Source organism: Gallinula chloropus (genome assembly GCF_964237585.1).
Source record: "Gallinula chloropus genome assembly, chromosome: 1".
In the NCBI taxonomy this organism is placed as follows: Eukaryota; Metazoa; Chordata; class Aves; order Gruiformes; family Rallidae; genus Gallinula; species Gallinula chloropus.
In genome coordinates this window covers 54,980,308-55,112,071 of record NC_140085.1, presented here as the reverse complement: position 1 = coordinate 55,112,071, position 131,764 = coordinate 54,980,308, and the positions used below count along the sequence as shown (strand labels likewise).

Below are 131,764 nucleotides of genomic sequence, written 5' to 3'. Positions count from 1 at the left end.
TGCACACATATCAGTGAGGGTGGATACCCCTGCTTTGCCTTTGCGGTGCTCCTCAAAGGTATAGCTGGATTACGTTCAGATTAGTGTCTTAGAGGCCGCCTGCTGAATTCCTGTAGTTAGGTATTAGCATAGGACGTGGCTTTTTCTGTTCCAGCAGTCCTCCAAATGGCAAGAAGGGACTAAGACCTTCAGTACCTGTTCCTCATGCTAAGTGTAAAGTATTTAATAGAAGAAATATCCAGGATGAGAGTAACAGGACAGCATCAAAGAGAAAATGACACAGATTAATCCTCAGTCAACAATTTCATAGTTTTAACTCTTTCTGTAGCTTTCTTTTTAATTAAAGCAAACATATCTGCATTTGAACAAGGAGGGCTGTCAAGACTTGCTGTAATCTAGCCCAGCCCAGGCTGAAATGGAAACAACATAAAATAACCACCTTGTTTTCCTTATGATTTAACTGCTCTGTAGTACTGTCAAGATGCTGTGTCCCCATCAACTCTGGGGCACCAACCAGCTTGGTGTGTTGCATCTAAACTCCCAGTGTTACACATGGAGTTTAGTCACTGACATGCAGAAATAAGTAGCACAGCCACTGAGACAAGGAAGACGCTGAGAACCCAAGGCTGAGGGGTTGGTCCCTTGGTATGCCAAATACTCGACATGTTGTTGTTCTCTCTGTGGAAAAGGTAGCTTTTCTCCCTCCTCCTCCACGACCTCAACTGCCCCCGTTTTTAATGCAAGCTTTAGTATAGAAAAGGGGGGAGTTTTCTCCTGAAAAACAAAACAAAAGCTTTTGTTATGTAAAATTTTTCCCGGTGCCCTGCCAAAACTCAGCAGATTGTTGGAAGTTTTTCACATCATACGGCAACCACCCTCCAGTTCCCATCCCAAACGAGCTCTCATGTTCCAGGTACATGCCGTAATCACGCGGTTCCTCTGTGCTTGTCATCAGTCTTGCTAGCAACTGGCACCCTGAAGCTGAGGAGCCTTTCCTCTGAGCAGTGCCTGTGAAAGAACCATAGTGCTGGGAACACTTCTCATTCTGACAAATCTCTGTTCTTGCAGTTCTTGTCTAGCTCTGCCTTTGATGGCATAGCTGCTCTCTGGAGTAACTTCTGTTACAGTAAGCAAACACTCTTACCTTCTGCTGCGTTAACTAACTTTCTACTGGGCATTTTTAGCCAAGGTGGTACTTAACCATAATGTGCTTGGGGTCTCAGTGGTGAACGTGTTACACTAAGGTCTCTCCAGGCTCTCTCCTGGCTTGGGGATTTAAAAATCACAAATACCCATGCTAGAACAAGCAGACTGAAAAGATAAGAGCTTTAGCGTGCAATGAATCAGGTGTGTGTGTGTGTAAGAAATGATTTATGGCTTGCTGCTGGCAGCCTCCTGTTTATGCAGTCGCAGGCCAGGTATCCCCCAGGGCAGAGCCAAGCTCAGAGCAGTGACACGGGCAGATGCAGGGCAGCTCACCGGGCTTATTAGTGGATCTCCAAAGCACAAGGGCAAGTGGGGGGCTGAAGACCAGGAGTGCTAGTAAAGTGAGAGGTGTTCATTCTTGCAAATCATCAAGAAAGTAGCTACTGTAGTGTTGAATCGAGTCACCAAATGCTGAGCATACTCACACTTCGAATCATTCGTATTAGTTACCGTGAGGAGAAGTAGGGTCTGTAGCTGTGGTGTGCTCCAAGCAGGGAACAATATTTTGAACAGACTGGAGGGGGAACTAGTCCTCTTTGTATGAAAGCCTAGTTCTTGTCCTCCTTAGGATGCCAGCCCTAGGGCTGATGCATTGCACTAGTAAAACCAAGCACTCTATAGCTTGCTGAAAGCTCAGCTTCATTCTAACGCAGCGCAGAGGAATGACTTCATTCTGGTACAAAAAACACACGGATAGCACGTGTTTACAGTGGTGCAGAAACCTGCCGTGTAGACCTCGTGAATTTTCAGGCACGATCATGTTGTCCATGCATTTTTTTAAAAGTTCCAGTGTTTGGGTTTTTTTTTTTTCACTTTATGGACGTTGCTGGGGTTTGTGTTTGCTGTACTAGCTTTTAAAGTGCCAGCCTTCAGATTCCAAAAATTACTTCTACCTGATATATGTCATCTCGACTTGCTAGTACAGTGTTCAGTTAAGCCAGTTTCACAGTTTTGATGCCCATGAGCCAACTGAAAATGATGATAAGAACTTTAATCTCAAGCTTATTTTTTTTCCACCCCATGTGTTGGTTTGGATTTTCGAGTCTTGAGGATTTAGATTTTCCACCTTATACCTGGAATGTTAAGTGCTGAAAAACCTCTTTGTTTTCATTAAAGGAAAGCTGAGAATCCCACAATCCTAAAAGATGATGCTTGGGAAAAAAAAAAAAAAGAACAACCAGCAAACAAAAAAACCTTGCAAGATGAATAATGAGAGTGCAATTGGTGACTGCATTTACTTTAGCACTAAACCTAGCAGAAGTGTGAACTGTGGATCCATTTTAATTGCATGAGTATTTTCTTGCTGCTCATATTATCACCAGAGACAGAAAATGGTTCAAGTACAAGATGGGTAGATAGAGAGGGAATGTAACCAAGCAGCTGCACCCATTGCATTAGAAGTAATTTTATTTTAATCTGATCTCCTCACTATTGTCCTAATTATATTTTATGTAACCTCATTCTAGATAAACAATACATAATTATTAGCAAGAAGGGAAAATTGTTCACTAGAAAATGGGAGGGAAAGGCATTTTATTTTTGTATCTGAAAACAATCCATAACTAACTCCTCACTAAAAACTGGGGAGCTCTAAAATCTGAGACTCTTATTAAAGTCAGTATCATTACCTTAAGAAAACAGGATCTACATATGATACTACGGACAGGGTTCTGTAGTTGTATGAATTCCTGTGTCTTAGCCTCCTCTCGTTTCTCAGCAAAGTGTTCCTGTAGGCAAATTACCTTGTTAAAGATCACAGAAAAGCTTTACTTACTTACACGTGCTATTCAAGAGCTTTTTCTTGTACTTCTGATAGAATTCCTATAGATTTTTCCTTTGGCTACGAGCTCAGGATCTAGCAGAAGGTAAGTTGAGTGGTGTCAGGGCTTTGTTCATTTTAAGCCCAAACACATGATGGAAATGGGAAGAGATACCTTTAGACGTGGGTGTCGTGTCTAACGGTCATTTCAAATAAAGGAAAATAAAACTCCTGCTGACTTTGCTGTCATTAAAATAAATCTAAGTATCAAATTGACTGCTACAGGAAGTAATAGCTTGAAGGATTTGAGGAAGTAGTAGCTTGAGGGTTTATAACAGCTGAATCTCAATAAGAATAAGAATCTTTTCTAGAGAAAGGAGAAATTTTATTTTAAAAAAACCCAACAGAAATAAATAATTTTAAAAAACCCCTTTTGGTATGTAAGCCATAAAATTTCCAAATAGAACTACTAGAAATTACATGAAAGGTCTGAGCTGGTTAGTGCTGTACCCAGAAAGCTTCTTTGCTGTCTCAGCCTAGCCCCTGAAAGCCACTTCTTTGTTAGTGGTAACTTCAGCAGGTCTCAGTATTTTGCTAAGCCGTCAGCGTGACTGTAACTGCCTGGAAACAACATTCCACCGACACATAACTTCGGATCACCAAGGCCTGGGCTGGCTTTACAACGAATGGCGGTTCGCCACAGGACTGCTGAAATTGGGTAATTTTCTACACGGGGCTGAAGACCCCCGAGAGGAAGTGAGAGGCAGCATTTGGCGCTGGCAGGGGCTGCGAAGGGACACAGGTGATGACCGCCACTGGTCATCATCTGCTGCGCCGGTGGGAGGGCGTGCTGCGAGCTAGGCAAAATACCACCAGGAAACCAGAGGAGCAGTTACTCTGTTTGCTGAGGAAGGGAATTAGCTGTCTGGCTTTCGGTGTCCAAGAAGGGACTAGAGGGAAGGAACGTGGAAAAGTCTGCAAGCTCCTGTGAGAGGTGGCACTTCTCACAAGGTGGTACCTAACCACCAGGACTAGGACTGTGCTGGAAGGTGTATTAGTGGAGCTTAAAGGTCTAGGGGAGTAACTAAGTATCAGTCCACAATTTAAAACCCTGTGTAAACGAAGCCTGGCCAGGTAACTGAATTTCAGGAATAAAATAAAAAAAAAAAGTTATTGCAAAATCAGTCTGTCCTGGCTCTGGGGTTGCCAAGAAGGGGGAGGGATTAACCGTGTGTATTAATCGGGTTATCTACACGGCTTTGAAGTAGCCAGTGCCTCTGAGAAAGTCTAGGGAAATGTAAAAACATATCACTGTAATTATGGTGTTTAATCTCCCTGATAAATTGTGGATTTTACTCTACTTAAATCCTATTAAAAAAAAAAAAGACTCTGCACCTGTGGTTTGATTTTTTTTTTCCTCTCCTAGAGTTGGAATCATTAACTCTCCAGGAATTGAAGTACCAAAATAATATCATTACTTTCTATAATATCAAGGAGTAAAAACGTAACAGGAGCAAAAGCTATTTATATTAGGATAAGAAACATGCTGGCATTTAACAGGAAAAAGTTCAAACAGATTATACCCAGGCAAAGTTCAGTGCTGCAAAGAACAAAACACATCTAAAAAAAAACCCCAAACTCAATGTGACTGCCTTAATTTTTCTTTCACTGGCAGGCAGGGTTTATGTAAGTAAATCCTTTTGTTTTCAGTCAAACTGCTCCATAGCTGACGTTTCATAGCTGAGGATTGGAATTTGGTGTGCTGTCGGTTAACAAATAGCAACCACAGAGGTACACTGAATGTGGGGAAAGATTCAAAGCCCAATGCAAATTCTCTTTTATCCTTTTATTTAATTGAGGCTATTTGGATCCAGCTTGATAACAAGAATTGTATCAGAAACAGTTGTGAGGCTGATAGCTGAATGCTGTAAAATCACTTTTCAGAATGCTTTGTTACCAGTCAGTCACATCTCTTTGGGCTGCAGCCCTGAAATAGCATCTGTTTGCCTCAATCTCTGTACCCACAGTCTTTCTCAGGGGGAATCTCCCCATCTGAGGGGTTGCTCTGGACACCTATATTACACGTTGTATGCTTGTTGGGTTTCTTTACCTAGCATGCTGCTTATTGACATGGTCTGGGAGGACAGAGTAGGTTGTGGATCAACTGTCACTGTTTATGGGATTTTTAGCCAGTTTGTTTTCTTTCAAGGAGGCAATATCAAAAAAGATCTGTATTTACATACCTGCAAAGTGGGCAGTGGGCTTAACATTTTGTGATTTATCGGCATGGGGTGAAGAGGCACTTACATTTCAGTTAACACTGCTAGGAACCTAAGCTGTAATGATGGTAATATCTTTGAATGGCTGCATTGCTAGGGAGAGAGGAGAAAATAAGTTAGGAAATTGAGACTCTCATCTAACTCGATTGCAGTGGAAGTGTCGCCGCAGCTCCTTTGTGAGCCGAAGCGCTTCAGACACCTTTTTTTCCTGCAAGGGAAACTGCCTGTGAGAAGGTAACTAACTGCTGGAAATTCCTCTGTTTTTTTTAACTCGCTCCCCTGATGGAGGATGCAGTCCCTACTGCAGGCTGCGCAACGAGCCCACGTAACCATGCATGCAGGCAGGTTTCATTTCAAAAGGGAACAAAACAGAGCAAGTGAATTTTCAATGGGAAGGGTTTGGGGTTTTTTTTTTGTTTGAAAACAGGACATATGGAAAAAGTATAAGCGGTGGCAGAACTCTTGCTAGGCTACCTGTAAACACTTCCCATGAATCACTACAGCTCCCGAAACGCTTAACCTGAAAGTAAGGACCTTTAAAAATGCAGGCACTGTATATGAGCATGTCCAGGTCAAAGCCTGGGAAAGAAACAGAAGATGACAAAAAGCAGCAGCTATCCTCCTAAATAAAACCAACCTTCCAGTCTTTTATCTAAACCGCTAGACAACCCTTGCGTATGCTGCAATTTGCAAACAAAAGAAGTTGTGCTTGTGAAAAGGTTTTAGACTGGAATCGTAAATTCCTTTCACTTACTCCTCAATGCTCGATTTTCAGGCTAATTTGTGAATTTTCTTTGTTTGTTCCCACATTATTAAAGCGGTTGCTTTACATTTAAAAATAGTTTCATAAGTCTGGAATGAATATTTAGAGGCTTGCGGTATTTCATCTGTCTCCTCAAAGCATCTTTAAATTAAACTTCAAAACCAGAGAACTGCATTAATTTAAATATTTAAAGAAAATGGCTTTAAAAATCTGAGAATTACTGAGTCACATTTTGTAAATATTAATTGCAGGGCTTTTATTACAATTAATTGCAGAGGCTCTTGTTTCTTTTTTCTTTTTTTTTCCTGGAATGAATACAAAAGTTTCTCATCAGATGCCTGCTTCTTTTCTTCTAACTGTTCTGCACTCAACTTTCAGCCAGAGGTTATTTGTATCAAAGTAAACAGTATTAAGAATGAATTCACTTTAATTCACTACAGTACTGCTAATAAACACTTTTATTGTTGGAACACATGTAAATGTATGGACACTACAGAGTCACTCCCAACCCCGCGGCTTTCAAAGCTGTCTGTGCTGTGTTTTACCTACATGCTGGACATGCCTCCTAATAAAATACTACTTTTAAGGAAGTTCATGACGTGTCACCTACATTATATATTCATTGGTCTCTTTGAAAGACATTTAATTTAAAGCTTTTGTAATTCCAATGAACAGGAAGTGAAAAAGTATCAGAACGATCTGTGCAGCAGCCCAGGGGCTGATCCCCTTCCATGACGCACTTCATCTGTTCTCAGGAGTGATATGGGACCAGGTAGCAAATGTCACCTGAGGAGCAACACCCCCCCCCCCCAACCCACGGTCCAGTGCCCTCAGACCCTGCCGGCACCTGGCGCAGCACGCCTAAGCTCGCTCTACGAGTTGGACAACCTCTCCCTATCAAAACCTTCCTTGCCTTGGCATCAGCCTGGTGTTTGGTGGCTGGCACAAGAGACCTGGACGTTGGCAACAGGGAGGGTCAGGCTTGCAAAGGGGAACGCAGCAGAGACCGGGGTAAGGAGGAAGAGGAGAAGGAGAGGGAGGAAGGGCAGGGATTGTTGCCTGGGGTGGCAGTGGATGGCGATGGCTTGCAAACCCTTCATCCGGTCTTCAGGCCACCGAGTTTGCAGCACCCGGGCTACTTGTGTTTTAACAGCGCGTCTGAGATAGAGACATCACATTCAGAAATGCTTTCTGTGCTCTTCTTAAAAAAGGACAAGCAGCCATGTAATATATTTTTCTTGCTTTTCATCTTCATTTCAGAGGTTTTGTGGGAGATTTAACCAATTAGACGTGTTTTTCACAAACAAATCTAGAGGCTCATATTTCTTTTCTTTTGTCCTTGAAGTTGGAATGCTGTCCTACAGACAATTGAAAACAGCGTAGTCCTAATAGATTAAATCTGCGTGCACTAGTTTTAAAGGCACATTTTGGCTCTTGTTATCAGCAGAAACAAATTAGTCTGTAGAAAACAAAGAAAATACGTACATGGTAGGCTATAGCTTGACTCTAATTAGCATAAAGGGTCCTCTCAAAAGCTTTTTATTAAAAAAAAAAATCTCATTTTACTATATGGTAAATGTAAAAATCTGACCTGGAATAACCCACACATAAAGAGAATGACATTGTCAGAAGAGATGCTGCTTATCTTGGGTCCCCAGATTTGGACTTCCTACCCCACATCCAGCAGTCCTTAAAAAGTGTACCCTGGCAACCACCGGTGATTCCCCAATCCACAGAATCAGAGAGAACAGAAGTCTGGTGATACTGATGAGCAGGATTGACCGTGGTCCACTGATCTACAGAGTCTAGGACAAAGTCTTTTTTGTCTAAGAAATTCTTTTTTAATCTTTGTGGTTAACCTTTGAGATTTGAGCAGAGTTAGCGGGGAGCTGAGCTGAACCCAGACTGGCTCAAATACACAACCATACACATATATATATATATACAGCTGGTCCAGAACTGAATTGGAAGAACTCCAGTCGGGGCTGCACGCAAACAGAACCAACATGAAAAGGTTGAGGGTTTCTCTCCTAAAGTGTTCCTTGCACGCATCCTCATTCTGCAACTGCAGAGTGAGATCAACACCATGGGTGCATTAGCTAAAGATGAACACATCGGTGGCGCATCTACAGTTGCCGCCTCTGAGTTTGCAGCACTGGTTACACACTAGTGGAAGGAAAAGGAAACACCAGATTTTTCCCATTCAATCAGGCTTGGCTTGGACCTCTGCTGTCACCCTCTTCCTCCCCAGGCTGAGCTGTTTCCTTTTGCTGCTTTCCTTCTTTGCACCTCTGTTTAGACTGTAAGCAAAGATGTGACTGAACGCCGGTTGTACCGCTGCTACCTTGTACTTGAGTGGGACCTGGAGCTGCTCTGCTCTCATTCATGTGTTTTGCTAAATTTCTTCAGATAGACTCGGGACAGTCTGAAATAAATAATCCTGTCTCATCTGGCAAAAAGATACAGTAAATGCAAGTGATGTAACTGCTTCATTTTCTATTTTAAGGTGTAGGCACATTATCAGCAATTAAAGGCAGCTGTCAGGAGCACAGTGATGAGGTATTTTAAGTCTCCCAAGTTTCGTCACTCCAATTCCAGATATAATACAGCTCATTAGATTGTGACTGAAAGAAAAAAGCTGGAGATCAGCAATACCAGGAGCTAAGAAACTTTCAGCGGCTGCACAGCACTGTGCTGAGGAATGATCCTATCGATGCTCTGCGCTGCTCTGCGCTCCCTCCTGACCGTCTGTGTTGCTTACAAATGTGTTTTCTTACAACCAGTGTTACAAACTATCCGTGACATGAAACTTTAAAGGCGCCTCAGCTGGACTTTGGCTACAACGGCAGCACGCTTCTTGTCTTCAGAGTTACGGATGATGACTTACTTGTGTGGTTTCCAGTGCTGCTGAGGTCATAGCAAATATGTTAATGCATCAGGCTGAAACAACCCATAGGAATATTTAAATGTTTTATGTCTGCGTTCCTAGAAGACTAACATGTGTGCCCGGGACAAAAAACATTTACATCAGTTTGAGGTATTGGAGCAAGGTATTAATGATCAATTATTTAAGAGCAATGTATCAAATTCATTGTCTAGAAATAATCCTAGGAAAAAAAGCATGATGTCAATTAAACCAAAATATTGCTTTAAAATTGCCAAATAAGTAGCATCTCTGCAAAAGCTGGCCACATAATAGATGTATATATAATTTTAAACATTTCTTACATGCAGCATACAAACTTTGCCTTTAAGATTGTGATTTACATTCTGCATTCACATAATTTCTCAACTTTGCTGTCAGCCACAGGAAAAAAAAAATCAAAGGAAAAGGATCTAAGCTTCCTGAGAGTGACTAAGTGTGTATCTTTATGCAAAATCTCATAGGTAAATACCACGTTGAGCATACTCTGTATGTGAGCTCTACAAATAATACTTTCAGTTTTATTTTTCCATGGCAAATGTTTCCTGGGTATAACATCTAGGAAAGGCATGTAAAGGTTTCCATAACTAACTTCTTCCAAATACCGATGTACAAATGGGATTCACACAGCAGCAACCACCTTTCCTGCTTTTCCAGGGGGTAGGCATTAGAGAGCCAAGCAGATCACGGTCAGCTCGCTGCAGTTGCCTGCAGCTCCAAGGTAGCTTATTCCAGCTCTGTAGGATCTCTCTTTTTTTTTTTTCCCCTCTCTCATCCTTCCATCCCTATTTCAGTCCCTAAGTGAAAGAAAAGGGCTGACATGGCTCAGGCCTGTGTGATACCTCACACCTACGTGAAGATGGAAAGAGGTCCAGTGGCGCGCCAGGAGAAACACCACCGCCTCATCCATCTTTATAGCTCTGTGAATCAGAGTTTTCTCTCTCCTACAGTACTTCTGTTGCAGAGATAGGAAACGGTGTGGAAGAGGTGGCTGCGTATTCAGCAACGGATGAACACATCTGTGAGGATGTGCGTGGCACTATGGCAGACACCAGCCAGCTCCTACTTCACTAAATTGTTTTCATCTATGAAAGTTTCTTCATTTTTAGGCCATTCAGGTGAAAGCATTGAAGCCAAACATATATATATATACACACACACAGAGAGCATTTGATATAATATTGCTGTATGCTTTATACAATGATACCTGCACTCGGATGGAGCCTGGCTTAGCACACAGGAGCCCATATCCCTAGGGAGTAACGAGATCAGCTCTTCCTACTGTCGCGAAAACTCCACTTTTGTAATTTCCAGTTTCATTTTAGATACAACGCCTCCACTCGCTAACCCACCCCCCACCCCCCCAAAGCCCCACACCAGCCCACCAGCAGCCAGGTGCCGAGAGCGCAGCAGGTCCTTCAGACTCAGGGGAAGAGGCTTCCCTCCGCCGACGCCCCCCGGCAGCCCCCTGGCACCGAGCAGCGGAGGGAACCGGGCCGCGGCCTCTCTCCCTCGGGCCGTTCTCTCTCTTGCCTGGGGCCGGCTGCGCGCCTGCGGGCAGTCCTGCCGGGGCTCGTTTCCCCTCGCCGGGAAGCTGGCCGCAGCCGGGCGCTCCGCCGGCGGCCCCCAACCCCCGCCCCAACCCACATCGGATCCCCCGCGCCTGCCGCCCCGAGGCCCACCTTCCCGGTCGGGGTGCAGGTGGGACGCGGCCGCGCGTCCCGACCCGCGGGGCCGCCCAGCCCCGCTGCCCACAGCTGACATGGCGGCGGCAGCGGCGGCGGTGGCAGCAGCACCCCCCTCCCCCGCCCTCAGCGGGACCGGCAGCGGCGGCCCTTCCTCGGCCGGCCCGCAGCAGGGCGGCGGCGGCCGCTTCCGGCGAAGCCCTCTTGCCTTCAACAAAGATGGTGCTCCCCGCGCAGGCTCCGCGGGCGCCGAGGTGCCCTGTGTAGTTCCCCACTTCCCGCTTGTAAGTACAGGCCGAGGGCGGAGGGGGCTCTCTCCCTCACGGTGCTCTTCCCCGACCGCTCTCGCCTTACGGTGCCGGCGCCTCCGCTCGGCCCGGCTACCCCCGGCTGTTATCCCGGGCGCCACCGAGAGGGAAGCTGCCCGATCGGCGCCGAGGGACCGCTCGGCGGCGGCCCCCCGCGCTCCGAGGCCGGGACAGGGGACGGGCTTCCGCGGGGCGGGCCGGGGCGGCGGGGGCCGCGGGTCGGCGGCAGCGCCCGCCTCCGCTGCGGGAGCCGTGCCGAGAGCCGTGCCCGGAGGAAGAAGGGCGGAGGGGAGGAAGGCCGGGGTGCTGCCGGCCTGGAGCCGCGGCGGGGGGGGTGCTCTCGGGGTGCCGGCGGGTCGGGCAGCCGGCCCCCGAGTGCGGCTTGGAGCGGCAGCTGCCAGACCTCGGGTGCGGGGGAGAAGCTGGAGGCGGAGGCTGGATGTTTTAGGGGGGGATGTGTAACGTGTAGGCACGCTGCGAGCCGCCAGAATCGCTCGCGGGTTAGGCAGGGAGGACCTTCCTCTCAGCTCAGCAGGCACACGGGGACGCGCTGGCAGCCCTGAGCAGCCCGGTGCAGGTGGTGGCTGGGAAGATGCCCAAGTGTTCCTGGCCGGGCACGCAGTGAATGTGCTTTTCAAGGCCAGAGAGGGTCTTTCTAGGGTCAAGGCTTTAAAAGTTTTATCCCCTTTCGCGGACAGACTCTGTGTGAGATCCAAAAAAATGTTGGGGAGGTGGTAAATCAGGGGCTGGCTTGTTCTGCAGGACGGTGGGGGTGTGTTCCTTACAATTTGGCCCTGTAGTGGAGGAGACGCGTTTTTCAGAAGTATCTGGGGAAGGTTTGAGCTGTGTCATCTCTTGTGTCAACAGTGTCTCATCATCTCGCTTTCCTTCTAGCACCAGCATTAATAGAGAAAAATTATTTCAGAGCTTTGGATCCCTAGATACAGGTTGTGATTAAAATGAATTCAAATTTAATTCCATGTTGCACTAAGCTCTGTCCCTATACTCTTACACACCGAAATCCTGATACATTTCCATGTCTGGCTGCTCAGTTCCTGACTCAGACATTTCCTTCTCACGGTATAAACACACACAAAGAAATACTTGATCTTTAAAAAGACCTTAAAAATCAGTACACTGCACCCTGGAAGTTCACTGGGCCACTGACCTTGGTGTTAAGGGCCCTTAGTGTTAAGAGCTTTAAAACCTCAGTTGTGCTCGCTCTGCAGTCAGTGAGCCACAGGCCTTTTTCAGCAGAAATTCCCCCGTCAGATTCACAGCTCCATAAGCATTTTTCAGTGCATGGGGATGCAAACTGAGATGGTCTGAAAAGGCTTTACTTTTGAAAAGCGTCGACTGCTTTGGTTGCGAAGAAAGGGGGGAGCTCATCAAATGCAGCGCTGTGACTGGGGAAGGCCATGTTCCTCATCTGGTACGTGAGCAAGGAGGCTCCTAGATGAGAACTCTCAGTGGCCTGGGCAGAACATGAAATACAAGAGCTCTGTAGCATCAGAAAACCCAAGTTTTCTGCTTGGGTGAAGATACTGCCCCTAGAGCTGTTGCTGCACTAGCTCCTGTCGAACTCTGCAAGCACTTCATGAGCTCAGGGGCAGTCAGGGAATCCTGGAACGGAGAAATGTCAGGGATCTATCTGCTGCCTGAAATTTGTCTGGTTTTGCTTTAGTCCTGTGGTTGCTCCCCGTAGTGTAAAGGTAGTGTGCGTTAGAGACCAGCTTCACCCCTTCAAAGCAAGCATCCAAACATCGTGTGGGGAAATCCAGTTCACTTTCTTCCCATCTTCTTTTTCCATCTCCTTGCTTTCACTGTCATCCCACTCCATGATGGAGTTGGATGTTTGAGCTATGCTTAGCAGACTAGCATTTTTTAAGGACACGTGCCGGGATAGCTGTTGTTTGATTCCCAAATGACCCCTAGGCAGAACGTAGGTGCCTTGAAATTGACTTCAGTATATGAGAAATGTACTGGGTGACCCTGAAAAGATGGAGTCCTCCTGAGAGGGTGCCGTCCAGTGACACTTTCAGCACACAGTGGAAGCATTTTTGGAAAGTGCCTTTATCAGAGGGTGACACAAACAGGTTTCTCCAATCTCTCTCTCGGGGTCCTAGGCTCTTGCATGTTGTCCAAGGTGCCATTCACACCCCCATACGTTCTTTTGGTGGCCTGCCCTAGATTTCAACCACCAGACCAACCAACCAACTTTTGATGGGGTCTTGGCAGTCAGTAGGCACCTCTCACAATACTAAGATTTTAGCAGGTTTCCTATAAAAGCTTTGAAGATTCCCTGTCACTCCCAATATCCTCAAACTGAATGAAATGCAGTTTCTGCAAGGTCTGTTTGAGTGGCAGCTTCCAGTTTAATTATCAGAAACTCTCTTGGTAATCACACTCAACACCTGCTGCAGTTTTTTTTTACTTCTTTATTTAACCATGAGAAAGTTTTTAATTATATCAGTCTGATATTTTCCTTTTTGAGTGCCGTTAGTGGGCCTAGGGATATGTTTGTTGTTAAGGTCTAGGCTAGACATCTTGATTTGGTTCATAGGTCTGGCACAGACACCCTGTATGATCTTGGATGAGTTGCTTGGACTCTCTGGACCTTGACTCCTCTTCTGTAGAGTGGCTATAAAATGCATCTTTTCCAGCTTTTGCCTAGTCAGAGGGTTAGTCAAGTGAAATGGAAGCTGGCACAGGGCATCCGATTGCTTCCTGTGAACACATTAGAAGGGTAAATACCAGGGAGGGAGAAGAGCTACTTAAGCTAAAGAACAGTTTTGGCAGAACAAATGCCTATAAATAGAAGGTGGATAAATTTGAGATGGAAATTTGAAGAAAGTTTCTCATCACCAGATCTGTCAAGTTCCAGAGCAGCCTTCCAGGATGAGTCAGGGGGAAGGATGACTTGGTGCATAAGGTACATTTCCACCCCTCCTAAAATTAAAATGCATCACGTAGGCCAAACGTACCTGTTCGCTCTGTCCCTGCTGCTGCTGCCTGGCTGCGGTGCATCTGCCAGTCCTGCTGTAGCTTTGGCACTGCTGCAACCACAGGAACATCAAGGCATCAGTAACAGATGTCAGCTGTGACACCTCTCTGACTTTTTGGTTGTAGAGCCTCTTGAGGACTGGCAGATGCTCCAGTGTGGGTGTTTACCAGTTAGCAAGTGGGATTATTTGGCATGGTTTTTATTCCATCGAAGGCCTGGTCTTCACAGTGTCAAAGGATCTCTTCCTGAGATATTTCCCTGATATGGCTGCATTTTAGCTTGTGAGAAATCTGAGTGGAAAGTTTTCCCAGGTTGGTGATTCTGCATTCTAAAGGTTGCCAGGCGTCAACATCATGCTGGGTGTCCACACGTCACTTCTGGATGGTAGAGGCTGAAGTATTTTACTCTTCACACACATTTCCCTACTCCCCATGCTCTAGGTTGCCAGATGGATGCCAGAGACAAGCAGCTTCTACGTTCCCTGCGCCTGGAGCTCTGCACAGAGGTGCTGGTGGATGGAATTGTTATTCAGTATCTCTACCAAGAAGGGATTCTCACGGACAGTCACGTTCAAGAAATAAAATCCCAAACCACCAGTCAGAGGAAAACCATGATGCTCCTTGATATTCTCCCCACCAGAGGACCCAAGGCTTTTGATGTCTTCTTGGATTCCTTACAGGAGTTCCCATGGGTTAAAGACAAGCTGATGGTGAAGCGTAAAGAAATGACATTACAAGATCCTGCAGGTAAGGCCAATATTGATATTGCTGGTATTTTGAATCTTGCTCTCAAGCCACAATTTTGGGAGCGCTGAATGTACCATTTCAACACTCAGATTTTAGGCTATCTGTGGTGTAGATACGGAGGAAGATACAAACAAAGGGGGACAGCCTGAATTTTCTGGAAGCCAGCCAAACACCAGGAAGTACTGCAAAATTTGAGGAGTGAGCAGGGATGAGATTCAAGAGATGAGGAGAGAGCAGGACAGGAGGCTTTGGGGGAGGCTGGACTGTAGGAGGACCCAGACTTCTTTACTGTTACCAAAGGGAACAGACTATGAAAGAAGTTTTGACTAGCTGCAGAAGAGTCTCTTCGTCATCCCTACCTGATTATTGTGTGGTTTATGTATGTTTTATGGTGGTTTGTTTCTGGATTGTTCACATTGACAGAATTTTTATTTGCTTACTTTTATTATGATCTTAATTTGATTTAGTACCACATGCTAATTTAGGTTTATTTAGTTTATTATATTTACTGGAGTGCAATTATCTAGGATCATTACTTACAAAATTACTAGCCATTGCTTAGTTTTAAAACAAATTGAGGGGCTAACCAGTTTAGTGGGTGTTACATCATCATACTTAGTCAAATCTTTGGCTTTCTGACATTTAAATGTACTTCTAATACCAGTTTTCTGGACTTGATGTTTGTTCAGAAGTGATTTCTTTATCTAGCCATGTGCAATTGTTGAACTGTTTTGAAGTCAAGACATTCTTAAATCGCATGGTTCTTGCCTAGCTTCTGGTTGCTAATCCCACGTTACCAGCAAGGTAGTGAGATTGCCCTTGCTTGAGAACATCATTTCCAAACAGTCTGATAAACCTTTCTCCAGGCCCCCCATCCCACCCCGCTCCCTTTCAGTTTGGTCATACATATTTTGATGGAAACAACGTGTGATTTTTCCAGTGTCGTGTGCTTTGCATGAGGCTGAGAGCCTGTGAAGATGGGTGACTAGGACCCCTTGATCATCATGTGCATCCGCATCCCATTTAGCTGCACGTTCAAGAATGTTTTGTCAAGATCTGCTGGACAAATCTGACATTACCTTAGGACATTTTTAAAGGAATATCATGACATCTGGTCTTTGTGGAGGTTGCTTTATGCTCGCTCAAAAATGGGTAAATTATTTTGAGAGTTTGGGAAATAAATGCCCTTTGCTGCCCACGTTGGAAAACACCTCAGGTTCTCAGCACAATGCAGACTTGCAGCACTGACCACGTTGGAAAAGGCCCTGCTTGCTGTTATGACAGATCCTTTTATGCTAATGCTCCTTATTTGCCTTGCAAATCAGCCCGTTCGTTTGCTAATTGCTGGTTGAGCTGCTGAACAATCCTTTCAGTTCCAGAAACAGCACACAGAGCCATCCAGTGCAGTCAGGAGACTGTGTAGCTTGTTACTAGAAAGATCGTTCCTGAGTTTTGTTCCTTGGATTGTTTTGTGGGCTGCTCGGGCCGTTTCTGGATCGCTCAGGCCCAAGGTGCTGGATTTGTGCAGATCGGGCTCTCTGGTTTTGAGTGGGCTGCCTGTACTTGGTAATCCCATTGCCAAATTTCATGGGCAAATGAGAAAAGGCTTCCAGATTAGGTCAAAGGTTACTGTTAGTTTTACTGTGGCAACGCAGAGTCTAAGAACGGGATAAGGGGCAGAGAGCCAAGTTTGTTTTAATATTTAGGCGTGTTCTTTAGAAGCCAAAGAAAGGGAGCAACATCTGTGCCCTAATAAATGGTGAGTGCACCCTGGAATGATTTGAAAACCTTGGTGGCATCATCGGTGCTGACTGCACGCGAGAAAATGTGGTTTTGGGGATGAAACGCCTCGCTTCGCGCTCTGAGCAACAAACTTGTAAGCTTTTGTCTCAGCAGAGTGTTTGAGCATATGCTTGGCCTTAAGCATGGAAAAAAACACTGGCTCTAATAAAACTGTAAGCATACTTAAAATTAAATGTGTTCTTTAGTGCCATGCTAGATAACTTCTGCCTTATTGGAAACAGTCCTTAAAATGATGATTTGTCAGTGGCAATTTCTTTTGAAGAATCTGTTTGAAGTGAAAGAAATCTGCCACATACACACTACCATTGTTTTTAGAGCCTAAAACTTTTAAAATAGAAGTTGGTTTTATGGCCCCAGATTTTAAAATCTTTTTTCCCTTTGAATCATGCATACTTATGGAAATCGCATGCCTGCTGTTCACTTGTTTATGCTCAATTAAAATTCTGTTTACTCAAGCAAAATATCCTCAGTTTTTGCAGATCTTTTTGCAGGACTAAGGACTGGTGGCAAGGTTTTATTTTATGGTCTTTCACTTCTTGCTGACTACATGTAGGATTTTTAAAGTCGGTAAAATTAGACTACTGGGTTTTTCTCTACCCGAATGTAAAAACTGTGGCACATGCACAGTGATTTTTCTGTGTAGGCCTTTGGACTGTTCTGCATTTTGCTCAAAGAGATCAGACTTTCTCTCTTTGCTTCAGATGAGAAATATAGTTTGTGGTTCCCAGGTTAAAAAAAAAAAATCACAACTGTAATTGTTAATTGTTAATTTTAATTTATTTTCTTCCTTTAGTAAAAAAAAAACTCAAAATAACAAACCAACCAAACAATTAGTTTCAGGAGGACAGAAATAACATTTTTGGTGATGTAGAATAAATATGATCTAGTGGACTGAGCAGCTATGATATAGAAGCTGAAGCCTGAGACCTAAACGAGACACTGCCACTGACTTGACGGGAGCCTTTGGACAGGTTCTTCCAAGGGAATGGTTTTATCGATTCCAAGTTGTGTAACTTGGTGTAATGTTCACAGAGCAACATAGAGTGTAACTGGAAATTGGCCTGGGATTCAGCCCAGAGTATGCTGTTTGGCTGCTTGCAAATAAATGAACTTTAAAACTTGTGATATCCTGGGTTTTATTGCTGAACGTCAGTTTGACTTCAAAAAGTTAGTTCTGTATACTGGTATCTGCTGTAGTTCCAAGGAGCACAGAAGACTCTAATCCTGCAGAGCACAGGGAGTAGTTTTTCCATGGAATCAGGAGAGTGACATGCAGGCAGGTAGGGCTACCTGCAGCTGTATAATTACAGCAAAGAGACCCAAGATTCCTTCCCCTCGCTTGTTTATTTTATGCAGGGGTCAACTTTTGCCTGGGGTCACCTTTTTGCTCTCTTGTATGGATCAGTCAGATGGCCACGGCTCTGGGGAAACCTTTCCTTAAAGGTAGGGAAAGCACCATTGTAAAACCCCAAAATGTCAAGAAGAAAATACAGTCATCTGCTTTTGGAGGTAAATACGACTTTAATGGTTTTCAAGATTCTAGGGTGTGTTTCTTGCTTGTGTAAGAGCCTGTGATAAAACAGCTCACTCTGTGCAGAGTGCCACTGCCAGACTTAATTACTGGAAACATCAACCGCAGCATGAGTTGCTGGTTTTGAAGATCAAAACTTCTGCCACAGTAAGAGTTAATAAAAGTTACATGGGTCTGTGTTGTTAGGGAAGGACCGCTCTGTTTTTTCTGCCCTGGTTTGGATCACTTTATCTCTTTGTCAGGAACATAAATCTTCAATACAGCATTATAATTCCTACAAAAGAACTACAGCTGTTTGCAACAGAATTCCATTCTTTCTAGGAACAGCAAACAGTTACCCAATATTTTTTTGCACTGAATATAAAAATACAAGCTTTGACGGCATTTGTTTATCAGAAGGTTTTTTCTAGTCTCTCTCTGCCCAGGAATTTCTCTGCCCAAGTGTCATATTTCTGTCTCTACTATATATATAGAATTATTTACTTCTAAAAGTGTTAGTACTGCATCTCTTTTGTAGCTTAGATGATTTCCCCGCTCCGTAGAACAACAGCGTATTGAAAGAGAGAAAAGTCCAAGATACACGTTTGCCAAAGGAGTCCTGCAGCAGCCGTTGTTGTCTGGCAAACATTAGTGAGTTTGGGGCATGGAGTTGCAGGGAATCATCCTGGGAAAGCTGTTCTCCCACAGCTAAGCAAGGAATATTTTCTAATGCACGATTGTGTTGTTGTGGTACCTAGTCAGCAGTCTGCATTAGAGTCCCGTTAGACTTGGGTGAGGGTTTTGATTTGTGGTTGGGGTTTTTCCCTGGACGTGTGGGGGGAGTGTGTTCTCATATAGCTATATAAAGCTTCATGTTGTGTAACACTTTGGATGAAGCATGCAAATGCAAAACAAAGCAAAACACGTACTTCTGCTGAGAAAGCCATCCTTCCCTCCCCCCTCTCCAGCCTTCCCAAAGTCCTTTTTCCACAGCTGGGTTGTAGGTTTCTAAGAATTCAGATTCAAATGCAACAGCATTAGGACACGGGGAAGTTTAGCATCTCTTCTTACCTTTTGTTGGCTGCTTCCTGCCCTCTTCCTATCCTGCTTCCTCTTGCGTCTAATGCAGGGAGGAAACAGCCTGGTCTCTTGCCTTTTCCATTTGCATGTCAGATAGGAGAGCAGCTGATGAATTCCTTTTCTCTCCTAAAATGGTGGACAGAAGACAGTGGTTTTTTTTCTTTCTTCTCTTTCCCTCCCCTCTCGTCTAGTCCAGTGACAGAAGGGGGAGTTTCCTCCCATGTATGTCTGAAGGAAAGGGATGGGCTTAGCAGCCTTGGCCGCACTAGATTGACCTGGAGATGAAGGAATGCCCCTGTGCCACATCCCAATGCCTGGAGGCTGTATGTTCTCTGCAGAGATCCAGTCGTTCTGGTAGGAGAATTTCCCAAACTCTTTTCCACATTCCCATCTCCCCTGAAAATCGAGTGTTACATTTATGGCTTTGGCTTTGCTCCTGACCGCAGCGAGATCTGTGAAGTCTGGCATTCAAGGTCTGTGCACACACTCAATACTAATAGCATGCATCATGATATGGACAAGTAATCAACTTCTCCAGTTCCACAGAGCTTTCTGTGTAGGTGTTTCTGCTTTAATATGTGCACAAACGTAGGATTTTCTTTTCTGAGGCTGGGGGGTTTGTTTGTTTGTTTTGAGCTTTTTTTACAGTTTAAGGTATATTTGCTCTGATGCTTTTTTGCCATGTCAATAAACCTCTGTGTTCATGCTGCTTACAACTATGGTTTTGACTTTGAGAAGCAGTGGGTAATGGGGATTGAAGTCTGGCTGGTGCAGGGAATGGAGACACCCATCTCCTGACCAGAAGTGATCATTCCCAAGGTTTTCTGCTTCCCTGGGAACTGAATCCAGGACATCACAGAGGTTGCCAAGACCTGGCCAGTCCTCTGACTGTGCTACTATTTCCTGCGGATACTAACACTACTTCAGCAGATTAAGGTTTGACGAGGGGGCCCAGTGTTCCCATGCGAAGGGATGGAGCCCAAGCAGTATTCATCCTGCCACTGAAGGGGAAAAGCCTAGGCAGGAGTGGATGCATCCCACCTATTCACACCTGTCTGTGCACCTCGTGTTGTGGCAGCACTCTGGACTCCGTGACCACACAACCCTTTTCAAGAAAAGGAGATCAACTTGACAGTGTGGGGCAAACCTGTCTTTACCAGCAGGTGTGCTGGGAGGCAGCAGCAGTCTGCACAGTTGCAGCACTGTGGAGCCACTGGATTTGCAGAGATACAGTGGGATGGCCCACACAACTGCAGTGCGTGGCCTCAGGTTCCTAGATAAGGATGCCACTGTAGTCTTGTCAAAGACTTGGCCTGGACAGCAGTCTGGTCACGAGATTAGGATCAGAAGGGAGCTCAGTAATGGAGACATTATGGTGGCATCTCTTACAAGGCTTCCTGATGAAAAGGAGGTAGAGCTTGGAAAAGGGTGGACTGCACAGAGGGTGGAAAAAGGGCCAGATCATCAGGGTGGTGGTCGGTGGTTCAATATCCATCTAACTGGAGGCGAGATACAAGTCGTGTTCCTGAGGGCTAACAGTAGGACCAATTCTGTTTAACCTCTTTGCTTGTGGCCTCAGTGATGGGAGGGACTGTATCTTGAGGAAGTCTGTAGGTGAGTTGACTTTGCACGCTTGTCAGTTTGTGTTCTCCTGAGATTTTCCGAGCTGTGCCTGAGGCAGGACGACTTCAGGTCCTGGGGATCGTTTGACACAGGAGAACAGGACTGCCTCTCAGAAGGATCCCAGCAAGCTGCATGAGTGGTCCAACAGGAACCTCATGAAGTTCAGCAGAAGTAAGAGTAAAATCCTGCACCTGGGATACAAAATTCCCACAAAGTAACACGAGATGAGCGCTGCCTGGCTAGTTGCAACTCTGCAGAAAAGAAGCTGAATGTCTTGACAGAGAGCAAGTATGATGACGAAGACTAACTACATACAGGACTGCATCAGCAAGAGCAAAGCCAGCAGGCTGAAGGAAGGGATTATTCCCCTGTACTTGGTAATAGGAGGATGTATTTAAAGTCCAGCTTTATGCCAATAGAGAGGGACTGACAAACTAGTGAGTCTTGTGGAGCACCACTAAGGTCGTTAGTTTAATGTGAAGTAGAGGGAAAGGCTGAGTTTTTTCTTGGAGAAGAGAAGGCCAAGTAGACTCAGAAAAGGTGGAGTCAGACTCTTCCTATCTCTTTTTTTTTTTTTCCAAAGTAAAAGAAGTGTCAGCCACAAGAGAAATTCTGATTAAATATAAGGGAAAAGGACAATCACAGGACAGGTTACGTGCTGGCTGCCAGGGGTTGAGGCCCAAGTAGGGTTGCCCATAGAGGCTATGGATTCTCCATCCTTGGAGACAGTCAGCGGCTCAACAGTAGAAGACTGAGCAACCTTATCAGATTTTGAAACTGGCCTGGCTTTGAGCAGGAGGTTGGACTGCATGACCTCAAAGGTCCCTCCCAACCTAAATTTTTCTGTGACTCTGTAAGCTTGGCATCACACTCAGTGTGTAGGATTTTAATCCAAATATAACTGTTGCTGACACTTTGGGTATGTATGCATGACTTACAGTTCACATTAGGAATGTGCTTTTTAAGTGAGTTGGAGTGTTTGAATTAGATTTCTTTCAGGTGAATCTAAACAGGAAAATGGATTTCATGCGTTCATGGAGACCATGGGACCAGACTAGAGCCAGGGAGAAGCAAAACCTTCCAGCTATGTATAGTCTGAACAGTGGATCCTCAGAGCTTCAATCTATAGGTCCTCTCCTATTGCTATAGAAGTAGACTTTTCTGGCCAGTGGATGACGTGATTTGTCCATTTCACTCTTGGAATCTTTTCTTCCTCAAATCCTGTGTTCACATATATAGAGATGTGATTCGTATCAGGGATGCTGCTGCATGCAAATAAATGTAGAGAGTTTTTTCTTTGTTTATTTTGGTATTTCTGTTTCCCAGAGTTTATCCTACTGTGTCTAACCTTGGGGTATATCCATTCTAAATGGCTTACAGAGTTCACTACCTGTACTTTATTACAAAATATCTTAATTCTCTGTCCATTTCCTCCTCAGCTTTCAACACACTGTGATAAAATCATGCCCATGTCTTATATTATTTTCAAAAACATGCATAGTTGCAGTCCTTTATGATCCTTGAGGTCTTTTGTTAATTGTTGCTAGCTTCCCCTGTTGGTCTTGTCTCAAGATGTGGCAAGGGAACAATTGAGAAAGCTTTGTACAAACAGTAATAATTGTTTCTAGAACAGATTGGAAACTTTCTTGTAAGGACTTGATCCTGCAGCTTGATAAAGCCACTTAGAAGCATGAAAAAGCAAGATGCAGTTGCTGGTTTTGCATTATGTCCTCAGTATAGGCATTCTGTTGATAATCATTATCAGCCTGTGTGGCACATAGATACCCACTAATAAAGGCTCCAGAGTAACTTAGAGAACTTCCTACTTCAAACTTCCTACTTCAAACTTAAAAGGCTTTGTTTTGTGAAGTGTTTCTTCCTTAATCTTTTCCTTCAGGGCTGGCCAACTTTTCTTGTAGCACCTCCCGAATTGCCCGGGAGATCCATCTGAAAATGTTTAATTTCTGTATTCCCCATTGCATGGGGGAAATCTATTGTCTTTCATAAGCTACGTCTGTGAATGCTGTTGTTTTTTTTAAAACCAAGCAGCAAACACACCCACCTTGTGTGTGTTGGGAAGGTTGTGTCAGCATCTGCAGTCAGTAGAAATGTTACCTCCTGTCTGACAGTGAAAGTCTGGCTCCATCAAGTCAGAGGTCAGACCCCTGTTGACCAGAGCAGGACAGAGGTCTCGCCGCTGACGACCGCGGTGTTGCCTCTGGTGAAGGAGTGGGCGCTGGGCTGACTCTCCTACGCAGACATGGCAGCAAGTCTTGACCTTCACATGAAATTCATTTTTGCAGCTGAAAAGCTATTGCTAGTTCAGACTCTACTCCTTTTGCCTGTGGACTGTCAGCAGTGATAGTGACTTCTCACGGGGAAGTGTCACTTTTGTATCAAAGGTCAGGACGTTCCTCTGGGATACAGTTAATTATGCATGGTTATTGCCTCTTGAAGCCCTCCCTGCACTGCCATATGCAACTAAGCTTTCCTTCCTTTCTGGTCATATATGTGGTTATAGGAATGAGAACTAGAGCACCTGAGTACCACTTCTTGTTACCTGAGAGTGATGCAACTCTAATTTATCTTGTTAGAAGATTTATGTGTTTGTATACAAGACTTTTAAAGCCATTTTTTATCTATTTAGCAATTGTCTGTATAAGCAAAAGACTTATCTTCTTGCTTCGTTCAGCCGTTGGACCATTGTTCAGTGTATTGTCAGAGTTTCTTTTTAAGTTTTCTTCTTGCTCTTTCTTTGTGAATAGATCTGTGTTCCCTTGTATACTGATACATTGGCAAGGATTTGCACGTGTGTTTTGACAAACACCTCTGCTGCCAGCTGAAGCGAAGCTTCGGTGTTTCTTCCAATCTACATTCCGAGAAGGAGCGGATTTGATTTATGCTACACAGTTTGTGTGTGCAGGAAATAAGCATTAATGCATCAGGTCAAGGGGAATAAATTGCCATTAGTGCACCACTTCTTCTGACAGCCTTCTTAATCTTAGTGTTTTCACCACCTTGCCTGGGATTTTCAAAAGGACTCATAGTTAACTCAAGCTTACCCAACCCTCTTCCCGTGAAGGTCAAGGGTAAGCTCCCCTTGGCTTTAAAGAAGGCAATATTAGTCCTGTGCTGATGCCTTTGAAAGCCTTACTTTTCATTTGTACTTAATAACGTGCTGAGCTCTCTAACGAATGGCCTGTTTCAGTCTTTGGATCTTTCTAATAAAACACGTGCTGTGGTTGAGTGAGAGGACTTTACACAGGTAAAGGCTTGCCTAACTCCCTTACCAGCCTTGGGGGTCTCTGGCCAGCTCTGGTAGGAGGTAGCTGTCCTCCCTGGGCAGCTGGTGCTGCCTTTAAGTGGGGACATAAGAGTCTTCAGCAATATAACTGTTGAGAGGAAAGCTAGAATGAAAAGGAGAGATGGCACTTTCTAGTATTTCTGTATGAAGAAAGATGCCTTAAAATATGTTTTTATTTACTGTAGGTGATGGCTGTGTTTGTTCAGTTGTTCAGAGCAGCATGTTCTTTATTCTCACTCCTGTTTAATTAAGATGTCATGTATTTCTCTGTGATCCAGTTCTGCCACACCCCAAATGAGATTAGTTTCATCTTCATACCCTTGAACAGCGATTGCTGCAGTTAAGGTTGCAAAATGCTCTCATCATCCTCACAGTTCATGTGCTCATGGTGGATCTGATGAGTTCACCCACAAAACACTCATTTTGAAAACAAAGTCGGGTTGCAGCTAGAAATGCTAGCTGTTAGTGGTAGAAATTACCTCAGGATTCTTGAGGCATTCCTCTCGCAGGCACCCAGATCCAAAACGGGAAGCCTGAACATCTTTCCCCACCAAGATGCTGGCTGCACCCTCAGCCAGGTCCCCGGGCACCGCAGCTTTACCCATCAGTGCTCCCTGGGCCTTTCAGAGCCTGCTCTGGGCAGGTCCCAGGCTGCCTTCCTCTCAACAGTGCCAAGCAGCGCAGCATCCACCCCATGGCTGACGTTGGGACACGCGGCCAGGCGTTTCTCCAGCGATCTCACCCACGGGGCTGAATCCTGTGGGCTTCGTGGCACACACCTGCCGGATGGGGCTGTGTGCTTGCCAGCAGCTGACAGTGAGGAATAGGTTAATACTAGTATGACCCCACAGTGTAACAGGTAGGGCATCACCTTGTGTCTTGACATCTTAGGTGGTTCCCGAGTAAGTGCTTCTGTGGTTTATATGAGCAGTGCCCCCTCAGCTGTGTGTGATAAGTCTTTGGTGGAGGTGTCACCCCAGTCTTGAATTTTGACTAGAATGAAATCCTTTCTAGTAGCCAAAAGAAACATATCTAAGCTGCAGGAGAGACAAGATAGAGCTTGAGTTCCTCTCCTCCTTGTTTCATCTGGGCTTCTCAGTTGGCCTTTCTGAATCCCCTTCCTAAGGCACCTAACTTTCCCCAGAAACTGTGCACAGATTTTAGCAAAATAATTTAGACCTGTTGTGGGGGAAGGGGATCGATGATAACCATATGTTTCTTCCCTGCATCTGAATCCAGGAGAATCAACCCTATTACTGAGAGTCTCATTTCCATTTATCACTATTTGTTTATATATTTCATTTATCCTAGTTCTCATATATTGCCATGTTATTATATCTTTAAATTGTTCAACTGAGTGCATCGTCTGCCTTCTCCTATGCAAACCAAAATACACACACTTCACTTATCTACTTAAACAGTTTCCTAAGTTAGGGATTCTTTAGCTTCCAGTGTGATGAAAGGGAAGAAAAAACACGTGCTACTTGCTTAGCCAAAATGTCTACCCTTTTATTAGAAGGCTGTTGCCATTATGTTTAGGTAAGATTAAGTTGGCCAGCTGCTGGCACAGCATTGCGTTGATCTGATGTCTTGCACAAGGCAAAGGCCTGAAAGGAACTCTTCAGTCTTCAGAATGCAATGGTCATCTTACACGGTGTCCATATCCCAATTAGCATGCATATCCCAATTAGCATTACACTTGAGCGTGCGTTGCTCAAGTGTGTTCCATTGGAATAGCTAGTTAAGAGGCCCAACAATTTTTATTGTCGAACTCCTCCTGCAAACATTTGTGTGACCATATGCATGTTGGCATGTCTGTTGGCCTTAGTTGGATTGCTTGCATCTAAATTTTCTTTAATTGTCTACAGGATTGGGCCACAATGTATAAACACAGTCTGTAGGAGTGCAAAGAACTGTGTATCCACCAAAGGATGCACAGAAAGTCCAGGGGGATTGGGTTTTGTTAGCATTTTCTTTTGTTTCTCAGTTTGCCACAAGCAGTAGTCTAAAGACTAAATACCAAGTCATATAGAGAAAAAGTGAATCTCAGTAGTGTGGTACCTTTCTGTTCAGACTAGTATCAGAAGAAACTGGGATCTAACCTGCTGCGTGACAAGGTGCTTTCCTGGCTCATGCTGATCACAGGCATTATATGTTATGCCAATACGCGTGATTATATGGTCACTGCGGTCTTCATTTTGCCTGTGGTATGTGCACCCTCTTAGAAAATTCTTGGCATACCAGGCTCTGGTTTAGAAGATTTCTCCCCATTTGTTTTATGAAACCAGATAAGACAGGAACTGTGATTTACAGCCATGAATTTATGATTTGGAATCATGGAATCTTTTAAGTTGGAAAAGACCTTTAAAATCGAGTCCAACCATAAATTAAACAGCTTTCCCTTCCACTGCTAAGTAGCCCAAGAACTTGATAAAATTTCTCCTGTATCACTGAGTATTTTTGTTGCTAGGGATTATATTCTGATTAAGAAAGCAGTATGCTGGGTTTTCCTCCTCTTGTTCTGCCTGAACACATGTGCTACTTCTTCCCATTCTTTGGTAAACACTGAAATCACTTAGGGACTTAGTTTTAAGAAAATCAATCTTAATAATGATAGCAACAGTAATTCCATGAGATTCTCTGCAAGTCTTCTGTAATCATCTGTAAATCTTAAGAAAGGCAGAACTAGCTTTTTGCTTTTGTGTATAAAGCCTTTCACATTGTTCTTAAACATTAGATTGTCTATGTTTGTTAGTGTGTAGCCCTCCTGATAGCATCCCCCAAGATAAAGTTGACCACTGTACGCTTCTTCAGCTTGATTTTTCAATTTAAGCAGTCTTTTGTTGAGTGCTGTCAAATATTGGGTGACTTCCATCCATAAAGATTCAGAGGTCTAAGTTAAGGAAATACACGGGATGTCCACATCTTGATACTGCTTTCATGTCAAGTGATCCCTCCTGGTGTGAATGGAGGAAGGGTTATGAATTACTTGTGCTGGGTACAGCATTACTAGTGCTTTCTGTCCTAAATAATATGCTGTCCAGATAAAATGGCAAAGCCTCCAGTGTATGTGCAGACAGACCTGGGCGGGTATTTTTTTGTATGTGCCATCCTTACCTTGTAAGTTCCCTCTGGGAAACTGTCATCATGTCAGCAACACTGTCTGAGATGCACATATCCAGACAAGTCTGGAGCTCTTCAGACTTCATCACTGTCTTGCATTACCGCCTGTGGGGTAATTATGAACTCTTTCCACATGAAGCTGGAGAATACCAGAAGTCCTGGAATTGGGGATCTAATAACTGTTAATCCTGGAGCATCAGAGAAGACACACAGTTCCAAAGCATGCCTGTTCCTGGTGGGGAGAGGGAGGTGGTAAGAGATTCCGTACTGCTGGGTGTTAATTAGCCCTCTGATTTGGCACAGCTCATGTTTGTACACCTCTGGGGTTGGCACTGATAAACAAAGTCCTTTTCTCCGACTCTATGCCCTAAGTGTGGCTTTTTGCTGGTTTTATTGCTCAGTTCCTATTGACTGAATAAGTTGTTGCTGTAGCCCTTTTTCCTCCCACAGAGCTACCACTATTTAGTTACTCAGACTGCTAATTTGATCTTGTGCATCAAGAAGAGCATTTGTGTTGTCCTATTATTAATGAAGAGTTACTCTCTGAATAGATTAAGTCCCTTGGTTAATTGAGTAAGCTAAGACAGGAACAGGATATAAATCCCCTGGAATGCCATTTGTCATCCTGTACCCCTTCCATGTGTGTCAGTTCTAATGGCTCCCTTTCTTCTTATCCGGTTCCAGTCATGTCCGAGCCACAACTTAGGAGCCTTTTCCCCATTCTGGATTGCTTCTTCCTTCTGGGTTTCCCAACTCTTTCACAGTTGAGTCACTGTTAAAATGTATAGTTGATTTAGTTCTGAGACACAAAGTACAATGGTCGTTCGCACCAGAGAAGAGTTTAATAGCATTTCTGTGAACAAACTGAACTGTATTGATCTTCTTTAAATAACTAAAAGCAAAGTTATTACTCTGGTCTTTCTCTGGGATTGCATGTTCTACCTTTGTCAGGATGTTTGGAGTGGGTGTGTTATTACATGTCCTTTTTTACCAGCTTCTGAGTCCAATGGTACCGCAAGGTTACAAAAATTGTCATTGGCACATAGAATATGTAAAGTATGGAGAAGTAACTGCTTTGCCTCACCATAGGGAACTGCTGTGAGTTATCTATATGCTCATTTTCTGCACGACACTGAAATTGGGTATCATGTCTGAGCTTTTGAATATAATTTCTTCCTTGTGTTAAAAACTGTCAACATCAAAATGACCCTATAGTACCTTCCTTGTACAGAAGCAGTTTGCCTTTATTTTGCAGTGATAACATTTATGCTCGCCCTCATGGTCTTTCATCTTTTCCATTTTGTAATGTATTTGATACAAATTCTCATGTACAATCATAATTACTGCTTTGTCCTTAAATCATTGCAGCTGTATAGCAGACACCCGCTGATTCCTGACCACAGCTGATGGGCTTACTCCTCATGCTATTTGATTTCCTCACCTTGGTTTTGAAAAAGGAGCTTTCTCAAGACTTAATCATAATCCTCTCCTATCCTGGCATAGCCGACTTTACAAACTTACTCATGTTCTTTGCCTTGCCTTTGACCTGGAGGGTCATGTAGACTTTGATGGGGTTTTTCCACCTTTGGGATCTCTTACATTATTAGTAATACTCATTCTCCTACAGTAGTCTTGCAGTTGCTCAAAAAACTTCCTTACCCATGAAGTCTTAGCTGTAAAAAGAGAGATGACTGAGGTTTTGTTCAGTGTTTCCATAATACAGCTACTGGGATGAGAAATGATGAAAGGACAGCAGTGCTGGGTCTATCTTGTTCAATAAACCCACCATGTCAAGGAACTCATTAACCTTTGCCAGGCTCTGTCCATCTGGACACCCATAGCACCATGGGGAACAAGCTTCACTAAGGGCATTCCAACAGTGGGGTAGGATCTCTTTCCACTCCGTTTTGCTGCCCTGTCTTCAGAGAGAGGGGTACCATGTGGTATATGCTGCTTTCTTATGTGTCTTTGGGAAATAGTGTCAGGGATGCCTTGTTTGAGGCTCCCCTTGGGCTCCCTGTTCTCACCCTGGACCCTCAAACCTCTATTTTCCTTGACTGTCACACACAATCATTTGCATGGTTTCCCCACACCTAGCCCTCCAACGCCTGTTCCAGGTAAGCATTTAATCCCAGAGTTTTCAGTGGTTTTCCCCTTTTAGGCATATGTTTTAGTACTCAGTTTGATTAATTTTATTTTTTTTTTTAATTTGACTGGAGGTTGATAATCAAAGTTCTGTCTTTTAACATCAAAGTGATAATAACAACACACACCTGAATAAAGTGCATATGGCCACAGCTGGAACACCGAGATGAATTACCTCAGACGTAGAGGCAGAACGTAATCACTCAAAACAAGGTATGATTTAGGATCAAGATTTGGGAAATGTGCCATTAGATTATCTTCCCCCACCATTCCAGGTTTATAAAATAAGTATTGGCATCTGCACACAAAGGTGGTTGCTGCTTGAGGAGTGCCAAAAGAGGATGTAGCTATTTGACAGAACTGCAACCAATTCTACACTTGTTTTTACTGAGGGTTATGAGAAAGTGTTGAGAGCTTGTTCTCAGCTTTCAATGGGTCACCCTGTTTTGGTAGCTTGGATTCAGAATATACATACATTCCCTAGGTGGTTTATTTCCTATGGGAAATAAATGTGTTTAAGTAGCTGCAAAGTGGTTGTTCGAGAGAGTTGGTGCTTCTGGCACCTTGTGGCGTACCCAGGCTGGCTAGTGAACCTTTGGCCTTGTGAAGGAAAAACAGCTGAATCTGTTGCTGTTCTTGGTGTTTTCTCATGGGGAAATCTGTGTGATCGAGTTAGAGTGAGTACAGAAGGAAGCTAAACGTCTTGTCTTTAGGATTGGTTTGTATCACGTACTCTTTCCCTCCATACAAGTTGGGTGTGTTACGCTCCAGGCAATACCCAGCTGAGCCGCGTCTTCTCAGAAAAGCGTCTTGCACTTTGAACAAGCAGGACGTAGCAGCTGGAGCTTTGCCCCAGTACAGAAAGTGTGTGCATGTGACGTTTATGCTGTAAAATAGACCAGAACTTCATTTCAGGGTAGGTTTTTCATGGCTAAAGCCAGAGGAAAAGCTGAAATTGGCCTTTTGTCTACAGCTGTTTTGTAGAGTTTAAATTAATCTTCAAAGCCTAGTAAATGCTCTAGTTCTAGTCTTGAAATAGAATTTTAAAGGCTCATTCCTGTTTGGAGATAAAGCCAGTCATAACTCTTTGTGCTACAAGATGAAGATTCAGGTTTTGGTTTGGGTTTTGAGTTTGTTCTCAACACAAAGTCTTCTAATATCAGGAAAGATTAGGGTAAAGGTGCTCTTGATGTGTGAAGTCTTGTCCATTCTGTGTTTTCTCATCACGTTTCTTAGTGGTTCTTGTTTTCTTGTGGACCCATGAGAAACATGAACCACAAGTAGGATATATTTTTTATCAAATTTTTTTTGATAAACCAGCAAACTTCTGGGAACTGTTGTTTTTTGCTCCTTTGTATTTTCCATGATAAGTTTTTTCTGGTTTTGTTCTTACTGTGGTTGAACAGTTGGGTTGTAATCTGTGAATAAAAATATCTAGTAGGACCTTCAGACAGAGACGTGAAAATATAATTTAATTTGCTAATAATTTATTTAAATGGTTGTAAAGAACCTCACCTATGGAGTAGAAGTCACTGCACCATTGCTGACTTTTATTATATACATGTCAAGGGGAAAGTGCTAGATTTCTCTGTGAACCCAGAGGAATATGCCAGGGAAATCTGAACTTCAAGCCAAGTTAGTGTTAGGTGACATCTCGGAGTAGAAACATCTCACATTCCCACCAGGCACTGGGACTGGCGACAGACCCTTTGTTAAGAGGGGTAAAGCTGCCAGGCTTATTAAAGGCTTGCAATGATTTGTTTATTTATTAAATATATATGTTAAGCAGCACAAAAATAAATAAACAAACCCCAAATTTCAAAGCCTTGGTCTTGTGTAGGTGCTTTACTCCTAGACCCTGAAGCTTTTACAGTAGTTCACATTTAAAACTCCTAAAAGAAGATACAGCTGACTAGTACAATACTGAAGATCCTTCAGGCCTGGGGGGCTGTAGCATGATGTTTGGGAGGATGCACTTTCTAAAGATTTGAACTTTCTTTGCAAGGCAGCCCTTGCTGCTGGAGGGGAGTTCAACACCAGGCATGAAGCCTGGAGATGCCAGGTATCACAGCGTGTCGCGAGAGGGATCTTTGTTAACTACAGCACGGGGTTTTTTAAAGTTTCAGCAGATTGTGATCAGGACCTTGGAAGAGAAGAGGAAACTGGTCTGTTGTTCCTCTGACCTCATGGTTTCAGTAGCTGCGCAAACCTCAACTTTCCTTCACTCAACCTGTTTCAGTTTGACTCTACGATATTCCGCATAACCCAATGTTTTTGCCTTGCCCCTCTCCTCTGGGACTGGCATAAGGCTACTTCCTGCTCGTAACGGATGACGTGTTAATTGTCATCTTCTGCCTTGACCTGACTGCTTTCTAAAATGGCACCTCATAATTGGCTTTTCAGGAATAGTGGCTCCTTTAAAGGGTTCAGTTTGCTCAATCAGCAAACGTCATTGCTGTTTTATGCAATTATTATTTTTTTTCCTTCAGAATTCCTGATCCAAGTGATTTAGGGCCCTTGAATGTGCCAAACTATTCTGTAATTTACTCCACATGGGTCTAAATCTTTGTCCAGGACAGACTGGCTACCCATAAAAATTGTTGGGAAAAGGAATTTCCCCTTTTAACTCAATAGCAAAAAATTATGCAAAAAAGTTAGTGTAACTGCCTGCTCCACGCCCCTGGGTGGCTGAGATGGGCTGCAGTCACACATATTAACGTATTGTTCTCCTCCTAAAAACTGTAACCAAAGAAAATGGGATTTAGATGGTCATTTACGTGACAGTTGGGCCTGCAGAAGAGGTATTTAAATGGGGGACTCTGGACTTGACATGGGCCAGCATGTCTCGGAGGGTAGGTGGAGCATGCCACCCCCATGGTGAAGGAGGCAGCGCATGGCTTTCATTTCTAACTCTTAAATTAGAGGGTTCGTGTTTTCAAGTCTTCCCACCTCCCTTCATCATGAAGAATGTAGGGGTTTTTTTCTTCAAAAAAAACCAAGAGCAGCAGATTTGGCAAAATGATGATGGGAGCTGGGCATTTAGGGAAACTGGCAGGGTTGTTCCTGTGGAGATGGAGCTGTCAGTGCTGAGTCAGTAGCTGAGGTGAGGGTGGGGTGTGGACACCACAGCCCAGAGACCAGCCCATTACCTCCTGCTTCAGACTGAAGCCGCCCTGCTCAGATGGCCTGTTGAGTTCGCACCTTCCTTGACATGCAGATCTCCATTTATTTGTGGTAGTGAGCAGGATTTTTCTTCTTCCAAGGACCCTTATGTTGCCCTCAATTCTTGGCTCACGCACCCAGGCTTAACTGTGCCTTTGTACAGCCCATCTCACAGGTCATAAGCCATCTCCTGATGTGATGCTGTCGAGTCATCTCTGAACCCTGTGTGGTCTCATCTGTGTTTTGGTTTAGGTTTTAGCCTGATCTGGTGCACTTAACCTGAATGTCATATGACTTTTGCTAACAAGGACTGATCCTGTCATAGTTTGAGAGCAGTAAGCGCCCTTCCCCCTTTAAGATTGCTGAAATTACTGCCTGACTTTATAATCACTGTATATGGTCTCTCCAAAGACTTTCTCCTCCAGCATAAAAAACCCACCCTAAGAGCCTTTTGCTTACATTTTCAGGAGAAGGCTTCTGCAAACCACTCTCAGATGTGCCACCTATCCAGATAATATCAGGCTGATGAGTTTTAGACCTTCTTGAGAAACACAAAAGAATCTCCATAATACCGAGCTATGAATAAAATTTCTCCCATGAAAAATTCTTTCCCTGCCTTCTTAGGGTTAACAGTCATGTTTAAGTTGTGTAGCACAAAAAAAACTTGTTTGGGTGTTTAAAACGAAAAAAGGAAAATGGGAAGAAAAATTACTGTGTGTGTTGGTGCCCCCTTGGTTTCAGTTTGATGCTGTGTCAGTGCAGGACGCAGCCCAGCAGAGCGTTAGCTGGGCAGGAGGTTGTTTTCTTTAATCTTTTACATTTGCTGCCTTTTCACTCTCACTGTATATTCTCTTTTTTTTTTTTTAAATGGATTTTAAAGATCATTCTGAGCAGCATGCCAGGGTGTAGAAACAAGTCCCCATGTCCATTCCACCAGTCACTCCTGTGTATTTCTACTTTCTGTATTTGCTGTCAAACTTGTAGCTCAGATTTTCTGTATCCTGCCGATGTCTGACTGGGGCATGCATCTGAGCCCTGAAGTCTCTGCCCATTTCTGTAGACACATCAAGTGCTGTGCAGCTCCTTTTGACTTCTAACTGTACTGTGTGGAGAGCTGTCTTCTGTGTCTACGTGGATGTCTGTCTGTCTGTCTATCTATCTATCTATCTATCTATCTATCTATCTATCTATCTATCTAATCTACCTACCTACCTACCTACCTACAAGTATACATACCATATAGATACTCTAAGTGGTAGTGTGGTTACTATTGGTTGCAGCGTTGGTGTGCTGATAATGCCCAGGCCTCCTAAAATGACCCAGTTTCCTTTGAGCCTTATCAGCACTACCACTTCGAGTAGGTGCTGTGATTGAGCCCGAATGCATGTTGCTTGGCTGGTGTTAGCCTTGTCACAATGCACCTACCTTGGAGTAATTTTCCCTTTACAGCAAACTGTTAATTTTGACTGTGTGCTTGTTTGGGGTTTTTTTGTGTGCTCCGATCCACTGAATGGCTTCTGAACCAGGAAAGCAGAATGATTTGGGAATTTTATTCCCAGTTCTAACTCTGATTTAAAGCGTGGCCTTGGGCAAGGGAGTGCTGGTCTGCTTTCCCTGACGTTCACCGGAGGCAATGATATTCATTTATGCATCTCCCAGAGCTGCTCAGCTGTGGTATGAATGCACAGGGCGGATGGGCCCACAGGACCTGCGGTAACTAGCTGCTGTGGGTATCGTGGACTACTTCTTAATCACTTTCTCTATATTTTTATTGTCCCCCTCCCAGGCCAGATGGATTTGAAATTTATAGTTCTGAGAAACGGGATTCATTTGTTCATACTGTGGGGCTTTACAGCCCCCTTTTCTTCATCGCGTCCCCCCCCTCCCCCCCACGTCCCCCCCCAGTATCGGGGTATCTAATTCAATAAAACATTCAATCAGCTGGAATGTGCACGTTGGAAAGTGACAGGCAGCAGAGGCTTCCAGGGGAAGCCAGGCACATGAGCCGGCTTTAGGAGACAGAAAGAATGAGGCAACAGTAAAATTAAAGATGTCTAATGCAGTTAACATACAAATGCCATACAGAAAAATGAATAGTCTTTCTTCAGCACGCTAGGATGTGATGGTGTTTCAGGCCTCACTACGTCTTTTCCCTGACTGAGGTTTAACGTTTATGACAGGTGACAGGCTTGATGGCATCTGCTTTTCTCAAATAGAGAAAATAATTATATATACACATATATTCACCTGCCTCTCTTTTCATTTGTGGCCTGCAAAGGGTTAAGGACCGCTGAATGCAGACCTATATGGTGCTGTATTGATATTATGTACTTTGTAATAGAAAACAGAACTATCCAGGTCAAATATCAATAACATTCTATAAGCCTTTCTAGGAAAATATAATTAAAACCATTCAAAGCTGTTTCCCATAACTGAATTTACTGTGTCTTACTGACTTCAGTCCCACATCTACAATGTGATATTATTGACTTTTAGAGCTCTGCCTATTTTTAAAATAAAGAAAACACAAAATCAGGTGGTGGGATTCATTTTGTTAGCAATCTTGCCTTCCTTTTCTCCCTGAAGCAGGGATCATACTGAATTGTTTGAACAACAAAATGGTGGGGCAGCCCTTCAGCTGGGTTAAAATGTCATAGTCCCACCAGAACCAGCTAAAACAGTGGACTGTCAACCAAGAACCTGTCCCACGGTCTGCATTTAAGCATCTTACTCCTTTGCACCCAAGGCTACCAGTTACAGCACTACCCCTGCTTTTATTATCAAGCTGTATTGACCTGTTTTCATCTTGAATATCGTAAGTAGGATTTAGAGTAGGAAGTTCACTAAATTGTTTAAATATTTCAGACAGAATGAGTTTGCTTTTTCTAATTCTGTCCCTCCCTCTCCCTAAAGCAAATATTTTGTCATATCATCCACATTTAAATTGGGAGGATATTCCTCCAAGCATATAATTTTCTTAATAAATATATTTTTTATATTCAGTAAGTTCTTAAAACCTGTTTGCTAGCACAGCCTCTTAAAAAACTGTATCACAGTCTAAAAAAAATTCAATGCTTATATAAAATAACTGATACTGTACCATATTAATTGATTATTCTGAAGACTTGTACCAAATATTCAATATGTCTGTATTTTTCACACAAATCTGCTACTGGAAGAATTTTTAGTTATTAATAATACAGAACTCTTTCTGCAAATATTACAAGAGTCTAAGAAAAATCTTTTCTGAGAACAGTTGTGTTACTGTGGTTGGCTGTGGATAGCTTATCACTTCATGTTTAACACACAATATGTGATCAATATTTTAAGATTTTTGAAAAAGTCAGATGTATGCAGATGTCTAAAATAGATGTTTATACACGCCCACCCACATACATCAGTGTGTGTGTGCGTGTGTATGTGTGTGTGTGTGTATATATGTATATATATGTAGGACCTTAGAAGGACTTTAAATGTTTTATTTCCATAAAAATCAGCGTGCTTATATAACATTGGTCTGATTTTTCTGAAATCTGAAGGTTCCAGGAAGTTGTTAGGGATTGCATTGTAGAAGAGAGGGAAGGATTCGGACCGTTTCCTTTCTACTTGAATTGCTCTATATTGGGTATGTTTGTGGCTCAGAGAGTACCTAGATTTAACATTAACTTCCTTTAAAAACATTCAGACATGGATATTTATTGGTTGTGACAACCTAGAATATTTTTTAGTCCACTAATGTTTTACATGCTTTTTTTATGTAGTTGAGGCTTAATTGTTAAAATAAGGAGCACCCCTCGTGTCCCAAGGCAGACAGTGGGAGCATTTAGAAAAATCTGATGGTCACTGGTAAATGTACTCCAAAGGAGATGAGGTAAAAGAAAATAATTCTGAAAGTATCGAGAGCTGAACAGGAATTTTGTGTCTGGAACAACAAAAATTAAAATAATTTTTTCCTTCAGCAAGTACCTTTTAACCTTGTTTAACTTAATAGATAGAAGTGAAGTTGGTAGACAGAAAGGCTCCTGTATGAACCATAATTATTTTCCCTGTGCTGTCAAAATTGCTATAATTCTGTGGCTGAATTAAAAAAAAAATTACATTCTAAAGATGGTATGAGCTACCGTCTTTGTTGCTATTGAATCTGAATGCTCAACTAGGAATTAATTTGGGTGAACAGTATCTAAATTTATTTTTCAAGTCAATTTAAGTCATCTGCAAAGTGTAGGCAGGTCAGACCCATAATTTTTCTATTTAACTTATTGAAAAAAAAGTCTATTTTATTTTGAACTGCAGAATATTTTTCACCCTAGGTATTTGTTTAATATTGTAATAACTGTATGTTTTGATGTCTGTGTTTTCTGCTCATGGTTTTAGAAACTACATTAGTAAGTAAAAGGGAGCAAGTATAAACAGTTTAAAAATCTGTAGGGCTCTCATGTCATTTTCATTAGTTAGTTCATGTCATTTATATTTTCTTCCTGTCTAGCTTAAAAAATGGCTCTACAGCCTGATTTTTGGGTTGATGTATGTCTTCTCTAAATACAGTGGTGGTGGTGGTAAAATATTTGCCAAGAGGAATGTATAGGGAATTCTGATGGACTGTCCTGTTGTTGTCTTCCCTTTTAAACAAAACTGCTTACAAATACTCAAGACCTCAAGCACACAGGCTGGGCAGTGGCTGCAGATTTTTCACTCACAGAATTCCCTCTCTTTCATACCTGATAGTTCCATGCTGTGGCACATCAAGAAGGAATATTGATTACGAGCATTACAGTGTCATTAAAAGCTCTTCATTAAAACCTCACTTTTTTTGGCATACAGGTGGCAGTAGGAAGATTAAACCAAGCAGATGAATATTACTAAAAGACGACAGGAAAAACAATCTGATCTTGACCTGTATCACTTGCTTTCTCTGCAACTTTCCCCCAACCCCCATTTTTTTCACATACCCATGAAAAAAAAACATTGTTGAATCAAATTTTTACATGCATCTATAAATTTGGCAGAGTCAATTACTTGCCTGGGCCTGCCACTTTTATATTTTTAACTCTGTTCTTACTTGGTATGTGAGAAGCATCCCTGCAGTATGCAGAGAAATTGTAATTGCAGTAACATACGCAGTAGCATATTTTTTCCATCTGCAAATTAATTATTCCCTTTATCTTTAGGATTATTGTGGACCACTATGATTTTATGATTATCAGGTCTCTTGAGGTAGTTACAGTATTGTGTAATACTTTTATGAGTTCAGAGACCGGACTTTACTGTACAAGAGTGGTTAACGCATATGGATACACCCCCAAAGTTTCCAGTAACAATTACATTCCAAGAAAGGTGCTAAATATATTGCTACCAAGAATCTTCTGGTTTTTTCCTCCCTCAATCTTTGATCTCATTTGGGATTGCCAAGAATTTTCACTTCACCTACTTAAAACATTTAAATGTGAATGTAAAAATTTGCTTTAGATTTTTATCCTACCCAGGAAGCTTGATCCTGTGGCTATCACCTGGCAAAAATTCCCACTGTATTAAATGCAAGTCTTCCTCGTGTCAGGGACTGCAGGAGCAGAGCTGGAGCTAGTCAGCCCTTCGTGGTGAAATGACTCCGAGCCCACGCGAGGCTGCTGGGGTTGTTATTCTAGCTGAAAACTTTAACCACTGAGGCACAAGCCCTTGAAAATAAAAGTTTGCAAAATCACTTGTTTACATTTTATAATTCAGAGATGTGAACTGGTTGGTGGCGTTATGGTCAGTGTTTGTTTTAATTCAGGGATGTGTTAAACTTTTAAGGGGGGTGGGTTGTTTTTTCGGGGGCTTCTACAAGCTCTTAACGTATTTTTTTTTTTTACTATATCCCCAAAGCAAAAGCTGTAAAAAGATTTGAAATTATGATACATTTCTTTAGGTCAGCTCTATACTTACTACACAGTTTCTACCCACGGTTACTTTGCAAAGTGAGAGCAGATGATAATTGGGATAGTTTGCAGGCAATAACAACCTGCATTTTCTCACAGGAGCCTTAGTAACAGTGTGACATAACGAAGGCAAAAGCAAATTGAATTAGAAAAACAGCAAACATTGTGTTTTATAACCCAAAATAAAATTCTTCAGCAGCAACTAGTCCTGTAATGTAATCCAATCTGTCTTAATACTGAGATTTTTCCAAGAAAGCAGGAAACAGTAAAGGGTAAGGCTTTCAAACCTCTGCTGTTTCGTTTACAGATCCCTTGTGTTAATTTAATGCTTCTAGGGAACTGGGGCTCTTTCTTTTTTCTCAGAATCCCTTCTCTAGGAAATACTGAGTGGTGTGGCGCTGAGAAGCAGTCATGGTTTACAACAGATAAGCCAAAGGACCTGGCTTCAAATTCCACACTTCTCTGAGAAAACAAAACACGCCAATGCGTGCTTGTCTCTAAAAGCGGATGATTTCTTGCTAACAGGCTACAGAAAATTTACCTTAGAAGGAGCTTAGCAGACAACCTTCAGGGCCTTGACTCCCCTCCCCTTCTGTCCCTCCAGTGCACGCACCAGCATCTAGCAGTTCTATGCAGTCAGGTTTTTTAAGCATAAAAGATAAATATTTACAGCTATTACTTTTGGAGCATTACCCTGAAAGTTTTACTGCTGCAGAATTCATACTGCTGCCGGCCTGGCCGTGCCAGCTGCAACCCCAGCAGATGCAACACCTGCCCCTTCCCAAACCCTGCCAGGGCATTTTCCCCGTGCCTGAAACACCCCCCTCCCTGCCCCCAAACCAGAGACACCCACCTGGACAACTGGATTTTGCTGCTAAAACTGATTTTGTCTGGAAAGAAAAAAAAAAACCCAGAAGGAGTTGCTTGCAAAACCCCAGCCTGGCTGATGTCAGCTGCCTGCCTGTTAGCAGCCGGTGCTGCTGCAGCTTTCGGAGGTGCCTGGGCAATGCGTGTTCTGGTCTCTCACTGTTTCTTTTCCTTATTTTGCTGGTTCAAAAAAAATGTTCACAGTGAGATTTGGGAAATTACAACAGCCTTGGCTTCTGCGGTTTTGTTGGTAGAGAGGGTTTGGGCCACAAGTTGTGGGATTTGGGCAGAGGGGACCGTGGGGTGCCAGTGAGCTGCCAGCTGCCATTTCCCCTCACCGCCTGCCCGCATGTGTTGGGGGAAGAACAGCCACGGAGAATGAGCAGGAGAAGGCATCTGGCAGGGGATCATCACTGGGGACATGTCTGGGGACCCACTCTGGTCCTCAGAGGGTCAGGGGAGAGTGGGATGCTCAGGGGAGAAGGACTAAGGGAAGCCTAGCAGAAAGGAACAGCTGCCGGACCCCAGCTGCCTGTCCTACAGACCAAGCGTGGCACATAGGGAAAGCAAGGGAAATCAAGGCTAGGAATGGGGAAACGGGGAGAAGTTCATGTCTTCTTTCCACCCCACCCCACTCCCCAACATCTGAATCAGTAATTAAAACTTTGTGCTAATTGGCAATAATGTGAATTCAGTAAAATACACAGAGTCAAGATTGTTTTGCCTGTAAGAGGAAGGGGAAAGCAAAAATTACCAGTATGCTTTATGACCAGCAGCCTCTTCTGTCTTTGGCTGTAGTTGGCCTGGCATGGGAGGAGATTTTCAGGAACTTTGTTCTTGTTGCGGTACAGAACATCCTGATAGACTGATACTTTTCCTCTGTCACTGATGTGTTCATTACTGTGTAAAGGCAAGGAGAATATCAGAGGCTGAGCTGTATCCTCTCCCAGTCCCTGGGTAGACCAAAAGGATCTCAGATTCACGCTGGGAGAGCATAGATTTGGCAGAAGGGAAGAACATTGCCCTATATCATACCTTCTTGGTCCCAGCCCTGCCCCCTGGTGCTGCACCCTGATTTTCTCCCTAAACCTTCTTCCCTGGGTTTTATATGGGAGGGAAGACCTCTGCATCCATTTCATCAACAGGTTCAGTTTACACTTGCAACATGCAATAGATGAGCTAATATTGAGGAGTGCTGGGAGAGTAAAAAGAACAAGGGAGTTCAGATTTTTGAAGGCATTCTGATAGAGGGTATTGGCATGCTATGGTGCTCAGATTTGTAGCAATTTAGAGCTTCTCATTCCATTTTCCTTTTGCAAAGGTACTTGAATCCTGCAGAGAATTCTTGACAACGTCAAAATGTTGCCCCTGCTCATTATGGAAACAAACTTTGAAAAACAAATTGGCTACTCTGTCCAAAAATTTGCTAAATAAACTTCCTCTCCCGTCCCTGCCATTTCTAGATTTTTCTTTTGTTTTCTCATGCTGGTGTGTAAGCTGCTCAGGCTTGGCAGCGTTGTACAAAGTATCACCATTCTCTCTTAATCCGCGTGTTAACTCTTTGAAACAGCCTATTGTGTTATTTTTTGCGCCAGCAGACTTTGAGAAAACATGAACATGGAAATAAGCTGAGAATGGCCCTACGATGCCAGACACGAGGTCCTCCTGCCTCACTGACCTGCCTCCGAATAGGCTCCGTAGCCCCGTGGCGGAGGGAGAGCTGCAAGAACAGGACCTGCCTGTAGCAGTAGGTCCCTGCCACGCTCTTCCTGCAGGCTGGGGCTTGGAGACTTCATGAGCTGCAATTTGTATGTCAGTGTTGTGTCACCCTTCAGGGATTTTTCTCTCTCTTAATTTGAGAATGTGCTTGTTGAAATCTGGTGCCTGGAGATTGTGACAGATTTAACTTTTGACCTACTTTCCCGTTTGTTTGCATTTGATGCACTTCTGTTCCCCAGACACAGCTGGCTTGAAGAAGAGTCTCACTAACGGTGTAGCCTGTGGTGACCGTGTCATAAAAACATCTACCTTCAAGCACAGGGGCAGGTTCCAGTTCTACAAAGCAATGCACACAGGAAGACCTTTTCTCCTAGTCCTTCCTCTCCATTCTCCAGGGCTCTTCTATGCTCAGGAGACCAAAGTGAGTGTTTTTTGCTGTTGGGGTCAGCTCTGTAGTGAGACTCTTTCAGTCTGACAAATGCTTCTGATAAAGAATAATGGCACCCAACTGCCTGAGGATGCCAGTTTGTGTTATTCTCATAAAGCTTCATGCAAAGCCTTGAAGCGTCTCATTTTGTCCGTCTCCAATGCATGACAGACCAGCTTCACACACGGAAAGGCAACGTCTGTCTGTCTGTCTGTCTCCCCCCTCCCCGTATAAAATAGTCCCGCACAGTGTTCCTGTGAGTGGCTGGCACAGCTCTCAACATTGATTATTTCTTGTCTGCGTAGGATTGATCTGTGTGGTTTCTGTAGCCGTGCAGCAGTAATGCAAGATACCATGTGCTGTGGTGTGGAAGTTGCTTAACATGGGCGGGCTTCCAGATCTATCAAAAGAGCCGCTCCATCTCTACTCTGCTGCTTCATCTCTTCTCTGGGTTTCTTGGCAGTCAGAAGGAAGATAATAAAAATGTGCTCTCTGCATACCAGACAGATAGAATTTGTCCTGAGTCATATTAGGTAGTGCTTATTAATTCATAGCTGCTGGCTTGTTGGGGGTTTTTTTTAAATGAAGATGAAAGTTTGTAGGTGTTTAATTCACAGGAGGTAGAATGGGTTTCTGTGTTGCCCTATGGGTTGGAAGAGTAATAATAATAATCAGAAAGAAAATTATGAAAGGCCTCCAATTACAAAATATGGATTAAAACAAGTCAATTTTTATGCAAATGTGATAATCCTTGTTTTCACAAAAACTTCTTCAGACATGCAGTGGTGTTTTCTGCTTACACTGAGATCCTTGGGGTTTATCCCATTTACTTTTTTATGTTGGAAGGTACTGAAGTGGAATAAATGTTGCATTATCTGTGAGGTGCCTTAAAATGTCAAGCATATTCTGTGAAGAGGAAAAATATCACAGAATCACAGAATTGTAGGGGTTGGAAGGGACTTCAAGAGATCATTGGGTCCAACCCCCCTGCCAAAGCAGTTTCCTTAGGACAGATCACACAGATGGGCATCCAGATGGGTCTGGAATATCTCCAGAGATGGAGACCCCACAACCCCCCTGGGCAGCCTGTCCCAGGGCTCCCTCACCCTCACTGTGAAAAAGTTCTTCCCCATATTGGTGTGGAACTTCCTGTGCTCCAACTTGAAGCCATTGTCCCTTGTCCTGTCCCCACAGACCATAGAAAAAGGGCTGGCCATTTCCCCTTGTATCCCACTCTTGAGATATTTATAAATATTAATAAGATCCTCTCTTAACCTTCTTTTCTCAAGACTGAACAGCCCCAGTTCATTCAGCCTTTCCTCACAGGGGAGATGCTCCAGGCCTTTAATCATCTTTGTAGCCCTTCGCTGGACTCTCTCCAGGAGATCCCTGTCTGTTTTGTACCAGGGAGCCCAGAACTAGACACAATAATCCAGGTGGGGCCTGACCAGGGCAGAGTAGAGGGGGAATATATTAATGATGAAGCTAAAATGTACATTTTTAAACTCAAATATTACTCATATGACAGACTTTGACTTTTGAACTTGAAGACAGGGTTATTAACTCAAGGGTTTGTGACTGACCATGTGAAGTGTGGTCATAAAATTGCATTGTCTTTCACTCACATATAATTCATTTGCAAGCCAGAGCTTTAATCTCTCAGGTTGATATAGAGCTGATATGGTTGATACAATTGGCTTTGAGGTCATTGTAAAAACTGTGCCACCTGGTCAGTCTAGAGGCCGGCAGGGTGGGAATAAGCCAACAGAACAAAGCCAAAGTCATCCTGCGTCGCAGTAACATGAGAAATGTAAAATGAGATCCAGCCCCATTGTTCTTGTCAGTCACTGTCTCCAGGTGTGGAGGCCTCAATATGTAGGGCAAAGGAAAAAAAATGGTTGTTATTCTATTGCTAACAAATTAAGCAGCAGAATGAATAGTTTCCCCAAAGTTTATGGCAGATGCAGGAACTGAACGATTAAGTCCCAGTCCACTGTCCTAACCACAGATGGTTTTTCCTACCGTCAATTAAATGAAATAATTTGAAAGGTTTTGAGGCTGTTTTTCAGGGATACCTTGGAGCTGATGGCACCAGTCCATCTTAACCTGTGAGTGTTTTAATGTCTGGTATCTATTTTACTTAGAAATTTTCAGGAATTTAGCTTGAGAGTTTAAAATCTCCTACTAGCTCACTTTTGAATTCTTCCGTAGTCCCAAAAGAAGAGAGAAATTGCTGTTTCCCCTGTAGAGAATTACTTAAGGTAGTATTTCAAAACCATCGGTGTGCATGTTTTCTAGCAAACCTGGTAAAATAATTCTTTAAATTCCTGAAAGATTGCAACCCTGTATTAGCTCTAAATACTGGGTTTTGCTATCATTCTTGCTCCTTTGTAAATCTAGGGGCTTATTTCTGCTCTGGGCATTAAGTGGCACAGAGATGAATGCGTTAAAAGAAGAGAAATTCTTTTGCAGTACAGTTGTACATGTCTGAATATAAGATTCCAGTGGGCATGAAGAATAGGTATCAGATTATTTGCATTGAATTTTCGCTTGGAATCTGGAATTGGATTTGGGGAATTTTACCAAAATACATAACTCCAGAATGCATGAACTTTAAGCTGCTTCAATAGTTCCTCATTTTTATAGTTATCACTGCTCCTAATGAATTTGCCACAACTTATTTTAATGGCTTTCAGTGTGCTTGTTAGGATTCCAGGATACTTACTGTTTGTACATCATCAAAACACCATGCTGTCTTTCAACAGAAAGGTTTTCCTTTTAACAATCCTTTTAAGTACATTTCATGAAGTAACAAAGACAGCCATTAAAAGAGCATCGAGTAACTTCTGCCAAGTTTCAGTGAAGAAATTTTTATTTAAATTAGGAATGGAAAAGATTTCCTCAAAGTAGCATTCGTTCTCTTACTGTTCCAGGCAACCTCCTCCTGCTATGCCATTTGCAAACTGATCAAAATCCCATTAAGTTCTTTGTCTTCACTACTGTCATTAAAAATATGTTCCAAAACCTCAGTGCGGTCAGGCTAGGAGCCTTCTTCTAACTTCAGCCTGAATTTCATTGTGGCCTGTTTATATCCACTTGTTCTCATGTGAACATTATCATTGTGATTAAATAGCTCTTTTACTTCCTCCACAATGTATTTATAGGAACACATCGTAAAGCCCTCTCAGCCTACGTCTTCCGAGACAAACCAAGCCAAGGTCCGCAGGGCCTCTTGTCATCTAGGAGAAGCTTGTTTGTTCCCTTGACCACACCAGTAACCCTGCTCTGCACCAGTTTGAGCCTATTTCCATTGATACAGGCATCAAAAACCTTTGCCTACTGCTGTAGGTGAGCTCTTACTTCGTAGAACAAGAGCACTGCGGTGATCTTCATCTAGCAGAAGCACATCTGATGCACTTTAGCAGTGCTTTTGCCTTTTATGATTACATCAGAGTGACTCTCTGTGTGATTTTACGTGTTTGTCTCCTTTGACATTTCCAGTTGATGAGTTTCCCGTTTAGAGCAGAAATTTTGCTCTCAGGGCTTTGGTTCATGGTCTTGCTTTTTTCAGTTGCATTTCTATAGCAGTGCTTCATGAGCTCAGATGGTTCTTCCTACTTGGTAACTCCTCAGGCCTGGTGATTATTTAATAAACTAGTTCCTTTTAGTTTATCAAACTCGCCCCGTTGAAGTCCTGAACTTTTATTACAGACATTGCACTTATCTGTTTGTTTTAAACAAAAGCAAATAATGGTCTCTCAACTCATGATTACTTTCTTGATCCAATTGTGTTACAGCTATCTTTGCTACTCCCAAAATCAACCCTAAGAACACCCACAGATCCTCTTGTTTAACCAGTGTTTGGTAAAGAAATGCACAGGATCTCCCAGACAGAAATAACTAGGCCCCTGTGGTTACCGTTTCTTCTGCTATCTGTATCTCGTAACTTAAAATCTTGTTTTCTACCAATTGTGTCTTTTAAGTGTCAGGTAAAAACTTCACTGGGGAAATAATGTAAGGAATCTGCTGCAAAGGAAGAGTGTCTACTGTACAGCGTCCTTCTCCTAAATGGACTTGGAATTCTCAGTGCTATTCCTTTTTATCATGTTGCCATCAGTAACACTCGTGTTTGGTTCTTGTCTATCGTTTTTGCTTCTGCTTTTAGCTTTCCTTAACACAGTCGTGTTCTAGTCTTGATTGCATTTGCTGTAAGTCTTGCAATGAATTGTTACACATTTTGCACCACCAATTAAAATTTCACTTTTTCTTTTCTGGTCTGTGGCCTAAGCATTAGTACACAAACATTTTACTTGTTTCTCACTAACCACATCCATTTCCCTTACTGGATTAGGTATAATCCTGTATTTCCTCTCAATTACTGTGCTCTGCAGTACTGAATCTGCTTGCTTTCTCATTTTTTACTCACTGACATTCCTTTGCCTGTTGTCATATCTTTCAAGTTCGAGATTTCTCAGGATCGTTTTTTAAACCTAACTCCACATCCTATATCCATTTGATAGGCCAATCTTATTTGTAGATCCAGTCAGATAACAGGTTTTAGCTCTCGTTAAGAGCAGTCTCCCATTGTGTGTATTCTCCTATTCTTCTGCCTGGTGTTGGTACAAATCTGACTCCTCTCCCAACCTGCTTGCTGTGTTAGCTGGAGTCTCCAGTACACTCCATCAGGATCCAATCCCTCCCTCGATGTTTCTGTTATTCTCTCTTCTTGTAAGGATATTTTCCTCATGTTCCCTTCCCCTCCACTGCTCATAGGTCTCATTCTCTGCTTACACAATCACCTTTATCTAGGGGATTTGGGGTTTGCTTTACTTGGCAAATCTGTGCCAAGTCCCTGCTACAGTATAGGGCTGTACTGGTTGTCTCCCTGCGTAAGGAAGCATCTGGCATATACCCCATCAAGGATGCAGGACACCTCACTTTCTATATCCATATCTATATCACATCTCTTGTCTTTGCAGTTATTTGGGTCTGCCCCACTGCTGCTATAGTCACCGTCATTGTTTTCTCATCCCTCCCCTGAACTTGTAATAACAAAACCCTTCCAAGCTCCTGAACAGCCTGCCCTCTTTTCCTGCTCTCCGCTCCTGGCTCCAAGGCTGCTGGATCTGGGCCACAGTTACTGGCTTCTTTCTCGAGAAAATACATACCATAATCAGTTGATGAATTGCTTAATAGAAAGACTTAGATTGAGGAGTTGCACAAAGCATAGTAAAAAATGATTAATATAATACTGCTTCTTATTGTGTTAAAGGAACCTCTGACTACAATGCCTACAAAAAAACCCCCCAGCATTACAGCATTGCAGGAAAGCTTTTTAATATTTGACTGCACGTACCAACAGAGATACTTTAAAGTTGCAGTCTGTAAGAATGTGGGTTTTTTTCTTGAAGAATGAAGATGCTTCTATTAATTGATTTTTTTTTTTTTGCTGGATGAGGCTGTTGAAATGTTTAAGTAATAGACAAAAGCATTGAATTTCTTTAATACTGCTGATCCTAATAAGATAAATTCTTATTGTATGTTTGAGCCCAAAAAAAGTGCAGGCAACGTTCAGAATAATGTCTTATAATTCATAAGAATCTTTTACAGTAACTGGGGAACTATTAGAGCTTCTTTGTTTGTCTCACAGTCACAGCTTTACATTTTTATTCTTTTTTGAGACTGAGGATTTTATTTACTATAGAACAGCATAGTTTTTGAAAAATTAGTGGATAATCCTCCTCTCCAGCAAAACCTACATTAAAAACATATTAAAGTATATAATATTGATGAATTGCTACATTCTGATAGTTGAAACAGTGATCAGAATTTCTGTTGCAATTGCAGGTGTTTCTTGCAGACGAGTATGAAATTAGGTACATTTTAATTAAGTTACAGTTGCTATTTGTCAAGCTTTTTGCTGTTCCTAGATGTTTTTTTCTCAGTTGCTCTTACTGTTTTCCAGGAATTCTGGAACTAAGAAATGTGCTACTTAGAATTTGAAAACATAAAGCTTTCAGTTCAGTGAGTTCGGTTTTAAATTTGGAAATAGAGGTTTCTAATTTGTTACTGTCTGTGCTATCTTGTAACTTGTTTAATATAATTTAATTGCATTTCATGGATCGAAAAAACACAGGCAGTAATTGCAGATGCATTCTTGCTACCTTAAAAAAACAAACACTGCCCTCCACAAGAGTGATTTTAATAACAAAGCAAAAGAAAAGGAAGGAAGGGGTAAGTAACTGAATAATAAAAAAAGATCTTTTTTTAAATGCAGAGATTATGTAATAGCTTGTTGCCATTCTCCTCTGTGCTTGGATTGAACATATCTGCTTTTTATTCTCACTGGCTTCTGTGAAAGTAGGAAGTAAGTTGCTTCTTTCTTACTGTTTTCCTGTTAATTTATTTTTCAGCTTAAACATGCCAAAACATGACTTTTCTCTCATTTTATTCTTTTCCTTTTCCAACTCTTTCCTCAGAAGTAGTCTATCTTTAGTCCTTTCCTGCATTTTTCATATTTTCTCCACCCTCATCCTTCTTTTCTCAGGGCCCAAATGCAGTCATGCTCAGTATTCAGAGGAAACCACAGCAGCATTTTTTTCTAGGCTTTCAGGCCCCATCCTGTTCTTAGTGAGGAAGAGTAGGAGACATCCCTCCTCAGTTACCAGCACTAGAAGCTGTGAGCAGGACTCCTTTATCAATGCCTACAGGTCTTTATGGAAGGGAAAAAAAAATGAGAAGAGGGAAGTAAGCTCTAGGCTAGTGAGTATGAAACACAAGCAGATATCATCACATCAGCAGAATTCAAGTTTGGTTTTAGGAACTGAAGTTCATTGGCCCTGTTATCTCAGAATGTGTCTCTCAGATGCCAGACCTATCTTGTTGAGTTTTAATACCCAGAGTAGCTCTCCTCCTTCTCTTTTCAGGATCATGATAATCACTACTGGAAAAAGATGAAATAAATGGCCAATGCAGTTTAAGGTGAAAAGGCTGGTTCCCAGACGATGTAATATGATATAGCTCCACTAATCCTGCTTGGGATTACAACAGTTTCTGCCATCTGAGAGAAGTGAATAATGTCTTCGGTGAAAGACTCTGAGCTCAGCTTAATTGAGTTGTCAATCAAGAGTACAAGTGCTCTCCCAGTAGTCAGTCAGTGCACGGTGACAAATACCTCATTTATCACAGCCCAGGTTTATTTTACAAGTAAGAATTACTGATGTGTGCAAAGGGGATCTTTTCCAACAGTCTGTAAGGGGAAAGCAGATCCAAACCAGACAACAGACGGTAGCAAAACCAGCTCTTGCACAGCTCTGTAGAGGACTGATCGTTTCCCTTTGCATCAGACCTGGGTCTCAGCAGCTTCTCCTTCAGCCATCACAGGCTGCTTGTTTGAGCCTGTATCTCACCTCCCTAAAATGACCCTCAAAAAGCTAAGACTTGACGCCTCCCAAATCAACACCTTCCTCCTCCTTGTCCTGGTGTGCATCCCAGGGTACATTCCCCACTTCTCCCATTCTGAGGGCCAGTACTGGAGCATGTGCTGGCAGTGCGCAGTTGGCCAAGCAAATCGTTAAGTACGCGGTACGTAACGACTGCGTTTCTGTGAGGTCCTGCAGCATCCCTTCAGAACCAGATGTGTGGGTACCCATTTTAACATGTAATGCTACCCTTTTAGATCGATGGCCCAGCTAATTGATCTTATTGCCATCTTCTATCTTGCCTTGCTTTTCCTTTTTTTTTTTCACTTGCACTTTCCAGGGGAAAAAGCTTTTCCTTTCCTCCAGCTGTGTTTCTTCAGTATATTCTAGTGATACACACAATCTCCTTTCTGATAGCTGATGTTTGCTTTATGTCAACCTTGGTAAATTAAACCAGAGTTTTCTCAAAGCTGAGAAAACTCCGTTCCTGTTGATAAGCTTGCTTTTGCTTGATATGTTGGCACTTGCGGTTGTGTGTAGAGACTGGCTTGAGTCCACTGTGTAGCAGTTAGCCGTGGCAGGAGTAACACCCGTTTGCTGACTCGGTTGTAACAGGTAACGTGAGTAAAGCTCTGTATTTGCAAGGCATTTCTTCATCCTAACCTGCGATTTTCTGCCTACTGAGGAGCAGCAGAGCTGCCCTTTTAGTGCAGACCTACTTCTAATGCTGCAATCAGCTGTGGTTTTTTGCTTTTCCCATCAGTTTCCCTTTCAGTACTAAGCTTCTATTTCAGATTAATTATTTAGACCTTGAGAGTTTTCTCACATACTGCCATTCCGCTGGTCAGAAGTCTCTGGCTGGCTGAAATGTGTAAAAATAACAAGGAGAAAAAAAAGAAAAAAAGAAAAAGAAAAGGAAAATCCCTTCATAAAATGCCTCTGTTTGTGCTGCTGGGAGTGGGCATTGAAACTGGGTGTGGTAAACGCTTGTGCTGTCTTGGGGAGTTATTTTTCATTTGAATGACTGAAATTAAGGTAGGAAATTGAAAATAAGAAAGGAGAGCGTCAGCCCTGGTGACAAAGTGTGTTTTAAATGTGATGTAATTTGCACAACGCCTTTCAAGGGAGGAACATGCTGGATCCCTGAAGCTGGATGACTCCCCAGTGCCTCGTGCAGGACTGGGTGCTGGATGGCATCGCCACAGCCCGCTGGACTGACACATCCCTCAGGAAAAAGGGCAGCACAAGGCTGCCCTCACAATGTCCCTGTGTGCACAGTGCCTCTGCTGGCGCCAACTAGGTTTCGCTGTAGCTTGTCACCCCCTTCTTCTGCTGCAACACCCCCTTCTTTTTCTTGCAACACACCACAACTTTTTCTCCCATTCAGCAATGTTGACCACAGAGGTGGATAAGATAAACCATCAAAAATCTAGTAACCTGGAGATGCCCAGTGATGGTTTATGCTGTCTATCCTCCAAATGGCCTCCACCACCACCCCAAAGACTGTGCCAGCAAGTTCATCTGCCAATCCCTTTTGCTGGTGGGACAGTGGGGAAGAGGGACCTCTTACCTGCAGGAAGAGAGGCTGATTCAAGTCTGTATAGTACAGCTCATGTTGCACCCCAAAACAGCATTGAGAAACTGCCTTCCTCCTCCATTTGTTTTACCTTGTGCACAGTGTCAACTTAGTTCACTTAGCAGAATGATGAATGTGGCTTCAGGACTGTGGTGGCTTCTACTGGTTAGTGAGACCTGTGCTGGATTCTGCTTCCTCAGCAGTAGCGTTTCCCCCATCTTGGTGATACGGTGTACCCCCAGCCTTACCTGGATACCCAGCATGGAGCATAGAGAAGTGATGTAAGGGGAAGACTGTGATGTGATGGATCTATAGATATGTTTCAGTGCCTTCCTTAGCGAGGTGTCTCCATTCTTCCCCACGTTGTGACTCTCATGATTCTCTCTCAGAAACCTCAAGCTGCTCATGCTTCCACTCTCCAATTTCCAAACTCTCAGTTCCTTCTATTAGACCTTCTCTGTGCCTTGGATGTGGCCAGGGCCTCCATCCTCACCCATCCATGTTTCTCGCTGCTCCCAAATGCATCCGCTTCACTTACCAGCATGGACAGATCCTGTCACAGTCTGGTGGATCTGATTGCTTTTCATTCCAGAAAGCTCTTCTTGTTTTCTGGAATGATCTATCTGTTCTGCTCATGAATATTTTGTACCCACTTAGGGCTCTTCCCAGGCCTCAGGAAGCAACCAGCACCTGGATTATCTCAGTGCTTGACACAATCAGCAAAGGAAAAATCTGTTTCTTGTCCCCTGAATGAGAAATAGCCACTCATCCCAAAAGCAGCTTCCCAGAGCTTCCTTGTGCGTAATAAAAAATGACCTCTCCTTCCTTCTGCTTAGCTGGAAGGCAGGCCTGGATGGTTGAGGAAAGATGTGGTCACAATCCTACATAATCCTTTCCAGCTCTTTTGAAGGAAGATCTTTGTCTTTACTTTTTCTCTCTCCTGCTGTCACTGTGCCTACCACTCCATGTCTCATCTGGGCTTGGCTTTGCTCTGCAACTTTTCCCTCTGAATCTTCCTCCTCTCACACAGCAGCTGCCTACCCTCCCATCCAAGCAGCTTTTCACACCATATAATGTTTTGCTGTTCTCCTTTCCCAGCAATGCAGCATGGTGGCTTGCCAAGCCGGGACACACCTCTGTCTGACGGGGAGTGTGGAATATACTGGGGAGGGGGGGGCTGGGGTGGGTTGCACCCTGGTGTGCTTCAAGGGGCCGAGCAAAGGGAGTACCTGGGGTGAAGTAGCTGGTACAGGGGTGGGGGAGTTTTTGGTTGTTGGGAGAGGATGAATAAAGAGGGCAGGAAGCACGGTGAGCAGGAGGAGCAGGAGTGTGTGGTAACTAGTGGCATCAGGCTTGCGTCATGGAGGCTGCCAGCCTACCTTTCTCAAGCTGTGGTCAGTTCTGGGTGCCTACCTCCTGCCACCCTTGTCCAGTCACTACTAGCTGCCCTCCCTGTGGTTTTCCTTCCTCATAGGATGCAACAGCCTGTAGTTTCCCACCTCGCCCTTCCTTATTTCTCCCAGGGTCAGCAGTTCTCCACCCAGCTGGGGAAAGCCAGAGAGGGCACAAGAAATTTATCCCAGGAGAGCAGAGAGGAAAAAATGTCGAAGAACTGCTGCTGTAGCTCACTCCTCCTAAATAGAAAGAGTGGTGTGACAGTGACTTGGTGGCATGTGTATCTGGGACCTCTGCCAGAACATCCATTTAGTGTGAGCTTTGCTGGTGGAGTGATACAAATAGAGAGGCTTGCAGAAACCAGGGACTGTCAGTTGTAGTTGCTGGTTTGCTTTTTATTTTTATTATACTGTTAGGCATTTAGAGTGACTTGAAGTACTTTTTGTCTGTAGTAAACCAGAGCTTTCTAAATCCAGCATTAGTAAAGAAATCCTTGAAATTTAGGTGCAGTTACTGGCTGAAGCAGGTGGATCGAGTGTTTAGAGCATCTCCACACCCCCCCCCCCCCATGCCTGTTATTCTTTTCTCCTTGCAGTTTGTTTGGTTGTTTTAATAGAATCTATGTATGAAGGCCAAAATAGTGAGTATCTCTCTTTTTTCTCTCTGGAGTTTGCTTTTACCAGAGTATAAGGAGAACTGGAGGCACCTTGGGGCCCTTTGATGCCTGTGGAAGATGGGGAAGGCTGATCAGTCCATCCTTCAGAAAATTTACTGGCTATACTTTTAAATTTTTGTGTTAAATGGCAAAAGTAATCTTGGGGCGGTCTTAATTTTTGTATGGGCGAGAAAACAAGCAAGGGAGAAACTGATTCATCCAATATCTCTTTTATTCAAGATAATAATGAAAAAGAGCTCTTCAAGTATATTTCAAAATAATAATAATAAAGGAGAGCTCTTTGAGTATGGTTAGGGTGTATGTGTTCACCAGCCCCATAGGTAGGAAGTGGTATTTTCTGTGTAGTGTAAAAACACACAGCTCTCAGGTACTTCTCTCAAGAGTTAGAAGAAAAGCAACATGCACACGCAAAACAACCCAACAAACCCGTAACACCCATCTCTCCAAACCAACTTGCAGCCAGAGGGGGACTCCCTAGCAACACAACTACCAATTCTGAAATTTTCTATGCACGAATTATCATTTTATTTTCCCTCCAGAATATATATAAATAAAAGGAGGACAGGTTGCCAAGCTGGTTTACTGCTGAGCAGTGGTGAAACTGGTTACAACTCTCTTGTCCTTCCTACAGCCCCCTCAAGGGCCAGTTTTATGTTAAAGCACAATGGAGATTAGAGTATCTTATGTTTGGGATCCCAGGTGCCCTAGTTCTTCTGAAATGTCCCTATAATGAATGAAACTACTTGTACTTCCACCATGGTGTGTTGTATGTTGCATGTGTATGGCTTGTTCTATCTGTCATATGACTATGGTGCACATCAGTGGATGTCACAGGATGATTTACGTTGTAAGGCATGTATGTGTGTGCTTGAGAATGACCTTGGTTTCCTGGTAGCAAAGGCATTTTGCCATTTTGGCTTTATCTGGACGTGGCCAGGGATCTTAGTGTCTTTTTCTAATGACTCGTGTTTAGAAGTTTGAAATGTAAATAGTTTCTTAGCAGCTTTATGAACGTAGACCAAACTGATTGTGAATTGGTTTCTGTGGCATGGAAACTCTGTGAGTAAATCAGATGTAACTTCAAGGACTAATTGGTATATCCTCATTAGTAGGGACAATTAGTGACAAGTCAGCAAGGGATATGGCTGCAGTTGAGTTAGTCTGCCTTGTTTGGCTGATTTTACTGTTCTAGACTTTGTCCATATGCTGGGCAGAATTCTCAGGGGGCTTCCTTGTTTGATACTCTGGTCCTTATTCAATGGAGTCCTTAATCACAAACCTAACTTCAAGCATATGGATAGTTCCACTCATCATGGGCGTCGACAAAGTCACCTGCAAGAGTCCATTTGCTGACTTCTCTAAATATATAGCCTGTTGTGTTTTCTGCTAGCATAAGAAGTGATATGTGACCATTGATCCTGTACTATCTTCTTCTTCCTGCTTTTTCACCCCCAAAATACATTAGACTCTTTCAGACTGTGAGGATATCATTCCTCTTAACAGATGTGGATGGGGCACAGGAAAATAAATGTTTATCAAAAAAGCCAAGAGACCAAAATTCTACAGAACATGGAAGTTTCAAAACACTTTAGTTCGCAGTGAGGAGCAAGTGACTTCTTAGAGAGGCAAAATTATGTCCCTAATGAAAAGCATTTCTGTGTTCACATGCATAGTCACAGCATCACAGAATGGTTGAGGCTGGCAGGGACCCTTGGACATCACCTAGTCCAACTCTGCTGCTGAGAGCAGAGTCAGCCAGGGCATATTGCTCAGTACTGTGACCCATCAGATTTAGAGCATCTCCAGGGATGGAGACCACAGCCTCTCTGGGCAGCCTGGGCCAGTGTTTGGTCACTCTTTCAGAAAGAAATTTTCTTGTGTTTGCATTTCCTGTATTTGAATTTGTGCCCATTGCCTGTCATCCTGTTGCTGGACATCACTGACAAGGGCCTGCCTCCATCTTTTTTTACTTCCATGCTTGTACACATGGGTAAGATCCTTGTGAGCTTCAGCTTCTCTGGGCTGGATGCAGCGCTGCAGCAACGTCTTGGCAGGGCTGAGGAGAGGGAAGGAAGGGTCACCTCCCTGGACCAGCTGGCATTGCTCTGCCTGACGCAGCCGTAGGCTGTTGGCCTGCTTCGCTGCAGGGGCACGTTGCTGGCTCAGGGTCAGCTTGTTCACCAAGGCCCCAAGGTCCTTCTCTGGGGAGCTGCTTCCCAGCCTGTGCTGGCACCTGGGGTTATCCCTGCTTGGCATTTCCCTTTGCTGATCTGCATGAGGCTTCTCTAGGCCCATGGCCCCAGCCTGTCCCGCTCCTGCTGGGTGGCAGCAGGACCCTCTGGTGTATCAGGCACTGATCCCAGTTCTGGATTGTCTGCAGACTTGAGGAGGGTCCCCGTTGTCCCTCATCCCAAATCACTGATGAAGAGCTTGGCCTTTGCCCCAGTATCTTCTGCCAGGGTGTGCTCCTAGTGACTTGCCTCTAGCTGGACTTTGTGTTGCTAAATGCCACCCTTGAAGCCCAGCAGCTGGTTCTGTTTTCAGTCTGCCTCGCTGTTCGCTTCACAGGACCGAACCATATCGCTTGCAGTTAGGATGTTATGGGAGACAGTGCCAAAAGCACCACTGAAGTTGAGATAGGCAACATCCACTGCTCGCCCCTTGTCACCAAGCAGTCATCTCATCATATGTGGCTTTCAGGTTGGGCTGTTGGGTTGCCATTAAAGGACTGGGGATAAAAGCAGCAGCTAATACTCTCTTGCATTGCTTTCTCAGCCAGTGGATTTGCTAGCTCACTGTTCGAATCTCAATATGCTGTGAGACTCAGATGCAATTTTAAGCCTGAAGCTGGCTACTTTTAAGATAGAAAAATGTATTTTGATTTAATTTAGAAATAAGTTGTAAAACTTTTCAAGCATTTTTTTTTTAATTCCAGTTGCAAAAAAAAAAGGCACATAAAATCAGCGCAAAATATTATTCTTGAACTTTGGATCAAGCAGGTTAGCAATAATCATTTATAAGCTTTTTAGGCACTAGAGAGAAGAAGGCCACATAAAACTGCAATATTATGGCTTTTCAAATGTGACTAAATGTTTTCCTACTGTAAGCTAGCTCAGAGTCAAATCCAGATCTCCCAGTTTTGTGTACAGTTTTGCTACTCCAGTTGGGGTCTTTTTTTTTTCCCCTCTTGTTATAGTTTAACGTTTTAACTTCTGTGCTAGTTAATCATTTGTAAGTGTTCAATACTATACTAGATTTACAGGGAGTAAATTTGGCTCACTGCCTGCGTAAGTAGTACTTTTACTCTTTCTTTTTTTTTTAAGTTTTAATGCATTGCAACTCTGTGGCCACTGTTGAGTCATGCTGTGTAACTAGGCCAAGCAGGGATGTCTTGCCTATTTCTGTCTTTCTAAGGATATTTCTAACATTTGGCTCTAATTAAGAAAATGAAGAAATGAGGGAAAACAAGCTTTTTTTTGTTGCTGTTGTTTAACATGACCTCCAATTACTGAAGGAGAGAGTTAAACTTAACAGTTTGAGTTCTTTTGTTAAAATGAATCTAGAGTCTTGGTCATTTGTAACGTGTAAGTACTTTTCATGAGGAGACTTGACACTAAAATAGGGGATTACTGAAAGGTCACTTTAACAGGAGCAGAAGGCATAGCAGGAGTCAGTGACGGAAGATGAGGCCAGAAAATTTCAAGTTAGATGCAGGGTTCATATTTTTAATAAGAGAGGTGGCTCACCTTTGGAGGAAGGCACTGGTTGACAAATTAAATATATCTTTTTAGTGAAGGCTAAAAGATTTTCTGGAAGATGCACTGTAGCCAAACATAAATTGATCCTGTATTCAAACACAGTTGAACCTAGTGCAAGAGCAACAATCTGGTATAAAATGACTTGTGCTAATGCAACAGGTTAGATGAGACTGGGGCGGGGGTTCAGCATCTAACCCTAAATCATGTGTAGCTCCTTCTCCAGCCTGCCACTCTCTGTTGCTTAGCACTCATCCATCCTGAGATGAGATGGAAAGTACCATGCCTCTGGGGAGATTCTGACTCATATCTGCTTCTGCTAGGATACATGGTTGTCCAGCCTGTAGACCACTTTGCATCTGCTCCTGAGGTTTTGCCAGAGAGACCATTCAGGTGGTGTAACCTGCTCCCAGAGGGCAGTCAGGGGTATGTGAGAGCCTAGCTGCACCACTGCGAAATCACTCCAGCACTGGCGCTTGACATTTAGCGTGTGTCATGCTTGTGTAATGCCTGCTTGAAGCCTGAGATCAGATAGGCATAAACTGTTGAAGAGAGCAGACATGGGCACAATTGTTTAGAAAGATAAGGTCATCTAGCCACAGTCAAAATTCAAAGACTGAAAAATCTGGAAGAAACTTGTGACACCTGCCCTAGGAAATTTCTCCTCACCAGCATAGTGTAACGACAGAGAAATGGAGCTGAGGAACCCCGTAACTCCCCTTAAGAGATAGAAAATAGGCCTGTGGTTAAGACCTAGGAAGCGAACATATAAGATGAAGATCCTGTCAAGGTGATTTAAAGGCTGGGGTTGGCAGGGGAAGTGGGGAGTTATAAGGTACTGTTTAGCCTGCCCTCCCATATTACAGTTTACGTATTTGGTGCTGCAATTCTTCTGCGAACCTCACATCTTCTGTTAGGCTCAGTCAGACTCTTGTGGAAAAACAGATGCATGGCAAGGATGGGCAAGGAGCACAAGTACCGTAGCGCAGCATGTCCATTTAGAACATGGCTAATTCACAAAGGCTTAGCTCTGTGGATAAGGTACCCTCAATCCTCAGATGGAAGGTACAACAAATATGCTGTGTTGTTTTTTTCTTGTGATCCTGGGCATATGTAAGGCCTTGAAGATGAGTCAGCTATGAATTAATAATGTGTGGAGCAATTAAGAAGCCCATATAATTTAGTGAAACTATCTTCTTATGACAGCAGAAGGTACATTGAGCTGTGTAGGTCATAGTTCTGCTTGTGATCCTCCCACTGAAATCAGTGGCAGTGCTTGACATGGTGCTGAATTGAGTCAGTAGGCAAACGAATGAGGAATAACAGGCTGCTGTGAACCAAGTCTGAGACTTCCAAAAGCTTGTCAGTGCATCTGGGTTCAGCTCCCACTGAACACCACTAGCTTCTCTAGAAATCTCAGGCATGAGTTACCAAGCAGATTACCTGCTGTTATCTGACCCACCTATAGAAGCTCCAGCTATAAGACATGTTTTTTATTAAAATAATTGGCCTACAAATAAAAAATTATATTTATAATGCATTTCAGAAATCAGTCAGTTATAACTCGGGGGAACTTGTGTTCAGAACATAGGAACTGATCCTTCTGCATAGGGCTGGGAAGACGATAGGAAATAATAAGTTGTTGGGCAATTGGCATTTGTTGTGAGATTTATTTTGACTGTGAAACATTGCTTTAAGTGGTGCATTGCTGTTGTTGTTATATGCATTTTATTATGGCTTTAGGGGACCGAGACCATTATGCAAATACAAAGTGTCATCTTCATTTTGCAGATGGTTCCTGCTCCAAGTCAACTTGACATTAATTGATGTAGCACAGAATAAATAATTTGATACTTAAAGGAAAGTTGTCAGTTTGTGTAAGCAGAAACATTCTTTGTTAACAAAAATCAAAGAGGTCGTCTCAAAAGGCGTAACTCCGTCAGCACTTTGAGATCTCTTTTGTACTTGTATTTTGGTCATCTTGTTCTGTTGAGTTGAAGAGGTAGACTCACCATCTTGGAGGAAGCTCCACATGCACTGCCTTTTATAAACCATATAAACCAAACTATCAGATTTTATTTTTATTACATGAACCCTGCTTTCATTACATTTCCCTGCTTTTGAATTTTCTGTGTCACAATGACCTTACAAAAATTTTATCCAAACTTTTTATCTGATAATGTTTTACCCAGATAGACTCATCATCCTATATCACATCATCTTCCCCACCTTCTCAATACATTCCAAGCTGCCCAATTAACACATCACACTTTTCATTGCCTGTTACCTAATTAGCAGGGAACAATTCCTTCTTCTGAGCTATGGAAAAAGAAAATATTTGCCTTTTGGGCCAGAGGACAGAGATGTTAATCTGCCGGGCCTCTCAAAAGTCCCAACCTTTATTTACACCACTGCAATTACTTAGCAAACAAGCAAACCGACCACAGTGCATTATAAAGTGATGTTTGTCAGCAAGATGGAATGCACTGAACTCCACACCGCTGGGCTCTGCATTTTTTAGGCAGCATAGCAAAGGAGAACTCTGGGGAAAGAGTTGGAAGAAGGTAATCTGAAGCAAACAGGGTTTTTTTTCCCTCCAGCTTAGCCAGCTCCTTGAGGAATGGATGCTGTATGTTAGAAGATGCCAATAACCTGCTAATAGAGATACCAATTTCTAGAGGTTGTACAAGCATTCTTAGAATAACAATGGGTATTCAGAATATCTGAATTTGAATCTATCTGTTTCTTGTGTCACAGTGCAGTACCTAATATCGCACAGCAGCCTTTGTAGGGGTATTTAACATTATCCTGGAGTACCAGAACAACTAGGACAAAATGGTAGGGTCTTTCTGCTAGAGCTCAAGATGAAACTCTGAGGCAGCTGATGGGAAGTTTGGGCTTTTTTTTTTATGGGAGGCCCTATTTTTAAGCATTTTTCTTTGTTAAGGAGGCCTGATAGAAGCTGTGGACTGGCTCGGAAAAGGAGCCTGCTCAGTGCAGTCTGGTTTCTCTGAAAGAGCCTGGTAGGACATAGTGATGGAGGTATGTAGGTCCTCAGCGTGTCCAAAGGCTGCATTTGGATCACTGTGCTTTGTAGTCACTGGAGGCTGTTTATCTTTTTTATTAATCTGTTTTGAACCCAATTTTACTTCAGCCTTTAGAACATCCTGTGTCCATGATTTTGGCAAAATGTAGAGTGAGGAAAAAAGCTAATCTTTTCCCTTACTGTTTTTCACTTAGAAGCAGAGTGTTAGGGTATGTATGGTGAGCACTTGTGTTTAAGGGTGGCATGCATCTGTCTTGTCTGTCCCTTTGTTTTCAGTGAGTGTTGCTGACATGGTGATAGGTACTAAACATAAAAAATTATTACCAAATGGAAAGGATGAGGACAAATAATCTATTCAAGAAGATTATATACTCTCTGCACAGATGGTGGGTTTTTAGTGTTCACAGACTCAGTTTCAAATAAGAACGTATTTTTTAATGATCTTTTGAAACCTACTGTAGCCCACAAAGCAGTTTGGGGTATTGCACTCAGTTTTGCAGAAGTGATGCAATCTCTTGTTGCTCTGTGGTGATACAAGGTTGGAATGGGCTCTTTAGTGGTTAATGGGTCATACTCAACCTGGAGGCCTGTGACAGGTGGAGTAGCACAGGGTCTGTGCTGGCACATGCCCTGTGTAACATCTGACTCAGAGGAGAAGATCAAGTGCACATTCACCAGGTTTACATCAAACTGGAGGAACCAGTCAGTATGCTAAAGCACAAGTTTGCTGTTCAGTGGGACCAGGATGGACTGGAGAAATAGACCAGGAGGAACCCCAGGAATTTCATTAAGGACAAATGTGAAGTCCTGCACCTGGGAAAGAAGCAGGCTGGGGACCGACTGGGAAGCAACTGTGCTGAAAGGGGATGTAGGGATGTGATAGACAGCAAGCAAACACAACCCAGGGGTGTGCCCTGGCAGCAAAGAGGGCAAACAGCATCCTGGGCTTTTCTAAGAAGAGCAGAGACAGTAGATCGAGGGAAGTGATTATTTCCCTCAGCACTCATGATTGCAGATCTAGATACTAATGCTAGTTTTGGCCCCCTGAGCACAGGATAGACATCAAGAAACTGGAATGAGTTCAGTGAAGGTCCACCAAGATGGTTAGGGGCATGTGAGGAGAGGCTGAGGGATGAGGGCTGGTTCAGCCTGGAGAAAAGCTGGCTTCATAGGGACCTCCCTCACTACTTACATGGGACTAATCAAGGAGAGGAAACCAGGCTGTTGACAGGGTTGAGGCCTAAGTTGAAACAAGAGGGGTTCATACTGGATATAGGGAGAATTTTTTGTCCACTAGGATGGTCATTCAGTGGTTGTCCAGAGGGGCTATGCAATCTCCATCCTTTGAGGTTTTCAGGACTCACCTAGATAAAGCCCTGATCTGCTCTCACAGCTGATCCTGCTTTGAGCAGAATCACAGAATAGTCTTGGTTGGAAGGGACCCTTTAGATTATCAAGTCCAACCATCACCCTAACCTGCCAGCCACTATTAAACCATGTCCCTTAGCACCATATCTAACCATCTTTTAAATCCCTCCAGGGATGGAGACTCCACCACCTCCCTGGGCAGCCTGTTCCAATGTCTAACAACCCTCTCTGGGAAGCAGTTTTTCCTAATACCGAATCTAAACCTTCCCTGGTGCAATTTCACGCCCTTTCTTCTTGTCCTGTCACCCATCACTAGGAAGAACAGGTCAGCCCCCACCTCTCCACACCCTCCTTTTGGGTAGTTGTAGAGAGCTATGCCCTCAACCTCCCCTTCTCCAGACTAAACACCCCCAGTTCCCTCAGCCACTCCTCATAACATCTATTCTCCAGTCCCCTCCCCTCACCTGTCTGGACACACTTTAGCACCTCTGTGTCCTTCCTGTGGCAAGGGGCCTAAACCTGAATGCAGCTGCATGACCCAGAGCAGACGTCAGGGCTGTGGAGCAGAGCACGGTCCCTTGCGTGACCCATGGTCAGGCAAACTGTCTATACCTGGTGCACTGAAGCTTCTTTAAAAATACAAACTTTTCAAAAAATACAAGGCTTAAAAACAAAGTTTTACCAATTACAGCCTAGACTCAAGAATAATTTCACAGAAATACAGCAGGTCTGCACTGGGACTGCAGCTGAGGATGGACTGGAGATTTTCTGAGGTCCCTTCCAGTCTAAATTATTTTGGGATCACAGGATCCTTCAGTTGTGACAGGGTGCATGTGTGTGTGCCAGTCAGTGCCAAGCTTAGTGTGTGTTAAGGACAGTTAGCATCGATAGTACATAGATTGCATGAAGATAGGCCCCACCTGGAGTATTGTGTCCAGTTCTGGGCTCCCTGGTATAAAAAAGACAGGGATCTCCTGGAAAGAGTCCAGAGAAGCGCTATGAAGATGATTAAGGGCCTGGAGCATCTCCCCTATGAGGAAAGGCTGAATGAACTGGGACTGTTCAGCCTTGAGAAAAGAAGGTTAAGAGAGGATCTTATTAATATTTATAAATATCTCAAGAGTGGGACACAAGGGGAAATGGCCAGCCCTTTTTCTATGGTCTGTGGGGACAGGACAAGGGGCAATGGCTGCAAGTTGGAGCACAGGAAGTTCCGCACCAACACGTGGAAGAACTTTTTCACAGTGAGGGTGACAGAGCCCTGGGACAGGCTGCCCAGGGGGGTGTGGGGTCTCCTTCTCTGGAGATATTCAAGACCTGTCTGGACGCCTACGTGTATGTTATGTCTTAAGGAACCTGCTTTGGCAGGGGGGTTGGACCCGATGATCTCTGAGGTCCCTTCCAACCCCTACAATTCTGTGATTCTGTGATAGGTTCAGTGCATCCTGTGTGCTCCTTTAGAAGGCAGACTCCAAGTTGTTTTTTCTCTAAGGAGGTGTCAGTGTCCCATCCTGCAGCAGTTGCACATCCACTTGGGAAGGGCTTTTTAATGGTATTGTTTGTCAGGGTCTGCTCACGTTTTGTGGGTCTGGTTGTCTTTCTAATGAGAACAGGAAAGAATAGAGCAAATGTGGTACTACTACAGCTCCCCTTTTCTTTCTGTGGTAGTAAGGTGGACCTTGAAATGTGTCCAGCTAGTTGCTTTTATCAGACCTCAAATTTGTCCTTTCTAGATTTGTTTGGTGAATAAAAATTACCCTCCTTTCTCCTTTCACCTACTTAGTTTTGGACATGGCAGATAAATAAATGGAAGTATGAATCAACTTAGCTACAGCATACTTTTGTGTATGATTCCTTAACATAGTTTCAAATGTGATACAATTAAATTCCTACTGTCTTGAAATGTTGTAATGGGAAGTTCAGCCCAAGAGAAAGAAAGAAACTGCAGATAGCCTAGAATACATTTCCCTGTGCTGCATCCTAGGAAAATGCAGCAATGCCACCTCTGGTGGAACCAATGATGACAAATTTTATAGGAGCTATGATAAACATGAAGATTGAAAAGTATTCTTCTTAAGGATTGTTGCTGTTAGTGGTACATGGCCTGAAATACAATCCGGGTATGATAATCTAGATGCGCTTTGTTGAGCTGTAAGGTACCTTGATGTTCATGAACATGCTGCTGTTTCCAAGACATTATCTGTGTTTCCTAAAGCTCTGGCTTCAGTGCACCTGTTCCTTATGTGAACAGCAGGTACACAGAAAAGGGTTTCATGCTGGTTTACATCCTCCCAGTTGACAGATGAGTTAAACTCCCACAGCAGGTTTTCCTTCTTAGCTCACCAGCCCCCCCAGTAGAGGATTTGACCACAGATGTTTCCAGAATAATTTGGGGAACCTAGTTGAATACATCATTTCAGATATGGCATTTAGAAGCTATCATATTCCATGAATGCTTTGGAACTCCAAACCATAAATATGGTGCTGTATTCTCACTTTTATAAAAAATCCACAGCACAAATCACAATGGACATGGTCTTTGCAGTGCTTAACAAGAAAGTCAAGTAGATGCCCATTCATTGTTTCTCTAGAAACGTAGGAGCTCTCCATCTCCCAAAATTATGCTTTCACTATGAAGTTTCTCTGTTAACTTTTCACTTTCAGGAGGTTAAAAAAAAAACTTGTGAACTTGCAGAGCAGGAGGACAATTCTTGAGAAGCTGATAGCTGATAAACTTCACTGGGGCTTCCTGTCATGGATGTCATTGCTGCCAAAGATGTTAACAGGAACATTTTAATTCCAGGAACACGAGTTCAGTGCAGTGACCATTGTTTTCTTGCTTGTGGTCTTTTCTTTCTCAATTTTTCCAATTTCCTTCCTTTCTAAAGGCTGAAGAGAGAAAGCCATGACGACTTTGAGAGATCCAAACTGGCTGGGATAGAGTTGGCGATACCCTCTCTCCATTGAGACTTCTGCAGCTGGGGCCTGCTTCACAGCACAAATATATGGAAAGAGCTCTTTCCAGCAAACATAGTGGTTATACACATGATTGTCACTACTGGTCCAACTCAGCTGGGACTTCACAAAAATCATAGCCTGACAGATGATCAGAGCTCAAGGCTCCAGCAGCGCCGAGCCCTGTGCAAGGCAGGACAGTACGTGGCAGGGACCCCATTGCATCGCCCTGAGGCGTCAGCCCACTACCCGACTTGCAGTGAGGGGCCTTGCTCTGTCCAAGAACACAGAGGACATTTGTCACCCAGCATCCAATCTCTGCTCTGGGGCCACAGATCCCAGAGCAAAACTCTCCATCTTTCCATTCAGCCCCGCTGGAGTCCACCTCTGCTGTGCAGTCTCTCTGCCTCTGCTCACAGTGCTGCCCTGGCTCATGGCCTTGCTACAGAGTTATCCATCAACAGGAACGTGCCTTGCACACAACCTCCTGAAACTCACTAGTTCCTCTTTTGTTTCTCTTTTTTTTTTTTTCAGAATGTTGATTTTTTAAAGCTCTGAACTGTTTTCTGTTCACCAAATTAACCCTTTTCTGAGTTCTTACAGTCTGTCCTTATGCCCACAGCCCCCTTCTCTTGAGCGCATGTCGTGTCCTGCGTAGTTGTTTCTACCAGTGTTAATGACTGAATCAAAAACTAGCACAGCTGAGTTTTCAGCTCCTGGGCAGTCAGTAAGGCTGGGACTTCAGGAAAAACAACACCAAAAAAATCCCCCCCGAGCCTGTGCTTTGTAAATGGAATTAATTTTGTCTGGAAGTCACTGAGACATCAAAGGTGCAGAATTTTAATGTCATTTGGACAAGCCACTTTTCAGAATAAATTTCCCTTTAAAAACCAATGGAATACATAAACCTCTGCTCTGGACTGAAAGAGACCTCGTGAGAATGTTTGGGTTGCTAAGAGAATTATTAAAAATTAAGGAAACTCTGAAAGCAAAATGGTCTTCTCTCTTCCACTCCCCGTGCCTGCGTATAGCAGCAGCAATATGCCTGCATTTTCAGGCACACACCGTTACAGCGAAATGATTACTGGAAGGGGTGAGGGGACTTCACTTTAGGTTTTATTTAAAACTTCAAACAAAGGTAGGCAGTTCCTAAGTGTTACTTAGTTTCCCTGCAGGAAGTGTATTCACCTTTGTTGTGCAAGCACAGTACTGTACAATGGCTTTTCAGTGGGTTGGGCTTTTTGGGTTTTTTTCCTTTCTTGTTTTGTTCTCCTGCTAGTCTTCGCACTGAGCCAAGGAAGGATAGCATGTAATTTAATATAATGAAGGTTATTCCAGAGGTAATTGTTGCATGGGTGATATTAAAGTAGCACTTTGCAGCTGATGAGCACTTCACTTCCCATTTCAAAGCTAAAAAAAAAACCTCAACAGCAACATCAACAACAAAGAAACTGCATCATTTAGATCCCTGTATAAGAAAGCATTAGCACATTCTCCAGTGTGAGGAATATGCCAGCATAACCAATAAAGAAAAATGAGGTAAAGCCACCAAGTACTGTTGATTGCAGATCCTCCAATGCTGGCGTTGCAGCCACTTCTTAAAGTCTGGGAATACATTTAGTGCATATTGTACTTTTGCCCCCCTGTACTTGGCATTGGTGAGGCTGCATCTTGAGTGCTGTGTTCAGTTTTGGGCCCCTCACTGCAAGAAAGGGGCTCCACATTGAGGTCATGGAGCATGTCCAGAGGAGGGCAACAGGGCTGGTGAAGGGGCTGGAGAGCAAACCTTACGAGGAGCAGCTGAGGGAACTGGGGGTATTTAGCCTGGAGAAGAGGAGGCTGAGGGGAGACCTTATCATTGCCTACAATTACCTGAAAGGAGGTTGTAGAGAGATGGGTGTTGTCTTTTGGCCCAAGTGACAGATGGCCCCCCAAGGACGAGGGGGAATGGTCTCAAGCTGTGCCAAGGCAGGTTCAGATTAGACATTATGAAAAAGTTCTTCACCAAAAGGGTTGTTGGGCATTGGAACAGGCTGCTCAGGGAGGTGGTTGAGTCACCGACCCTGGATGTGTTTAAAAGACAGGCAGGTGAGGTGCTCAGGAATATGGTTTAGTAGAAGATGGGTATCCTCAAAAGATCTCAAAAGTCTTTTCCAACCTAGTGATTCTGTGATATTTTTAGACACTGTTGCACAACTGAGACACTTATGTACCATACTAAAAATTTGTCTATGTCTCATTTAAGTTCATAATCCTACTTGTGTGTTAGCTGGCCTGGACACCCCTTTGTGGGAGTGTGGTCTGATCTGGGATTAATAATCAGAGTTTGGCTGTGCCCTGCTCGCCAGTTTGGACTCGGGCGTGTTGTGTTCATACGTGTATTGCTTGGCTTGTAAGGCAGTTGCTTGGCTGTGGTGAAGAATCAGAGGGAAGATGTGGATTGGGGAGAACAGTTTCTAGTTCCTTGGCAAAGCCTTCTAGATCTTCAGTAAACCTGCAAGGCCAGTTTGATTAACATGCAAAGCGTAGAAGGTGATGTCAAAGGACAGCAGAGCAGAAGATGCCAGAACTGCTGTGATGTTCATGCATGCTTTAATAAGTGGAACATAGTGCTGCCTGTTTGCAGAGCCAGATCATGAACTCCTTATCTTGTAAATCTCTGCTGAGGTCATGAGGTTGACTAAAAAGGCCACAATATTTTCAACACAAAAAGATGCCTAAATTCAAAACCATGGCTAAATCTCTGATTATTTAGGTTTTCAAAGAGGACTTCAGGTTTTCAGAATAGAAAAGATTGCAGTATTTCTCTTTACTTATAGCTATATACTTATATACTTTGTCTAACAACTGCCAGCTTTCAGCTGCCAAGTTATAATTCAGATGAGGCTGAATTTTCAGTAACAGGCAAAATTATTCTTGAACGCAGCTTGTTTGTAGACCCGTTTGGGACACGTGAAAGACCTGTGTAAATTCTTCTGTGAAGGTAGAGTATTCAGGTCAGGTATACAGTATCCTCCTGGTGTCTTAAGTTTAGGAATTTTCCTATGCTTCAGCACTGTCTCTCTCTGTATCGGGTTTGGAAACACAACTGATAGCCAACTGGCTTTTCTTTTAAGAAGACTCAGAATGCTTGAACAAATTAACAAGTTGTGAGGGCTTCCAAAGGGAAATTGCCCAGACTGGAACTTGTCTGAGGAGAGTTTGTCATCAAGGGGAATTCGCTGCCATCTAAGAAATCTTTCACCAGCAGCAGACATCCCTTGCATAGAAAACACTGCCAAAGCACTTATGGAAATATTTGAACTGGAAATGACTGACTAATTGATTGACTGGGTTTTTTTCTGCCACAGCCTTTTTTTTTTTTTCTTTTTCTTTTTTTTTTTTTTCTCTTCTTATTTTTTTTTCTCTTCTTATTTTTTTTCCCCCTTTTTATTTTAAAATCAGGTAGTTTAGAAACCAAATACATTCCTGGCCAGGACTGCTTCCTCAATTGACTCAATTTTCCCATTTCCTCCCTGGTTTCCGCTGGCTGTGCTGGGACAGGAAGTTCTGCTGCATCCTGCTCGGGACTCATCTCCCTTTGCAGCTCAGGACGAGAGAGTTTCACCAGTCACTTGCAGACCCTCGAGCAACCCCTGCTCGTGAAACAGTGAGGCAGGAGGCTAGAAAGTGCTTTCGGTGCCTGCGGGCAGCCAGAAGGACAACTTCACTGGGAGGGACAAAGACGTTAGATGCCATCTTCTGGGAACTGAGAGCTGTGGATTCAAATCCCCTTAGAAATGAATTGTGGGTGCCCAGGGGTGTTGGGTAAAGTGGGTCAGTGACAGCACTAATCCTTGGATCTCGTTGGGAGGACTGTGACATTGCTTGCTTTTGAAATGAAGGATTTACCCAGCTTGGGAAGAGGATTGTAGGCTGAGAGCCATGCGTGGAGACACATGTCCCTGTGTTAGGCACTCATGTTATGGGGGGGACTGTGGCTCTGCGTTTCTCACTTCTGTGTTTCTTGCTCAGTCTGCCAGCTATTGTGGGTCATGCTCTCAGAAGTCTCACTCGCTCCCTGCACAGCACAGATGGAGCCTCAGCCGTCAGGAAGGCGTCTGAAGGTCCCATGAAAACCCAGTCTTTGAAATCTTGCGAGTCTGCACTTCCCGCTTTTCATTTGTTCAGACCTCTGTGGAGCCCTTAGCTGTTTGGAGCAGTTTTCTTTTTCTCTTTCTAAGCACACAGCACAATACCTTTCATCAGCATCTTTTCCCTGGAGTGTTGTTTATGTTTGCCTGTTCCTCTTAAGAAGTGCAGAGCTTGCTTGCTTCTGAAGACTGAAGTGCTCAGCTTGCAGTACTGGAGAAGGACTCCCCCCCTGGGTCAATTCCAAAATAGAGAACTTGTCTTAGTTTTTCTCATTTGCTGCTTTACTGAGCTACTGCATTTCCCACGAGATGACATGTCAGAGTAGATAGGTGCCACATCCCCTGTCTTCTCTGGGGGTTTCCCTCCAGCCTCAGGAACCTCAGATTAGCCTTTCAAAGCTCTTGTCAGCATCCTCTGAGAATGTGTCAGACTCTTCTCCCAAAGCTTGTTATTTCTTGCTTCAGTGCAGCAAGCTGCTGGTCATTTCATCCTCGAGTAAGATCTCTTCTTTCTCCACGACACTTGACAAGAAGTTTGGAATTGCCTTTTCTTTCACTAAGAGATTTCACTTGTTTGGGCCCCAAGTGCTCGGTCTTGCAGGCAATTTAATGCTTAACCCTCTGGTTCCCTGTTTAGTGGCACACATCTCTTTCTCGGAAGAGCAGCTGGAGATGAGAGAAAAATTGCCTTACAGGCATTCAGCAATCTTGCCAATTTGAGAGGCGCTGAGGGGGGTTGTGGGGATTGTCTGCGAGAATCTACTAGGGATGACGTGACCGCTTTCCGTTGCCGTGATGCTCATCGCCACCCTTCTCTCCTCCCTCAGCATCTTCAACCTTGAGGCCCAGGGAAAATGCTATAAAGGAAAAATACATGAGCATCAGGAGTGTTATGGAGCATTAAAGAGGTTAAGGAACATCTGAAGTAAAGCGAGCACTGCAGTGCGTGAAGCAGGGCAGCAAGACTAACCTTGAGGTTATACTATTGCCAAGGCAGCTGCCCTGTGCAGTTTTCTGGTCTTGGTGGCAGTCTGTCTCATGGGAGAGCTCTGCTGAACTGCTCCATCTGCCAGGAGGCGGCTTGGAATGGCTACAACAGAGGTCTGAGGACAGTCTGTATTGTTTTAAACTGTCAGTTCCAAACTGCAATACCTTAATGTACACTTACTGTGAGCAGTAGTACCAGCTTGGGTTGCTAAGCCTGGAAACATTTTTGGAAGCTGGACCTATATTTTTCTGTTGGACTTCCCACGTGTACATTTGGTATTTACTGACACTTGATGATGGGACCAGAGCCCAAATTTGGTTCTCATCACTGAATTTTTGTTTCATGGTCATGAAAGGTGGAACTAGACCAGCCACTTTCACTTTCCTTTTTAAGGGCTATTTTTAAAGTGTTTCACTTTCTGGCTCCCCTCCATTTGACCTGTGGTGTAATGTTTGGACTAGAGATGCTTCTGGGGAAACATTAAATCCAAACAAACTCCCTTCCACCCTGTTTTTCATGAAATCTTTCTTGGATGGTCACTAATGCTCTATTTTTTTTTTTCCATTACATTCTCTATTAAACACAGACACACACTAGAGATCTCATGATTAGTAATTTCCCTAAACTAAAGCAATTTTAAATGCTTTTTTGTTTGTTGTATTTTGGAAGGTAATTAGAAACACTGTGGAACTTACTTGTTTGGTTTGTTTTATTTTTCTTTGCTTTGGGATTTGGGGGATTTTGAGGGGATTTTTTTTCCTTTTTTTCTTTTTTTTTTTCCGTTGTTTTTCCTGAGGATGGGCTGGGAGAAGTGAAGAACTGAAAACCCTGGAAATCCTTGGCACTAAAATCAAAATAAATTTTTCCCCTTGGTAATATGTCTGGAAATGGGGAGATGAGTTGTTAAAGAGTTGTTCCATTATGCTCTGATTTATGGAAACTTTCTGTAGAGACAATGCCTTCAGTCATACCTAGCAACACAGGAGTTCCTTCTTTCACATCATACTGACATGTTAGGTCTTCCCAAAGCTGTGTGGACCACACAGATGCAACACGGGCAAGCTCTGAGATTTTTTTTGAAGAGAGATCTTTCCTTTTTTGCAGGAAGTCTGGCAGAAGCAGAACAACATATTCATAGGTCACTATTAAGAATGTGATAAATGGGTCCTCCTTGGATGGTTCTTCACTAGATAAAGTTGTGGTGATGAAAGAACTGAAGGTCAGAAACAGAGGGGAGGAGGGGACCAAACCATCAGGGTAGAATTGATGTGAAGGTTTGCTGTGTCTGTGGTCTGTGTAAACCTTTGCTGAAGCCTGGCTTCCCAAGAAGTTCCAGTATTTCTCTATCTTGCTTTCTTCATGCTGTATTATTTTATTTCAAGTCTCATAAAATCATCAACTCACAATGCAATAAAATCTCTGCTTGCTTTGTTTATATCTATATATCTATATATCTGTATAGATATATATATCTTCCCCCGCACACCCCGCACCTGGGATAACATGACAAGGGGTCTCCTCATGTCTTCACAGACTGCCTTTGTTTCAGGGTTTTTAAATCAAATTGTTTGCTTTGTATCCTATTGTTGGATAAAATATGTATTTCATATGCTGCTTTGGTAGCCTGAGACTTACATTCTTCCTGCTGGAGTGTTTTTTCAAAAATATCTGGTTTGAGTTGATGAATCTGAGAACTATAATCTGTATTTTTATTATGAGCTTCTTGGCACTGATACGTAATAAATTCACTTCGTTACCCTATCCAAGAGAAATACTGCTAAGTTGAGGGTCATGAATGTTTCATATCAATATCCTGTCTTTAATAAATCCTGGTCACTTCTGCAAAAAATCTGTCTGCTTTCTGTTTTGGGATATTCAGGAAAAAAAAATACAGGGAAATGAAATATTTTAGTCTGGGACTTCCTTCCTTTTCCCTGCCTCTGTCTCCTATGTCCTCCTGGTAGATATCTCCTGGACATCAGGGCTGCAACTGAGCCCAGAAGCCGGAAAGGAGTTCATCCATCCACACTTCTTATGGCTCACTTTCCAAAATGTCCTAATTTCAAGCATTGTAGAGCATCTGCCCTCTGAATCCAAAATTATTTGTATGTAAGAGTTTCCTCACAAGCCAAATATCTCCTCTCCACGGCAGCAGGAATCAAAATACAGTATGAGACCAGAAGATAACCTGAGTGATGGGAACTGTGTGCTGTGCCTGGCACATGGCACATGGCCAGGGCTCACAGGCACTGCTGGTTTTAGTAGTAAGAAGGTTTTCCCTGAATACCATTGCCTGGTCCTCATACTCTGCCAGTGTCCCGGTCTTCTCAGCAGGCCGGCATCTACACTGGCAACTCATTCTGATTGTCTTTGGTTATCTGCCTATCAGGGATGGACAGACAAATTAGGGTTGAGCTGATGACTTTGGAAATGAGTCACCTAAAGAAAGTAGATGAAATGAGAATAAATTCAGACTGTTTGTTTTTATTATGCATGCAGTTTGGGGAGATGATGGTCCATGGGGCCCCTGCCAGTACAAAAACCTGGTATGGGGGAAGATGAAAGCATGTCGTTAGGTGTAACACCACCTGTTATCTACAACAAAAACTCACGTTACTTTCTCATAACAAATGAAAACTATGGCATAGTAGTTTCCCAAATGAGCTGCGATACCCAGATTTCAGTTTACTTTGGAAGATGCTACCAGGATGTAATTTCATAGGTGGGTTTTCTGGGCTGTTATAACTTGTCAAAACACACTTCAATTAGTCCAGTTACTGGAATTCCCTGGAGGAAAGCAGCCTTCAAAGGAATGAAAACCACAGTGTACCGGCACAAATAGTTTTCCCGTCTGTTGCATAATAGGGTGAGTTGCTTGGTTATTGCATGGTTGGGCCTTTTCATGCTGAAAGAAGTATTTGGAAGCAAAAGACCAGACTCTCTTCAATGGCCTGATCTTTTTTTTTTTTCCTTTTTTTCTTTATTTTTTAAAGTTAGGTTCTGAAACAAGGGAAGAAACCCAAGTAAGGGAAGCTTAGGGAATTTCCCAATTATCTCACCCCCTCCAGGATGAAGGAAGAAAAAAAGATTTACTCTGTATGTGGAAGACAGGAAGCATGATTTTACAATTACGGTGCCTGACAAACACTCCAAAAATCCTGAGTTTTTAGCTCTGCCACAGATCTGTCTACCATTCCCCTGTCTCCTTGCCACAGGCGATACTAAAATCATTCTGGGAGGGCCCTGGAGCCTTGTGAGGAAGGATCCGGGTTGTCTTTTCTGCCTGATGTTGTTGCAGAGTATCAGGACCCATTGGCTTTGCAACACACCTAGATTTCCTCCCACAAACAGCGGCAGGGTGGATCTAGATTCAGGTCACCATGTGGGTGGGGATGTGGGACACTTCATGTGCACTGTAAATAAAGAGATAATGTGTTAGCATTGCTCCAGAAAGAAAATATCTACAGTATGCATAAACTGTCCTTTGTTTTGGGAAACAGGAATGACACCAGATACTAAAACCTTTGGCCTGAAGCTCCACATCATTCATTGTTTGGTTTCCTTTTCAGCTCACAAAGCAGTACTTTCCCACTCTGAATACAGTTCCTCACACCAAAAAAATGGGCGTTTGCTGCTGCAGTTGCCGTGGCAGGCGCTGCTCGCGGTGAGACGTTCCACGTGGAAAGCAGCAGCTCCACGCAGTGCGGCCCAGGCCTCGCTGAAGCTAGGCAGAGCAGCTGGCTTGGCTGACGCGTGCTCCCTGATGCTGGATTTGGGCTGACACCCTAAAGTCTGACCCGTCGGTGCTTTATCACAGGTGCAGGGTCACTGTGTTCCAGCTGCAGTCGCTGGGTCAACAGTTGCCGGTGGTCTGGTGAGAAGTTGCAGTTGGGGTGTTGCTTCTTCTTCTCCTGTTTCCAGGCGCAAGCAGACTCGGAGTCGAGGAGGAAAGAGGATGATGGTTGTTTGTCCCCAGAACTCGTCATGTTTCCAACAGCTGTTATTTGTGTTGGTTTGCCTGGAACTTGCCTGTGCCAGCGATGGTGGCTGGACTTTCACTTATTTCATGTTTTGTAGGTAGTTGTTGAGTTTTAGGAGGCCAACGCCCTGCTGCTGGGTCAGGGCGGCATTGAGTTACATCTCGCTGTGCTGGTGAAGCCCCAGGAGGAGGGATGCCCAAAGGAAGCTGTGCTGCCTTCTGGTCACAGCACGCCCTCTGAGACTGCGGGAAAGGGCCCAGTCAGTTAACAGCCAAGCCTTTTAGGAGGTTCCTGGCCAAAAGTAAATGAAAAGGCTGCCGAAGGAATAAACTAAATCAGGATGTGTTGCTGTCACTGTCTTTTCCGGTACAGTCCTGCATCATGGACTTGCTATTGCAAATGAGGTTTGGGCTTGTTCCTGCGTCACACAAGCATTAATTATGTGTTTTTGTGGGAGACATGGTATAGTCAGAGCAACAGGTCGCCCTCTGCGCTCAGTGGTGCAGGCTCTGCTCTCAACTGTGTGAATTCGTAGCTGGGAATTCAGATTTTGCCAGTAGCCTCAAAAAAACCCCCAAGCCCTCCACCACCACCGCCATTTAAAGCAGGATGACTGTTGTAGGTAATTAATTAAAAATTGCGTAAGGTTAATTATACAGTCTGGCTAGATACGTGCTCCTGTAATACAGAAAGTAATAGTTTGAAGGAGGGAATTGGAGAGGCAGCTATTTTTGCATTGGTAAAGAGAGCAGCAGTCTTTATTTTTGAAAATAGCCGGGGGCTGGTTTGGCAGCAGCATCTTAACCCAGCAGCCGTCACGCTCTGCCATCTGCTCAGACAAAACATGCCTTAAACAAGGTTGTCTCCTGAGCAGAAACAGAGACAGCGTGTGATGTACACACACTCTTTGACTTCATCAGGAGGGTCCCAAACCTGCCCAGACCCCTGCCCATTAATGCCCTTGGAATATCAATAGCCTCAGTGGTTTTTTTCTTCTCCTTCACTGGCCACTCCAGTCTCTGCCTCTCTCTTCAAAGCTGCCCCGGGTTTAGGCTGCTGCGGTCCTCTCCTTGCTCACCAGTGCTTTCCTCCCTCCTTCCTGGAAACGTGGAGTCAGTGGAGATTAACACCAGGGGTGTGCAAAGCTGGCTGGCAGAAGGAAAGCATCACAAGCTGTGCATCCACGCTGGGCTATGGGGTTTGATTTATACAGCCGAAACCCAGAAAGGGGTTTGCAACGATACAGTTCAAGAGGAAAATTCAAGCTGATCCCATGCCACACTTAAGGCTGGGATCTGAGTTAAACAAAACTGAGGTCCTAACTAACTCCCTGCTATCTTCCACACCATTTGTCAGTACTAATTGTGCACTTACTTGACAAATTTTGGATTACAAAATGGCTTCTGAACCTCGCTGAAAGAAAACAAACAACCCAAACCAGAAGAAATTCTGTCTTGGTGGAAAATTTTTCTGGTTTGTTTTGTTGGTTTGGTTTTTTTTTCCAACAGAAGCTGAGGAAATTATTATTTTCCCTGTCACTCTCCTTCCTGCTTGAAAAAGTGGGTGGGGAAGGAGAGGAAAAGCTGAAGAAAGAAGGGGAAAGAAAAAAAAAAAAAAAAGAAAAACCTAAATTCATTATTTAAAAGTAGGAAGGGATTTTTGTTACGGAAAAACTTGCAACACGCCTTTGACACACCCAAGTCCACCCATCCGGTGGAAGGACTGCATGCCTGCCCGGCGTGCGTTAGGAGTCAGACCAGTTGCCTTTCCGTGGTGGAAGGACACGGTGGTAGCACCCTGCCCCAGCTCCAAGGTCCTCTAGCAACCACAGCATGAGGCAGGGAAGAGCAAAGAGATGGAAATGGTGGTGGCAGATGGTGGGAACAGACTAAATGGGTGCTAAGAGTGGGAGTCCTGAAGAAATCCACACTGTGAACTGCCTGGGTAAATCTATCGTTTTGCGTAAATGCAGACATCGGGTTTCGACTCAGAGCTGTTTTTCTCTAGATTAAACCCAGAAGCCTTAAATTCCACATGAAGCCACTGACAGAGTAGAGCTGAGGTGCAGATGTTGGAGGATGCTTGGATAAGCAGAGGCAGTGGATCAGCCATGGTCCTGGAGTGACTTTCCATGAATTTCTGAGAAATTGCCATGGCAGCACCTGCACGCACCAAGAGCACAGATGGAAGATGTTTTCAGATACTTAATGAGTTACCTGTGGTCACTGGCTGACTGCAAACACAACCAGGCAAAACTTCACTATCTCCTTCTTAAATGCATCCAGGCTTCTCTGTGCAAAGCCTTCCTGGCTCCCTAGGTCAGAAGCTTCAGGATGATCCTCTGTGTATGGAGCCACGAGGTCAGAGCCCGAGCCTCATCCCAAGCTCACTTCCTAAGCTCACATCCTAAGCTCACATCCTACATGCTCACGTGTGTGTGTTTGTTACCTTTCAGCCTTCCTCACTCGAATAGCTACTGACCCCTTTGGCTGTTTGCTCCCTTTGGTTATCAGTACCTCAGTGGATTTCCAAATTTCAGAATGGTTGATTACATAGTTGAGATTATTTGGGATGATTTATTATGTACATTTCTGGGACCTGGTAGATGTGGTTCTCTGACTACAGCCGCAGAGATGTAGCAGGGCTCCATCAGTACCTAAAGATGGACACCTTTCAAAGCAGCAGTCCTGAGCAGCAAATCCAGCACGGATGAGCCTCTGGGCTGTTGGCTCCTCTGGTGCTTTTCCTTTTTAACCCTGTGCAGTTGTGGCTCTTTGGAGTTACTTGAACACAGTTGCACCAGTTTCTGTGTACATAAACTAATGCAAGCAAAGGCTTTTTCACAACCCACGCCTAAGATTGCAAACTCTCCTCCCTCCCTGTTTGTATTTAACACAACAAGGCCAGTCTCATGGGGAGTTTCCAGACAGTACAGTGTGGAAGCCATAAAATACAGTAGTTCAGATATAAGGAAGGCGAGGAGGTTCAGAGTTCCTGGAAAGCCTGGGATGGTGTACAAATGAAGTAATATCTAAAACATTTTCAAATATGTTTCAAAAGCAAGTGTTGCACAATTAAATTAAGGCTTCAGAGGAGTAAAAAGTAGAGGCAGATTTGTTTTTCTGTGGGAACGGGACAAGTGTGTCGTATTTAAGGGTTCCCACAGAAAAATGTGGACTTGAAAATTAAAGCCACAGCCATGTCGTCAGTGTGGCGAAGTATATCGGATCCCGGCGTACGGAGCTGTAGACAGCTGCATAAAACCCCAGGAGTTTTTGCCATCTCTTTCTAGTAGCATTCTGTCTTTTCCTAAGCTTTCTCTTTTGGTCTATTACGTGTATTCATGCAGTAATTATATTTCTTCTCGGGGTCAGAGACCGATGAGCACCGGAGCTGTGCCGTAGATTGCTTCAGCTGCGTCCCGCTGTCCCCGCATGGAGCTCCGATCTGATTTGATAGATACTCTCAAGCTGCGTTCCTTAATGAAACTGTCTGTAAAATAGCAATCCGTGGGTTTACAGAGCTACAAATTTTTTATAGTTGTGTATCTGAGACAATTTTATATGTGGTTTGAAATTGCTTCATTAAGCTTAGGTTCAGCTGTTCCAAATACACTTCTGTTGCCTGTAAAAGGTGTGCTCCTGCCACACTTGCAGACAGCTTTGGTTGACTTTCTCTACTTGCATGTGGAAATAATTGCATGACACAAAGAATGTTTTTAAAAATTGCTTCTGCTTCCCTTTGTGTGGTTTGCGGAAGGGAACTTTTGAGTCTCTCTGTCGAATGCTTCACATCTGCTTTGGACCTGGCTTGTTTGAAAAGGACAACTGGCTGCTTCTGGTGATCCAGGGATTCTTGTTCTGAGTCTCACAAGCCACCTGCACAGAGCTTCTGGAAAACATTGAGGCTCCTCACAGTTTTCAGCTTGACTGTCCCGTTTCACTTGGCAATTTTGGAAGTGAAAACCTTCGTAAGTCTTTAAATTCCACGATGCCTTGAGGAAGGGCTTTTCATGGAGCGCCTGAAGTTCTCAAACGATTCAAATACAGTTAAAAATATCACTAAATAATGTCTAGTAAATAACATGTCTCGAAAAGCCCAAGTTGTAGCAGTACCTTCTTGACAACCCTTTCAAATAGACAAGCAGGCCTTGTTTTCAATCTACAAAATAAGGGTATTTAAATAGGTGTGTTTGTGGCTTTAGGACGCAACTCCTGGCTGTGTAGCAGAATTAGAAAGCTGGAGTCTCCCAAAATGAGAGAAAACCAAAGCATTGCAACCAAATTCTCATCTGTCTTTTTGCACCTGAACTTGTGGGCTTGCATGTGAACCCTCTGGGCACTGTTTGTGTGGTTTGTACATGTGATGTGGTGTGGCACGTTTCTGTAAATGGAAATTTGAGGCCACTCTCACAGAGTGGGTTAAACCTCACGTGGCCAGATCATTCAGCTCTTCTCTGAGGATTGTACATGCAAAACTCGGTACCATGTTGAATGTGAAGCTTAGAATACTTATCCCTATCCAACAGGGAAATCGATTAGAAGGTTCATTGCAGGGAGTGTTTGATTTCCTTACTAAAGCCAACCAACTTGTGGCTGATACATCCGAAGAAGAAAGGAAGAGAAAGTTGTTTGTTGAGGTTTACAGTTCCAACACTAACATTTTCAGCATTATATGAAAAAAAAAATCTCTGAACTTGTAGAACTAAAAAGATGTTTGCTTCAGGGGGAAAAAAAAAATCCTTTTTTAAGATTCCTTTTTAGCTGTTACATCTAAGAGGTAGCTGCGATGTCAGGAACAGTTGTTGATGAAGTAACAACCCTTTTCTCTTGTCTATAGTGGGATTCCAAATTTGTCTTCCCCAGGGATACAAGCAGCATTTATATTTCTGCATCTCTGAGACAGAACAGATTTGTCTAGGTTTTTGTTTTGCCTTTTTGTTTTGTTTCAGTCTTACTAAGGTTAGGCATAGCTGTGTAAAAATCCCAAACTGAGTAAAACAAGTATTCTATGGTCTGTCTGATCTTCCAGGCTTTTCATTTCCAATGTTCAAACATTTTTATTTCTGATTTGCTATGTACGAAAGCCAAAATGACTGAAATTTCAGCGCTGGATCAAAATCTGGCAGCTGGTGGACTACAAAGCTACGAGGGAAAACATTATTCTGCATGCAGGAGACATGAAAACTAATTGTTTAAGCAAAAGATTGCTTCAGCCGTTCAGGGTGTGCATGTGAATTGTCCCACTAGCATAAATCTTCTACAGATGCCATAAGTAATACAAATGCTTGCTGTTAGCCTGTTTGATTTTGAACTTGCTTCAGCTGCTTTGACAAACTGCTCCTCCTGAGAGAGCAAAAGGGTAATTGCGTCCGCAGCCCTCGAGAGCGTGGCTGCAGCGGTGAGTCACCTCATTACTTCCAGTGCTGTCGTGGGACCTCTGATGCCCGCGGCTGGTCAGCGTGCCGTGTCACCCGGTGCTAGCCGTGTCACAGGGCGGCCACGAGCCACGCCGGTGAGCACATCGCGCGGCACAGTAGCGCAGCGCTGACTCAGAGGGGAGCGGAGTGCTGCTCATCACACCCCTGGTAAAACATGCTGTGTGAGTTAGGACTTGGGTTTATGAACCAACTTCCCCCACGCTCCCGTTTTCACCCCTCTTCTCACAGGGTGGAGTGGCAGTTCCCTAAGCTGCAGTTGTGGAAATGAATATGCCTTGCAGATATCTTAAGGCTTTCATACTTTTTAATTAAGAATTTGAAAATGTGTATATAAACAAATATGCATATATTTCTGCACACACAAATATAATCTCTTTGCTTTACAGTACCGAGCTGTCAAACCAGCCGTGAGGTTCCGAATTAGTTTCCTTTAGATCTTCGAGCGACTCGGCATTTGAGAAGGTTGGTTGTGATGCTAAGCCTCCCACTAGTCTGGGAAGGCAGAGAAGCCAACGATAGCACCTGAAGCTTTCCTTCCCGACAGAGATGGAAAGCCCTGCCTTCTGACTCAGGCTGTCGAGTCGCCAGCTTGGCGAGCCACGCGGAGCGACCGGCTGTAGTCGAGCAGTGCATTTCAGTACCAGTGCCTGGTTTTTCCGGTGGGTTTTGAAATGTCAAAAAGTCTGCTGAAGTTCACAAGCTTTTAAGGCGCTGGCATGAGAAAAGGAGGAGAAAAAGAAACCAGGAGGAGTCTAAGCCTGTGTTGCTCATGGCATTTTGTGAAGCCGTCTCCACCTGAGCAAAATGGCTGTAAAGAGACACTAACCTAACCCAACCCGTTGCATTTTGTTTGCTTGGTTTGCATGGGTGTAAACGATTAAATCAAATGCCAGGCGGCGGAGGATTCAGCATAATGATAGCACTGTTTTAGCTTGCTCTGCGTGGCTTGTTCTATTAATATATGTTTGTGGTCAGGAAGGAACGCGGTCTCACTTCACTAAAATCTGAAACTCGGTAAAGCATAATATGTGCAGTATTAATTTTGGTTTGACACCTGCCAGGCAAAGATCCTCACCGGCCAAAGGCATTCTTCTCAACCAAGCTCCATCTGTTGCACAGATCTTCGGTTCTGATATTTCTAACTCCTCGAGCCAAAGCAAGAAGAAGAGCCAACTTGACGAAAAAAGCCTGTAGGAGGAATGAGCAGTTTTATCGAGGTTAAATATAAGGGCTTGTTGTCATACTTGGTTGAAGTCCTGTAAGGGAAACATATACGGTTAGTTGTGTTTTGTAGGAAAACAGACCTTCATAGGGGCAGTATGATCTTTTGTTGTGTGAAAGAAACATGAATAGCTAAAGTCCAGCACATGATTTTATTGTTGAAATGCTGCAGCCTTTAGAAAAATTTCTCAGTAGAAAAGTTGCTAGTAAAAAATTTACTCACTTAGTGTACTCGGCAGATAAAAAGCCCAAGGAGTCTGCTGAGATTCTTGCACGCAAAGGAGGGGCAGGATTAACACTTGCCTCAGCTCTTTGAAAGACAGCTGGGGCCATTTGAAATAAGCATTGGAGTAACAACGTAAGAAAAACCTGACAAAATAATCACTAATTGCTCCAGTTGTCTTTGTTTTGCACTTAAGAGTGGGTGAGTTACTCTGTCAGAGAAGCCCGGCCCACCGGGGTAAACATTTGCCTCCCGTGAAACCATGAGTAGTCTACTGCAAACGCAAACGTGCTTTATGATTGTCATGATTTCATCAACCATCTGCCAATTGTTAATTATTATTTGTGATAGAGTGAAGAAGAAACTTGACTGAGGGAAATGATGGCTCTGTGTGCTTCAGACCAATCGTTAATGGTTGAATACCATCAAACTCCATCGAATTCACTAAGAACCGCAGAGCACTCAAAAGAGTCTATAGAAATCCACCAGGATACTCCACAATTTTTCTTTTTCAGCATTATTTCTAGAGTCTACTCTCAGCATGACTGCTAGCCAGCAAACCAGAGACTCTTTGTCAGGCTGCTATGTGCAAACAGCTAGTTGCGCCTGGCTTCCAGAAAATCACAGGATCATTAAGGTTAGAAAAGACTTCCAAGATCATCTAGTCCAACTGTCTCCCTACGACCTATATTACTAAACCATGTCCCTAAGTACCTCACCCAGTCTTTCCTTGGACACCCCAAGGGACAGTGACTCCACCACCTCCCTGGGCAACCTGTTCCAATGCCCAACCACCCTTTCTGAGAAGAAATTTCTCCTAATTTCTAACCTGAACCTCCCCTGGTGCAACTTGCAGCCATTCCCTCTTGTCCTGTTGCTACTTATCTGCACGAAGAGGCTGACCCCAGCTCTCCACAACATCTTTTTAGGTAGTTGTAGAGAGCAGTAAGGTCTCCCCTGAGCCTCCTCTTCTCCAGATGAAACAGTCCCAGTTCTCTCAGCTGTTCCATGCAAGACTTGTGTTCCAGACCCTTCACCAGGTTCACTGCCCTTTTCTGGACACGCTTCAGGGCCTTGACGTCTTTCTTGTAGTGAGGGGCCCAAAAGTGAACACAGTATTCAAGGTGCAGCTTCATCAGAGCTGAGTAGGGGGGGATGATCGCCTCCCTGGGCCTGCTGGCTATGCTATTCCTGATATAGGCCAGGATGTCATTGGCCTTCTTGGCCACCTGGGCACACTGCTAGCTCATGTTCAGGTGAGTGTCAACCAACACCCTCAGATCCTTTTCCTCTGTGCAGCTTACCAGCCACCATGCCCCAAGCCTGTAGTGTTGCCTGGTGTTGCTATGACCGAAATGCAGGACCTGGCACTCTGCCATGTTGAACTTCATCCTATTGACCTCTGCCCATTGATTCAACCTGTCTGGGTAAATGGTCATATGTCTTCCTTCCATCTAACTTTTCAAGTCATTGGGAAAAAAATCTTTGGCCAGGGTCTGAATGCTTGGTACCAATATTTAAGCAGTCCTTCCAAATAATTCCTGAAAGCTCAGGTGTACCTCAGAAGCTCCCAGTGGAGTTTTTCCTTAGTGTAATGCTGTCTGATGAACCAGCACCACAGGTATCGCTGCAAGGATGCCATCATTAGCTGTGGCTTCAGTGCTGCTGTGCATAGCTTATTTGCATATAGTAATATAGAAATGTATAGGAAATATCAAGCAAAATTTACTTCCACTTCAGTGCCTCCAGCAGCATCTACTGCTGCTCAAACTAGAAAAGTGTAAAACCACAGCACGCTGAAGTCCAGTCCTGTTTGTACTGCTTAGGTAATCTCATCCTGCTTGAAAAGAGAGCAGATAAATGTTGTGCTTGTGTTTTCTTTCCATAGGTATGCTTTTCTTTGTGTGCCTCTGTAGTCACCGTTCAATTTATGAAACTAATTATTTGATTTCATGGCATGCAGGACCAGAGAAATAGGAGGTAGTGTAAGTAATTTCTTTGCACAGTAAACAGAATAACATCCACATTATTAACAGCTGAAACTTCCTGCTCTTCCCAATAAAAAGCAAATGAAGAAGTGAAAACTCAGTCTTTTTCAACTCCCTATTCCCAAGGATTGGTCCTTGTGGCTTCAAAAGGGTGAACAGGCACCATGAATTTATTTAGGGACTTCTCTGTCAATCTGTTGTTTAATGTGAGTTTGTCAGTATAGCCAAATCTGTGGAGGTACAAAACCTGTAGAGCAGATTAAAAAAATGTTGGGGAATGCTGCCTAGCTGCTGGGACTGAATACCAGTTGAAAACTTTTGTCATGAAATCTGAACGTTTATGTTGCAGGTTTTAGCAGCCTGCTGCCATATCCACAGCTACAAGGCAGTCATTAGCAAGTGATAAAGAATATAGGAATTAGCTGCTGGTGTTGAGCCAAAGTAGAAACATCTGCGTTCTTGAACTGCCTGGAGATTTACAAAATTTTATGCTGCCTTTTTTCCCTACCCTAATACCAAAAATGTGTTTAATGTCACAAAGCACGATGCTTTAGAGCGCACCCAGGAGACAAGATTGCCAGCCTATGAAGATAGATGCAATTTTTAATTACACCAGTAATGCAGAGTCCCAGCAAGTTGTTAGCAGGAAGGAGCTGAATTTGGTACCCAAATGGGTGAATTCTGCTTCACTTGGGGGAGGCTTTTTAAAGCTACCAGAGATTGGATTATCATGGGATCACAGCCACAATTCATTCTGCGAGTTGGCTGTCACAGTATTAGCTTCCCGTTTGTCTAAAATAAGACAGAGAACTTCCTGTCTTTTAATACAAGCCTTAAAAAAACAACATGATGTGGAGGAATGCAGCCAGTCTTAGAAATTTGTTTCCTATTTGCTTTCATTTTGATTAGTGCCTTTCATAATTTAATTACGAGACATGGAAATGGAAATTACCACGATAGCAGTAGGCTTAGTAGTAAGTGTTTCGTGATCACAAACTGACAGAGGTTGGTTTTATTCATACACATTCTGTGCATTGATGACTGTTTGCATTCATCAGTTTGGAAATTATCAGCATAGAGAAATTTTACAGTCCTTCACTTGTGGTGCATAACTGCGGCATATACTCACATGAACATAAAATTCTTGGTCAGATTTTTTTGTCTGTAACATGGTCAGTTGAAGAAAACATGCTGCTTTCTAAACCTAGGTTTAGGTGGTTTTCTTTCAATATGCTTATTGTACCCATTCCATTCTGTAGTTTAGTTTGGGTGTTTAACTGACCAAGAATCATAGAATCATAGAATCATAGAATCATAGAATCATAGAATCATAGAATCATAGAATGGCATGGGTTGGAAGGGACCCCAAGGATCATAGAGCTCCAACCCCCCTGCCACAGGCAGGGCCACCAACCTCCAGGCCTGGATCTACACAAGATTGCCCAGGGCCCCATCAAACCTGGCCTTGAAGATTTTATTTTGATTGCATTAGAGGAGATAGCATCTATTCTTAGGAAGGTAACCGAGCCTGTCGTTCCTACAAAGGTGAGGTTTTCTATCCCCTGGATTTCCCTGTGCTAGGTCAACTCTATGGGAGGAAGAAGCAGGAGTTTCCAAGCACAGACCAGCACATGCTTAGAATCATAGAACCGTAGCATATTCTGTAAATTATTTTAATGCCAGGGTATTAATTTTATACATGGAAAGACACCTAAATGGGGTCAGCTATCTGTCTTCAAACAGTACAGCATTTTTCTCTTTCCTTGGTCAAACACCTTTTGAAACCCACTGACACCAGAAGGCAAACGCCGTGGTTTTGCATAGACTTTGGATGGGCTGTGTGATCCGTGCTGTTTGCAGAGATACAGAAAAGGTATGTCTATGGTGATACATAGAAATATTTTTCCATGTTTCCTGGAGCATGAATATTTGGAGCTGTTGCAAAACAATAATGTTCCCTTCCCAGCCTTTGAATCAGTCTGATGTTTAATTAGCAACAATGACAACAAGTAAAAAAACAACACCCAAATTATATAGTAAGGGTTGGTTTCTTGATAGTCTGTTCTTCTTTTCTTCACTGGTCAGCGTTTTGAGCTTGTTTCTTGTATTTAAACAGCAACAGGTCCTGAATCAGGCCCGCCTAAAGTTCACAGCAGCAAAATAACCTTACAATGCTTCATGATCGTTTTTAACTTGCACAGGAGGAGTAAGTGCTGCATTCTGCAGGCCTGCCAAGTGTCATATATCCAGCATGATACTTTCCCATCTGGCACTCCAGTCATCCATTGCCGCAGGTTGGCTTAGAGCTTATGAACTGGACGTGCTGTGGGAAGAGGGCAGGCATTCGCCTGCAGGCCTGCCTGTCAGAATGGGGCTGGGAGACAGCAGCTGAACACGAAAGCAGAAGAGCAGCTGTACAAATGGAGGCCCACTGTCAGCTCCCACCCCCTTTTCTAACATATTGAGCAGAGCCACCCCCTGCAGTTACCCAGCCCCTTCTGTTTACTCCGCCCTTCTCACCAGGACCTCCACCATGATCTGGTCATTGACTTCAGCGACCTGCAGCGCCCACCAGGATCCCTCAGAATGCTTACTCTCCGCTTTCCCTCTCATCCAGCGTCTCTGGTGGCTCGAGGGGGCGGCGGTAGCTCTCAGAAGTCTCCGATCTCTCCATTAGTGGGAGCGTTACATACTTACCTTCCAATTCAGGTTCTGCAACCCCACCTCGCTGCTCTTGAAAGCCTGTCCCAACCTGATCCGCCAAGTGTTGTTCTGCTGCATGACCCACTTCTGCCGTGGTGTTCAGGCCAAGGGGATTTCACTTTAAAGCAAATATACCTGGTTATGTGCAAGTTGTTTGCTGTTGTGACATTCAGTCATTAAATAATTTCTGGAACATAACACAGCTGCCAAAACACACAGCAAACAGTCTGGCAGCCATGACCATGCGTTCAGTTCTCACTGCTGGGCCTGTGACTCAGGCTAGCTGAACAAGTGCACTGCAAGGGAGCTGGAGGGAACCAGAGCCTGGCACTAGATTCTTTACTGTCTGTGTTTCCCTTCAGCTGAAGCGCTCCAAATGTCCCTGGTTGCTGGCGCGTTACCCGCAATGGCTCTGTGGAGCTTCATAGTCCCTTTCAGCATAATTTCCTGTGGTAACCAAGGCTGTGTTCTCTGCTGCGGGCTGTTGTGCATATGTGTCTACACCTAGTAGCTTCTGAACCTGTTGGCCAACTTCAAGAGTCCTGCCTAGTTGCTATTGTGGAGAGGAGCAATTTCATGAGTGTCTTGAGAACTGGTAAGCAGCTGGAGGAGGAAAGTCCTGGAGCGTGAGTCAGCTGTAGGACCCGCACCTGGGGAAAATGAGGCTTCTCTGGTGTGCTGCTTGTGGAACTGCTTGATCTAAGTTTAGCACTTCTCAGGGAAGAACTGTACTCCAGATGCCAGGAAAGGTGACAATTAAAGAGGACTCTGAAATTCTTGGTTTAAACTCTTCAGAACTTAAGAGCAGGATCTTGTAAGAGGGTCAAGTGAACAACAGTTAGTTGACCAAATCACTGAAGTTGTCCAGATCACTGGAGGACTCTGGCTACCTATCAGTCGGAGATGCTGAGGCCAGATGCATGCCTAAATGGTTACTCCTTTTTACAGTCCTGTTTCAGCCCTGCAGGGTCTGAAGCCCAGAACGACCTACCTGCTTCTGATGTGATTATACAAAAATCAGACCACTTGCCTAGCTTTGTTTCTGCCAAGGGCTCTTGCATTCTGTTTTCCTCTGTTTCAGCGTACCCCTTGATTCCCAGGAGAGTCTTCTCTCCACCAGACTCCCTTCTTGAGGCTGAGAAGCATTCTTGACCCTTCCCAGGGAGATCTTTGTATTTTTCGGTGGAACGATTTATCGAAAGAAAGGGAAAGACAAGTAGCCCGACTGTGTGCCTCTGCATGAGGATGTGCAGCTCAGAGAGACCTGGATTCCCATCTCCTCTTCCAGGGCTGCTTGTCTTCTTATCCGATGAGTATGTACTTGGTCATTTCAATGGATGAAATACAGAGCAGCGCTGGAAGCAGAGACCAGCCCCCAGAAAATCCTTTCCCAAAGGAGAGATTTCTTATTGTATCCCTGGCTACCAAATTGTCTCCTGAACCGCCTGTGGCAGCAGGCAAAATCTAATTGCAAGATTAGGCAGCAGTTGATTGAGACTTCCTCAGCACTTCAGATTCGGGTACATCATTTCCATCAAAGTCCCTTTTACATGACAAAGAGGGAAAGCCAAAAAGTTGGGTTTGTATTGTGTCATGTAAAAATGTATTTGGTTGTATAAGGGAGAAGGGTCCCAGAAACACCAACACATACTTTTGGTCATACACAGCGGAGTCCTACTTAAATGGAGAAAGGTTCTTTAGACAGAACTGCAGGGCACTTCGGGCTGCCAGCAGTTCTGAGGAATCGGGTGGATACTTTGCAGATCACCCAAAAATGCCTCAGCACTTTTGGCTGCTGTGTCCTGTGTTCCAGCCAAGGTCGCTTGCTCCTCACTGTGTTCCAGCAGCACAGAGGGTGGGAGGTCAGTTCCTCGATGTTGATAAAGATTTTTCCCATGGTGCAAGACAGCCTAAGGGATGATCTCAGCTTTTTTCATCACCTAGAGATGGTGATGAAAAGGCAAAAGAAAAAAAAAAAAAGTCTTTTAAGTGATTCACAGCCCATGTCTCACATCCTCCCACTTGTGCCAAGCGGGACAGAGCTGGGGTGAGATTATTTTCCATCCCCCCGATTGTTGCAACATCTCCTTGGAGTTTCCTCTTAAAGCTGGAGATGTCCTCAAGAAAAAGAAATGCAAAAGTGGTGACGGGCTGCCTTTGCCCCATATATAGCTTTGGTATCTGGGTTACTCTGTTTTGTCTGGTGTGTATCTGTGATACTGTGTTTATACCCAGAACTGTTTCCTGTCCATGCTCGGCAGCAACATCCAGCACGTCTCCTGGTCTGGAAGCACGCACGTACACACAGGCCAGAAGCTGTTGATATCTCTGTTGTCTTTTTAACTGGGACAGCTAGGAAAGAGGCTTAGGGTGGATGAGCTTCCTTGACCAGTGAGAGCTGGAGACAGGGAGAAGCGCATTCCCTTGTGCTGTAGCTTCAAATAGAAGGAGCTGTGGGTATTTCTCTGAGCTGGTTTCAGCTCCAAAACCAAGGTGGAGCGTGTCATTCCTGCCTCCAGTCCAGAGAAAGGGGATTTTCTTGGTCCCAAGCACTGTACCAGTGAGCTGGCCAGCAGTCCCAGTAGAGCAGCTGTGCACCAGACTGGCTTGCTCCCCAGCACAAAGCCATCAGCTTCCCATTCCCCAGGGACTTAATGGCTTCAGGGTGAGCACGAAGACTTAAGCCTCTAAACCTCTGCAGCACTTCATGGAGTAGACCATGTCCACAGCTGGACACGGTTTGACTCGGTGGCCTTGCTGGAGGTGGCGGCTCTGCAAATTCCCTTCTCTGGGGAAACCCTCAGCACCCTTCAGTCGTGCCCCAAGCTCCGCTTCTTCCTGTTTCCAGCAGTGCAGTTCTGTAAGCTGAAGCCTGTATCTAACATAAGTACTTACACTCCTCCACCTAAAGCAAGAAGAGGTTCACGTGTTCTGCAGAATGAAGGTCTCCAAAACGTACCTTTCAAGTGCAACCGCTGTGTAACTGAAACTTCTGCTCTAATCTCACTGCTTCCCTCAGGCAGTTCCTGACAAATGGAGATTATAAGCGAGGGTCTGCACTCAATGCAGCTGAAGAAAAGGCAGCCTCAGTGTTGTTGCAGTGTGTTCAAAGCAGCTTGGGTGCTGAGCACAGAAAACTCATTTCCCTTTTACCTGGAATACCATTATGTTTATTAAATTGAGTCACATTAATCCTAAAACACAGACAAACCATTTTGTGATTTTGCATTTGTCATAACTGAAAGATCTCACTAAATATTTCTCTATATTTCTAAATAATATTGCCTGCCATGTAATGCTTTTCTCAGCTTTTCCTCGGTGCCTTTGTATCAGAGCTGAAAAAGAGCTATCACAGAAAATAAAATGGGACTAAAATAACAGTCCTTTGTATTAAATTTAACATTTGGCTTCTGTCCCAGAATTTTCCACATCCATATTAGAATCAGATGGTAGTGTAAGATGAAAAGATTTCCTGGATGGGTTTTATTCTTATTAAACAGCTGATAACAGGCTAAAGGCAAGATACTTGTAGTAAAGAAGTCTGCCTAATATCAAAGGCTGGATGGGCGAGCTGACATGTATTATTGTTAGGCATCCCTGCTTGATCACATTTGAATATCATAAAACCATTCTTCTAGTGAACATGAAGTATAAAAATGCCGGTGTGAGAGCAAGACACCCAGGCTGGCAGGTAGAGCTTCTTTGGACACGCTGCTTTAGGCTTAGTAGCTGACCTTAGTAAGACAACAGAAGGGCTTAATAGCAAAAAGTGGAGCTGGCGACAGCAGAGGGTAGCTAGATTTATTTTACATTTATTAGTTCTTCCCCAGTATTTGCACTCATGAAAGGTTCTCCCTCACCCTGACTTACCTGTGGAGCTGGTATCCTGTGTGATGCGACAGCCCCATCGGTATTGCTCGGGCTCCTCCAGGAGCCGCATGTCCTCTGCTCTGTCCCCAAACCAGCCACTTGCCCCGGGTTCCTTTGGCAATCTGGAGACAGGAAGATCAAAGGGACCTAAATACTCTTCAGAAAGCAATTTTCCCTTTACTCAAAGCAGCTTTGTGTAGTACTTACGTATGATTGGGCTTAAATTGTACAAACGTTTGCAGGCCCTGGGTATTCTATGCAAAAACAATTACTTTTGATAAAATGGAGGAGTGGTGCTTTCTAGTGTCGCTCTTCTGCTGTAGTGGAGGCTGCGAGCGTGATATTGGAGCCATAAATTAGATTCTGCAAAGCGGCTCTTCTGGAGGGAGTCTGCTGCTTCAGACTGGCAGGCTATAATTAGCCCTTTCTTAGGGATATTTTTGCTCTGTTTTGACGCAGTGGCTTCAGCAACAAAAGCAGAGCAGCAGTTGCAGGCTGCATTGGCCCTTCGTTTCAGCTCGTGATCACAGAGGGTATCAAAGAGCAGATATGCTAAATTTATAGATACTTTAGGCTGCTTTTCTAAATGTACCTTCTAAATGAATCCAGTATGTGGTTTCAGTTCCTGGGCAGAGAATGGTTTCACCAGCACTGGGTGTTTGCAGCATCAGCGTCAACATCTGAGCTTAGATCCAGTGCTCCTTTTGCAGTCAATGGAGAGGAGCATGCTTGTTTGGAGGAGTAATTAATCTGGTTAGTTTAGACATCTTTTTTTCCAGTAAGATTGTATTCTAAAAGAGCCTATTTTTCTACTTAGCAATAATTAATCCTAGTATAATTAGTTCAGGAGGGGCTCGCTGTAGTTCGGTGAGATGGATCCCATGGAGCAGCGTGTTTCTGAGTAGCACTGTGTCCTCACTCTGCCATCAACACTGTTTGTATTAATACACTATGGGTTTTTTTAATGATCAGACTACCACAGGGAATCCAGATCATTTGTGTTTGTAAGAAATACTTGTTTCAGTCCCTAAGAAGTTTTCTACCACTGATAAATACTGCTACCTTAATGGGTCCTGTGAAAGCTCTTTTAGTAGTTGCATCGATCCTGTCCTCTGTTGACTTGGGTACCAGTTGGATGCTGAATGTCATCTCAAATGGAGGGTGCCTTCCAGGGCAGGTTGGATACTTGGGCTGTACTAAGGGATGGAGGGCAGAAATCCCTGCAAGAACATGGGACCTCCTTGCACTCTCCTGTAAACAGCTTCAGGAAGGCCAGATGGGTGAATGGGGCTGCCTATTTTCAGGAGCATTACTACAAATGGGATGAGGGACCGGGAAGGATAATTTCTATTGGGTAACAGTGTTCAATGCCCTCTTCATTTGGGTTCTCCTGAACAATGCTTATGGGTTCATTCAAATAGAAAAGCCCCCAGAGCTGGACACAGCTTTGGAGCCCTTAACACAAGAAGGCGATGGGCCTGTTGGAGCACATCCAGAGGAGGGCCAGAAAAATGATTGAAGGGCTGGAGCACCTCTCCTGTGAAGACAGGCTGAGAAAGCTGAGGTTGTTCATCCTGGAGAAGAGAAGGCTCCAGGGGAACTTTATCCAGTACCTGAAAGGTGCCTATAGGAAAGCTGGGGAAGAGCTGTTCACAAGGGCATGGAGCAATAGGATGACAGGTAATGGTTTTAAACTTGAAAGGGTTGATTCAGGTTAGGTATTAGGAAAAAGCTCTTCAATCTGAGGGTGGTAGATCACTGGAACAGGTTGCATAGAGAGATAGTGGAGGCCCCTTCCCTGGAGACATTCAAGGTCAGGCTTGATGGGGCTCTGAGCAACCTGATCTAGTGAAGATGGCCCTGCTTACTGTAGAGGGGTTGGACTGGATGACCTTTAAAGGTCCCTTCCAACCTAACACATTCTATGATTCCATGATATATGACAGAGCACAAAGGGTAAGGAGCATCTTAGGGGACAGAAAAACTTCCTGCAAGCAGCCCTCAGCAAAAAAAAAAAAAAAACCCAAACAGACCAACACTAGGAACAAAGGAATCAAAGTTATTTCTGAAGTATATAAACAGAGACATAGAAGAGGCATGCTAAGGTATTACTGGTCCCCTATTTGTCATTTGTCAGTCTGTCCTACTGGTGCAAGCAGATTGATCTTCAGAGCTTGATGGCTGCTGGAAGCATGTTCCTTGAAAGCATTTCTTGTTCACTACCCCAGAATCTATAATTACTTTTGGAAGCTGTGGCTTTGGAATAGAATTCTGATCACTGGATTATTGACACCAGAAACCTCAAAGTGTCCCAGTATGGTGCACTGAGCATTAGTTTTCCTCTAATTAACCTTATGGGTGATTATGTAATTAATTTTTATAGGCGAGTATGCATTCTGTTTAATTAATTAATTCTTTCACCTCAGCTTTGCTTATTCCCACCTTTGTCAAGGTCTTACATTAACATTTCCAGCATTGTCCAGTGACACACGTTTACCTTTTTCCTCCTCCTTCACCTTTTGCAGGTGTCACTGAACTTGCACCGTCTATCCTGAAGACTTCACCAACAGATCAGCAGCTGAACAAGCTTGCGAGGAGACTGGGACCGGAGTGGGAGCACATAGTTCTTTGCTTGGGTTTGTCCCATACTGACATCTATCGATGCAAAGTCAATCACCCTCACAACCTGCAGTCGCAGATCGTGGCCGCGTTTGTCCTGTGGAGACAGCGTTTGGGTGAAAAAGCAACAATCCAGAGCCTGCAAGCCGGTCTGATGGCTGAAGAAGTGGATCCTTCTGTGATACAGTACATGCTTGAGTGAAGCTTTGCCATCGATTGGGAGCTTTCAAGTACTTTGCTGAATTAAATAAAGAGGATTCACTGAAACCTCTGCTGAAGATGTGACGCCTCAACCTGGAAAAAAAATGGGGTTGGGAACCGTGTTTTTATTAAGCTGAAGCATTCCAGTTTTCTGTGGCATCTTGTGACTTGTAATTCTTTTCATGCCAGATTAATTTTTAGCAGGCATTAAAAAAATGGATCACTCTTTCCTGTTTGCTTTTGTACTATTCCAGTGGGGATATAGGGTGACACTTAAAGTCCTTGCAAGCAGGAGGCCCTGCAGTGAGTTCAGCAAGGTTTCTGGTTTCATTGCGGGAGCAACACTTGGTTTAACCTATTTTCAGGACTATGTAGGAGCCTCTTTTACTGCTGTTCCGTGCTAGTTCCCTGATAGCCCAGCAAGAAATGAGAATAATCACTGTTACTAATTTAACAATTTTACAACAGTTATTGCAGGTGGCTAATTTCACGTTTATAAAAGTTTTAGCAGCTAGAGTTTGTTGCTAGGATAGATGGCTGCCACCTCAGTCTGCCTTTGAAACTGGCCCTAAGTGGAAGTAACAGGGATGGAGTGTGCCTGAGAGGGTTTCTCCTGCTGTTATTTCATGGGCATAGGTTTCTGCAAGGAGATGGGCACCGTGTGCGGATGCCGTCTCTTGGTATAGCACAGGTGGGGAGTGTGACCCGTGACCAGAGGATGGGCAGGGACAGGCAGACAGAGACAGAAAGGGCTTCCTAAAAAATGAGACAGTTTCTAAGTTGCCTGTGTTTGCCTCCTCTAAGAAACTGGGGGAATACCTGGTGACTGTGGAGCATTTGTAGTGTGCCCTGGATCCAGGCAGCCATGGTGCACAGAGGTTTTACTCTTAGCTCAAGTGTCCGTAGGCACCTTTCTCTGACCACCACATGCCCAACAGGCTACTGAAGCTTGGAGGTCCTGTCAGGTCAAGATGAACTCCTCACAGCTCTCCTTCCAGCTTGTGCCATCCATGAGGTTTGTTTGCTTCCTGCTGGCTTTTCTGCACCCAGTGGAGGCAGCTTTGACACTCCTGTCCCCAGATTTTGCCAGCTGTAATTGCACCACCAGTGATGATTAGATTTTATTCAAAAGAACAGTAAAGTGTGGGCATTTCTCCTCCTTCTCCCCTGTCAAGGAAAGAAACTTCCTTCCCTTGTGTTGGAAGAAACCGCTGAGGTTTCTGCTGACCAGGTAAGCAGGGATCAGCCCACAGGGTATGTATCCAAAGGTGATGGAAGTGACCAGCTGTTCTCCAAGGCCTGATGATAAGAGGCAGAATGCGCTTTAATTCTCCCTGAGCAGTATTTTCTGTCCAGTAAATAAGGAACAAAGTTTGGATGCAGGTTTTCCAGGTCTTTTTATGAGCAAGTTACAGTAGAATGTTTCACCTAGAGAGCCATTGCCAAGTAACTTCCCATCCTACAAGATCTGCCCTATATAATTTAACAGCTTAACAGCCTTGTCAGAAGTATTTATTGAGGCAAGAATGAACTTTATTGCTTTTTTTTTTTTTTTTAATTCTTCCTATACTCAGATTTTGGAAGACATCTGGGAAATTAGGAAAGACAAAGAGATTTTATGGAAATCCTGCTTGCCTTGATTTTCAGAGGCACAGAAACAGAAAGCATATCCTGGCAGGACCAGCTCCTGTGGGTCTTGGAGTAATCTGGTGGTATTTAATCTTCTGTATACACTTCTAACCTTCAGTAAATCATGATCCTCTTATACCTCACTTAGATCTTAACTGATCACATCCTACTATGGCTAGTTACGGAGTTTACATCTATCAGCAAATCCCAAATAAACAATACAAATAAATGTAGGTCTTGGGATTTATTTATTTTGCAGTTTAATGATGCTTTAATGCCAACATGCTCCTTTTTTGCTTGAACACCATCCCAGCTCCAGTATACAGACATTTGACATATTCACATGAGTGTGTCCCAGAGTAGGAAGTGTGAGGAGGACTCTGAAGCAATTCTCACAGTGAGACTGGCACGAGTGTGTTCTGCATGTAAAGGAAGAGGGGCAAAGCAGTGTCTCTGGCAGCAGTTGGGAGGAACAAAAGCTCAAGATGCAAAAGAAAGAGCTGAAGAGCAAGAGAAACTACTGGAAACACGATTTAGAGGAAGAAGCTGGCTCCTAGTAAGATAAATGCAAGTACCTTACCTTGTTCTGAGCTAGCACAGACCAAGTCTTAACGCAGACTGGGTTTCCAAGGAAGTCATCCCCAGTTAACCCAGTATGAGTGCAGTGATCTGGGAAGACAACCAGTCTTGGGGGGAAGGCAGTGTAATGGGCACACTCACGGGGACCCTGGTACCTTCTTTTTTGGATGAACTTTGCATTTCATGTTCTTCATCAACGTGAACAATGTCAGTTTAGACATAACTGATATATTTAGAGTCTTTTTAAAGGTTAAGGAAACAGCTTGGAGTAGGATTCATGGAGTGTCATGCCAAAGAAGCCTTCCTTACAAGGCAGGTATCCTTCTGTTGATCTGCTGTGGGCCACTGGAAACCTGATGGGTATCATGTCAGGTAATTTCACCATTTCAGTTGGTCTTCAGGTGGGCTAAATTCTGCATCCCAGCAGTGGTACTGGATTTACAGGAGCCATGGCTAGACTTGGAATTTAAAACCTGGCCTCTCCTACTGTAGAACAAAGCACTTAATTCATAATTTATAGTTACTTTCACATTCCCAGGCCCTAAATTAATGCTGCAATACTTGAGTCGCAAATATTGAAGGGAGAGGTTTACTTATTTTATGAGATTGTTTCCATTGCTGTTATTTTTAAATTCATGGAAATGTTCCTATTGGACTCTTCAGTTTTATTAAAGCTTGTTTTTGCACCACACAAATGCAGGGACACATTTAACTTGACAGTAGTATTCCTTTAACCCAGTGGATTTTTCCATCCACTTAAAAATATTTTTCTTCTCTACGTAATGCTTTATTTTGCACAAGGATGCAATTAAGACAATTTAATTCTTCAGATGTATAGCAAGGCCTATTATTCTCTCATAGGACAGCCAAAAGGTCTTTAAATGTTTATTCTTCTCTGGCTTATTTGGAAGCAAATGTTATTTATTTAAATCTCACTCGTAGGCAAGCCTGTGACTTGAGTATTGTTCAGAAGTGAGGCAACTCGGTGAGCAAATTTCCCCATCTCTCCCTTTGCCTTAACTCCCTTGTGCCACCGGTTTGGGGGACAACAGGGGTCTTGCACAGGGGCTCATGTCCTCCGGGCACAGTGTGCCCCCCAGGACTGGTGTATGGGGCTGGCTGACAGTTGGGGCAGCCCCCCCTACAAGGACTCATCCCTCTTCAACTGTCCATCACTTGCAGTGAGGCGCGTGGTCACGCCAGGCTTCGGGCTGGCGCCGGGGTGCGGGGGCGCAGATTAGCAGGCAGCTGACACATCAGTCTCTGATGTGTTTGGGGTTTTTAACCAGCGTTGGAAAAGCCTTTCTAGTGAAAATGGTCTTATCACTATCTACTGATCTGTGGCAGTGTTTAGGAGCCCTGGGAGAGGAAGGCATAAAGGTGGTTCCTGCTGGACCTTCCACTGAAATGGTTGGCTTAACTTTTAGTCCTTGGGAAAAATAGTCATTGATTTTTCTTCCCTGCTCTATAAAGGAGGTGTTTAGATCCCATTTGACTCTTCTAAGTAACGAGTATGCTTTATAAAAGCTGTTTTGTACTCTGGGAGTACAGGTGGACTCTTAGCATAGCAATGGGCAAGGCCTAAGAGCACTGCTTCCCACCTGTATAAAGCAGCACGGGTGATCACAAAGGAGGAATCTCCTCAGGGCAGAACAATGTCAAGGAGGCTTTACACAATGTTGATCCCTGGCTGGAGCATAGAGTAAAACGAAAATGGAGTCATCTTTGAGCCAGTTCTCCCAGATGATGCATATGAAATTTCCATCCTGAGTCATACGTTACGACAGCCATTGACCATTGATCTGTGGAGTAAAGCAGTTTACAAAAGACTGGAAAAATAAACAAAGTCATATTATACTCAAAGACCACCAGAGGCACGCTCATCTGATGCTAAAAGTGGCCGTGCTGCAAATTTAGTTTCTTGCTGGAAGTAAAGAGAGTTTCTGAGAGCTAATCTGGAGCTTCCATATTCTCCATGGCGCCAGACGAATGTCAAGGCATGGTAGAATTAGAGCTGATAAGGCAGTTCCTAAAGTTACGATGAATATTCAAAAGCTTGGTCCAGATTTCACTAGATGAAAAAGAATTTTGACTTTCAAGGTGCCTTTCTGTCACCTTATAAATAGACCTAAAAGTAAAACCAGTGATTTGGCGCTTTTTTTTTGTTGGCCTGAATACAGTGTCTTCTTTCACTGATTGCCTGAGAACAAGGAACATTTGCTGGAAAGGGGAAATAATCTTTAAAATCTCTTTCCAGATTAAAAAAAAAAAAAAAAAAAAAAGGAGTATGTGTTTTAGCAGAATTCACTTCTGAACCCAGCATTTTAGTTGTGAAAGAAGATGAATTGGCAATTCCCCTTTGAAGCTGCTAGGGAAGGCCGAGCGACCGGCGTAGCCGATAATGGCGCAGGAAGAGTCCCGGCACTCCTGCAGCAGAGAGTGCATTAAAATGTCTGCACGTGTTCCAGATACCATTTCTGACACTGATGTCTGGTCCAAGCCCCGACAGCAGAGAGACAAAAAGTCTCTTATTAACTTCAATGCGCTTTGGATTAGGCTTTCTTTAATTGGAACCTGCTGAAGCGTGCTACTTTTACTACCTCCCTTTGAAAAGCAGTCTTTATGGATTTGGGGCAATAAAAAGGGAAGGGGTTTTTGTGGGTGTAGTAAGCACTCTAGGTTATGGGGTCCTCTTTTCACCGCCTCAAGTGCTACTTTGCACTATTCACTTCAAAGTGAGTGTCACGAGAAAGGAAAAAGAACAGAGGAGTGGAGCCGTTCAGCAAAGGGTATCAGCATGTTTCCAAACCCAAGATCATTTTGAATTTTGGAATGTGAATAATCCCCTAAGAGGTGGAGCTTGATGGCTCAAGAGATTGTTAATAGATTCATGGAGTTTTCCACCTAGAGATCAAGGATCCAAACCCACACTGACCTGAAAGAGACAGAACCTTGTGGCAGCCTCTGCAAAGTGAACCACACGTTTTTGTCCTTCTATCTTTAGGACTTTCATTTCTGACCTACGCAGCACCGGCCCTTGCTATCAGACTTAGGAAAGGGCACAGAGGCTTGAATGAGCCAAGTACTTGAGTTGCCCCGTGCCCAGAAGAGGCACCAACTCATTAGACCCTGGGAGGACAATTTAGGCAATGTGAACTGACACAGCCAGTATTACTGTTCACATGGTGTGTGCAGAGAGGCTGTCAGCTTCCCATAACGTCCCCCAGACCTCCACACTGGCAGTGAGCTTGTTCACAGAGAGAGGACACACAGAGACCTCCTTAACAACTCCTCACAGCGTACAGTCAGAGGCTGTTTCTCCTTGCTGGCTCATTATTGCTCTCCTGTGAGTGCTGTCGTAGCTCTTCCTGAGGAGTGTGCATCTAGGCATAATATTTAACTGCCCCAAGTCCTGTTTCTGCATGACAGACTCTCCTAAGTGCACAGGCTCAGGGCAGGGTAGGACACCACCTTAGCTGGGACCGCTGCCCAAGCGCAGATCCCATCAGCAATGTTCCTAGTTGAGGTTACATTTCCAGAGTCAGAGTTGTTTTCTGATTAACAATGCCTGCTTTTATTTATTTCCTTAAATTCAGAGCTAATGCAGTACTTGATTTCTGTGCTGGTCGCCATGTGACTGGGATGCCATGCCACAGCTGTACGTAAGCCTGCCCCTTGGCACGCAGCTCAGGCACAGGCCTCAAAATGAGTCCCTCTGACTTTCAAAATACACAAGTTCTTCTAGCAGCAGGAACATCTGCATGTTGCTGTGCAGTGTGATTTCAGTCACAGAGTCACAGAATTGTAGGGGTTGGAAGGGACTCCAAGAGATCATCATGTCCAACCCCCCTGCCAAAGCAGGTTCCCTAGGACAGATCGCACAGGTAGGCATCCAGCTGGGTCTTGAATATCTCCAGGGAAGGAGACTCCACAATCCACAGGGCAGCCTGTCCCAGGGCTCTGTCACCCTCACTGTGAAAAAGTTCTTCCACATATTGGTGCGGAATTTCCTGTGCTCCAACTTGCAGCCAGTGCCCCTTATCCTGTCTTCACAGACCACTGAAAAGAGGCTGGACATTTCACCCTGTGTCCCACACTTGAGATATTTCTAAACATTAATAAGATCCCGTCTTAACCTTCTTTTCTCAAGGCTTTTTATTTTTTCTCAAGCTATTTATTTTTATTGGCTCCAATCTTCCATGTTTGCACCATAAGTTTTGGGTTACCCTGAAGAGAATCATTGCAAACTAGAGCAGGGGCACTTTTTACATGCACACTGAACACCGTTCCCTAGGAAGCAGACACCCACTCAGCTGAGGCTGGTCAGGACAAGCCCACAACCACATTCGCCTTCGTGGCACCTTAACAGGAAAGGTGCTGGGGATGCACCTCAGAGTCATTGCCTCGAAAGCCCCTTGAAGCCCAATGGGCACCCAACAGGCCTGTAAAAAACAAGGGTATAAAGACATACTAACAGGAAAATGTAACTTGCAATTATCTGAGCAGGCAGACCTCAGTGATACTGCCTTTTATGAGGTAATTTTATTTTTATGGACACATTTGCTAGGCTTTATTTAAATAAGAAAGCAATTGAATAATAGAGCATGTGGAGACTCCTGATAAGGATCCGTCTTTCAGGTTATTAAGCAAACTGCCTAGCAAGTGCTCAATTATTCTTCAAAATGCTTAAGCAACACCTTTTGTTCAGATTCCCATCTAGAATTACCTCCCAGTAAGTTGCCTCCCAGTAATTTCCAAGAAGCAGCATGCGATCAGCTCACACCCCTGTTCTGGATAATAAAGACTTCTGAGAAAAATCTCAGGATTAACAAACAAGCCACGTTGGAACCTGGGAAATCAGGTCTTCCGAAGGAATTCTACTTGCCTCGCGCTGGGCTCGCTGTGCCATCGGGTCTGATGTCTGCATGTGAAATGAGCCTCAATAATTACCTATTCTTCCTCTCCATTGCTGGTCCTGGCTTTGCAGCATTTGAGAAACCACTTCAGGCAGCAACTTGTAGAGTTGATGCAGACTTCTGATGAGCAGGGTTCGACGAAGGCGTAGCAAGCCCGAGATTACTTACTTACTGCACGCCTGGGGTTGGCTGGCTGAGCATGTCACACGGCGAGCAGGATGGAGCACTGAAACCTCTGCAGACCAGGGAGAGCTCCGAGGAGCATGGCCATGCTTCTCTGCCATGGTGGTAAGTGTGTCGACACGGGCCTTCAAGGCACCACCAGAGGTTTCCTCCTTGTGATTCACACCCAGCACCAAGGTTTTGGGTGCCACAAAACTCTGAAAGGAAAAAGAAAACCCTAAAAAAATCCCTGAAACTATCTAAAGCAAGACCCACATTACAGAAGCAGGCAAGAGTAATTGCAAAGGCCTGGAGAAAACCAGACTGGAAACAAAACCCTGAGTCTGGCTGACCGTCCTGTTGTGAATTTGAGGACTGCGATTGTTCTGCTTTCAGCTGCAGACTGGGCTCCATGTCATGGGCTGTCCGCTTCTCCACTTCCATGTCAGCTCAGGGCTCCATTAAGTCAGCCCACAGGCACCTGGTAATGACAGGGAATAGCAAACAGGTCAGAGAGGGACACAAGCGTGTGAGCATGTAGATGACAAGAATAAAAGGATTGGGAGAGGAGGGAACGAGCTCCAAAGCTCCTGCAGAGCTCGCTCACTCCCAGCACTGCCCCATCCTTGGCAGTGCCCCAGGTCCTTCCTGCTGGCTTCCTGTCCTTGCCACGAGGCTGTGTGCCAGTACATGTGTCCTCTGACGCCAGCAGATGCCACAGCAGGTACAGGGTTTTTTCCTGTCTGTTTTTTTCTTTTCTCAGGCAGACACAACCAACACATCAGATTTCACCCTGAAATCCAGCTGACAGGCTGACTCCAGGTTTAACATGTTTTCCTAGAAGGGACATTGCTTACAGGGCACGCAGCTGCGATTTCCAAAAGCTAATTCCCACCAGGCGTGCATCCTGGCAAGGTGACAACCCATAAGCGACTGAAGCAAAGTTGTCACCTGAAAGAAGTGCCAGCAGGCACCTGGCTAAGCATGGCCAACAGCAAACACCTCTGGCCATGGCTCCTGCCTACCCAGCACTGCTCAAGTGGTGTGTGGCCACCACCACCTCCTTGCACGGGGCATATGAGCACCAGAACATCAGGATATACGTTGTGCGAGACTGGATGCTGAGCCCTGGCAACCCCCTCTAAGGCTTCCTGCTGGCTTTCAGGCCCCAATTTTGAGACATGTATAACCACCAGAGTCATTGGGTGCAGCTTTGGTGGAGCTGGAGAGCATCACGAGAAGGTCAGGCTCCATCAGCTGGAGAAACCTGCCTGCTGCTGTGAGGCTGGAAGGAGCTTGCCCAGCTCTGGTGCAGGGCTGTGAGTCAACATGTAGCCTTGCTTCAACAGACTGACAACCAAAATAGCTGGTTCCTTGGGACCTGAAGTCAACAGAAGCAACAGTTGCTTCAAAAACCTCTCTCCAGTGTCTGTCTTAGAAATGCAGGTTTGTTCTCTTAAGTGTTATAAATAAAGCACCTTGAGCACGGGGAAGAGGAATGGGTGAGTGCTGGGCCCAACATGAAGGCTTGTGCTCACACCTCAGGGCACCTCTTTGCTGTAGGCCCAAGGTAGGACCAACCCACGCTCACAGCTAGTCCTCCTCTGCCTCCCCACCACGGACATTCTCAGTGGGCCTGCAAGGACCCTCAGGGTTAGACCACAGTGCCATGTTTCAGTCCATCTTGCTCCTTCTTGCCATCCCCTTGCACAAACACCTCCCAGCTGGAGAGCAAAGGCGTGCAACGTGCCATCATTGTGCATGGTGCCGCCAGCTCCCGTTTCCCATCACCCCGCAGCCATACCACATGGCTGCACTGGGCACGAAACTCATCCTAGTAGGACTCAAAGGTGTCTGGCTGCCAGTCCATACTGACCACTGTGCAGGCAGCCTGGCCTTCACTGATCTCAGCAACATGGATGCTGGTAGCTGGGTGTGCTGTGCAAGTGCTCTGAAGCACACAGGAGCACTGCTCCATACCTGTGCCATGGATTCTATGTCTACAGACATCATAGAATCAGAATGGGACCTTAAAGATCATCAAGTTCCAACCCCCTGCCATGGCCCCACCCAACACCCCAGAGCAGGCTGCTCATGGCCCCATCCAACCCAGCCTTGAACACCTCCAGGGATGTGGCTTCTACTACCTCCCTGGGCAGCCTGTTCCAGTGCCTCACCACCCTCATAATGAAGAATTTTTTCCTAATATCCAATCTAAATCTACCCCCTTCCAATTTAAAACCATTCCCTCTTGCCCTATCCCCACTATAAAAAGTCCCTCCCCAGCTTTCCCGTAGGCCCCTTCAGGTTCTGGAAGGCCACTATAAGGTCTCCCCATAGCCTTCTCTTCTCCAGGCTGAACAAGCCCAACTCTCTCAATCTGTCTTGATAGGAGAGGTGTTCCAGCCCTCCAGTCATCTTTGTGGCTCTCCTCTGGACCCATTCCAACAGTTCCATGTCCTTCTTATGTTGGTGACTCCAGAACTGGACACACTACTCCAGGTGGAGTCTGATGAGAGCGGAGTGGAGGGGAAGAATCACCTCCCTTGACATGCTGACCACATTTCAACTGCTGTTCACATGGCCAGAGCAACCACCCAGCAGCTGATGAGCCCAGATGAAATCCCGTAACTCTTGAGCGTGGCCTGTTGAGTTGGAGTTATCCAAGTGGTGGTGAATGCCACTTCCCCTGGCAGATAGCAGAGCAACTGTTCATTAAACAGTGTTTCTCAAATTGCGGTGTTGTGTTGTGCTGTACCTGAGCACGTTGACAAAGGCTTGTGCTTTGTGAGGGGCATTACAGCAACAAAGCTGGAGTGCTTGCTGCACAGGAGCAGTCCAGAAGTGCAGCTGGTCAGAAGCAGCATTGAAGGGCTGCCGTGTTCACTGCTGTGAACACTCCTGGGAACATAAGTTTGGTAAGAGAAAGAGGAAGAGATGACCGGCACCGTTTGACAGTGGCTCTGACATGGTAGGAGAAATCCAGACCTAGTATATAAGAGATGATCATATGGGGTAGCAGAATTGCTCATCTGTTAAGCATTATTAAATGTTTCTATACTGAGCATTGCCGATCTCCAGGAAATGTACCTAGGTGAAGCTGAAGATTTTTAAATCTAAAACCGATGGCATAAATCAAACCCTTCTTAGGTTCCTGCAATAAGAGGAGAAAAGGAAATTGCTTTTCAGCCCAGAAAGCATGATCCTGGTAGCTGATAAACTGGCTGTGACTCCCCACAGAAGGCACGACGAATAGTGGGAGAGCAAATATCAGAACTATAACAAGTCTCCAAAGGGACACCAGGAGCAACAGCAGCGGATGATGGATGAATTTGGGGCCACAGAAGATCCCCTTGGAATGGAGAGCAGTGGGTGGGAAGGGGAATTGTGCCCTAAGGGTAAGGGCTGTAAGGTGGAGCTGCTTAGCATCCAGAGGCTTTCCCATGTCACTTGAACTGCTTAACCCTGGAACCAGAAAAGATAGTTGAGGAAACGTGAAAGCACCCATGAATTTGCACCATGCCAACCGAAAGATAGGCTGAGGCCTTACTGAGGTCATGGGTGAGGGTGTCATCCTAAAGCAAAGTGACCCTATGAGATGGAGATCTGACTTTGTCCATTCTGGCTTTCACCTGGCCAACCATTTAGTGTTAGAAAAGGAGAGAAGGATCTATCTATAGACATATACTGTAGAGACACCTACATCAGAGTTGATCCCTATCACATCTTTTTACAGCCAAGGAAGAGAAGCAGGCACCTTTTGGCTGCAATTCATCTACTTTCCATATGTTTTTGCTAGGATGACGTGAACTCCCACCCCAGTGACTATAATTGATGCCTAGCTCAGCTGTAGGTATGCACATTAACTGAGATTAATCCCATCCCTCACGTCAGATTAAATGAATCCTACCCCAAAGTCCGGATTTTTGGAGAGAATGCGCTCCATCAGCAGCCTGACAGTTCTGGCTGCCAAGGCAGACAGCCCCTGCGGTAACGCTGCCACCTTGCCAGCCGCAGAGGTCCTGACAACGTGAGTTTCAGGGAGGCCTTTTCGGGGGTGGTAATAAATGGCTCACGTATCCAATAAAAGGAAATTGAAGCTTGGTAGACAAGCTTCCCTGGAAAAAAGAAAAAAAGACCTACTCGGTTTGTATAAACAGTTCACACGCAGCAAGAGGGATCCTGGAACAAAACACAGCCTTGTAATCCAGTTCTAGTCCTCGCTGTGTATAAACACAGAGTGGATCTCTGCTACGGAAACAGAGGCATCAGAGGAAGCCTAACAAAGGTGATAAACTACCAAGCAGTACATGGGATATGTTACCTTCAGCCAGATACTTCTCTCTCTGCTTTGTGAAGCACCAGAGCAAAAAAAAAATGATCCTTTTGGCTTCTTGTGAGAGGTTTGGTGGTTTGGCTTCCCCACCCCCTCTCCCCCTTTGTTGCTAGAATTTTAAAAGCTTGAATTTGGAATAGTCTTGCGTTTCCTCATGTCTGTGTGTCTCACCTCAGTGCCATTAAAAGTCATGACACGTAATAGAGAAACAGCTGTGCAGGAAACTTCGGGCATCTGTTTAATATTAATTGCATGTATTCCTAAAAAGTCATAGCATGTTTTTAAAATTTTCGCTGCACATCTGGTGCGTCACTGCTTAGGGCTTGGGGGTTTGGGTTTGGGTTTTTTATTTAAATCGTTTTTATCTGTGAGTCGCTGAGAATTATCAGCCACAAGCTGGCCAGGCAGAGGGGAGACACACAGGCAAGTAAAATGGAAGAGACGTTTCTAAATGGCTTCTAAGAAACCACGGCTCTCAACCTAACTGACAAAGCGACTCACACTGCTAGCTGCCTGTCAGAAGGCAACGAGCCACAAGGAGTCTAGGTTTTGGGAAGGAGAGCATATTCTATTAATAAACGCTGCATGATTTAAAAGTTATATCTTCCATGTGAAATCCTGTTCCAAACTGGAAGCTAGGATTTCTTTCTCAGTCAGTGGAGGAAGTTCTCCTTCAGCTACTCAGACACCCAAATCTTGTCCTCTTCCGCTTGTCCCTCTTCCCCACTTCCAGCCCAGCCTGCTTCCATTCAGCCATAAACTGCCTGTCCTGCAGGCTTGGCAAGGCTCACATTAAAGAAAGTGGTCTCTGGAAGATGAGGTGAAAGGTGTGTTCTTCAGCCTGACCTGGCCCCAGAAAGCCTTCAGCTCCGGGAGGTGCTCCCACCGCTCTGCCCTGCGCTAGCCTCGGGGATTACAGAACCACCATTCCCCCTGCCCCAGGGAGAACACCCAGGGGCAAGACCCAGTCCCCAGGGGAGGCACAGCAGCTAGTCCCACTGGTGTCCATGAGCTTCTGAAAATCACACAAAGCCTCCAAGAAGCTTTTACTGAATGAACAAATGAACGATTGATAAGGGATTTTCACGCCTGTTTCTACATGTCCATACACTGGGAGGCAAGGACACCTAAGAGTGTCAGTGTGAGTAACTCCTTGTTTTATTAGTGATATCTTTATTCAAGAGCTTGTCTCGTGTACTGCGCATGACAGGGTGTTTCCCACTTTCAGCTGCTTGAAATATTTGCTGAGCGGTGGCACCCGGTAGTTAAGGCAGTAACAAATGAAGATTTCATATGTTTATTAATGCATTAAAAAGAACAAAGGACTACAAAGCCCAGATTTGGAACAACACACCTTTGTCAATGGTATGGAGCAGGTGCATCCTACAGCAAGCTCAGCTTAGAGAAATAAGTCAGTGGGTCTACAATGAGTCCCTGCGTGCCCAGGGGTTACCTTCAGCAGACAAGAAGACCCACAGGGGCAGGGGCACGGGAAGGAGGGAGGGAAGGCATGGGCACAGTGCTCATCCCGACGTGCTGCAGCAAGCACCTGCACCCACGCGGAAGAGGGTGTCTATGGAAGAAGCATTCTTCAGTCCCACGCTTCAGAGGTAGAGAGTAAAGCCTGAAGAGCAAAGGGTGTGTTCCTGATCTCTACTCTGAAGAGTTACCACTTTCTCCTTTTGGAATAACTTCTCTACAATGAACCTGTCATTTCGTACCTTCCCCCCAGCTCTGGGGAAAGTACTCATTTTGGGCTAAACGTAGCAGTTGGTTTCTGCGTTTGTTGGTTCCTGAGTTTGTTTTTTTTTACAGAGAGAGTGGTGAGGTGCTGGAACAGGCTGCCCAGAGAGGTGATGGGTGCCCTGTCCCTGGAGGTGTTCAAAGCCAGGTGGGATGGGGCCCTGGGCAACCTTGTGTAGATCCAGGCCTGGAGGTTGGTGTCCCTGCCTGTGGCAGGGGGGTTGGAACTCTCTGATCCTTGGGGTCCCTTCCAACCCAGACCATTCTGTGATTCTATGATTCTATGATTCTATGATTCTATGATTGTAATGGGGTGAACAGCCATGAGTGCAATGGTCCTCCTTTTGGGGGGTTTCTGGTCTGGAGTCAGTGAACTGGGTGCCCTGATGTCTGTGAGCTCATCGTACCACTTCAGACCTCTCCACTCATCAGTAGACAGGGAAAGTGATTTTACTTTCTCCTTGAGAAAAAAATGCTTTGAGTTTTTCAAATGGGGAAGACTTGCAACATCTAAGAGCGAGTGGGAAGATGTGAAGTGGGTGCACACCAGAGAGGCAGAGACCAAGTGCCCCTCGACCCAATTTGCTAGCACAAGGAGCACCTTCAAGTCCTTATTTTTCCTGGCTTAAAATACCCCTGCAGTTGTATGCTAATCTCGTTTTAGGAACCCACAGACTCGAAAAGATGAGCTCTGGGCCACTGAGAATCAAGGCAGGGACAGTGAGAGGGAAATGGAGGAGCAGTGCCATGTGTCTGCGATGTGAGAGCGGGAAAGGGAAAGCTTCTCTGAGCCTTTGCCTGGGGACCCAGCAGTTCTGGTGCCAGCTCTGGCAACTGTTTGAGCCGAGTGTGTTTTGTCTTGATGTTTTTACAGATATGGCTGAAATTTCATACCTGGCAGAGAGCAAGTGCATGATTTGCGGATAGAGTTGAAGGGAGACAACACAGAACCTGCAGAGCATTATTTAAAAATCACTTTACAGGAGAGAAAGTAAAAGCTCACAGGGCTCAGTGCACAGACAGGATTTCACCTGCAGAATCGCCACAGCCCAAACGCAGAGACAGAGGTGTCTCTTCACATTGTGTCTCAACTAAGCCCCTCGGTTGTCCCTTCTGTCCCTTAGCCACCTCACGCTGCTTTGGAGGGACATGAAGACAAATCCTGCTCATGCTCCTCTTGTGGGATGAGGACAGGGACCATTACATGGCTGCCACTGGTGGTAACTGCATGTACCTGCTGAGCTGTGCTGACACAGAAGCAAAGATCCTTTAACATCACAAGGAGTTCTCTAGGCCAGGATAAAACCCAGCAAGCCATGCTAAAATCTCTTGGAACATGGGGACAAAACACCCATTGCAGGCAGAAGGGCAAGCTGGGCCCTGGAGCTAAAATGGGGGGTGGACACAGATGTGACCCAAGTTCTGCTTTGCAGGCAGCCAGGCTGGGTCAGAATGTCGCAGAGCCAGGCTACAGCACTTTGTAGGGAGCAAACTTGCATGCTTTTCTAAAATGGAGCAACTTTCCTCCCTGGCTGGTGCCCTGAGGGCACAAGCCCTGGCACTCTTTACATGCCGAGGCTGGTGAGCATATGCTGGGGAGGCTGGATGCCTGTTCCGGTTCCCAGACCCTCCCTGCTGCCGCCACCCGGGCTGTCCCAGCACATGGTTGCAATTCCTCGCCCTGGGTGGGAGGGCCAGCGAGGTATCCTGACCTGCCCTGGCTCAGACTGGGCCACCATCACTGTCCAAGACCTTTTCCTCTGTTAGCAAGGGGTGCCAGGATCCGCCCCAAAAATCAGCAAAGGAAATAGCTCTTGCCAGGGCAATTACAACCAGGAACAGGTTAAAGGCAGGAGAAGTGCCGAAGAAACCACGCACCATGGATCTTCTCTCTTTTTTCTCCCCTCTCCCTTTGCCGGCGTGCCTCACCTTAAGCCGCTTTCTCCTAGCATGACTTCACCCTGCGCTGCCTCAGCGCTGGCAAACAGCAGCGTGCTGCAAAAGCGAAAAGCCCCGTCTGCCGCCTATGCCTCAGCCCAGCGCGACGGCCAGGGACGAGCGAGGACAGCGCGGTCAGACAGCCCGTGTCACCACGCCTCTGGCCGCCGCGTGCACGTGCGTGTATACGTGCAGAGGGTTTCCGCTGCGCCGGCGTGTGTGCTTTGCAAAGGGGCAGCACTGCAATTTGTAGTCTGGGGCCGTTCGCCTTCACACAGCAATTGTTCTGGCAGCGCAGGACAACCACGGTGGTGGTGCTGCCAGGAGGGAATTGTGGCTCCACAGCACGCCGAATCCTGCTTTGGTGCAGAGCAGGTTGGGTGCAGGGCCGGGGCACTGCTGAAGCTGGGGTGAGGGGGATGCCAAGGTAGCGGGGTGGGGGGGTGCTGGGCACCGTCGTCTTGCCTTTGCAAGAGAGGGAGAGAGCAGCGTGCAGCGCGCAGAACAAGATCTGTTCAATTCCATCAGTCAGCACTCTCTTCCAGAAGATGACCTATTGAACATTTCCAGGAATAGCTGTGCCAAGCCTGTCAACTGTTTCTTGGAAATACACTCAAGAAAAATGGCTTCCTTCCAGTAGGGATCTGCAGAAAGCCTGGACTGGATCAAGGTTGCAGTCAGATGCCGAGGTGATGATGCTGTTGCAGCAGCTCTTTCAGGAGCCTGGGGGGCGGGTGGAGTGCAGGGAGCTGGGACAGAGGGGCTGCCTTTTCTCCCCCTTCCCCTCCTTTCATGTCAGGTGGGAACGATGGGGATCTATTATGGTGATCTATTGTTTTTTGCAGGTTATCTCAGTTTACTGGTAGACTTATCCTTGCTTGTGGTCTCCAGCAGGAAGCGGACAGGAAAAGCTGCAGTGCTGCATGCGGCGGGGCTGCCAGCCCGGCACACGGCCTACCTGAGCAATCACTACCATCGGTCACCGAGACCGGCACAGGCCCTCACAATCATAGCTCACTCCCAGCGTGGTATTCGTGGTATTCTCCTATCATTTTATTACTGGAATTAACACGATAACCTGAAGTTACAGCTGTGGTACTGAGGTTTCACTCCCTGCACCAACAGTTGTGTGGGTGGTTAGGTAAGGAGTGGGGTTAAAATGTGCCCCGGGAAGGTCCTCTCACAGTGGCCCTGTGCCAGCTGAAAGATCCCACAAGTTCCAATCGACTCCCTGGGAGAGGGGTTGCAAGTCACAGGCGACTGGGACTGCTTGCTGGGGCCTGTCCCCACAGCACACGCTCTGACTTGCACCGCTGCCATTACCAAACACCCCCCTCTTCTGCCAAATGGAACCAGCAAAGTACAAACCAGGGTCACACGCCAAACAGAGTTGAAATTCAAGGTAATTGCCTTGTATTTGCATGTCATGACGTGGTACTGGTACAGCAGATGGCTTTTGCAAAGTGGGCGTCTGAGTCCCTCTTCATGTCTCACCAGTCCCTTTCCACCATCATCCTCTCACATGCATCTGGGTGAACAAAAACCCCATGAAAGTTAGGATTTCCCCACTGCTGAGTGAAACTGGGCAGAAGCTGCCTCTGCCATGTGAGAGGGATTGTAGAGGTGCCTTTTGGAGTTGCTCTGGATCGACTCCAGATCTGGATTTGCATTGGGTCCTTCCTGACAGGTTACAAATAAACCAAAGTAATGGGATCTGGCATGGCTTGGCAGACTGTTAATAGGATATAGAGTCTTTCATTTCTGGGTCATTAATTCAAACCAGCTTAGATCTGTAGTGGCCACATTTTGTTGCAGTCTAATAGCTGTATAATAACCTCTCTGAACAGAATTAGGGAGTCCATCACCACAATTTATATTAATTATAATAACTTTTGTTGGCTGTCTCAACAAAGAAACCCCAGGCTGATTATGCCCCGAAGTGGGGGCTCCCTGCAGAAGCAGAAGCAGGTGGTAGCTCTTTCTGCAGCGACCAAACGCAGCCCCTGGGGCCGTTCCTCTGTCGCTGTTTACAAGGCAAAGCTCCCTGGTGTGCAAGGAGACCACCTGAGCAGTAAGCATCTCTGCAGCTATTAAAAACTGGGCTCCAGATGTAGCCTCCAGCTTAGAAAGTCCCCACAGCTCCTGCTTGACTATTGGAAGTGGAGGATCACTCTCTATGGGCTCGCTTGCTTATATTCTTTCCATAGCAGAGCTACTGGCGACTCTCCGAGTCAGGACACTGGGCTGGCTGGGTCCATGTTTGACCTAACAGGCATCTTTTTCCTTTTTTACATTCTAATAGCCTGAAACCCTCAAAGGGGACATTAATGACATGCAGTGCACTTGGCTAGGATCTACATACACTTTTACTCCTAAATTCACACATGCACTTGTATATGCTTATGTGCATCCAGCATTTGCCTGCATTTTTGGAATGACCCCGTAATTAAAAAACCCTTTGAATGATTTATAATTCCTTTGTGAGGAAGAAGGGCTACACGGCCTTTTTCTCTTCCTTTTCTCTTTTCTTTTTTTTTTTTTTTCTTTTGTGTCAAGTCCAGTTATCTGGCCACCGTCTCATTTCAAAAATTACCTAAAATAAGCTTTCTGTTTTCCTGGGAGGAATATTTTCGTGTTTCTTTCTGGGTGTGGTCAGCATTTTTGGCAGCCCTTTTCTGAACCGAAGCGTGTGTCTGACTAATGCAGCAAGCAGGCCAGTACACCGTGCCATTTGCAGAGATTATTCATTTCATACCATCAGATCGTGTGATTTCTGATTTGTTGTGGCTATTCCAAAGAGCCCCAGAGCTTGGTGCTGAGTCCACTTTGCATGTAGGCACTTTCAACACAAGGCAGAGGGCACTGGGAGGCAGGAATGCTGTGAAACTCATGTAAAAAAGTGAAGGAGGTAGAAAGAAGTCCATAAAGGAATTTATCAGCAAGGACAGCTTTCCACCAATGGATCGTCTGCAGCGGAGTCATTTGTCACTGCTGACAGTTTTCACTTCATTGCATCACTAGCTATGCCACTCCAATTCTGGTTTTCTTTTAAAATATTATTATTAAATTTATTATTCTTTTAAAAGCACGGCTGAGGCCCTTTCTTTACTAAATGAACAAACAGAACAGTGAGCATCTGCTGGCAGACTTACCAAGTGTCCTTCTGGGCAACTCTATCTGACGGTGTCTGTACCATGGTGCCTGCTAGCAAGGGTTGCATTTACAATTTGTGCTTCTAGTTTTCCTGGTAAAGAGGCTTCACTGTGGGTATCAATTTGCACCATTGTATCTGGGAGGTTCCCAAGTCTGGCCTCCACCCTTGTGTTGCACAGTTGCTGGCTACCCATTGTGGATAAAGCCTTGAGCTTTAGCACTTCCAAGTGAGAATCAGAGCGCTGAAATGTGATGGAAGAGCTGGAATTTAGACTCTGGGGACCCTCTTTTGAACACAGGGAAACTTTGAGCCCTCTTGTTCCCCACAGGGCTCCATTCTCATCCCATTAGCATTGCAATGGTGTTAATGAACAGCCTCCCAGCGACTGAAGTTTTGAAGGCTGACTTTCCCAGACAGACACTTGGAAACTCTTTTATTTGCTGTGTACAAGCAGTTTAAGCTGGACATGGAATAGAGCAGAAGATTTGCAAACACTTCAAAACATTGAGTGCTCAAGGTGCCATTGGACTAGCAACCGTAGGTGTTATTTGGATAATACAGAGGTTTACATGTGCCACTGTGAATTGGGACAAAGTTTGGAAGAGCATGACCAGGAGCTTAGAGGAGCTTGAAAGCCAGTGTCAGTAAACAAAGTAAACAACTGAAAAGCTAAGTGCCTACCAAAGCATGAATGCTGTAAGGTGTATAGATAGATCTCAGCTCTGTTCTGGCAATCGTCAACATGCCTGTGCTGGTGACAAAGGGAAATAAGCCCTTTGATGGACAAGAAGCCTAATGGGTTTGCAAAGCTATTGCAATTTATTGCAGAGGCTGCTGTACCTGTGTCGTGGTCATGTGTATGAAATGAAGCTACTACAGGAAACTTTCCTGAACAGTAACAGCGTAGTTCTCCTGCAGAAGAATGAACAAAGCAGATCAGTGGCTTAACCTGTGCTCAATTTGGGACGTCTGTGGTGGTTAAAACTGCCCACACCCTCTTTTACTACCACTGAAAGGAGCTGTAGACACCTGTTTGGTGCACACAGCATACTGGATCATGTGGGGCAGGAGTGCTGTTACCTGGAGGCTCAGGCTGGGGCTGGTTCAGGAGCACAGGTCTCACCTCAGGGCAGCCCTGCTCCACGTCTCTCCACAGTTCTGTAGGATAGGTGGGATGGAGGAGGCTGTGTCCGGCCCCAGCGCAGGTCTAAGCTGGGCAGAACAGTGGCCCGGTCCTGAGTGCATATGTGAGGGGTCTCCGAGCAGGGCAGTGTGAGGCAGAAGGTAGCTGTGAGATCATGAGATGTGACCACTCAGACATAGCTGGAACAAGGCTGAGACTGGACTGATGAAAATCAGCACTGGTGGCTGCCTGCCATTATACTTCCAGATTCTTTCAGCAGACTTTTCGTGAGGGTAGAAGAAGATCCACCCTCCAGGTTTTGGTCTGGCTTAGATTTAAGCCAATGAGATTGTAAATTGGAAAAGGCTCGAGACAACCCTTGGGCTAATTTCTGAAGCAACCAGCGAGAAAGCTAATTGTACTGACCTTGGTGGCAGCATTGGCAATTTGATCACTTATTCTCTGAGAACTGTACTAACATCAGGAACTCGGGTCCCACGGGTGATGAAATAGCCATCCTGGGAGACAAAATTTTGGTCACCACCAACAAATCCTGGCTTTCAGTCCACAATTCTGCCATCCGGTGACATGACATTGCCAAATCCTCGGGGGTGCCATGGGATTGCTCTGTACTCAGCCTAAGTGATGTGTAGGCATATCTAGCTAGGTCAAGAGAGGCAACCCGCACAGCGTCACACCCATGTCCTAAGCCTTTCTCTTGAGCGTACGACACATTCCCCTCAGCGTATTTATCAGTCCCTGTTTAGGAAAGATGGAATATGGATGCCTTCCATGTTTCCTGCCAGCTCTTGTGCAAAACAGCTATTGCATATCTCACAAAAGATGGTGTACTGTAAGTGGAGGTAGGAGGGCTCAACGAGCTCCGAGGCACTTTGAGATCCTCAATTCCTGTGTACTACAATAACAGACTGTATCGTTCTTATATGCACACAGTTGTGAAAATTCTTCCCCTGTGCAAGTCGGCTGGGCTAGCCAGCTTAATTTGTCCCATCATTTAAAGGAGGAGACTAATTCTTTTGCTCTGCCTACACCCCTGATTGGAATTCAAACCTTTATCAGTCTTCCCTGCAGAAAACCACAAACACCAGATTGTAAATTCTTTACAAATGAAACCAAGCTCTTTGCTTTATTTCATTTTGCATCTGGCAGTGAGTTCATTTGTAGAAAGACTTCCTAAGGTGAATTCATTTATGCAACCAGCTTGACTAGATCCTACCATATTTGACAGTGAGGTAGAAATCTCAAAAATCCTCCAAGTCTTGGGATAAAAGGCAGCTGTGGAAAGGAAGGAGACTCAAACTCATGGCCTTTCCAAGTGGAAAGCATCTATACAGTGGAGCAGTTACTTTATCTAACTTCTGTAGCTCTATACAGCATGCTATGTGTTGCCTTCTGTCCAGGTTGCAGCTGAGGGACATTGAAAGCAGTTGATATGGAGAAGGGACAAGGATGTAAGGGGACCAAGGAATCTAGAAGATGTTGGAGGAATGTTGGAGGATATGCTGTGGCACAAGGCAACAGAGGTGGGAGAAGAAAGGGACAGAGAACCCAAATCCCCAAGGAAGTGGCACGTCCTCCACTCTGGAGCAACACATGCCTCTAACACCCTTTATGCTAATATTCCACTCCGTATCTCCTCCCCACCAAACAGCATCTCCCCTTAGGCCCTGCTTTCAAGTCAGAGGAATATCTGTTCACCTCCTGTCAGCACAGTTTGCTGTTTTCCAGACATGGCTGCCTAGTCACGATTGACAGCAAACCACCTGTGCACACTATCCTGTAGACCACTGTCCTGGTTCTGGCCAGGCCAGAATCACCCTCCCTGAGCAGCCAGCACAGGTGAGCGGAGTCAGCCAGGGCTGTTTCCCACACCACCTGACATCACTTCCCCATGAAAGGAGCTGGTCAGGGAGGGAGTGCTCCTGGGTACTTCCAGGGCAGTCTGAGGGCAGCTGAGGTGCCAGGTCAGTCCTTGTGCAGTACTCTATTGCTGTTGGGTTGGTAAGGCACTCTGTGTTATCACCAGGTGTAAGTGAAATTTGCATTGGGCTGTTATTGTTCCCCTTTTGTGGTGATTTTGTCAGCAAACTGTCCTTACCCCAATGCAGGGAGGCTCTGCCTGTTTCTCCTATGGGAATGAGTGAGTCGCATGTGGTGCTCAGCCGCTGCTTGGGGCTGAACCACCACAGCCATGGATATAATATTTCACTCCTCTTCATGCAGACTGTGACATTCATGAAGTTCTCTAGATCCATATGCCTTAAAGAAGTCCTCTTCATGCACATCAGCAGTTTTCCTTGCCTCTGTTAAAAAAGGACACTTCTCTCTTCACTGCTGCTCCCTTTCTGGGCTGTCACAGTTTTGTCTGCACCAGGTGGTATGAGCTGCTGTAGGGCTGCTCTCAAGACCAAACTTGCCTATGCTGCCTGTGAGCCAGCAAGAACAGCATCTGGTCTGGCCAGGACTCCTTCTGCAAAACACCCATGCCCACATCGTGGTGCAGTGCAGCACAGGCAGGCTCACACAGCCCATGGGTGGGCAGAGGGCAAGACCCCAGGCAACGCTACATGCTTGGGGCACAGTGGCTGGAGAGCTGCCTGGTGCAAAAGGACCTGGGAGTGCTGGTTGAAACCCATCTGAACATGAGCCAGCAGTGTGTTGAAGTGGCCAAGAAAGCCAACGGCATCCTGGCCTGTGTCAGGAATAGTGCGGCCAGCAGAACTAGGGAAGTGATTGTACCCCTGTACTCAGTCAGCTCTGATGAGGCCACCTCTTGACTACTGTGCTCAGTTTTGGGCCCCTGACTACACAAATGACACTAAGGTGCTGGAGTGTGCCCAGAGAAGGGGAACAAAGCTGGTGAAGGTTCTGGAGCACAAGTCTTATGAGGAGCAGCTGAGGGAACCTGGGTCTGGAGGAGAAGAGGCTGAGGGGAGACCTTATCACTCTGTACAACTACCTGAAAGGAGGCTGTAGTGAGGTGGGGGTGGGTGTCTTCTCCCAAGTAACTAGTGACAGGACGAGAGGAAATGGCATCAAGCTGCACCAGAGAAGTTAAGGGTGGATATTTTCAATAGCCTGTTAGGTATTGGAACAGGCTGCCCAGGGAAGTGGTGGAGTCACTGTCCCTGGACACATTCAAAAAACCATGTAGATATGGCACTTTGTGAGATCATTTAGTAGATATGGTGGTGCAGGGTTGACAGTTGGACTTGACTTCAAGGTCTTTTCCAGCCTAAATAATTCTATGACTCTATTCTAAGACAAGGGAACCTCCAGCTGATGACCTGGGATCTAATCCACTAAACACCTCCTATTCCCAGTGTCTTGCATTTGTGCCTCATAAGGAAGTGCCTTAATTAAAAATCTCAGAGTTTAGCCTGGTAGGCTACTTTTATGTAGTAGCCACTTAATTCAAACTTCCTAATCAAACACTGCTTGGGTTTAGGACACTGCTGGAACATACGGGGCTTACGTAAGAGCCAAGAACTGCAGCACAAATGCCAACCTCATGCTTGTTGGTGTAACAAGGGCTCAATTTTATCTTCCTGATTCCCTTTCTCTTCCTAATATTTTTTTGTGGTTGGCTTGAAGGGTAATATTGAAACTCAGTTGCAATTCATGTGAGAATTTCCTGTCTGAAGTCTTCTAGAAAGAATTGCAGAGATGTGCTAATATTAAAAAGGTGGTTTCTTTTTAAAAAAAGAAACTTGGCCTAAAACTAGAGAGATTTGAATGCTGTCAATGAGAAAAAGAAGTGCTTCAGACCTGAGGCTCATTTCACTGTTTGTCAGCTCCCATCTAACTAGATCTGAGTCTGGAATGAGAGCTTGATCTTACAGGAGGCTTCAGGGGTAAAACCCTGGGCAATGGCTTCAAGCTTTCCCCTGTGCTTTATAGCCCTTGGGGTTTCAGAGCAGCATAAGGGCCTGAGCAGATTCTGTGATGTGATGTCTCAACCCAGCTGCCTACCCACCTTCTCTACACAAGGTGGCCGTGGGCAGTGCTGGAGCAAGGCTAGGAGAACAGGGAGCAGAAATCCTGCCTGAGACCCCAACACTTAGCACCCATCAGGTGTCCTGCAAGGGACTGGAGCCCCTCTGCCTGCCTCCAAGATCTCCTGCCTGACAGGCAAAATGGTGTGCTGAGATGGCTGCTGGAGGCAACTCCAGAGCCTCCTGAGGCTTTTGCTGCCTGCTTTTTGGAGGAACAAATTATGAGAGGGATTTGCTTGTGAAATTGCATTCTTGAGAGTGGTGTGCATAGACACATGTCTGTGCCCACAAATGGGCACAGCAAATCACAGAAAGCCTCTTGGAAAAATACATGTTTTTTCCCTTTGGCTTGCCACCCCTTCAGATCTTCATTTCTCGTGGCCCTAGAAGATGGCATCTTCCCTTTTCAAACTACTGACAGCCAGAATACCTATTCCTCCCCCTCTCTCAGGCTCAAATCCCCACCAGCAGGTTTCTTGTGTTTCTCCCATTGCTCACGCTGGATGAGTTACCCTGGAATTACAAAATCCATACATTTAGTCACTGAAGCAGGTACCTGGCATGGTAAACACAGCACAGTCAAGTCTTTCTTTGCTTTGTCATAGATAAAGATAAATTAAAACAAGATAGAGACCACAGACAAGGAAAAGGTGGTAACCACTCCCTTAGCAAACAAGACACTCATCTGGAGGTGGTGAGAAGTTCTTGTGAACTCTGCTCAGATGGCTCTTTACATCTCACTTGCTCACAGTCCTTCTTCCTTCTGCATAGGTGTGTGTGTGACTACCTTCTCTCCCCACATCCCTAAGTCTGGACAGACCCTACAGATCCACCCAGACCATCATGCTGGGCTCTAGCTGCCTGGTTGCTTACACCTGCAGCAGCTGACCCTTTCCCTGGGTAAGCTCTAGGCTGCAGAAACTTTGCAAAGCCAAAGTGCTTCTCCAGGGGCCTTTCCTGCTTTCAAGTGCCCTGAATCAACACTGCAGACACCTGTGCAGCAGATAATTTAGGACAGAGTTTATGCATGCTGGTGAAGATGTGAAGCTGCCGTGCACAAAAGCCTTTTATAGCCCTTACTGCCTGTTCCCACATGTGCTCGTTCAAGGAACCCGCCCATGCTCCCTGTCACCAGGAAGGGAACACAGCAGTTTTGATAGCCTTATCAAGCATGAAGCTGAAAGTTTGTTCTCCCATCCAGCTTTTGCAGTAGTACAAGGAAAAAAAAGGTAGCTTGTGGAAAAAATAACAACCAGGTGAGCCAGCCTGGCGAGCCAGCTACACCCACCTGAGGCTGCAGGCAGCGGAGGTAAATCTGCAGCAATTCTGTGAAAGCCATCAGGGCACAATGATGAGAGCACAGGAAACCTTGGGAAAGCAAAATTTACCCCACAGAGTGGCCCTCCCAGAGCACGTCTTCGTAGTCAGGAGCAAACAGATGTGAGTGAGTCCTGGTTCTCTTGTTCCACCGCTGCCTTTTTATTTACCTTCCCTTCTGACTTTGCTTTCACCCAGACTGGCCTGGTTTGGGTCTCAGCGTGGTGGCAGCAAAGTGCCATCCACTTGGTTGTGCCTATGGAGATAGCAAAGGCCATGAGAGGGCTCCAAGGGGCTCCTGAGCGTTTGGAGAAACAGCCCATGTTGACTGTCTTGTAGCTCACTGGTGGGGTGGTCTCTAGGTGTTTCTATACAGTGGTCCTCACCGCAACCAAATAAATAATCCATGTTGATTAAAAATAAACACAGGAGAGGGTGAGGATCACAACCACTGCCTTGTGGGCTTGCTGATGTTTGGAGGAGTCTTGAAACGCGCACCGTGTTTGGGAGACGCGGGAGTCCCCAGGTGGTGCAGCGTGCAGTCAGCCGCGTCTCAGGGAAGGAGCGGGAACCCACGGGGACAACTGTTTGAACAAGAACCCCCTATTCATTCCTGAAACCTGCTGGCTGTATGGGGAACAGGAATGTTTGCTATTGCACCCAACAATTATCCTCTCAGATGACACCATCAGTTATGCAAAAGGGCAATAAACTTTTTTTACTGTTTAGGAAGCTGGTAAAAACCGATGCTTTTACCAGACAAGCTCCTCTGTTTAAAGTCAGTGCTAGTGAGGCAAGCAGGCTGGAGCCTGAAGCACCAGCCTGACCCTGGCCCCAAAACAGCCTTGCTGCCCCTCTCTCCAGCAAAGATAAGGAGCCATTTTCCAATGCTTGAGCTTTTCTCAAGCCCCAGGTGCCATCCTGCCTTTGTCCTGCCCAGCCCACAGGCAGGCAGGCTGTTGGCCACGGCAGGCAGCAAGAGCATGCCCACCCCTCTCAGGAAGCCTGAGCCCCATCCCCTTTCAGGGTTCCAACAGCTCTAACTCCATCTGCGCCCACAGGGATGCTCAGGCATTCCTCACCCATTTCTCAATAGCTGAAGCTCCTTCCACCCCTGTTAGCAACGTAATTTAGAGGCTCTGCCCATGAGTGAGGCTGTGCACCTCTTACAGTTGTGCATGTGGTTTTCCAGCAAGCGTGCTGGAGCTCTGACTGCCCTCCACAGCAGGTCTGCACACCAGAAGCAGTACGAAGTGTTTGATGCTATAAACTTGCCATGTGTACTTATTCAGAGATCATCTTTACAGTCGACTCCCATCTCACACAATACGATGAGAAGGATTTAACTGCCTCCCAGTCCAGCTGCAGCCCTAAGTCTGAACTGCTGTGGGAGGAAGAGCAGCAAAGAACAGCGAGGTGATACTTCTAGGACCAGTCTCCCCTGAAGCACGGAGTCCTCTCTGCACAGGGTTTTTTTTTAGTATAGGAGCTGCCATAAATACAGTTTCTAAAACCTTACGCTCAGCCCTGTCCTACAGGGTGGAGAGGAGGCATCATCCCCCAGCGGCTAACAGAGGGGTCCCTGTAAATGGTGGAAGGTGCTTGGTTGCCCCTGTGTAGATTCATGCCCCACACATGGCATAGGGCATTGCTCTGTTCAGAGGGGCCATCCGAAGCATGGCCACCGTGCAAGTTTCATGCACCATGGGCCAGCTGGAGAGCCTATGTATAGGGCTGTGGACATGATGGGATGCTTTGACCCTTGTCCTCCTGGATATATGCCCAGGTGGGACAGGGAATGGCACTGAACGTGTGCCCTGGTGTGCTCTTGGCACTGGTAATTCGGCAAAAACTGGGTGGTATCCAAATTTTATCTGTTCCTGAAGATTTCCTCTTTGTAATTTGTGCTGACTGTGAGCATTACTCAGTTTTTGGCACCAAATGAACTAGGTAGCACTGCTGACAGTCCCTGCAACAGCGTTTTCTTTCCAAAATGGTCAGATATTGGGTAGCTGATGCCAAAAATGCCATGCAGCATTTTGCCATCCAGTAAAGAGGCTACAGTAAAGAGGCTACCATCTCAGTCCTGTTGGTTTTAAATGAAAGCAAGAAGACACCAAAAAATCCTGGATTCAGCTCTTTAAAGAGCTGTAAGCGTCTCATAGGCTTTCAAATCTGTAAGTGGTGGGCATCTAAATTTCAAAATTGTTTCTAAAGAGATTACATGCCTGAAATCCTTAAGAACTGCAGGCTTTCCTGATATAATTGCATCTCCTATGGTTTTGAGTTTTCTTTCTTCATATAGGTCTATGTCAGTAAAAGCTTTCACAGGGCAGAGTTCAGTCAGGGAACCTCAGTTTAGCCAGTCCTACAGCGAAGCAGTCCATTTGTAGCACTTTGATACCAGTATAATTATACACAGTCTTTAGGGGTTTTGCTGCAATTACCAGCTCAAGGTTGGTTATTGAAAAATCTCTGCTTCGGAGATGCACGTCTGCATCTCAGGCTGGGATGTTCTTCCCATCTTAACAGGTGGGTGCAGAAGTTTAAAACCCATCGAGAGTACAGAGATGTGAAAACAGTGAAAGTACAAGTATAGATAAGTTCTTGGGTTCCCAGGTGCTCGAGTGTTTTTTGATAATGGCCCTAAAGCTCAGCAGTGGATCTGAAGCTGGGCTGAAAGGTCTGATGCAACAGAAAAGGGGAAACACTGCAGCCCTCAGAGGTACAGTTGTAAGGTTGTAATATTGATGGCCTGAAGCTGGTGTGGGTCAGGGAGGGCAGCTCACCCTGAGTTATGGCAAATCACTAAGACAGGTGTTCTAGTAAAAAATTGCCCTTAAGTCATAACTTATTTACAGTGCTGTTACTGCACAGCTGTATCTAATCCTGTTACAAAACGCCAGGAGAGATTTTGAACCCAATCGTGCATGAGGTAAATGAAAAGAAAGGCCCCTCATTTTTTGTTGTAAGGCCAACCTGTGATAACACCTCCCAGCAGGAACCTGTGAAGGAGGGGACCGGGAAGATGGGTAATTGCAAGAGGAGGTGGTAGAAGAAGGGAGCTGGGTAGGACCAGCATTGCCCATTCTGGCCGCCCCACCACCTGGCAGGTGGGACCAATACCATATAACCCCAACATGAGCTTTTAAAACAAATTTAGTGAAAAAAAAAATGTAGGAGGCCCATCACACATTAGCCAAAGTAGTAAAAACCTTCCTAACTTACTGCTCCCTTCAGGTTATATGGTCAGCCAGGCCTGGAAGGGGTTGAGCAATGCTAATGGCTCTTCGCCATCAGCCTTCCGACCATCTGAACTGCAGAACCACTTCCAGATCTGCAAGGCAAGGAAGGGGTGATCAAAGTGGGTGTTTTGGTCATGCAGGGACAGCTAACCCAAGGGACTGAGACACTACCTGGAGGGCTGCATGATGAATTAGTGAAAGCAAGCCTAAAATACTACTGCTTCAGTCCCATGTGCAGACCATGGGAGCACGACTGGAGTGCTGGATATCTGAACAGTGTTTCTTCCCTTACCAGGTAGGTTTGGGCTGGTCAGATGCCCCAGCTGCCCCCCACCTGCACCTGACATCTCCAACTCGCTGGTGTTGGTCTGGCTGACACCTTCACCTGAGCTGTGGAGAGCAGGGACCACATTACCAAGCTGCAGCTCGTTCAATCACTGTCTATGGTGATCCTGTTTCTGTCTGGCTGGGGCATTGCCAGACAGGCAAAATTCCTGGTCCCCAGGGCCGGTTGCTGAGTGTGGTGTTGGGAGGTGATGACAATGAACCAGATAAACTGGGTGTCAAGTTTTATTTCTAACCTCAGTGTCCCAGGGTCTTTAACATCCAAGCATTTGGTCGTTGTATCAAATTTAGACCAGATTGGGGAGGTGGAGGGCATTGCTTAATGGTTCATTGCTTCAGTCTGACAGACTGAAACAAGTGTGGACATGTGATTCTCTGGATGAAGAAAAGGAAAGATTTGTAGGGAAAAAAAAACAACTTCATAAGGCTAGAAACACTAAATATGTCCCAAGACAGGTACTTCCCTGAAGAGCAGCCAAGTAACTCTTCCCCCCCAGCAGCACAACCTAACCCTCACCCCCAGGGGCATGGCAGCCCCTCTCCAGAAGCTGCAATGAGCTCTGCCAGGCAGTTTTTCAGTAGTCTGGGAGAGTTTTTTCTTGTGTAAAATCACATGGAAATCTTTTGTTCCCATCAGATAAATAAACCTCAGGACAGATAATGATTTCTGCTGGTAGTTGTTTGGACACTTTTTGATTATTTGATTATGTGTGCTCTTCCCAGTCATCCACGGTGTGGAGTTCATTATTTTACTTCCTTGAGCTGAGGTGCAGCCTTCTGCTGCAAACACTCTGTGAATATCAATTAAATTCTAGTCAGAGTAAGCTTCCTTGATGGTCAAATTAATGGCCACGCCACAGAGCAAATGAGAAACAACTGCATGTAATGGAGTTATTTTAGATTAGTGCTGCTCCAACCAGCAGCAGATAGCCAAACACCTTCAGGACTCAAAGTGGCAAAACCTAGTGATCTTTCTTCAGTGACAAAGCCCAGGGTGTGCAAAACAATGCCTAGCATTATTGGCATTTGGGGTTACCATCATATTGATCTTAATTTTTCTCATACGGGAGGGTTATGGAATGTCTATCAGCTTTCACAAGGGCTCAAGGGAATGCAAAAGAAACTATTTAACAGAAATTTGGCTCCTCAGCTTCTTAATTCTATGTGTGTGTGGAATATTGTGTCCAGTTCTGGGCCACTCAGTTCAAGAAGGGCAGGGAACTCCTTGAAATAGCCCAGCGCAGGGCCACCAAGATGCTTAAGAGACTGGAACATCTTCCTTATGAGGACAGGCTGAGGGAGCTGGGCCTCTTTAGCTTGGAGGAGACTGAGGGGTGACCTTATTAATGTTTATAAATATGTAAAGGGTGAGTGTCAGGAGGATGGAGCCAGGCTCTTCTCAGTGATGGCCAGAGATAGGACAAGGGGCAATGGGTGCAAGCTGGAGAGTAGGAAGTTCCATGTGAATATAAGGAGGAACTTTTTCACTGGGAGTGTGATGGAGCACTGGGACAGGCTGCCCAGAGAGGCTGTGGAGTCTCCTTCTCTGGAGACATTGAAAACCTGCCTGGATGCGTTCCTGTGTGATTTAGTCTGGGTGATCATGCTCTGGCAGGATCTGGGTTGTACTAGATGATCTTTCAAGGTCCTTTCTAACTCCTGACGTTCTGTGACTCTGTGGTTCTGTGTTAGTATGTGTGTAGGAGAGGGAGGACATGCAAGGCCCCATTTTCTCCTCACAGTTACGTTTCCTTTATATTCATTCCAAACAAACCTTTTTCAAATGCAGTGAAGAGCACACATTGGGCTGTGTTAGAGGCAGCTGTGGATGGATGTTTCCATTTCGGGGATATGGAGGAGTTAATGGCGCTTTTCCGAACGCATGAGAATATGATTGTGACAGTCTCTGGTTTGAATTGGACGGGAAGGTTACAAACACTCAGTGGTATATGCCTGCAGTGCTTGTGAGAACATAAAAATTCTTGGTGTTTAACATCTACTTGAAAAGGCATTTAGCAAAAGCCAGTGATAAGAAGATCAGAAAGAGTGAATGAAAGAGGGCCTGAATCTGCTGCAGAAGCCATCTTACTACTTACAAGAAACAAGGGGGAGTGGGGAGTCATTCCTGTTTTAATTGTTGGAACAAAGATGAAGAAAAATCTGCTCAGAAGTATCCAGACTGGTATGTTTGGGTTTTTTCATTGAGGCAAGGCCCACATCCAGCACGTTTAGCCCAGAACCAGACCTGTCCCGGGTGACTGGCCCTGCCAAGGGAGGGCTCCCCATCAGTGCTTACATCTGGGGAAGGGTCTCGCTTTTAGTGATGGCAATGGTAGTGCTGTGCAGAGGGGCAAGTCACCAGGGGCGATGCCTTGTTCTAAGAGGGAATGGTCTGATCTCTCTAAATTGCCCTGTCTGGGGGAGAAGAGAGTGAAGAGCATGTCACTCAGAAAATATCAGTGCTAATTTTAGCCTGGCACTGTACATGGCCACTGTCACTGCTTACCTCAGGCGGTGCCGGAACATGAAATTTTGGGGTGCCTTGCTCATCGCTGCCCCCACAGGCTCCAGGAGGCTGCTGGATGGGGGATGGGGGGCAGGGGCAGGGAGCCAGAGGAGCCCCCTTGCCTCAGCAGGCTGGGCTTGTGCAGAAGTACGAGTTGGCCCACGTGTCCGGAGGAAAGGCTTATGAGCTTTGCAAGACTCAAGGAAAGTGTTGCGTTTGTAGTCATGAAATATTTCCAGCGAACTAAGGAAGTTTCCTAAATGTTGGAATAATCCCTCATTTCCTTTTGAGTCCTTGGGAACTGACATTTTCTCTCTTTCACTCGGAGTAGAAATGCCCTCTATTAGACAATAAGTCTGCGTGCAAACCGTATTCCCTTCCATTAGGTGCCAGCAATTACGTACCTCTCCTTGCACGCCAGATGTGTGCATCAGAGAGCTGGAGTTGCAGAGCAAAAGTTGGGAACAAGTATATCTGTACTTTGTTCTCAAGACTTTGCCTGGTTCCTGCAGGAAGATAGAATCTGGAAGCTGCACACGGAGTTTCCTTTCCCTGTTCCCTGTGTCAGCCCCAGCAAACCACGTGGCCTCTGTGTGTTCCCTCTGGTCTGCAGGACAACTGCTAGAACACCTCTTTGTCTTGTGTGTTTAGGCTATGAATAAATAACAGTCTTTAGGCTGAAACCCACGCCCAAGTTTGGGCTCCTTCACTTAAAAGCTTCTGGTTTTCCTGTGGCGGCATCATATTAGATTTTTTAACCCCCCTGACTAGATTGAAGCCTTCCTCCACGCAGCCTGGAAGAGAGGCAGCTAACGACATATGTCATGGCCCATGTTAAATCAAAGAGAAATCAAGACATACAGCTCCAAACCTAATTCCAGCTTCTGGTAAAGCAGAATGGCCCCACTGTGCGATTACTAATACTTGATGATATTTGACTGCAGCACTTCGACATCGCTTCCCTGTGTCATCTGTTACAGTTATAACACTCACGCAATTTTTGAACAATAGTGATTGGGTGTGATTTGGCAGTTTGAACCTCAGGAAGCCATATATTTCCCCGTGACACAGTATTATCTAATATACTGGCTATCTCAGATTGCAGCAGCTCTGAAAGCTAGCATAGGGGCCATGATTTAAGGCAAATAATAAAATCCATTTATTGCTTATTAGACATGAAGCAATAACATTTCTGGCATTCCACCTCCCTGCTCCTACCACGGTTTCTCCCGAAGCAGGGGGAACATGCCGTTTGAATTTAAGGCTCTTTGCTGGCGTTTTCAGGAGAGCACTTTACAGGGGTGGCCGTGCTTTGTGTAGCTGGACCCCCACACACCACGGTTTGGCATGCAGGCTTCTGCCCAAACGTCTCCCATGCTCTCCTGCTTTGTCCCAGCCATGCAGGAGGCAGCGATGAGGGGCCATTGGGCTGAGCAGAGCCCGGCCAGAGATGCAGCCCATTCTGGGGGGCTTCAGGGCAGGAGAGGTGTGGAGGTGGGCAGTTCACGGCTCGCTGGCTGGCATGCCTGCAAGAAAGCATCCTTGGGGATGTGCCGTTTGGGGCATGATGTGGTGGTTTGGACTGGGGCAGGCAGCGACTAGAGTCTGGTCTGGAAGGCACCACCACTTCTGGTACAAAGCCCACTTTAGGGACAGACATGGTCTGCAGTGTTGATAGTCTTTCTGTCCTGTTCTTTACTGTTATTTATAGTCTAGCTGCTGTTATTTACTGCAGAAACCCTTCAGGCATGCCCTCTGACTGATATTAGAAATTACCTGAGGGTTTTTAAATCCTGTCTTTGAGGCCTCTTCTTTCTCATTGCCCATTTTTCTTCCTGCATTTTTGAAGAACTCCTTCCATTTCATTTCCCTTCATTTCATCCCCTTTTATTTAATGGGTATTAGGTACCTGTTATGTGAAGCCAGATTATTTCTGCTAATTTGGCATTTGATTATTTTGTACCTTGAGAAGGAATCTGAGCATGAGACATACAGTCAGCTAACAAACTCTGCCTTGTGGGTGCCGCTGTGGGATAGATTCTGCTTTCATTTACACTGACATCAACTGAGTTGGTTTATGACATTTTGTCACGGTATTCTGTATTTACATCAGATGTGAAGCCTGTTATCCTCTGAGCTCCATCATGTTGAATAAATAAGCTTTTGAAGAAAATACTTTATAAAATTAAAAAAGGAAATTATTTTTTAAAATAATTTGAAATTCATATTGGAATTAGAAAAATATTTTATGTACTTAACAGCACTTGAACTTGATGTTAACTTCTTATTCGGTATTCTCAGTGCCCATATGTTAGCTTCCAGCTCTGCCTATTGCCTGTTACCATGATCTTCTCCCAGCACATAAACCGTTCAGGATCCAATTTTCCTTGGAGTTTAACCCTTCAGGTCTCCATTCACAGTGCCACCCACAGAGTACATTTAAAATGCTGTAAAAGGCATTAATAATGCCTGAATCTCCAAAGCAGAGCACGGAAAGAGAAAGGACAGAAAGGCAAAATGTAGTTCTCCCTGCTGAAATTCAAGCAGCACACCGAGATTAATTCTCCAGCTCTGGAGAAAAGCGTCGTGGGATCTTTAAAGACCACAGACAAACTGGGCCAAGATCTTCAAGTCCCTTCAAGAGCAGTGCTCCCTTCACACCGTGTAAACCATGTAAAAGAACCACGGAGGGAAAGCCTCCCAACAATTTAAACAGCTGTGTAACACGTAACCCGAAGCCGGGAGGGTTTATGTGTCCATGCACCCAGCACATCCTCCTGATCAGTGCCGACTGTTGTGCGGCGCGTACCGGCCAAAGACATACGGACACGTGTCGCCGACGGGGCGTAGCGGGCAATGCGCGGCGGTGAAGCCATGCTGGCGGCATGACAGCGGAGCGGGGAGAAGGCATAGCCTCATTATGGCAGCCTCTTGAGCAGATGTTTGCGACTGCCCAGGCTGCTGCAGATGCATTTAATGAGATTAAGTCCTGAAATGAGAACTCTTCAAAAGGAGTGTATTGATAGTCGCCCGTATTCGCCGCCGACAGCAGTGAACTGCTTCTCTGAAGGCCTCTTTGTCCTGCGTCAAGCCTTTTTTCCTTCCTCACCCCTACTGCAGGGCTGGACCCTGCCCGGAAGACCTTGCTCCCCCCTGGAACTCAGGGTTTCCTCATTTCTGCAGGGCAGCCAGGAGAAATGGACGCTCTTCCAGAGCTTACAGGGGACGCAGGGGTTTCCTCCTGCCCAGTATCGTGCCATGCGCTTTCTACTCAATGTCTACAAGCTTCCTCAGCCAGGAGGGGAGTTAGTAGGTACAGGTGATGCAGACACAACTCAATAGGTGTTACTGACAAATGGCCAGCCTGAGCCAAACCCAGATGCGCACAGCCTTCGGGGAGAAAGAGGAAGCTTGTCATGTCATCGCGAACACGAAACAAAATGGCGTTGCTGGATTGATGGGAAAATCAGGGCAAAACTCACACATCTCCAGATCAAAGGCAGGAAAGCGAGTGCAGAGAGAAATGAGCCCAGCAGCAGGGAAGAGGCAATCGCAGGGGAGTTCATCAGCCTACCCGAGGCTCGGACAGCTTGCACCACCCCTAGAGAGATGATTTCTTGGATGTAGGCGTCGGATCTCAGAGTAACTAGGCCGAGAGCTCGAACATCAGAGGGAAAGCGATTCCTGATTCAGTCTTAATTAACACACGGGAGTTAATTCAAAGAAAATGACGGTAGCTGAATATGAAATAAATAGAGACAACCATATAATTAGACTCACAAAGGGAAAATAAAACACCGGAAAGTGGCATGGTTCTGGTAAGCATTAAAAAATAAGATGAACAGGTTAGTTTAAAAGGCATTAAAATCAAAATAAAACCCTTAGGAAGTTGCCTACTCAAAACAGCTATATAGTGTCAGAAGATATGCCTAGAGCTGGATAAAGGGGAACCAGACAGGGCAGAGGAATGCCAAGTGGCAAAAGTTAAGAGGTAATTCGAGCCAGTCCTTCAGCATTTGGAAATCTGACCCTACTGAGGGCAATAAACAGGATTATAAATTATGGTAGGCCATAAATTACCAGGAAATCAGAAGGATCAACATAGGCTTGCAATGAATATAGCTTAAAAAAAAAGGTAAAGATAGAAAGATGTTTTCTTAAATCTATCACAAGTGATAGTCACAGGAAAGAATCCAGGGGCTGTGAGAGCACCAGGCACAGAAGGAAGCAACTAAAGGAAGACAACGGTATTTTTCAGAAGTGAAGCTGCCTTTCAGTGTAAGTCTTGTCCACAGACGATGTTGGTCCTGTTCCTGAGGATGAGATGAAGCTGCTGGGGAAATGTCATAAACACGATGTTGGAGCAAACTGAAAAAATTCTATGTTGCTACATTCAGATGGTAAATGGAAGACTGGGAAGGTGCTCCACTCCTCAAGGAAGCTGATGGGCTGAACAAAACCAAGATTTTTGTGTGCCTGAGGACTTCAGGTGGGAAGTTTATCCAGTATTTAGCCACACACAGGGAAAAATCTGGCAAAGATCACCAATTGCTGCATTTGTACCTCAGAGCTGGTTGAACCTCAAGCAATAACAGGTCTGGAAGCAAAGTAAGTTGTTTGAATTTCTACAGGGATCTAGTCATGTCTCAGTCCAAACAGATAAGTTGTGAAATTGTGAGAGTTGGAGCATTATCGTGAGCTAAACAATGTGCAGGAGGCAGAAAGCGGTGGGTAGGGATAAAGGTTGCTTTTCATTATATTAAAAAAATGTTGACAGGCAGAAATCCTGTCCTGGTGCCTGTGTTGTTCAGTCATTTATCAATGTTTTGGAAATCAGGGTGGGTTATAAAGTAACAGAAGTATGGATGATTCAAAGAAGGAAGTAGAGAAAGATTAATTAAACACATGACATTCTTGGCAGATGGTTGTCTGGTTCTTTTTCAAAAGCTCCAGTGCTGGAGACTTCGGTGCCCCCCTTTGCCCGTCTGCTCCAGTGCCGAACAGTCCTTACTACTGCAGGAATTTTCCTGATGAGTAACTGTCTTCTTTGCTGTGATGCCTGACATTACCCTTTATCCAACCCCCAGAAGACACTGAGAAGTATTTTATTCCTTTCCTATGACTTATCTTTTGCCTATTTAAAGAATTATTTTATGTTTAGTGACTTATGTGTGTCTGAGGACTCATCATGAAATATATGATGGATTCATCATCTCTCACTGGAGTCTCCTCTGCACTAAGCCAAATTCCTCTGACCCTTCTCACTGCCAAACCCTTGATGACAAATCCTTGTATCATTGAGACCTAAATGGGACGCAGCCCTATCAGCACCATATATAGCAAAACAATTGCATCATATTTCATGGACTGGTCATTTTTATCCATCATAACACAGCTGTTGCCTATTTTGTGTCTGAGTTCTTGACTAGTAATGAATCTGCAGACTACTACACCCCCTGCATTAATCGTCCATTCCCTGTCTATGTTTCTGCAGTCTGCTATTCCCGTTTAATTATTGAAATTTGTAATTTATCCTTTTTCCATTGCACCCCGTTCCTTCCAAGCCATGTCTTCAATTTGTCAGGACTGTTCTACCTTCCCAGTTTGTCCTCTGTCATCACGGCAGCTTCTCCCAGTCTAGTCATTCATGTAATTAAAAAGCATATGTCTGCTCTCTCACATAAGCAACTGTTGGGAATCCTGAACAGTGCTGGCCATAGTACAGACACTGATGAACCTCAGCAGATAATTGTGTGCAAATTTGAGACTGAGCCACTGGTCACTACTCTCCGAGTACACAGTTTTAACCAGTTATGGTTAAACATTTCTTCCTGGCTTCCAAACTTCCTAACAGTTATCTACTCCTTTTTTCCATGCTTATTTATGGGAAAGTCATGCTGGGCATGTTTAAAGCCTCAATAAGCTAAAGATCTGTGCCATTAGCTTCCTCCTTCTAACCAACAAGACCTGTTGCCCTGCCACAGAGAGTAAATTATATGTTTGACATGATAGATCCTTGTTAGGTGTCATTCATCTGGTTTTTATCTTCCAGATGCCCCAAATTTTCAAATTTCTTGCTCCAGCATTTTTCCATGGATTGAGGAAAAGCCGATTACCTTGTAATTCCCTTATAATAATGAGAACTATATTGACCTTTTTTGGGTTCGTGATTTATTCAAGTTTGCCCCTGGCATTAAATTCTAACCATCCCCCTCACTGGGATAGATCATGGTTTTGATCTTATGGTAATGTTCAGGAACTCTCCACTTTCCCTCAATCCTTTCTCTCTTATATTTGTTTTCTATCTTGATCTAGCCTGCTAGACCTCTGACTATTTTGAGGACTGTTTTCTTAAGTCCCTTCTCTTTATTTTGGTCTTTTCTTTTCCTGCTTTTTCTATGAGTTATAGGATATGTCATATCATGGTGACACTTGTACAGGTCACCTTCACTTCCATGTCAAATGAAGAAGACATTATTCTAGTTGTTTTCTCAACCCTCTGCGTTAACAATGCTGCTCACATCCCATCACAAGATCTTGTGGACTGTCTCTACCCTGCTATTTTACTCTTCTAGCGAATGCCTGTATAGGATTTAATCTCATTAATAGTGAGTCTTGTGCTTTGGGTGGTTCTATTAGGTGCTGAGAAAAAGTTGCATTCATCTCATCTTCCAGCTGTTGCAAAATCATGCCTGTGTAAATCTTTTTCTATTTACTCAGCAAGCTGATGGCTGTGAAAGTATAAGGAAGGTCTGGATTGTTTATGTTAAGTAGAAGATGCGACTAGCTCTTTGTTCCTTCCAATAATAGGCCACTGATATATATTTAAGATAAGAAATTTGAGATGAATAACAGGAAACCTTTTCTTCCACAGACTTATCATTCGATCATTCACTCACATGGGAACTCTTCAGCTGAGAAAGAAGGTTCAAAAGACTACATGGGGCATCAATGTGAATAAGGTACATTTCTAGAGAGAGTCTGCACTGAAAACAGTGTCAGAGAGGCTAAATTTCACTCTCCAAAACTCATGCCAGTCTCTGACAATGCAGTGCCAGGATGACTCATGAGATGTTAAACTGGCTTACCCTCCCAATTTTATGGAGGAGCTAAGGAATCTTTCTGAGCCCCAAACCAACTCTGCCAAGCGTGGCAGGTTTCTGATCACTGGTGGTATGAGGGCAATGCAGTCGGGCCGTTCCACCCAAGCTGAGCACAGCTGCATTTCCCTCTGCACCCACCTACAGCTCTTACACCTTCCCCTGGAGCATTTACTGCCAGAATTTACAGAGGACACAACAAGGTTTCCAGGCTGAATCAGAGCAGGAGCTGCTTTCCTGTTCCTAAACTTCAATAACCTTCTGGCAGCAGTTTGCAAACATTTTACATACAATCCCACTTCCCGTGTCACTCAGCTACTTCTGTTTGCCCTTCCGGAGTTACGAGCCCTTCTGCAGTAACTGCTGCTTTATGGCCTCATGTGCTCCCCACATTCTCTTCCTCCACATTCACATCTTTCTTGCACTCCTACCTCGCCCTGCTGCTCATGTCCCTCTGCTCTCCACAGCTCTCTCGTTGTTTCCTTCCTCCACTCCTCTCCTACACCTCCACCCTGCAGATGCTGCCAAGCTTCCTTCATTTCCGCTTGTTTGAGGTACCCCTTTACCCCTCTAAACTCCACGAAAGTCTTGCTGTGTTTTCAAAGTCCCTCCATATTTCCCTTTTTCCCAGTCCCACAGCCCCGAGTGGGTACTCCCAAAATGTCCAACTCCACTTTGCCATCACATTATATCATGAGTGACACAACTTGCTCGTGACTGTTCTCAGATTTTGAAGGGTAAAGAACTCCGTGTTGAGGGAAGCTGGGATTTTCCTAGCTTGTTTTATTGAAGAAAATTGCAGGGAATTAAGAAGCAAGATGGGACATGAGCACTTAAATTTCATTGTTTATTAGGAATGGAGCTGTAGTGTAAGGAGCCCATAAAGCATATATGTAAGAGCTTCCTAACGGGATGTTTATTAAGCTTGAAAGTAAACAATAAGATAGGATTTTCCTCAGTAGACTCTTCATGGGTTTTTAACAAAAAAGAGCTTTTTGTCCTAGAGTGAGACACTCATGTCTGCAGGACTGGATCTAGGTGCAAGTGGTGGCTTCCTAAGCAGGACAATGCCAACCGCAGGGGCAGGAGACATGCCTATAAATTCCCTCGCCTGTAACCCCCTCACTAGGTCCACCTCTGCATAAACTAAAACTTTGGTTTCGGGGAAAGGAAGGAATGGGATAATTTAGAAAATAATGTAGAGAAAGAAAGCTTGCAATATATTAAAAAATGCTTTTGCTGGCTAAGAAACACCTACAATAGCAATGAAGACAAACGTCCCAGAAAACTACTGGAAAAAATGTGTAAGGAAGAGTCTGATTAATTTCCAAAGTACTTTTCTGGGAGATTTGTCTTCATTGTCATTGAAGGTGTTTCTAAGAAAGAGTCTGATTAATTTCCAAACTTAAGACTGCCCTTGTTTAGACAGACAATTATATTTGCCATGTTTCCACTCTGGTGATTTACATTTTTCACTTTGGGCATAGGCCAGAAGGATTTACAGCTTGAGAAAGGATCTTCCATCTTCCTAGGAAGTTAAATCATTGGCACCGCTTCAGCTTTTGTGTATAAAGGAGATTAACATCATATTGACGTATAAGGTTGAACGAACCACAAAACAGATGTTTGGATAGTCAACTGAACACTGAACCCAATGGAAAAATTCCATTTTGATCAGTTTGAGGTAGGCCTAGTCATCTTGTGGCTGTGCAGGATACGAAAATCTGGACTTTATAAATGAAACACTCATTAAAAAAAAAAGAAATCCAGGAGAAACACAACTGCTGTAGGCTTCTCATTTTATTTGTTTCAACTGCAATAATCTCCCAACATGGATGGTCTAGCCCAAGTGGAATAAATTAACATTAGTTATTCTAATAATTACAGATTTTCAGATGATAGTCATCTCCTAATCACAGCTGGTCCCCATCTAAAATACACCTGGTGTCATGATATTATCTACTTGGTGACTTTTCACAGAGGTTGCCCTGGGAACTAGGGCGGAGGGCCGATGGTCTTGCTGTGGAGAGGTGGCTCATTGTTGGGTGTTTACTTCATTCCCAACCAGCACCGTGAAAGATCTCAGCTAAAACCGTGGAGAAGGACTGAGATTAACCACAATCAGCCTTTACTAATCACACACACACGCCCCAGGTGTGGGCTGCTCATCCCCACAGCACTGTCATGCCTTCAGGTCGTTACAGCCAAGAAGTGCAATTAGCTGCTGCTGTTGCAGATGTGATTTCCCTTCCTTAGGCTTGCTGTGCCTTATTGGCTTTTTCAGCAAGGTGTTCTAATACATACCATCTCCACAGTATAGGGCAAGTTCCCATCCTTCCCTCATTGGCTTTTTCTTATGTGACAGGGCATTACAGCACTGACTTTTCTCCTCTCACTTATGGGGTAAAAGGATGACCCCTCCGCTGCTTTATTAAGGCCTTTGTTTGAAGCACCTTTATTATTGCTTGCTTTCACTAGAGAAGTTCATTTGTTGGACCAGCAAGGGCAGCACTGAGGCAAACAGACCTGTAGCATGTGTTGGTCCTCATAGCACAAGGACAGGCTGCCCAAGGGGGTTGTGGAGTCTCCTTCTCTGGAAATATTCAAGACCCGTCTGGATGCCTCCCTGTGTGATCTGTCCTAGGGAATTTGCTTTGGCAGGGGGGTTGGACCCGAAGATCTCTGGAGGTCTCTTCCAACCCCTACAATTCTGTGATTCTGTGATTCTATGATTCTGTGATCTTGT

General features: G+C 44.8%; 1 protein-coding gene across 1 annotated transcript; it reads left to right on the top strand.

The window, feature by feature from the left end:
* The first annotated feature begins 10,877 nt into the window (after positions 1-10,877).
* CRADD (CARD and death domain containing adaptor protein) lies at positions 10,878-90,924 on the top strand. Its single transcript, XM_084275494.1, has 3 exons — positions 10,878-10,899; positions 14,368-14,673; positions 90,615-90,924. The coding sequence occupies exons 2-3, from the start codon at positions 14,376-14,378 to the stop codon at positions 90,908-90,910; spliced, it is 594 nt and encodes a 197-aa protein (XP_084131620.1). The 5' UTR covers positions 10,878-10,899; positions 14,368-14,375; the 3' UTR covers positions 90,911-90,924.
* The last annotated feature ends 40,840 nt before the right edge of the window (positions 90,925-131,764 follow it).

Coding starts and splice junctions, on each gene's coding strand:
- CRADD (XM_084275494.1), top strand. CDS start 14,376: ATGGATGCCAGAGACAAGCAGCTTCTACGTTCCCTGCGCCTGGAGCTC. Junction 14,674..90,614: donor GACATTACAAGATCCTGCAG/GTAAGGCCAATA, acceptor CACCTTTTGCAG/GTGTCACTGAACTTGCACCG.